The 143,273-nt window shown below is 48.3% G+C and overlaps 4 protein-coding genes and 1 long non-coding RNA gene across 5 annotated transcripts; 2 read left to right on the plus strand and 3 right to left on the minus strand.

The window, feature by feature from the left end:
* Positions 1-27,646: 27,646 nt before the first annotated feature.
* LOC149353419 (uncharacterized) lies at positions 27,647-50,556 on the plus strand. The gene is made up of 7 exons (XM_089577347.1): positions 27,647-27,776; positions 31,234-31,276; positions 32,892-33,003; positions 38,474-38,510; positions 40,003-40,127; positions 48,445-48,565; positions 50,456-50,556. Exons 1-7 carry the CDS (start codon positions 27,657-27,659, stop codon positions 50,537-50,539), a joined length of 642 nt encoding a protein of 213 aa, XP_089433473.1. The 5' UTR covers positions 27,647-27,656; the 3' UTR covers positions 50,540-50,556.
* A 29,847-nt stretch (positions 50,557-80,403) lies between these two features.
* On the plus strand, positions 80,404-90,138 carry LOC149353420 (uncharacterized). The gene is made up of 3 exons (XR_016290977.1): positions 80,404-80,595; positions 84,877-85,017; positions 90,021-90,138. It is a non-coding gene; the product is annotated as an uncharacterized LOC149353420 (long non-coding RNA).
* A 1,789-nt stretch (positions 90,139-91,927) lies between these two features.
* LOC149353421 (uncharacterized) lies at positions 91,928-102,709 on the minus strand. The gene is made up of 5 exons (XM_089582546.1): positions 102,336-102,709; positions 99,405-99,599; positions 97,793-97,916; positions 94,945-95,139; positions 91,928-92,466 (listed from the first exon to the last, which is right to left on the minus strand). The coding sequence occupies exons 1-5, from the start codon at positions 102,369-102,371 to the stop codon at positions 92,387-92,389; spliced, it is 630 nt and encodes a 209-aa protein (XP_089438672.1). The 5' UTR covers positions 102,372-102,709; the 3' UTR covers positions 91,928-92,386.
* A 4,431-nt stretch (positions 102,710-107,140) lies between these two features.
* On the minus strand, positions 107,141-116,548 carry LOC149353422 (uncharacterized). The gene is made up of 7 exons (XM_089575820.1): positions 116,311-116,548; positions 115,669-115,737; positions 115,138-115,186; positions 114,485-114,630; positions 113,796-113,890; positions 109,399-109,485; positions 107,141-107,251 (listed from the first exon to the last, which is right to left on the minus strand). The coding sequence occupies exons 1-7, from the start codon at positions 116,444-116,446 to the stop codon at positions 107,141-107,143; spliced, it is 693 nt and encodes a 230-aa protein (XP_089431946.1). The 5' UTR covers positions 116,447-116,548.
* Positions 116,549-136,142: 19,594 nt separating this feature from the next.
* On the minus strand, positions 136,143-138,059 carry LOC149353423 (uncharacterized). The gene has a single exon (XM_089577348.1). The coding sequence runs from the start codon at positions 137,825-137,827 to the stop codon at positions 136,538-136,540; it is 1,290 nt and encodes a 429-aa protein (XP_089433474.1). The 5' UTR covers positions 137,828-138,059; the 3' UTR covers positions 136,143-136,537.
* Between the last annotated feature and the right edge of the window lie 5,214 nt (positions 138,060-143,273).

The following is a 143,273-nucleotide window of genomic DNA, read 5'->3' on the forward strand; positions in this document are numbered from 1 at the left end:
GCCGTAGCCTCCAGTATAGCCCCAGTGCTAAAATAAAGCTAAAGCAATTTACCTTTTGTAAAAAATTTTGGACCGTCTAAAAAAAAAACACCCGGTATAAGAGAGTATGTATACAACATGCAACACCGACGGGTCGAAGGCAGAGAGCTAGGTAACAGCAACAGTAGTGTGCGGTTCCACGACGAAATAACTGCCTGCGCTCCTTACAGTAAATGACGCATACAGGAACCGGAATAAAAACTATCTGGCTCTCAAAATGTTCTGAATTTAAAAGATTAATATAGTTACTCAACTGCATTGTCAGCTTCAAGAGTGTTAGCATCAGCGAACACGTACTGCTGGCTTTCCTATAGGTCGGTAGGAATAAGAGGAAGTAAGTCAGATAATTCTGCGCGTAAATATTAATTTACAAAGCAAGACTGCGCGCATTAAAAGCGCAGTTCGGATTGAATGGCAGTCATATAGAGCAGAAATAAAAAATAAAACGAAGGATTGGACGTTGTCAAATCATGTCCTTAGGCAATGGCAAAATTACACACTCATCAGTCTCTACGTTGCAATTCTTGCACGGATAAGAATTCGTCCTATACACATCTGGCGCGCATGGACCTCCTACCTAGCGGTGACTAGAGTAGGCACACGCCTTATATTTCACGCGGACATAATTTTCATCTTTTGGCGAGTCATTTAATGTCGCGAATCCGTTTCTTCGTGAATAATACCTGGCGTTTCAGCGAACACTTTAAAACATTTTCAAAGAGATCCCAAAGGCATTTTGGGGCAAACATATGGCATAGTATTACCAGTGTCAGCGGACACCAGAAAACCGGTGAATCGTCTTATGTAGTAAGCTGGCTAGCGATTTTTTTATAAATAACTTGTTAACTAATAGAGTTAGGCACCTATTTGCCAGTAGAGTTTTGTAGCCGGTCGTTTGTAACCGCCATATCAGTTTTTAGAACTTGGAAAACGCGATTACGCTTGGCGCTGTGGCTCGACAAAATTTGGATTTTCGGCTAGTTACGTGCACTGCAGATGTTGCTTTGCCTACATGCGTCCGAAAGCGCAAGTATTTTACGCACGATGCAGCCAAATTTTGTCGAGCCGCAGCGGGGAGGGTAATCGCATTGTGGAAATTATAAAAACTGACCTGGCTACTACTAACGACTGGCTACAAATCTGTAATCGCAACCAGCTGCCTATGCGTGACAGTTAAAAAGTTAGTTGTCAGAAATCAGTTAACCAGCATATTACTTAAAGGGAAGCTGGAATGTTTTCTTGAGGATTCGAGCTCATTCAAGAATTCGGATTTATGAAGCACTAGTTAAAGCATGCTAAGTGTTTTTGTACTAGCATTTAAAATGATGACATAATCGTCGAGTAAAACCGCGACGATGTTCAAGCTTCTCTACGCTGCGTTGAAGAATGCGGGGAAACTCGATCATAATGACGTCATTGTCGCTGAAATTTCAAATGTCCGCAGTTTTCGCCATGTTGCTGTTGTGTGTCGTCCGATGCCGCCAAACAATGGTTCGTGAGCTTCAACTTCGATTCCGTTGGTATTCTACCATGAAACAACCACATAAAACAACCAGCATGTTTCCCACATTTGGCCCTTTTAAACCGCGTCGTATCCGCCGCGACGACGCGTCGTATCCGTTCTGCACAGCACCTTGGAGCTCTTTGAGTTCAGTTCAATCACTAAAGCTATCATGCGCGAATGGGATTCGTCACGCTTGCTCTCAAGTTCACATTTACCATCCCACTGAACATTACCCTTCCTACAATAGCTGTCCTACGCGCGCAGCACAAGGCAGTGTGGAACCGAGCGAGGGAAGCACTAAAGGGCCTGTCACATCTGCTTCGCGAAATTTAATGTCCCTAAATATTCGTAAACACCACATCAGTCGCATTCGGGATACGTTGAGCCGGAGAAATTAAATTTACAGCATCCCGTACTCAATTCGACGACGTATCCAGAGTAAAAGACACCTGCCGCTGTGGCTCGGCTGCTAATCCCAAGGCATCTGGTTAGACTCCGCTTGCGGCAGCCGTATTTCGATGGAGGCGAGATACAAAAACGCTCTTATGCTGTGTTATACGTCTGTGCGATGTAAGTGCACAATATAAAGAATCCCAGATGGTCTAAATTAACCCGGAGAGACATGCTACCTACGGCGTCCCTCACAGCTGACTAGTCTGTACGCGCGCTAAACCGCACAATTTAATCATATTTTTTGGCGTCTAGATTTACCAAGAACGCATTCGGTTTCATACCGTATTTTTATTAGGCGGTGAGCCTTTTGTTAGCAGTCACTCTAGCTGATTTTTAAGCACTGGTCAATATTTCGGGCCATTAATATTACCTACCATAACTGTACTCCACCTCAATAGTTCCTTGCAGCACTGTCAAAGCTGTGATGAGCGCAGAAACGGCATTCTGACGCTGCAAAATATGCGCACGCTAATAAAACACCGCACTTTGTAGTGTACAAAAGCGAAACGCTATTTCTAATCGTGTCTTAGCGTATGATCGCGTTACGTAAGCAATTGTCCGACTTTAGTGCGCGTGGGTGTTGCCGCTTGTCTTGCGTACGCCAAAATATAGTCAATGGCGGCGCCCTTCGAAGCATGGGTTCCTTGCTTCGCGCTGGATTAAAATCGTTGTTACTGCCGTTTTGAATGCGTTCACTGGCCATCAATTGGACACTGTGCTTTCGGGCACCTTGTGGGAATCCTGGCTTTCCGCCGTCGCCTTTGCGCGGCTGTGCCGGCCTCCCGCGTTGTTTCTCCTCTTTCCCTTGCTCCCGCCTCAGGCGGTGGAGAGGCGGCTGGGTGACTAATCACTGTCATTTAGCCACAGCTCCGCCCCGGCTCCCCAAGGGCCTTTGCCATTGGCGCCTTTTGGCGGGAATTCGGGACCCGCTTTGGGGCGGCCGCGCACCGCGCGACCGTCCGAGCGGGGCCCAGAGAGAGATCCCTCCGAGACAGCGTAAGGTGCGTACGTTACTGTGTTTGTCCGTGCCGGCCTCTGCCGTTCGGACCAGTGCATACTCGAGCTCGCCCGCACGTGTCCTCTGACCTGCAGCGGCTCGAGCCTGTCTAGCGGGGTCCAGCGACCTCCGACAGGCGTACCTTGCGTTGTTTGCCCACTCTCTCTCGCAACCGGCCCAACGGCCGACACGAGAGCGAGATCACAGCACTGCCGCGGGGACATTCTCCTGCAGCGGCGTGCTAGCGGCGCGCATTACTCGAGTCGCTTCGTGCGCGCAGCGGAGCCTCGCTCCTCGCGCGCCCCCGGGACGGGGTGACGATTGAGTGTGTATGTGCTGCTGAAGGACGACGTGAATAAACGTCTCCTTGGTGAACTTGGAGGCCTATTTCTTTGCGGTGAATCGCTCTCCTTCCAGCGGAGGTTGAGTGCACCGCATCGGTGTCCCAGTGTGTGTGTGGTGACGGCTGATCGGGGACCTTGGCTCGCGCGAAGCTCGAACCCGCGGTGGGTGGTGGCCTGTGTCCACTTAGAAACCCACAACTGGCGCCCAACGTGATAAGTCATTGGCGCTTACGCCTTTGATGACACATTAGCCGAGCAGGTCGCCTTGCCGATCACGCTTGCGCACCATGTCTACCCCCAGCGGGGCACTCGGTAGCTACATGTCGGCTCCCTACGGAGTTGTAGCGTCGTTTGATCCGCTGACTGCTTTTCCTTCGAATAGCCAGACACCGTGGTTGGCCGCGGCCCCCGTTGGGGTTTACGGCGCCACAACCCAAAATGTCGACCACGCGGCTCCCATTGGAGAGAGAGAGAGAGAGAGACTCTTTAATGAAATGCAGAGAATTTAGCCGGCGTTTAAAAATCGCTGGCATGCTACTCTGCGTAGGAAGGGGAATTTGGGAGAAAAAGACAGTAGGAGAGCAGCGTGGAAGAGGTAAAAGAAAAAAAAACGAAGATAAAATGCGGCCATGAAATGGGTACTAGGGATGCAATGGCGAGTATTAATGTAACCTATGGAATGATGGAGCGCATAGTCCGTCAAATGGACTGACGAAGTTCACTGCATGAAGAATACATGAAGGTAACGTGCAAGTGAATTTAGAGCTTATCTAGATGTCCAATGTCTTTTAAATATGAAAAAAGAAAGTTCATTGCAAGTCTCTGTTGCCTGAAGCAGGCTAAAGGACCTAAAACTTTGTCCATTGTTAGGGGCACTGGGCAGAGCTTCTGCATGCAATGTTCATAGTACGCACGCTCGTTAGCATACGCAGGGCACACAAGTAGGATATGTTCCACAGTTTCTACCGCGGCACAATTGTCACAATGCGGACTGTTCGTTTGTCCAAAACGGTATCGCAAGCGGTTTGTATATGCAGAATTCAGACGAAGTCGGTGATAAAGTGTTTCCAGTTGTCGAGGAATTCTGGGTGAGAGTCTTGATCTAAGATGTGGGTCGATTGAGTGAAGAAATTGGTACTGATGTGTCGGCAAACTCCAAAGCCGATACGTTTCTTCGTAAGCAAAACTTTTAGCCATTTGGGACGCATCCGATTTCGTGAAAAAAGTTCGAATGTATCTCCGATGTTGATGGCCCTTACGGGTCGCTTCATCTGCTTTTTCATTAGCCAGAATGCCACAGTGAGCAGGTACCCACTGAAATGTTATGCAGTGGCCTGCGGCAATAGCTAAATGATGTATATACCCGATGTCGAGGGAAACTGGCTGGTGATTCGTTTTCTTCAGCAGGTTGGCGAGGATCTGCAGCGATGCTTTTGAATCGGTGAAGATAACCCAACGGCCGGCGGTTCGGCGCAGGATGTAAGAAACAGCTTCCTTAATGCCGTGAAGCTCAGCTGTCGTAGAGGATGTCCTCCGCTGCAGCCGGTAAGAAAGGGCATGGTCTGTTGAGGGCACATAAAGGCCACAAGAAGAGGTTTCTTTAGTAGTTGAACCATCGGTGAAGATATGGATGTGCTGCGTATATTCCTCCGTTAAGTAGGCGAGAGTAGTTTGCAGAAGCGCTGCCTGTGGCATGCGGCTCTTTGCATTCACACCTGGAACAGACTTCTTCACCTTTAGAGGAGAGAGTGTCCATGGAGGAAAGGCCAGAGGTAGTAGCTTCTGTGGCTGATTAATAGTAGGAAGGGGCAGGAGCTGTACTGCCTGGCCAAAGCTAGAGTTGCTGTGAGTTAGATGGACGCGGTGTAGGAAGTGCTTCTTCCCTTGCAGGACATGGCGGATATGGGTACGCATAGTTTCCTGGGCGGCAATCACCTCTAGTGGGAGACATCCTGCCTCCGCTACTGTTCCTGACGCAGAGGAACCTTTTGGTAGGCCAAGACATATTCGCAGGCAGTTGTTCCGTGCGGCATTGAGAGTCTTATTGCTTGATGTAGATAATCTTTGAAGCACTGGTAGACAGTAGCGCAAGGTTCCTTCAACGTAGGCTTTTTCAAGCAGAAGCATTGATCGGCAGTTGCTACCCCACCTTGTTCCCGCCATGAACCTGAACACTTGCGATGCTGCAGTAATCCTCTGGCGGAGGTTTTTGATCTGAGGTAACCATGACAGATTGTAGTCGATTACAACACCCAGGAATCGCTGAGATCGTACATATGGCAGCGATCGTCCGCCTAGGAGCAGCGGATATCGGGTCATCGTTTTTCTTGTAAACGCCATTGCAACACTCTTTTCTGGCGATAGACGAAGACCTCTGGAAGCCAGGTACATCGAAATGTGCAATAGCGCTCTCTGAAGACGTTGCTGGGTAATATAGCGCGAACGTGATGCTGTCCAGATGCAGATATCATCAGCATAAATTGTTATGCGGACCCCTCGCGGAAGGTTTCTTGTTATGTGAATAAGGACAATATTGAACAAGAGAGGGCTGAGCACCGCTCCCTGTGGTACGCCCCTCTCCACTGCGTGAAAGCGAGTTGGACCGTCTGGAGTGGTCATAAAAATTTGCCGTTCTTTTAAATAATGCCCAATCCACTTGTATAGCCTTCCTCCAAGGCCAAGACTGCCAAAGGCTGCGAGAATTGCATGGTGAAAGACAGAGTCAAAGGCGGCCTTGATGTCTAGGAAAACGGCTGTCGGGATGTACCCAGCATGAAGGTACTCCTCAAGTGATGAGACGAGGGCGATGATATTGTCAGTCGCCGACCTGTTTTGACGGAACCCGTTCATTTCTTGGGGGAACTCATTTCGGCTTTCTAGGAACCAAATTATGCGCTTGGAGATCATGCGCTCCATGAGCTTACCTACGCAGCTCAGTAGGGCAATGGGCCGGAATGATGCGTAGCTTGTTGGCTGCTTACAGGGCTTCAAAACGGGCACAATTTTTGCCAGCTTCCATTCCGTGGGGACCTCACCAGCCATCCAGGAAGAATTGTAATACTCCAGGAGTCGAAGACGGGAGGTGTGGGGTAGCTTAGCAATGGTGTAAGGTATCGGTAGTGCGTGCGGGGTCATTACTACCGCTAATTCTTTCTCAGTACCCCGCAGCTGCCGTCTTCAATGGACCCCCCCTCGACGGGACGGGACGGGAGGTGGGGTGCGCTCGAAAGGAAGAATGCCATTTCTTGGAAAGATGCGCGCGCGCGCGCAGGCGCCGGGCATACATCGCCCTTTGGGGCTGCTTCGCGTCGGCTGGGCAGGGGAGCGGTGAAGGGCCGCCACACGTCGACCCCCCCTTGTCTTAATCCCCTCGTCTTAGCGGACACCAGATATGCGACACAAGCTCGCGACGAACGTCTCGTTCGAAAAGTATGCAGGATTTCTGAGAGGATTAAGCACTGCCGGACGGAACGGCGTCAGGGCGCCGTGACGAGGGGGCAAACGAGATGAGGAATAGCCGGCGACAGCGCGTCTAGCCGCGAGCAGCGAAGGCCCGAGTGGGGTGACGCTGCGGGTACCGGAGAGGCGCCGACTAAACAGCCTTCGGAAGGCTAAGTCGCCTTGGAATGCAGGTCCGAGCTCGCAGTGGCAGTTACAGCGGTAACTACCCGTTTAAGCCCGATAATCCCTTAATCCGGGACGACGCCAAAGTCAAGGGTCATTGGGGAAACCGCCGTCACGTGCTCGCACGAGTGTGTTTTTTGTTTGTGTTTACTTTTTTTTTTGGAGGGAGAATGTTCTACCCCGCACATGCTGGCACTGGCTGGCACGACTGTGCGTTTGTTTGTTTTATTTTTTTTTTTGCAATGGAGAGGGTGTTTTGCCCTACGGAGGCTAGAGGGCTGGCCATGCTCTCGATGAGCCAATCGTATGAAGAGTGTAGCATGATTGGTGGCTACCAAAGGTGGGCCGGACCTTTAGGGTTTTAAAACCGGGCCCCGGAGCCGGAAAATGGGTTCTGGGCTAAGGTCAGGTGCTATGCATCTTCGGCTATGCCGAGTAGGGGCCTCCCCTAGTGTTAGCCAGTTCCACCTTTTTGTTGTTTGTCTTTTTGCTGTTTAATGTTTCTCCAGTGCCTAACTTGTATGTGATTGTAAATATCTGTACATAAACTTCAAGTATTCGCCTTATCAGTTATCCCTGCATCGTAACTCATCTTGAGACCGTCTCTGACGGGTCACCCCTGGTGCGAAGAAAAGCTTCAGTTTTCAAGTTAAACAAACCGCCTCTGGCGGGGCACCCCTGGTGCAAGGAAGGAAGATAAAGAACTTGTGTGAAACTTTACTGGCGCAGTCGACAGGATCCTGCGGCCATTGGAAGACGGCGCAGGAAGAAGAAGACTGAAGTCAGGGAAAAAGGTGACGACCAGGCAAAAGGTCAGCTTTTGAGAAAGGACCTGCGGAGAGACGGCAACCAGGAGAAGCAGCGCGTCGAGTCGGAAACTTGACGGTCACCGGCGGGTCGAAGCAAGGCGACAGCAGCGGGCACAGGAACAGCGGCGTGCGACAGCTCATCGCAGCGCGCAGTGAAAGTGGCGGTGGACTCCGACACCAGGAAGCTGGCAATGCGGATCGACGCATCGAAACCGTGAGTTTCCTTGGTTGCATTGTTCACGTCCCTGTGCATGTGTTCGAGCCGGTAGGACAACAGACGGCGTTATGGAGGGTTATCCATGGCGACCCTCACTCGATGGGAGGTGCCAAGTAGAATTGGCGAAGGCGCGCTTGGCGTACTTTGAGGCCAAACTTGCAAAGGTAAATGGCGGAAAGACGCTGCTTCGCGAGGAAAAACCTCAGGACGTTAAGTCCGTTTTGAAGGCGTTAGAGGCAAAGCGCCAGCAGCTCGAGCTCGAGCTGGCTGAGCTCAAGGGGGTTAGGAGGGCTAGTGAACTAGCCAGGGGAAACTACCCCGAGTCCAGACAGACTGCGCTGGAAGGCAAAGGCTTGTGCTCGTCGAGCACGGGTGAAGGAAGCAGCAGCCAGGTGGCTGTAAACAAGCAGCCGGCATGCGGGAACACCTCGTCGTTCGAAAAGGCCGAAAAAAAGGCAGGAGGTGAGGGCGAGATTCCTGAGGGGCGCGAAAATATCACAGCTTTTCCGCCACTACACGCGGCTAGCAACGAAAAGGAGCAGTCAAATTCCGATGTTTCGGGGGCAGTCGAGACGAAGCTGTCCGATAACAAGCTGGACAGCGGCCTAATTCCTGCAGGCTCGATTGCCGAGTTGGGGACCTCCGACACGGAGCTAGTGACAGCAGGAAATATAACGTTGCCGCAACGATACATTGTGTCAGACATAGGGCATGAAGTGCCCCATAGCGTTAGTGATGACAGGAACATTCCCTCCGAGGCAGAGAACGAAGGTGGGCCTGATGAGCCGACCGGACCGGGCGCCGCGCAGTTCTTGAACGCACCCGACGGGTGTCACACCAGGTCCTTCGAGGACAAGGAGATGCGTAGCGACGTGCAACAAGGCAAGCTCGGGTCGATTGACTGCGAGAGTTCTTATGCAGCCCCAGAGTTAAACGATGTTACGGAGCCGGCAAGCGCCTACAATGCAGGGAGCGGAAATTTCAGTGTTGGCTCGTGCAGGAACGGGGCAAATGGCTCCAAGCGAGGCGAAGTAGCCGAAGGCAGGGGCGTGGCTTTCAAATTGAAAGTCGCTGCGAGGAACGGAACGTTCCGTGCTGCGGTACGTCAAATTAGTTGTAGCAAAGCCGGCCGCACTAGTATGGTTAGACAGGGCAAGGGATGCGCTCCCTACGCAGCGCGAGTTTCGTACCGGCGCGCCGGAGAGAGCGGGCCCTCAGGTGCGTCGTGTGGTCAGGGGTTTGGACCCATCGAAGACCGGGACGTATTTGATCCTGGAGGGCACCAGCTTCAGAGTTCTCGCCCTGTGGCGTCATCGGCCTAGTGAGCTGAGCGACCGGCAGGCGTTGGCGTTAATCGGGTTGATTAACGTGAAGCGGCTCGAATACACACAGGGACACTCGGTGCGACTAAGGAGGCTCACGTGGCCGTTTACGGACCCCATATCAGTGCTACTGGGTGCTCCAGTTGCGAGTGTGTGTGTATGTGTGCTCGTTCGCGAGCAGGACGACGGTGTGCATGCATGTGAACTGGGTACAGCCTATCAACTTGGGCTCCGTTTTACGGTGCACAGCAAGCATGCCACCGGGTGTATTTGAGTGTGCATTTTGCTTATGTTTTCTTGGTGCCCGTAAGCATTTTGCGTAAGGTTGTGTTAGTGCCCGTGTGCATTATTTTGCTTTTAGTTTTGTTGATGCAACTGGTCCGAGCACGACAGCTTGGACTTCGGCCAATGCGCTGGATTTAGATGTGTGAAACGCGCATTTGAATGTGTATGGTTGGTGTATGTTATGTCACCCGCAGGGTGGTGTCGTGACAGATACCGATCCCTATTGTTTGTAATTCTAAAAGTGCCATTTGAGCCCTTTTTAGAATCTTGGAAAGGGCGTGTAAGGTATCGGTAGTGCGTGCGGGGTCATTACTACCGCTAATTCTTTCTCAGTACCCCGCAGCTGCCGTCTTCAATGGACCCCCCCTCGACGGGACGGGACGGGACGGTGGGGTGCGCTCGAAAGGAAGAATGCCATTTCTTGGAAAGATGCGCGCGCGCGCGCAGGCGCCGGGCATACATCGCCCTTTGGGGCTGCTTCGCGTCGGCTGGGCAGGGGAGCGGTGAAGGGCCGCCACACGTCGACCCCCCCTTGTCTTAATCCCCTCGTCTTAGCGGACACCAGATATGCGACACAAGCTCGCGACGAACGTCTCGTTCGAAAAGTATGCAGGATTCCTGAGAGGATTAAGCACTGCCGGACGGAACGGCGTCAGGGCGCCGTGACGAGGGGGCAAACGAGATGAGGAATAGCCGGCGACAGCGCGTCTAGCCGCGAGCAGCGAAGGCCCGAGTGGGGTGACGCTGCGGGTACCGGAGAGGCGCCGACTAAACAGCCTTCGGAAGGCTAAGTCGCCTTGGAATGCAGGTCCGAGCTCGCAGTGGCAGTTACAGCGGTAACTACCCGTTTAAGCCCGATAATCCCTTAATCCGGGACGACGCCAAAGTCAAGGGTCATTGGGGAAACCGCCGTCACGTGCTCGCACGAGTGTGTTTTTTGTTTGTGTTTACTTTTTTTTTTGGAGGGAGAATGTTCTACCCCGCACATGCTGGCACTGGCTGGCACGACTGTGCGTTTGTTTGTTTTATTTATTTTTTTTGCAATGGAGAGGGTGTTTTGCCCTACGGAGGCTAGAGGGCTGGCCATGCTCTCGATGAGCCAATCGTATGAAGAGTGTAGCATGATTGGTGGCTACCAAAGGTGGGCCGGACCTTTAGGGTTTTAAAACCGGGCCCCGGAGCCGGAAAATGGGTTCTGGGCTAAGGTTAGGTGCTATGCATCTTCGGCTACGCCGAGTAGGGGCCTCCCCTAGTGTTAGCCAGTTCCACCTTTTTGTTGTTTGTCTTTTTGCTGCTTAATATGTCTCCAGTGCCTTAACTTGTATGTGATTGTAAATATCTGTACATAAACAATCAAGCATTCCCTTTATCCCTGCATCGTAACTCATCTGGAGACCGTCTCTGACGGGGCACCCCTGGTGCGAAGAAAAGCTTCAGTCTTCCAGTTAAAGAAACCGTCTCGGGCGGAGCACCTCTGGTGCAAGGAAGGAGAAGAGAACCTGAACTTTACTAATGGCGTCATAGGTCACCTCATCATGACCCGGAGACGTGTGTCTGTTTGTCTCCGCGATAGCTGTGGATAGTTCTTCCATTGTGAAAGGCAGGTCTAACGCTGGCACTGCCGCCTTTGGGATGCCTGTTTGACCATCTGCGGAGAGTGTCGAATGCCCTGACCCTGTCGACAGTAGCCTGCAGTATTCTTCTGAGACTTCTTTTATAGATTTTTGTTCGTGAAGGGAGAGTGCAGCGAAGGGGTGGAGTTGTTGAAGTGGCGTGCGCATACCTCTAACTATCCGCCAAATGTTGGTTACTGGTTGGCGCACATCCAGCGTAGAACAAAAGTCACGCCACTTTTGCCGACTCAGTTTATCCATGTAGCGTCGAATGTGACGTTGTGCCCGTCGGCATGCACGTAGGTCATCGAGGCTTTTTGTGCGCAGAGCTTTCCTTTCAGCTCGCCTGCGTATAGCGCAAAGCCTTTGGAATGTGTCATCATTTGAAGGTAGGTTATCAATTTTAGCTGTAATTTGTGTACTCGCTCTCAGGCAATACGCCATTGTCGATGCTAATTCCTCATTTCGAGTTGCCGCAGTAACTCCTTTGCTTACAGCGTCCTTGTATGCGTCCCAGTCTGTAGATTTTATAAGGAATTTCTTTGGGTTCCTCAGCGCATGGAAAGCCGATATGAGGATTGGGTAATGGTCGCTTCCGCGTGTCTCCAAATCAGTGCACCAGCCAAAGTTGTGGGCGAATGAACTTGTGACAAATGTCACGTCGATGCTGCTGGTAGTCGTCGCGCCTCGGAGGTAGGTGATGCTGCCGTCATTTAATGGCTGAACTGAATGCTTGGAGAGAAGTTTTGCAAGCTTGGCACCTCGGGCACATGTATGTGAGCTGCCCCAAATTTCATTATGAGCATTGAAGTCTCCGCAAATAATATGCGGAGAGGGCGTCTTTGATATCAAATTTTCAAGTCTCAAAGCATCAAATGGCGCGCCTGGCTCAAGATATACTCCAATCAGAGTGTATTGTTGTCCGGCAATAACTGTGACAGCGCACACGTATTCATTGTCGCTGTGAGGCGGGACATCAACCGGCGAGGCCGGGATATCCTTGCGAAAGCCTATCAGCAATCTGCTGACGTTATCTGGTCGTTGTGAATGATGGAAATAGTATCCTTGGAGTCGGAAAGTTTCCTCGACGCGTGATTCACAGATGACTATGAAGGGGAAGCGGTACGCTCGCACGAGCTGTCGGAAATCTGAGAGTTTAGAGCGTAGCCCGCGAGCGTTCCACTGGAAAATGGTGCATGTGCGAAAGATGTTGTTGATTGTCAGCTGCGGTGAAGTTCTCGCTGTGGAAGCCATGATTACTGAAGTGTGGTATTACGCCCCTGCGGAGCGTAGGAGACCGACACCAACGGCTCCATTGCAAGGACAGCTTCTACTTCTGGGAGTCCTCCTGACGAGGGGTTTGCACGGATAAGAGCTTTGATGGCTGCAAACAGCATCGGAATCAGTAGGCATGTGACATCTTGTTCAGAGCTTCCGGTTTGCTGCCGGCCGCTGATCTTCCTGTCATGTTGTGGCGCCTTAGGCTCAGAGCGAGCGCCGCTGTTTGTCGGGTCTTGTGCAGTGCGTTGCAGCAGCTTTGATGAAGGAGAAGAACCAACAGACTTCCCACGCTTCTTTTTTACCGCATCTGCGTAGGTCTTGTCAGCTGCTCTGCCACGCTGTGTTGACTGCTTCTCGGAAAGAGCTGCCGTAGGCGTGAAAACCATGTCGGGGTTAGGTGGTGGTTCATGGCGCTTAGGGGGTTTCCCTTGTGTTTGCTCTGCCGTGCGAGCAACTGTGGCTGCTTTCTTTTTATAACACCCTCCATAGGAAGCAGGATGTGGGCCACCGCAGTTAGCGCATTTAGGTTGCGCTCTCGAAGTGCATTCTTTGTGCGAGTGGGGGCCAGCACAGACTTTGCAGCGCACGGGGCCGTTACAGTGTCTTGATATGTGGCCATGCCTCTGACATTTATAGCATTGAGTTGCTGCTCCGACGTATTCATTTACAGGGTAACTACAGAACCCAAGCGTTACTCGTTTTGGTAGCGGCGCATCTTTTGCGAATTCCAATATAACAGCGCGACGGCGTACCTCTTTGATCTTTCCACCATCCTCAGGAGTGTAGGCTGTTAGCCTCCTCGCTGACAGGACACCTTGGTCGCGTAGATATTCGTGCAGGTCTTCGTCTGTGTAGGTGACAGGTACATCTTGTATTTTGCCATAGCTTGCCATGTAAGAGTATGGGACTCGGGCCTCTACAGCCACTCCAGCCAGCTTAGTTACCGTGAGCAGACGGTTGGCGGCGGGCAGCGTCGATACTGTAACCATTGGAGCTGTATCGGAAGCACCCTGCGGTGCATCCGCTGGTCACATGCCTCAGCTGTGCACGCTTTCCGCCCAGTGCGAAAGCAGTTCGTGTCACGCTGCCGCAACCGGCAGTTTCGAACAGCAGCAGCCGTGCCCCGCGAGCAGTCAATTCTGCTCTGGGAACGGCGAGGCGTTGGCCCGGTTACCTGTGGAAACCGCGCCGCTCATCGAACTAGGAGCCTTGCCTCCCTCGTTCGTGCAGCCCGTCCAAACCTCCACTGAGGCCGGGGCGCAGGCGCTGCTAGCGAGTGCTGCCCAGATGATCCAGTCGCTGTCAGGGGCTGTTGGGACACTTTTGGCCACGCCGAAGTTGTCTCACCCCGCGGTCAAGTTGCCCATGCCAACATACCGCGGGTATGATGACCTACTCAGTGCCCGGGATTTCCTTGAGTCCCTCACCCATTATCAGAGAACTATGGGTCTCACTGAGCAGGTGGTGCTTGCACACATCATCCCCGCAGCGCTGACTGACACGGCAGCTCGGTGGCATCGGCTTTCCGGCCACCGGGCAGCGACTCTCGAGGAGTTCCGTGCAGCATTCCTGCGCGAATTCCTGCCCGCTGACTACGAGCGTAGGATGCGGCGAGAGCTGGAGCTCCGTACTCAGGCTCCGGATGAGTCGCTGCAAGAGTATGTTCGGGCGATGGAAGACCTTTTCTCAATCGCCGAGCCCAGAGCCTCGAACGAGGAGCGTGTCGAAAGGACGATCAGGCAGGCACATCCGACCTTTTCGGCTTACCTGTGCGGCGGCCGATTCCGAGATTTGGAGGAGCTGGCCGCCGAGGCAAAGCGCATTCAAGGCGACATTCTCGCCGCGCGCGCCTATCGTCCGCCACCGCCGGCAAGCGAGGCCCTTGAGCCACGCTGTGCATGGAGAGGGGCCTTGCCCTTACCCAACCGGCGACCACCCGCACAACCTGCCTTTGCAGCTGTTAGCGGGCAAAACGAGGCATGGGAGTTGAGCGACAGAGCTCTCGATCCCTACTCGTACGGGAGACGGGCAGCCTGCGCTGCACCGTTTTCCGAGCCGCGTGCTGATGGGCGCCAAGCGCTCCAACGCACAGCGGAGGGGGAAACCCGACTCGGCCGACCCTTTTGTCGTGCAGCGGGCGGACCCAGGCAGGGAGAGGCGCCATTGTCCCGCGACCAAGCTCGCGGAGGTGTGCGCTGTTTCCGCTGCCAAGAGAGGGACCACTTAGCAAGAGAATGCACCGTAGCCAGGCCTCCTGCGAGGCAGGGAAACGGCAGCGGGGGTCGGGCGTAAAGGGACCACCGGCCCAATCTCTGCTAATTCCCTCTGCGTACAGAGCAAGCTGCCTTGCTAATGCGCACGCGCCGTTTATTCCGGTCACCATTGCTGGCCGCGAATTTTCGGCGTTACTGGATACGGGAGCCTTGTTCGGTGAAGAGGTGTTGTCCCACTTGCAAAATCACTCTGTGCGCTTGCGGGACTGCCGTACGGCATTCAACCTTGCGAAAGGCGTAGCCCATTCGGCTGGCGCCGCGAGGCTGACTGTCAGGTGGGGAGAGCAGACGAGACGCACGCGTTTCATCCATCTCCCAGGGCTCAGTGTGCCCATGATTCTCGGACGGGACTTTCTCCTGAAAACCGGGATCGTGGTGGACATTGCGAATGGCGGCTATCGCGACGGACCATTTTCTCAGCTTAAGCCGTTCATCAGCCCAGCGGCGTCAGTATCTGCCTGCGCAGTGAAGGCGTTCGGAGAGTGCCACGCTCAGCGGACAGGGCCACGCCCTTGTGTCGAGCGTTCCGTCGTTCAGCCTCCACATTGGGACCGAGCGGCGCGGCACGACCAGGCACCACATCCGCTGGCCGCCTGTGCGGTAACAGTGGATGACACACAGAAGGCTCGTTTGACAGCGCTATTGCGTCAGTACGATGAGCTCTTCACGGATCAACCTGGCTGTACCACTTTAGTGAGCCACAAGATCCACACTGGAGACGCGCTTCCTTTGAAGTGCAACCCTAGACCCGTCAGCCTTGCGAAAAGGCAGGTGATTGATGGGTTGCTGGATGAGATGCTGTCGGCGGACATTATCCGCCGCTCGTCCGGCGCCTGGGCGTCTCCGGTGGTGTTGGTGCCTAAGAAAGATGGCAGCCACCGTTTATGTGTGGATTATCGCCGTCTGAATGCGCTGACTCGCAAGGATGTCTATCCGCTCCCGACGATCAGCTCAATCGTAGGAAACCTGGGCAGCGCGCGGTACTTTTCCACGCTAGATGCCTCCAAAGGTTACCTACAGGTCCAGATGGCTGACACTGACCGGTCCAAGACCGCGTTCACGTGCCACAGAGGGCTGTTTGAGTTCACTCGTATGCCCTTTGGTCTCTGCAATGGTCCTGCGACTTTTCAGAGGCTCATGGACCGCGTCCTGGGGGAAGCGAAATGGTCCCACGCCATGTGCTACCTGGACGATATCGTGATTTATTCACGAACCTTCGATGAGCACTTAGGCCACATTGCCGACATGCTCGAGAGGGTACGGGCTGGATGACTTTGAATCCTGCGAAAACCCAAATAGCGCGGACCCGGGTTCAGTTACTAGGGTTCACGCTGGGCGAGGGCTCCATTGAGCCTGATGCGGAGAAACTTCGAGCCAAACTCGAATTTCCCGCGCCCAAGGACGTACGCGGCCTCCGCCGTTTTCTGGGAATGGCCAATCTTTATCGGTCGTTCATCCCGTCCTGTGCCCGCGTGCAGGCACCCTTGACCAAGCTCTTGGGAAAGACTGCAGCGTGGCGATGGGGGCCCGAGCAAGAGCGATCCTTTCGCCTCCTGTCTAGTGCCATTGCCGAGACAGCGCAGCTCAGGCTACCCGACCTGACCCGACAGTTCGTAGTCCAGACTGACGCGAGCGATCTGGGTTTAGGAGCAGTTCTCCTACAGGAGAACTGCTCCGAAGCGTACCGAAGTACCGAAGTACCGAAGTACCGAAGCGTGGCCTTGTGGTAGAGCATCCGCCTCGCATTCGGGAGGTGCTGGGTTCGATCCCCAGTGCCGCCGGGTACCCACCGGTTTCTTTAATGGGTACAAGATTTCCCCTGGCCTGGTGCTCGGCTCTTCTAGGGTGAAATGCTTGGGAAAAGGGTCTTAGACCAAACAGTTGCCTTGACGGATGAGTGATAAGTTCCCCCGCCAAGCAACCATAAGTCCGCCTTGTGCGGCATAAGCCCAATTTGTGGCCCTTTTCCACTTCAGTCCTCAAGGTTCTCACTTGAGTATTTGCTACTACCACCAAGATCTGCACCAGCGGCGGCTCCAGGCGGGCTCGCGCCCGACACCTTCAACGCCCACCGCTGCTGCCCTCCTACTCGTCGCGGCTTAGCACCCCCACGTGCTACTCTGCCAGCGACGGCCGGGGATAGGCGCGACGCTAGAGCGCCATCCATTTTCGGGGCTAGTTGCTTCGGCAGGTGAGTTGTTACACACTCCTTAGCGGATTCCGATGTTACACACTCCTTAGCGGATGGCGTGCTGCAACCGCTGGCCTTTGCCAGCCGCTCCTTGCTGCCCTCGGAGAGGAATTATTCCGTGACCGAGAAGGAGTGCCTCGCCATCGTGTTTGCACTGCGCAAATTTGACGTCTACCTTGGTGGAACGCAATTCGTGGTGCAGACAGACCACAGTGCGCTCAGCTGGCTGATGCGGCTCCGCGAGCCTGCGGGTCGGCTGGCGCGCTGGGCTCTCCTGATACAGCATTACGACTTTTCCGTGCAGTATCGAAAGGGGAGCACAAACGTGGTAGCTGACGCGCTATCCCGTGCCCCACTCGCCAGCGGCGCCTTGACGCCTGTAGGCGGAGGGGGCGAAACAGCGGACGAGCCGCCGGGCGGCAAGGAGGGGGAGCCCGCAAACGGGTTAACCCTTTCGGCTAACCAGGCAAGCAGCGCTTCGCAAAGCGGACGAGAGGCAAAGCTCTTCGTGAGCGCCTCGGAAGTGCCGACGCGAACGGAAATTTTGGCTACAAACCTGAGTGGGGACGAGACCATGCTCCCCTCTGGGATGAATGGAATCGTTTTCAGCCGTAAAGAGCTACTGAAAGCCCAGCAAAATGACCCCTTTTGTCGCGAGGTGAGCGACGGTCTCAGGGAGACGGAGCGCCGTGACGCTACTTGTATTGTAGCGGGCGCAGGGGGGCAGAAGCCAGCGTGTGTCGCGGCGAACCCCGGGGATTCATATTTGCTGGACAATGACGGGCTCGTGCTGAAATACATAGCCACCGATGACGAGTCCATCGACTCGTTCAAGGTGGTTATCCCCAAAAGTCTGAGGGGTGCACTGTTGAGATTCTCTCATGACGAACCACTGGCCGGTCATCTGAGTGGCTCCAAAGTTTTTGCAAAACTGAGTCAATCGGTGACGTGGCCCGGCATGAAGCGTGACATTTTCCCCGGATGCTATTGCCGTTCCTGCCATGTCTGTCAAGCGGTGAAGTCACGGGGCGGCAAGCCGCCTGGAATGATGAAACCGATTGACAGTGTGCGTCCGTGGCAGATGGCCACCTGCGATTTGATGGGGCCTTTCCCCAGGAGCAAGCAGGGGTTCATTTACCTGATGGTAGTCGCTGACCACTTTTCCAAATGGGTTGAGTTGTACCCCCTTCGGAAAGTGTCAGCACGAGCGGTGCTGGATAAACTCCAGGAAGTGTTCTGTCGGTTCGGCTTTCCGGAAAGACTGATCACGGACAATGCGTCCTATTTCACCGCTCGGGTGTTCGGTAACACGTGCCGTTCCCTCGGAATCGAGCACTACACCACTTCACCCTACCACCCCCAGTCCAATTTGACCGAGCGAATCAACCGAACGCTCAAGCCAATGCTTGCGGCCTTTGCCGAGCGTCAAAAGAATTGGGCAGACCATTTGAGCGAGTTTGCGTTCGCCATCCGAACAGCTGAGAATCGCTCAACTGGTTTCTCTCCCGCCTTCCTCAATTTCGGGAGGGAGCTGGCGCCGATGTCAAACGTCGTGCAGAGCCAGCTCGGGGATGAGCAGACGCGGGCAGACTGCTCTGCTTATGCGTCGACGCTTCGGGACCGGCTTGGTCGGGCTCTCAACAGAGCAAGGCAGAGTTTGGCGGCAGCCAGAGCCCAACAGAAGGCTCAATATGACCGCAAGCTCCGCCGCCTGACTTTTCAGGTGGGTGATCTTGTCCTGAAGCGCAACCACGTTCTTAGCGATGCGAGCAAGGGGTTCTCAGCCTCGCTCGCTCCTAAGTGGCTTGGTCCGTACCGAGTGGTCAGAGTCTGGTCGCCACTCGCGTACCTGCTGGAGGATCCCCTTACGGGGAAAACCAGCCGTGCCCACATCGCAGACCTGAAGGCCTACGCGTCACGGTCTGACGAGCTTGCGCCGGTACCCATTGGTATCAAAGGCAAGCGCAAAGGCACAACTGGTGCTGCGGAACGCAAGCGTACGGAGCACCGGTACAATCTGAGGCGACGGTCACCGGTGTGATTTATGCCGGACGGCGGACTTCTCCGCAACCGAAGGCACGCAGCCTCAGCTAGCTGGCGAGCTTTCTCGTCAGGCCCTACCCAGGCGAAGCACGGTGTGTTATTTTTTTTGTTGTTGTTGTTTTTGGCAGCATGCTCAGTTCCAGTCTTGTGTGTTTATCTGTTTATTTATTTGTTTTGCTTGAGTCAGTTTCTAGCCACTTTCGTTTCCTGCTTGCTCGTCTGTTTTTTGTTCTAACGTACCGAGATGTACATAGGCAAACTTCAGCCAGCTCGTGCTTGCTCTTATCTTCTAGAAGGAATAGATTGGATTAGGTGTCGTTTGTACAGCGCGCCTTTTCTCATTTCCGGCCCGACTGTGGGTGGTTGGCTCGTTAAGGAGCCGTGTGTCGCGGTGCGCGAGTTTTGTGCGGCCCGTATGGAGGGGAAGTTGGCGGGGCGTTTGGGGCGATGGGGGGCGGAAAGTGCACCCTTTGATCCCCGCCGCGGCGCCTCTGGTCGCTTCTGATGGGGGGGGGGGGGGGTCGTTGTCGCCGACCAGCGTCCGCGCACGTGCCGGTGTATGCGTGTTTGTGGCTGTGGCTGTGTGCGCGCGTAACCATGAGCCAAGGCGACGCCTGTGAGTTGTGCCGTTGTGTTCTTCTGCGTGAGCGCGAGGATGAGAAGGAACCCTCGCTGTGGCCAAGGTTACACATCAGGACGCCGCCGAACGTCCTCGCCCGTTTCAGCCGGCGTGAAGGGGGTGCACTAACTGTCTTGTGCCCGAACGTGATGTCGTGTCCAAGGGCGCGAGGTCAGTGCTCTGCCGCGGCCCCGTCGTCATCAACGCACCCTACATCAACGGAAAGAAGACCGCCATCAGTCGTCGGCCCTCCCAACCCGTTCAACTTGAAGCCTGCGAGCGGTGAGTCGCCGACTGGCCCACTGGGCCGCGCCATCGAACTTTGAGGCTGACATCCACCTGTCACATAGTTGTACAGTTGAATTCACATCACCTTGTGTACCGTGTATATAATCTCCAAGCTGTTTTGCTTTACTGAAGCGTATGCCAGTGTTTGTTTGGTTGCCTTGTTTTCCTTTGTTTGTGAGTTGTTGTTTTTAGTTTGTTCTGGCTGGAACTGAAGTGTAGCTAGTTTTTTTGTATTCATTTCTTTATTTTGGAACTGAAGTGTAGCTAGTTTTTTTTGTGTATTCATTTCTTTATTTTGGAACTGAAGTGTAGTTTTTTGTGTATTGATTTCCTTATTTTGGCCGCGTGCTTTGCCGATGGGTAGGAGGGCATTTAAGGAGAGGGGGATGTGGGAATCCTGGCTTTCCGCCGTCGCCTTTGCGCGGCTGTGCCGGCCTCCCGCGTTGTTTCTCCTCTTTCCCTTGCTCCCGCCTCAGGCGGTGGAGAGGCGGCTGGGTGACTAATCACTGTCATTTAGCCACAGCTCCGCCCCGGCTCCCCAAGGGCCTTTGCCATTGGCGCCTTTTGGCGGGAATTCGGGACCCGCTTTGGGGCGGCCGCGCACCGCGCGACCGTCCGAGCGGGGCCCAGAGAGAGATCCCTCCGAGACAGCGTAAGGTGCGTACGTTACTGTGTTTGTCCGTGCCGGCCTCTGCCGTTCGGACCAGTGCATACTCGAGCTCGCCCGCACGTGTCCTCTGACCTGCAGCGGCTCGAGCCTGTCTAGCGGGGTCCAGCGACCTCCGACAGGCGTACCTTGCGTTGTTTGCCCACTCTCTCTCGCAACCGGCCCAACGGCCGACACGAGAGCGAGATCACAGCACTGTCGCGGGGACATTCTCCTGCAGCGGCGTGCTAGCGGCGCGCATTACTCGAGTCGCTTCGTGCGCGCAGCGGAGCCTCGCTCCTCGCGCGCCCCCGGGACGGGGTGACGATTGAGTGTGTGTGTACTGCTGAAGGACGACGTGAATAAACGTCTCCTTGGTGAACTTGGAGGCCTATTTCTTTGCGGTGAATCGCTCTACTCCCAGCGGAGGTTGAGTGCACCGCATCGGTGTCCCAGTGTGTGTGTGGTGACGGCTGATCGGGGCCCTTGGCTCGCGCGAAGCTCGAACCAGCGGTGGGTGGTGGCCTGTGTCCATTAAGAAACCCACAACCTATAACAAAAAGTATGAGCAACAATTTTGCATTGTATTTTATTTAGAGTGATGGTTCTACTTCTTCTAGGCTTAGGAAGAGCGTCGGTTTGTTAGCAAAAAAAAAATGGTTTCCTTTCTCAGAACCACATGGCGCCACTAGGCTTAGCTTATAGAAGCGTCTCTGTCTGCATAGGCTGCATTGACTCTGCGACTCTGACAAGTGGCGTAACAACTCGCAAAACTCTTGCACTCAGCGTGCGTAAGTCTGCCTACGTTTACGATACGTAGACAGTGTCGATTTATACTCTTTTCTAGCCATGTCGATGTACGCCGCGAGCAGACGACATGCAGACGACGTGGCGCGGAGGAACATGCTTAACGCGCTCTCCTGATTGGCTGCAGGAGGCGGTCGCTACCACTTGTGAGAAGGAGAATAGCTAGCACCAGTGTGTCGAACTCTGGCCTAGTTTGCCGCCGCGCAAAAAACGCTGCCACTACTGACCCGCCGCTGTTGCTCAGTGTTAAGGGCACTCGGCTACTGAGCCGGAGGTCCAGGGGACGAACCCGGTCGCGGCGGCCGCGTTTCGATGGAGGCGAAATGCAAAAGGCGCCGTTATGCTGCGCGAGGTCAAGTGCACGTTAATGTTCCCCAGGCGGTCGAAATTATTTCGGTGCCCTTCACTACAACACCTCTTTCTTTCTTTCTTTCTTTCTTTCTTTCTTTCTTTCTTTCTTTCTTTCTTTCTTTCTTTCTTTCTTTCTTTCTTTCTTTCTTTCTTTCTTTCTTTCTTTCTTCCTTTCTTTCCTTCCTTCTTTCTTTCTTTCTTGCCTTCTTTCTTCCTTTGTCTTTCTTTCCTTCTTTCTTTCTTTCCTTCTTTCTTTCTTTCTTTCTTTCTTTCTTTGTCTCCCTTATAATTATCCCTTCCCTCGCGGCGCGGTTCAACTTTCCGCCGAGATGTGAGACAGATACCTTTGCTCAAAACCATTTTGTTTTTGTTTTTTTTTGCTACTGCTGCTACAAAAAGCGCCTCGTACGTACGTCGACTTCGCGACAACGAAGGTACCCGGTCTTTTGTTTTGGCACGAGCAGCGCGTGTGGTTTCTCTTTCTCTTCTTTTCCATGATGAAGCGTTGAAAGGAAAGCGTCGAGAAATGAAGCGCTCAAACCTGCTCAAAACATTAAGCTAAACTTTAAACAAGGTGATATGTTAGCTAATTTTATGTTGCAGCAGCGCTGAGTAACATTTTAATTTCGATAGCAGTCATAATTGTCACACAGCGAGCGCCACTGCTCAAGTCGTTGCAGAAGGGATTTTGCGCATTGTGCAGAGCCCACTGTGCGGTCTGTCCCCGGAGTCCACGCGTTGGTTGGAACGCGCAGCGCGCTACTCGTGATTGGATGTTGTGCCGCTAGAGTCTGATTAGGGCTGTTGAACATCTCCAAGAACATCCATCAATTCGACGCTCCACCTTTTTTGAGTCAAGAAACACGACAACACTAAGAGGTAAGCGCTTCTTTATTCTTGTGCTTTGGTACGCAAGCCTTTGCTAAGATCCCGTTCTATACTGTAGTACGTTTCCGAGGCCTCGGTAGCCTCGGAGCTGTTTGTGAATTGGCCGCAGAAACGGCGATGATTCGGGCCGTTAGTTCGTGTGCTTGTTTCCGAAGTGGCTGTGGCACTCAGATATTCCCCTGCACCGATGTGTCCGTTTACGAACCGTTTCCTACGGAGGGGAAGAACCCCGTGTGGTCAGAATTCGGAGCCCTCCACTACGGCGTTTCTCATGACCCAGAATTTGCAGCATTGGGAAGTTAAACCTAACGTATCATTCCGCGACAGTTTTCAAGGTCGGTTTTATTGCCAGTTTTTGTGAGAGAGCTAACCCAAGCAAACTGAAGTGAACTGGGCGACGAGTTGACAAGTTTTATTCTATCGTAGTTCGTGCGTATCCAAGCGAGTACGCCCAGGGCGGATGTACGGCCGGTGGCCACTCTTGGAGGAGTAGTTTAGAGGGGTATACTCCCATTGGAAACGCGTATTTCTTGGACTTTTTCGTCCAATAAATGGGGTTCAGCATCGTTTTCCCTACGTCAGATTCCTCGCTTAGAAAGACGGAAAAGTTGTCAAAAGACACGGAAAACGCAGTCAGCCCCTTTCTTCCGTTTCTCTGCGCAGTGTCACTTAAGTAGTTTCGAGCTTTCTCCATAGTGTCCCACGTACGCTGCCCTGCCAGTGCCCGCGCTATTTTGGTCGCAACTAAGGTTTTAATCACCTGTTTGGGTTTTCCTTTTGCTTTTCAAGTGTAGCGTAAAATTATGGAATCTTACTGCGTGAAGCAAAAGTGTCGGGGATGGAAATGATTACTAAGAAGTGGGGCTCACTACAATTAAAATTAATTTCAAATGTCATATCTGACTTGTGCTTCGAAATTGCACTGAACTGAGTCTGTTTTGTTCTTACATAAAAAATAATCCTGGTCTCAAGTATTTTTGCTGCACCTATTGCTTACTATGATCTGTTGGTGCCCTTTCAGAAAGTGTTTGTAACTTACTTTAGCCGGTCCTACCTTTCTTGTACAAAAATGCAAGCAAAGCACGTAAATGATGTATACATTGTAAAGGACTGGTAGTCTAGCTAGAGTCGTGTCCAGACAGAAAAGTTACCGTCGCTTAATTACTGCGGTCAACCCCATGGCTGCTCTCACTAAAAGCAGATGTTTCTAAAAGAAGGAAAGCTTTGTGCCCAGATACCTTGGGCTAGGCTACGCAGGAATGGTGATCAACGGGCTCTTTTCGGTCTTTGCGTTCTGAGTTTGAGTCAAGTGGTGAGAAAAGAGGTACTGTTTTAGATCCAATTTTCTGTGTAGCAAATGAATCTTTACTGCCGGACAAAATCTGTGTCCTCAATGAAAACTGGCCTGACCACTTCAGCTGAAATGAGAGACAAAAACAAAACCGTGCAGCAACGAATCTTGATACGTTTCGGGGTGGTATTTACTCGTATGTCTGTACGAAACTCAAGGATCATTCCAGTACGACAAACTTCAGAACAGCAGTCCAACATCTTGTGCGGTGAAACCGCCCACCCTCACGTAAAACCCCTACCCAGGGCATTTCAAGAATAAATAAATAAAAATATAATCTTGTTTTGTCTGTGTGGGACAGGCAGTCCAAAAATATAAAAAGAAATTATCCACTCTTAAAGTTATGTCCAGTTCAAGGAGGAACAGCCACTTTTCTGTATTTCTGAACCTGATCCCTCTGTTAGAGGTGTAATGACAATGGAAACAAAATCGTGCAGCAATAAACCTCTCTGCACTTTGTAACGGTATACTGTATAGTCGAATACGACTGGAGAATGAAGCTGCAAATGTTCCTTAAAGTAAGCTTTGCAGCCAACGGTATGGACTTATTGTCACAGGATTGTGATCAGTTACCTTGCACCTGCCTCGGTCACTAGCCGTTATGTGCAATCAGGAGCAACGCAGTTGGCCCCGATGGTGTGGCAATAGGTCGATGCCGCCGGCTGGAGCTTTCTTTTAAGGTGTCCATGCTGCTTCATTTTTAGTTGTATTTGTCTGCAGAGCTTGTCCCGCCTAGAACTCTGCGGTATCCATGCCTTTCGTGAGACACACACAATTGCAATGCCAGTAAAGGCTGTGTTTGGTTGGTTTTCCATGCACTACGTTTCTTCCACTCCTCCCTCAACGGTAGTTTAGTGCCAGATTGAGCTAACATATGAATTTGATTTTTGCCTTTTTTTTTCAACGCATATGCATATTTCCTTTCGGTTCTTCGGTGCTAAATACATCCATCAGTTATCTCGGAGAGGTATATAAGCAGTAAACTGGCGGAAGGCTTAGTTTGGCCCTCAGCTGAACTTCCATCATGCCCTCAAAACTGTTTGTCATTATAATCTCCTTCAATTATTGGTCACTGTCAACGCCAGTTTTGCATTTCAAAATGTTATGAAAGAATTTAAACCTGTGGATATATTTTCGTCGTTATAGAGTGCCCCTTCTTAAGGAGATGCCTCGGACCAAGAAGGCGATTTCAGAAGATGCCTCGCACCTTCCCCGCACCACAGCCACTCCTGACTCGATCAGGTAGGAACGGAAAGAGCAAAATGTTGCATTGAAATGACACAAAAGATCGGTTGGTTTTCTATTCTCTGTGACCTTTTTTGTTTGCTTTTAGTTCTTGTGTTAGGCATGAATGAAAAGTATCATTGGTTACCCATGGTAGGAAGGCTCCTCACTCAACTTTTCTTTTGGCAAATCGAGAGGCGATGGCATGACTGTTGTCACCTGTCTTTGCATTCTCAACTTGCAGAAATATTTTGCCACCAAATGTGGCGCCACGAAGTGTTGAGATTCTACTACCTTTAACAATGGAGCAACGTCGCTATTTCTTCTCACATGATATGTTTCATCATGTGACGGGATGGGGCAACACAGCTACCGGGCTAACATGTTCTTGAAACAGCTGTCGTAAAAAAAGTGCACCCCATGTGGGCTGCAGAGCTTTGTCGGATGACCCCGGTGGGCCCAATTATTTCAGCGTCTGTGACAAAAACTTCTCGCTTTTTCACTCTCTGATGCCCTCAAAGCAGAAAATAGCGCTTTCTCAACATCCGGTCGTCGCTGCTTACATCAGTAGGTAGCTTTTTTTCAGAAGAGCAGAGATCAGAGCTTGATCAGGCAAGGTCTCTTTTCATTGCAACCATAATCTCTGAACGCATTCTTGTCCAAAAGGAGATCATATTGTGAGACCACTTCTCAAAACTGTGTACCTTGGCTGTTGGCATCATAGCCTACCAGAGCAATCACCAAAACATGAGGAGCTGCAGTAAGGTGTCGGCATGGTGTGGTCCCTATATGTCCTTAGCTTGAATAATACGGAAGTGTATGGCGTTGGGAATGTATACCGTCCTTGGCATAGCATTTTTCCCCACGCAATGCTTGCAACAACCGCCTGCATTTGAGAGCACTCTCATGCGAGAGCAAGTGCAGCCTGCTCCAATGATAAAGTATAATGAAATTAAACTAAATAAAATATAGTGCTTATGTAAGCTGTAAAATGTGCTGAAAACTAAAATGCGTGTGTTGGTTTACTGGTTCATCGCTTACCCATTCAACGCTATTTCGAAAAAGGAAAGTGGCGACTGCTGCTGAGTTGCCTAAATGCTAATCGTACTTGCTTGCTTTGCATACTGCCCTGTTGATCTACTTGGAACCGTTGCGCGCAGTATTATCAGCCCAAGAAACCCAAGCACGACTTCATTTGCGTTCTCTGAGGAGTGAGGTCACCACATCTTGAGAGAATGCGCAGGTGGATTTTAGTGCGAAAGCACTCGTACGCTCACGAGCACAGACCAACAATCTTGTCACTTCGACCGTTGTCCCGTTGCCTAGCAAAATTACAAAAAAGCGTAACACACAGTTACCTCAACATTTGGCCGTGCCATCCCCGAATTTGATTATGCCTGACACAATTGTGACCTCCAAATTTTGCCGGACCCACCCCTGAAATTTGACGTTGGCATATTTTGACCAAAATCGATGGCAAACCGTAATTGAGTGCGCCCAACATAATGGCGACCTCCAAATTTGGCTCGGACCATTGCCAAAGTTTTACCTTGGCAATTTGAGAATGCTTCCGCACTAATATGTTTAACGAAGTTAAAAATATGAATTTTTATTTTTATTCGCACCTCCTTTGAATCTGGGCGGTGGAGAGTGCCAACTTACCTAGTAAGCCGAAGAAGCTGCTTTATTTATTTCATACTTTCAGTCTTGTTCTGGTTCTTTGCCATACTAAACGAGTTCCTACCTTTGTTTTAAGCTATTATATTTTGATTTATGCGTTGATTTGGGCAGTTTTTAATTCTGAGCAGTTTGGAAGTGACATCTGTCCATAAATACTTTTACAGAAGCGTCATCTGATTGATGGTTAATGTGGGTTTGTTTTCTTCGATCCACCCGGGCCTTATTAGAATTTGCAGCATAAAAATGGCAGAACACCACCTGCATTACGTAGGGATGTAGTGAGAAAAGAAATTGGAGACTTAGTTTTTTATGTTTCACAGCAACGCACTCACCTTCTCAAGCAGAAATAATGCTGATAGTGTTTCTGGAGGCTAATCTTCTGGTCAAGCTAAGCTTCCTATTTCTTTTCACATTTCACTTGTGCCTCCTTTGATATCTTATAACATCTTAATTAGTTACTATATCTTTGCAGTTATTTGTTGCAAATTCTTCTTTTACCAGTCATAGCTATTTCCAGAAGCTACAAGCTAAGAGTGCCCCCTTCGGCATGTTGGGTGATTCTAATGCTTGGAAGGGTGCAACTGACAAGTTATACAAGTTGCATACATTTAAACCACTCTGGTTGACACAAATTATCTCGTGCTGTGGCTCCAGTGCAACTCTAGAATACCCCCTGAAAGAAATGACCTGGAAAATTTGCGCTTACTTCGCTGAATCATCATTCGTTGTGACATAATTTGCCACCAGTCTTGTGATGTGTGTGTGTGGGGGGGAGCGTGTTGCCTTGGACGCAGGGACATCGAAGCTATGGCGAACGAACTGAAGTCCACCTTGGACCAGTCTCTGGCGACTGCAAGGGCAGTTGCTGAAAGCATCCACATGGAGGCGGACATGTGGTATGACAGGGTCATAGGAATGGTGCCAGAGGTGAGGAGTGTTATGGTGCCTGCCACTACTTGGTCAGGCAGCTTGAACAGATGTGGGTAGAGGAACAACAAACCGGATTGGTTTTTTGGTTTGTCCTCGTTTGTTCGAGCTTTTTTTCTCCGCTGTGTATGACAAAGTAACCCAAACCAAAATTCTAATTCATAACCAGCCTACCAATGCTGCCTATCATCAGGCACGGCACCAGGATATTCGTAGTGGAATAATATGGAGGGGAGGATACAGTGAGATGTCGCTAGTAAACTTTTGGGTTAACATGGTGCAAGTATAGCGTCACTCCTTAAAATAAATACCAATAACAAAATGCGGCAACAAGAGCTGCACATATTAATCTCGCATTTATATATAACTGCTTACCGGCCACGACTGACTGCACCTACTGAAGCGTCTGAGGATCAGCTCCTCGTCAGAGATGAGTATTTATTGTTCATCAATATAAAGTAACAAATGCATAGCCGGCGGCAACGCTGCTCGCAGTGAATGCACCAGGATGTCTATCCAGGAAAATTTTAACAGTTATTCTCATCTCGAGAATGTATAGCCAGAGGGGCGAGGGAAAGATTGGAGCCAGCACCGGTGCAAGGTCGGTGATCGCTATTTGTCACCAACACTGGTAACAGTACCTTCGAGAGTCGGCTTTGCCAGTGTTCAAGTCACATTGCTGCACTCGTGTAGCCATCGCAGGTTGCATGGGTTTATGGCAAGCACATTCTTCAAAACTAGCTTGAGTACCACAATACAGAGAATTGAGCGACATGGTGGTGGTTCAGCATAATGTTCTAGTCCGATATTGACAAGGTACGAATTCAGTGGAAAAAAAGTGCAAAATATAATCCGACTGCAAAAATGGTGTGTGCAACTTTGATGCAAAAGAAAAGGAGGCTCAAATACGAAAGCGAAATGGCAAGCACTCTTCACTTATCTGTCTGGCCTGCAAAGCAACCGAAGGTTTTGTGACACATGCGCCTTGGGACCTGGTGAGGTACTATGGCCTTTGAATTTGTGTGTGAAGTTTATGCCGCATTTGAGTGCGATCGTTGTGAAATTAAAGTTTAGCAAACATCGGCAGCTTTGGCAGTATGGCGCAATAGTGGGAAATAATGCCTTCGCATACCTAGTTCTGGTGCCCTGCCAAGTCATTATTGCCAGGTGAAGCTCTTCTCTTGGACAGTAATATAAAGCTCCTGGGTGGTGTTTCGTTGGGGTTCCTATTGTAGTGAATGACTTGATTGGAAGGGAGGGAGAGCTAAGTATTTTACAACAAATCGTCGGCTGATGGTACTGCAAGGAAGGTTGAAATGTTATTTTAAAAAAATGTGCTTCAGACGCAGAAAACATCCCTCTATAGCGATCTCTTGAACCAGCAAAAATCTTTATTATATCAGTGTCTTCACTATATTAGCGGTTAGCGATAGCATTGCTTCCGTGATCCTGTCTGGTAATTTGGCTCCTGAATAATGGCTGTTCTGTTTCCGAAAAGAAATTCGCAGAACTACCTTTCATCGTGCTCTCATGATCCCATTATGTGCTAATTATTTTCAGCTATATTGCATTTCGTTACTGGCGTCTCTCATAGCTTGAGTCGTTTTGGGACGCTAAACCCCAATAAACCAAACCATCTCGTTACCACGTTTTCGAATTGGTCCTAGTGTTGAAGGATTTGCACGAATATAACGCAGCCATGAATATGATTCCAAGAGGGGGACGGGATTTGATTCCATACAAAACCCAAAGCTTTGAATGAACACGGCGTTGTGTTCCGCCGCCTCAGTGTCATTTAGGAGGCAATAGCTATGAAACGGGCGCGCCATAGTCGAGCCCAGCGACATTCGTGCTTGATTCTTGCTTCGTGATTCGTACTGACTCGTGCTTCGCGTCGCCGAGTGTTGGGACCATTCGCCCCTGTTTTCTCCAATTCATATTCGTTACTATACTTTTACTACCTTTATCTTCTCAGCGCTCCACGCTGCCTTCTTTCGTTATGCGCCGCTTGCTTTGTCTCAGAAACCCCACGTCATTCAAGAAGTTGGCTTCTTCTTTCAACTCTCTACCCTACGTCGCCTCGGCCTTTCTCGCCTTTCTCGTTTCTTTATTGAAGCTGCCTTCACCATGTCCAGCTGTGGTGGCTCAGGGGCTATGGCGCTCGGCTACTGACCCGAAAGACGCGGGTTCGATCCCGGCCGCGGCGGTCGAATTTCGATGGAGGCGAAATCCGAGAGGCCCGTGTACTGTGCGATGTCAGCGCACGTTAAAGAACCCCAGGTGGTCGATGTTTCCGGAGCCCTTCACTACGGCGTCCTTCATAGCCTGAGTCGCTTTGGGATGTTAAACCCCCATATACCATAGACCATAATCGAAAAGAAAATGTAGTCATCTACGGAAGATGAATTAAGACGGCAGTTTTACTTCAGCCTAACAGCTTGCTATAATTGGATTCTACTACTAGTACATGGTCATAGCAGTCCCTAGGGAGAAGCACAAGCTCAAACTTGGCATCGGGCGAGAGATATATCGAAACGCCTCCTCCCTGGGCTGTTGCAAACCCGTTCTGCTGCCATTTCCAGCGTGGTTGCACCATGTGGAGACAAAAGCACAGCAAGCAATATGGCGACGCCCAGGGAGCCCCTATTGGAGAGGTATACAGGCATCTTTTGAAGCGAAAAGCTTCACTAGGCTCGTCAACACCGCGCTTCGCGAGGGCCACCCCTGGGCGCCGCCGCGGCGCGCCCTTCCTCCTCCTCGCCACCCCTTCCGTTCTCCTCCTCACCACCATTTTACCCTCCGCCGCTTCCGCGCGGTCTTCGCGAACCTAGTCTAGTAACGTTGGTCTCTTTGCCCAAGAGGAGAAGGTTCTTTCGTAAGGCGTTGCGATAACGCGTGAGCGGCGGCGGCGGCCATAAAAGAGGCCGCGCGCCGCGGCGCACGCTCCATCGCCACTTCTCCTCCTCGCCACTGGTTTACCCCTTGCCGCTGCTGCGCGGTCTCCGCCGCCGTCCCAAGAAAGGTTCTTTCGCAAGGCGTGCGAGAACGCACCAGTGAGCGGCGGCCGTAGAAGAGGCGCCGACATTCGCCATGGAAGGAAGAAAAGAAGACCCAGATTTGGCAGCGAGGGAGCTGGCTCAAAATCTACTCCGCTATCGTGGTGCTCCCAGTCTATTGTCCGCGAACTGCGACAGCCATGGCGTCAAACAAAGCATAACTGCAGCTTTTCGCTTGTATATCCAGGCTTAACCAGAGCTAAGCCACTGCCAATTTTTTCATTAGTGTGCAATGTTTTCAGTCCCTGCACTATGTACTGTTGGGACAGTGATCTCTGCATTTTTCAAAGATCTTGAAATTCAGCACATTTATTTATTTATTTATTTATTTATTTATTTATTTATTTATTTATTTATTTATTTATTTATTTATTTATTTAAGAATTATTTTTGCAATGCAGGACATCTTGAACAAGCCTTACATGGAGGTCCGGGGCAGTGACAGTAAGTGTTTGCAAGGAACAGTTTCTTCTCTGAACCTCTTAAACACCTTCGACACTGTCTTGCATTAGCTGCAACATTATTTCAACACCCGCCATGGTGGCTCAATGGCTAGCGCACTTATCTACTAAGCCGAAGGACCGAGTTCAATCCCAACCGCAGTACGCGCATACGATTGGCGACGAAATGCAAATGGCACCCATGTGCTGTGCAATGTTGGGACACTTTAAAGATTCCCTGATGGTCTAAAGCCCCGTCTGCACATACCCCATAGCATATGTTTAGCTTCGCGATAATAAAACCCTACTATTTAAAAAAACCCGGCCGCGGCGGCTAGAATTTCTTTGGAGGAGAAATTCTAGAGGCCCGTGTACTGTGCGATGTCAGTGCACGTTCAAGAACCCCAGGTGGTCGAAATTTCCGGAGCCCTCCACTACGGCGTCTCTCATAGCCTTAGTCGCTTTGGGACGTTAAACCCCATAAACCAAACCAAACCTATTTAAAAAAAATTACTGTAGCACCATACCGACATTGGAAGCTGGTTTATTTCTGGAATTTATATATCATGTGCATCCCATTTCAAAATGTCAGCTGTTTTTCAGCTCTATGTTTTATAATGTTCAGTAGTAGTGCGTCTGCGAAGCTTCATGGTTGAAAAGCGCCAAAATACAAGAATAATGTAAAGGTAAGAAACGCATAGACAGGACGAGCGCACTTTATTTCAAAACATATTACATGCGTACTTGGTGAAAAACATATACCAGGAACAGACACAACGAAGAACCCCCCTACCCCCCCCCCCCCCCAAATAAGAGGTTTTTATGTTGTTTGTAGTTCTGTTTTTTTTTCATCAAAGATGACATCAGCAACAAGCCTACCAAGGGACTTTAACCGTTTAAGATAATCTGCACATGACTGTGGGCATTGCAAACTCAGCTTTTCTGTGTGCGCAGTGATTTCTTTGTGTCGGGAAAATTCACCATCCTTCATATTGCAAACAGGACACTTTTTATTTCAACTCGCACACGTAGCAAATAATAATCTTCAAAACTGTGAGCGCGGTAGCACATCCTGCGCCATTTCCTTAGATACATTTTGTCACTTGTACTAATTATCGTGAATTCGTTTTGCTGAATTTCTGGCTTCATGTCCATCTTAATGTGGCTTCATGTCCACATTATTATTATTATATTATCATTATTATTATTATCAGTGAAAGAAAGATTCCAAGATCTCTAGGATGCTCATTTTACAAATCCTGGCATTTTAATAATAATTTTCAGGAGTTTTGCTATTTTTTTTTAATATTTAGCACTCGTGTGTAAAAATAAACCATTGTTTTTTCTTTTTTTTTCATTCATAAACTAACAAATCGGCAATCTTGAGGCCTGGATATGCTGTTTAGGCGGAAGAATTTTCATTTCAAATCGAAACGATATACGGTGCCTCAAAGGGTTAAAGCATTAGGAGTAGTACAGTTAATATTACTTCAGGGATGGCTTCCACCAGTGTTGACATGTACAAATTTTTTTATGCGCTGTTGTCTCTGTTGCTTTTCCTGTTTATTGTACCCTGCTATATGCATAATAGTAAACAATAACCATTGCATTTTGTGCAGTAATAATCCCCGATTTGGAGCTAAGCGCCCTGTCCATATTGGGCGCCAACGCAAGTGGCGGGGATGCTTCTGCCAACACTGCAGGTGCTACCAGGGCGCCATTGCTGCCCAGGTGAGCTTCGTGAATTGCTCAGAATTCGGTGGTCTTCCGTGGGCACTGCTAAACACCGACCATACTGACCACATTTGCATGCTGCTTGCGCCCATTGCACCTGTCTCTGCGCATGCGCACGCAGAGGCCCAATGGCGACAGTAAGCGCCAATGATGCTCGTCTTTTGGCATTTTTAGCGATGTCTGATGTGGTGTTGCAGCTGCCGAAAAGCGGGGAAGTGTATTACTGGCGTCGCGGGCTTCCCGCATATCATGCACGTGCTCACAGGCGTATGTGTTCTTGACGGAAACTGTACGCTCACGGAAATCTTCTTGCGTGGGTAGGATGGGCGCTCAGGTAGGGCGATGTAGTAGTGATGGGGAAATGATGCATCACCGGCGAGGAGGCGAGAGCACGGGCGTGCCTTCTAAACTGCGCATTTACTCTACCACTGCCATGTTAACTGGTAGCACAGATGTGAAGGCGAAGTTGATGGGCGTGATTTCGCATATAAACTAGCATGGTGTTGTACACATATGCTAGAAGTGCAGCTCTGCACCATGGAAGAGCAACCTACACTGCTTGTAGCAGTACCGCATCGACGCACGGCAAACCTGTGGCGTAGTAATGGTGCGTGAGGTTTGCATTATGAAGCTACATGCGAACTGTTGGCAACGCGGTATTGGAGGGCGCAGGATTAATTTTGAACACCTGGGAATTGTTAACGCACACGTACATTGTGAAACCCTTTTTTGCACTTCATCTAAATCGAAATGCATCATTATTCGACCCCTCGACCTTCGTGTCAGCAGCCGGGCACCAGAGTGATTGATACACGGAAAGGGTAAAGCTGAAAAGTAACAGAGTTGTAGCAAGCACACCGCGCGGTAGCAAGCAGCGAAGGCCAAGCATGTAAAACACGAAGAAGCAAAATAACCGAACATGAAGCTCGTTCATGCTGCAGTTGGGCCCGGGAAAGCCGCAGTTTATTGCAGTATTGGCTTCTTAATCATATGGTTATTCACTTGTTACACAAAAATGAGCTTGATGAGACCAGTACGCTTTTTTGTGTGTGGTTTCACCGTGCACTCGTGACACCAATAGCTCCACTTTCTCAGCGTTAGTGACGAAAATAGCTGCGTAAGTCCACAAGCTTTTTAAATTCATACGCAAGCATAAACATAGACTGTCACTCCATGTGATAATATGACACAGGCGATGGTGTTGAAACGAGCACACGAAAGGCGGGGTCGCATGTGCGAAACAGGTTTCGTCCATGTGCACAGCAGTGGAGACGCGCACACAATATTAAGAGGAGCTGTCAGGCTTCCATCCGCCTGCCCTACCTAATATGCGGTTTGCGCTCTCAGGGCGGGCCGCACTGGGGTCTACAGTGTCGCTCTGTGACGGCATTGTCCTATTACACAGGAGAAGTCTGCTATCTTGTGGATGAGCTGAGACTTGTTGAGAGCATCGCCGCTATCAGCCGGCTTAGGTCGGTAGCATTCTCTCAAGGGTGCAGGACTCCAACTTCAAGTCTTGCTGCCCAGGTCGCAGCATTTTAAATCCCGGTTTTGGCTCAAAAGCATCTGAAAATCTTGCCTAAATGTAACGCATGAAGGAAATTTTTGGTGCGTTGCTAATCCCGGATGCAATAAAAAAAAGATGGAGAAATAATTTTCAGCAAGGAGATCCAAACTGCTCTATACTAAACATTAAAAAGCGCAGGACTATTCCATTGTGCCACAGAACCAATCCGAATGAACATTTTGCATTGTGGTCGGATCCATTCTCATAAAGTGTTTCTTGTTTTACCCTACGTGTTTTCCCCTAAAGTTTTTTCCCCTAAAGGGATACTGCATTAAATGTCAAATTGGAGAAATTCGACTCAGAAGGTGCGATTGCGACTGAATGCTGGACATATAAAAGCAACCAACCTAATTGCATCGGCATAGCGAAACAGTATGCAACACGCAGTTTTTGTCACTGGAGCATTGTTTCTAAGCTGCGAAAAAAACTTGCGTGTGCAACTCCGCGCGCGATTCTAGTGTCATTGGCCTGTTCGTAAATTGCCAACGTTGTTGCTTTCCAATGGTCTCGGGCATGAGGAAAGAACCTCTCCGCCCAGTTTTTCTTATATTTGCGCATGCTCGCATGAAAGCACTATTACAGGACATATTTATTTTTCTGCCCGTTCAAGCGTACATATATACTGCCATCCGGCGGTTTGTTTGGTTAATGTACTGCAAATTCGGAATAAGGGAGACGGCAGTGTTTATAAAGTGCATTTCTGTTCCCCGTCGCGTCCAAGATGATTTTCCGCCGGAGGTTGTTTGAATCAGCGAAAAAACTGGAACCAGTGAAAATACCTCCGACCTGTCTCTTGACAAGGAAAATACACCAGGAAGAAATGCTACCACGTTTTAGCCTTCAAATTCTCTAAGTATGCGCACTAATATGTGCTACTGAGTGCACATTTTTTGAAGTAAACTGCGTTTTTTATAAGTTACTTGTAAGTTTCATGTAGTTTCGGTTCCTTTTCACTAGATCGCGGCTGTCATGCTTTGGGTTTTTCGCTTTCCAGGGATGCCACCTAGTATTGCGAGGTGGCGTACAGCTGACCTGGAAGACGACGTTGTAGCGCTTGCTTTGTATAGTTTATCGACCGCCATAACCGCTATATCGAGGACAGCAACAGCAACCGCTTCTTCCAGCTTGGCTCCAGTTATTCAAAAACGTCTCCCTCACAAGAATATCAGACATTATGCACAGCAAAGCCTCAGGTTTGAGGCACTGTCGTTTCAGTGGCATGATGAGAATTCGCAACAGAGGATTTATGTCGCAGTCGTTGTCGATTAAATTGTCGCTACAAAAATTCGGACCTAGAATGTTTGTCGCGAAGGCTAGCTGCGCCATATACGGATCCATTCTTAAGAGCTTAGCATCGTTTAGGAAGGCATAACATGGCGTGCCCCTTCCCCCGCTGCACTACTGTTACAACCTTTAGCGGAATAATTCTCTGGCACCCCCATCCTCCGCTGGTCTGGCAGCCACGTGGATCAAATTAGAACTCAAACGACTCCCGGCGCAAGTGGCGGCACTCGCAGCGCGTCCCGTATGTGGCGCGTAGCGTCCACACAGCTGCAGCAGGCGCACGCCGTGACGCCGAAGCGGCTGGGATGGCCGGCCACGGAGGCAGGGAGGCTCGTGACGTCACAGCTTCCAAGAGGTAGTAGTTCGGGGCGGCGCCGCCAGGTGCACCAGTTCAAGGAAAAAATGAGAGGAAAAAGTGCTTTCCGCCGGCTTCGTGCAAAAAACGAAGCGGATTCAATGACTTGGGAACGCCAGCTTTCATTGCAGTACAAAATTCGACCGCCTAAAATTTAAAGCGATATCTCTTTAACCTTAGTTGTAGGGCGCAGCCACTCCCCATAAGGCCCTAGAGTTTAATGGTAAGGAAGGTAATGCAAATTAACCTGTGGAAGACGCTGGTAGAAAAAACAGTTGTACATTTATGTCACTCCCCTGCTTTAAGATACAAATCTTATAAGTTCAGGATTTCAAAATTTGAACAGTGCAAAAGTCGATAAAATTTTCTCGGAATTTCTGAATATGCCTGTAAATTTGGGATTGCTTAGAGAAATATAAAGAAAGTCCAGAGAGTGGGCCGCACCTCTCACCATCCCATTTCAGAGGGGTCCTACCATCTATCCATCTTTCTACAGTGTGTTTCACCTAAGACTTCACACAAATTTTGAAAATAGGGTTTTTGAGTTGGAAGAGTTTTTTTTCGTCATACCGTTGTTAGCGGTGTAGTACATCAGAATACAGCTAAGACGTGTTAACAGGAAGCCTGGTTAGCTAATATCGAATAGTTCACTTTTTAACTATTACTGGTAGGCTTCTCAATTGGTGAGAGGCTTGTAGCACATCGTAAGTGTTATCCACAGTAAGTTTTTAGAATTTCGAAAATGCGTTTACCCTCGGCGCTGTGGCTTAACGAATTTTGGCGACATCAGCAAAATACATGCGCTTTCGAGAAGCATGCAGGAATAGCAACCTCTCCAGTTCACTCAACTCGTCGAAATAGCACAAATTTACTGGGCCACAGCGCCGAGGGTAACCACGTTTTCGAAATTCTTAAAACTGACATGGATATTACAGATTGTGGGCTACACGCCTCTCGGTAATTAAGGCGTCTAACAGTAACAGTTAAAACGTTGCCTATTTATTGCTCGTTAACCATCCTTCTAGCTCGCACGCCTTAGCTGTATCCTGATGTACTACACGGCTTACAATGCTATGCCGAAAAAAGCGCTCTTCTAACTTAAAAAGCCTAGTTTTCAAAATTGTGTAAAATCTTAGGTGAAACAGCCTGTATGTTTGGTGACTATGAAAGAAAGGAGTCGTGCATATCTACTCCGGAGGGAAGACCACCAATGCCCTCCATGTGTCGGTGTCGTTGTGTCGTTTTGTCAGCTGTCCCCACCCTGTCCCAGCAAACCTCCATATCTCTGCCTGTCTTTCTACTGGATATGGCTACGTTTTGCTTTCCCTAAAAATCCACTTGATTGTCGCAGTAGGTCATTGGTGATCTCCATCGCATGTCTTACCCAAATCATTTGTGCTAGATATATCATTGCCTAGAGTTTATTCTCTACTTCACATTTCTATCTCTGTCTCAGAGCTATCCCTATCATTTTTCTTTCCTTAGGGCAATGTGTTCTACTGTTTGTTTCCAAACTTTTTCTTAGGCCGGCAAGTTTCCACGCCATAGGTCAGTTTAATTAGGTCTTTGAAGCACGGCACATTGTTCATGACACTTGTCATAATACTGTGGTAGAGCTTCATGTGCCACATGAACCATATTGTTTAGAGTACACATCTTTCGCTCTGTGCATAGTTCAGCGCCATCAGGCTGAGACCACGTGGCACTAGGCATGGCTCAGTGACCTGAGCAATAGTTTGCTGCTTCTTAATCCGTTTGCTGGCTAAAAACATGCCGCACATTTTGTGCTGTGCTGTGTCTCGTATAGCCGAGGCACCGAACATGTGAATTTGAGTTTTGCTCAATCTTATCTTTTGCAAATTGCACTGGTGTGCCTAAGGCTCCACAAAAATGAGCCCCTACCCACCGCACTGGTTTTGGGGCAACTGCGGTGCAATTTGATCGAATATGTCATTACGTGTGACGCTGTGTAAAGAGCATTTGGAAACCATGAAACTTGGATGTGCTGCACAAAGGGGACAAGTGAGTGCTGCATAAGGTAGCTGTTGAAAATTTCGATATGCCTTAGTGTCCCGCACACTGGGTTAAGAAGTCCGGCTTGGGGCCTGACTAGGCTCTCTCGACGTCTTGCAGAGTAGAAAATTTATGCACGTATACAAACTCGCTTGTTGAAAAGTGTAGGGTTGCTGCTCTGCACGCCAAAGGAAGCGTGCGGCTCTAAAACATTTGCATGTCTGATATATATATTTTTTTTTACGCAGGCACCAGCAGCCTCCTGCCGGTGCAGCGGCGAAGAGGGTGAGTGCTGTAGCTTCGCTGCTGTTTACCTCTGATTTTTCTGGCAATCGCATTTTTTAACTTTTTAGAAAAGCCTGTCAGATAAACGGGTATTATGATTGTGTGCCTCTTGTGGACATACCAGAACAAAGTCTGTCCGGCATTATTGGCACTGTCTGTGCAATATATATAGTAATAACTTTGGTAATAGTTTGGTTTAGTTTATACCCTGGTGGTATTGAACATTTGACGTCCAGGTAAGCGAACTCGTGTGGAGCTTTGCTGAAAAAAAGAAACCATCAAATGCAGTGCTATTGCATGAACTCCTTTACTAGTAATAGGGCCTAAACTTTGCAGCTGCTTCTTTGCTTTGAGGTAAAAGTGCCTTGTCATTTTTTTTCCAGTGGTAAATAAAGTTGCTGTTCACTTGGTTTTAGTTTCTTCTGAATATATCAGTGTCCAGTTTTCAGCAAAAATGTTTGATGCCATCTATCAGAATACTTGGAGTATAGTGGTGCTATCCTCAATTGAATTTAATTTTCACCCTTGAGCCTGGCTTTAGGAAGAGAAAAACCCATGGGGCTTGATCTGGACGAAGTGTTAAAGAAGTGATCCTCCGTTAAATGCCACTATTTCTCATGTTGTGAGGGTTCATTTTGCATAATTCATTTCATGCTTTTTCTATTTATTTGCATGCGAACAACTGGAAGATGCAATTCAACAACCTCCACGGTTGGTTGACAAATCGCTTCTGACTGAAATGGTACCTACGTTAGTGAGCTGTGAAAAAAACCTTCCGAGACTGCTTGAAAGTGAACCACTCAGCAAACTGATGCTTGCTGTCTGAATGTCAGCGATATAGCAGAGCCACACAGTTCATGCACATGGACAGCTTAGCAAGCAGACGGAGCCCTTCTGCAATTGTTTTGATATCTGGCACCTATATCTAATGCACGGACGGGTGTTTTCGCATCAGTGTAATTCAGTAAAAGAGCCAAAACAAGGCCGCTTCTCCGTATATCATGGTTTTCTAGTTGCTGCAAAACTGTTCCTTGCATTCCTTTAGTTGTGTGCAACAGCGTGATACAGGCGTTTGCTGCTGCACTCTTTGCATAAGGAATCGGTTAAGAAAAGTTCGCATTCAAATCTGTTGCACTATCGTCCCGTTTCATTGTCAGTATCAGCGGACCTGTGAGTGTTCGTTGAGTATCTCGTTGAGACATTAAAATTTGTTCGTTAGCAGCCATCTTTGTCACTGCACGTGGAATGCACTTTTCTTGACAGCTTCACGTATATGACCCTGTGTCTCCCGTTTTCCCTTTTTTTTCGCGTTACATACGTGACCAATTATATTTATGCCATTTCTTTTCCATTAACATCATAGCTGTGAGTACAGCGCTTGTCCTTCACTTGGTGCCTTGCGGCCTCATTGTTCTTGTGCTGTTATCAGCCGCAGTTATCGAGCTCAGCTGGCATGCACTTCACCAGTTGACATACGCGATCTGCTCTGCAGGCTACTAGACTGCGGACCGCAGCGGAAGGGGGCCACGAAACAGGCTCGGAAGGAAAGCCGGTAAAGGGGCGGGTCAAGGCTACCAAGGCCACAGCAGCTGTAGTTCGCCCCATTGCCGGCATAGAGTGAGTATAGTGAGTCGGCCTTTGTTTGCCAAAAGGAAGTTCGCGATTCCTTCTTTCTCTCTCAAACCAGGATTAAGATGTCTTGAGGCGAAACGCCGAAGGCACTCGTGTGCTGTGCGATGTCGGAGCACATTAACCCTTTCAGGCATTAACTCTTTCTTCTCCATGAAGCTACCTCAAAGGCCGCCGCGGTGGTTCAGTGGTTATGGTGATCGGCTGCCGGCACAAAAGACGCGGGTTCGATCCCGGCCGCGGCGGCTAGAATTTCTTTGGAGGAGAAATTCTAAACGCCTGTGTACTGTGCAATGTCAGTGCACATTAATGAACCCCAGGTGGTCGAAATTTCCGGAGCCCTTCACTACGGCGTTTCTCATAGCCTGAGTCGCTTTGGGACGTTAAACCCCATAAAGCCGCCGCGGTGGCTCAGTGGCTATGGTGCTCGGCTGCTGACCCGAAAGACGCGGGTTCTATCCCGGCCGCGGCGGCTAGAATTTCTTTGGAGGAGAAATTCTAGAGGCCGGTGTACTGTACGATGTCAGTGGACGTTAAAGAACCCCAGGTGGTCGAAATTTCCGGAGCCCTCCACTGCGGCGTCTCTCATAGCCCTAGTCGCTTTGGGACGTTAAACCCCACAAAACCAAACCAAACCAAACCCCATAAACAAACAGACAAACAAGCTACCTCAAAGTAAATCAGGCCTCAAGAAAGAGAGTTTGTAAGCTTTCTAGTGCAAAATACACGTGGTTAATTTTAGGCAGGCATATGCAAAATTTCATACAAAATGCCATAATTAATGGGAACAGAAATTTCAGCACATGTCAGGCATACAGCTAAAGGATCATGAAATCAATTACTGTTCCGAAAAGCCACATTAGCCTTGAAATTCAGGGAGGGGAATGGTGTTATTATTGCCGCCAAAATCTGTTGGCCTAGATTACGTGGTTCCTCCTTTGCCATTTTGAGAAATATTATTTATTGCATTCGCTAGACAGCTTAAGATGTAATTTTATTTGCGACATGAAGGATACAAAATTATTATCAAACCATGAAATGACTGCTAGGGGTAGCGCACTTCCGGAAAAAACAAGCTGAGAGTTCATTTTGTACACAACTGTGTACCAAGCGCCTTAAAGGATTAAAGATCTCCAGGTGGTTCGAAGCTGATCTGGAGCCCTCTATTACCACACATCTTTCTCCCCCCCCCCCCCATCCCTCCCGCAGGGTCGTCTGCAGCATGCAGATGTTGTGAATAGCAACATCACGGGTTCCTGACCATCCGCAGGGACATCCCCGCATGGGGATGATGGGGAGCAGTGCGCCACCACGGACCCGAGCACCCGCGCTTAGCCGTGCGTGGCTCAGCCGTGTCCGGGGAAAAGGGGATCCTGGTGGTGTAGCCGATGCCGAGTGTTTGGACCTTTAAGGCCCCTCGGCGGAGGCAACACACCACTTTATGCCCAGCATCCCGTAGATGGCACCTGAGGCGTGACCCGATCGGGAGACATCGGCAGTCGCCTTTTCCTGTCTTGCCCTTTATCTTTCACTTTCCTCTCTGTTTCTTAAAACTCTCCTGTCTCCTCCTTCCTTCTTGGTTTTTCCTTTTTTCCTAGCGGCTAGGGTTAACCTTTTGTGGCAAACTGCCCGGGGTTTCGTCATATTTAGTTAGTTACAGTGTACAACTGGCGTGGGCAGGGCTTTCATCTAAGTTTCGGGTCCGTCCCCTTGTTGGGCTCCATGGTGGGTGGTTGGCACCGTTGCCGAACAACATACCCATTTTATGGCTTCCCATTCCTCAGAAACTGATCGCCCTGACAAAATGAGGCGGTCCGAAGTCTGGGCAAATTTCCTGCAAAGAACAAAACAAAAACTTTTACACCAGTAGCAGGACCCTCAAAACTGAGAACATAGGTTTTTATCTGCACCCCCAAAACTTATTCAACATGGCGTTTCTAATTAGTTAGAACTGTCGGGGCCTTGTAAAAACTACAGTGATGTGACAGATCTTTTAAACTCCTTTTCCCCTGTGACTTCATGCCTACAGGACACTAAACTAGGTTCTGAACTTACAAACATTTTAGAAAAGTATAAAGTCTTCGGTGTGACCGTGAGCAAGCGAATAGGCTCTCTGGAGGTGTTGCGATCATCATCCAGTCTGGTTTTGAAACCCGTCAAATCAAGTTAAAAACCAAATATAAAGCTGCCACAGTCACTGTTGTCCATTTTAAAACTATCACAATATGTTCCATATACCTCGAGCCACACCTAGCAGTTACTCTTCGCAACTCAGAAACATTTCTAGAACAGCTTCCAGAGCCATATCTGTTGGTTGGAGATTTTAATGCCCATTCCTCTTTCTCGGGAAGTGAAGAAACTAACACTAGAGGTCGCATTTAGACTTTATTCTGTGCAATAATGTGTGCCTACTGAATTCAGGAAAGCACACGTACTTCTCCAGAAGCGCTGGAAAAATTAGCTGTTTAGATGTGTCGTTTAGTTCGCCATCTGTTTTTAATTATTTTTAATGCGATGTCCTGTATAACCCAAGCGGAAGTGATCATTTTCCAATCATTATTAGCCTGTCATCCTCTCCATCAATCATCCCGAGCAAGCTACGCCGTTGGAAGTTATACTTGGCTGCGTGGGTACTGTTCCGTGAAAATGCCAGTCTAGAGAAACGATTTTCGGAAGATCTAGGTCTTGATGAACATAATGAATTATTCACTACCTGTATAATTACTGCAGCACACTTATCCATTATCCAAAGTCTGGGGTGTACTGATTAAATGTCGACGACCTTCAAATTGCATGCGCATTATCCGGCTTATTAAACTGTGAGAGACAGACACAACTTGCACAAAACAGACTAGCGATTTGGACAGGCAAAAATGGGTTCAACTTTTCCCCACAAAACCCGGTAGCAGTTCTTTACTCGCTCGAAAGAGGCTTGCAGAACGAACCCACCCTACACCTAAATGAAACCATGATACCAATAAACGAAGAACATAAATTTTTAGGCGTAACATTCGATAAAAAGTCACATTCCTGCCGCATATAAACTCACTGAAAAAGAAAGCCCCCCAATCTCTAAACATACTAAAAGTGTTCTCAAGTAAGCATTGGGGCTCTGATAGAACATGTCTGCTACACATCTGTAGCTCTATGGTACGTTCCTCATTAGATTATGGGTGCATTGTGTACGGTTCAGCAAAACCATCATATATTAAAAAAATTGGATCCAGTACACAAATCAGGCCTACACCTCTCATGTGGCACATACGGGACATCTGCCATAATCAGCCTCTATGCAGAAACCAATTAACCCTCACATGAAAACAGAAGAACTGCTTTAACTTGTGCATATGCCTTTAAAGGGACTATGCAGTAAATCAATTGAGATTACGTAAAGCAGAAGATAGATAGGCAATCCATCACTCGTCACCCCAGCGCAAGAATTTTTAAGCTAGCATCAGTTACAACGAAGTTATAGGCGACAAAAAATCACGCTCCTCCTCTCCCCCCTCAACTCGTACGCGCGGGGCACCATAAAAAAATGAAGAAAACAGCTCCGGGACTGGGCTCCGCCCATGAGTACGTCATTCGCTTACGTTCGGTTTACGACTTCCGGTTGTCGCACTCCCGAGGAGCAGCGTGCGTCGGCAGCGTCTCTCCGGTCTCTGCGCTTTCTTGAATTGGGGCGCGCGTAGGGTTTCTTTGCTAGTTAGCAGAATGGACCCGGACCTCGAGGCGCGATTGCTCGCTGTTACGGCCGCGATGGGCATCGAACCCTATGCATTCACGTCGAACGAGCGGTGGGTTATAGTAGTAAGCGTCAGGTGCGAAGTGTCGACCGCAAACGCGGAGTCTTCGGCGGGCGTGCGACGCTGGCAGTCCGATGCGCTCTATCCAGGCTGCTCGCTCACGCACGTCTCTAGGAATAACATGCCCGAGTTCAACACCTCGCCAGTCACTGGGTTTGCTGCCGACGACAGCAAGACGTATTCATCTTGGGCGGTCGAAAAAGGCGACAGAAAGAGGCGGCAGAGGTAAATTAAAAATTACGAGGAACTTTAGCGCCTAAAGTGGTGAAAGGCGAAAGCCTGAGTGCTGCATTCTGCTACGTGATTGTTCACTGCACATTTTGTTGGTACATTAATTAACTGCCAATTAATGACGCTTAAGTTTCGCCTTTAGGAGTGGAACGCGACAGCGTGTTGTAGCGCTGCCACGGAGTCCAAAGAACGCCACCACCTGTTCGGTGCGGTGCGTTGCCCTTCGAACGCAACGCTTTTTGAGGAAAGGAAATAGTCTGTAATTCTCTCATTTCGGTGGACACCTGAGCCGCACCGTACAGGAAGGGAGGAAGTGTGAGTGAAAGAAGAAAGAGGGGCCGTAATGAACAAAATGAAAATTGTATTTGAGGAAAGGAAATTACTCATTAACTGTCTCACATATCTCAGTAGACACTAGTCGAAAATTGTATTTGAGGAAAGGAAGTTGCGCAGTAACTGTCTCACATATTTCGGTGGACACCCGTCAAATTTCGTGCGCGGTGACGTCACGATAACTTGGGTCAATCTGAAACGCGGACAAATACGCCTTGCTCGTCGGTGAATTGGTTTTTGAGGAAAGGAAATGTATCTGTCTCTCATATCTCGGTGGACACCTAAACCTCGCCGTAACGGGAAGGGAGGAAGATGGGAGTGAACGAAGATACCGTATTCACTAGACGCACCTTTGTTCATTCCAAACCATCGAGCTGGCATGGCGGAGCGGTAGCGTGCTCGACTCGCACTCCGGAGACCGGGGTTCGATTCGCAAGCTCGGCAAATTTCTTAGTGTGTTTTATTTATTTATCTGGTCTGACTAGAAAGGTTTGACTAATTGGTTAAGTAGGGAATTAATTAAACTCAGTCAAACTTACTTGGAGCATCACTGAACGATCCCTTTAATTGGTTGCATGGTTAGTAGCCAAAGTACAATTGGCCCCGTTTTAAATTCGCGCTCTGTGACGTCACGACCGTTTCGACCAATTGAAAAGCGTGACATTTCTGTCGACAGCTCCTGCTTACAAGGATGAGGCATTAAAGGCTTCCGCCTTAAAACCATATGCGCGAAGGCAATGCCCTGGCTCGCGCTTGCACGAGGGGGTCGCGCGGCGGCTCGAGCAGACGATTTTCACCGCTACCGGAAGTGTGCGAATGACAGCGTGGGGTGACCTGCCGACGTCACGGGACTAGTGACGTCTGTTTTCCCGATTTTAGTTTCAAAATGGGTCCCTACGAAGACACCAAACGGCCCGCGAATTTTAATAAACACGATTTTTAAAAATTCATAATAAATTGCCTGCTCAGTTCCGAAGACTCATACTTCCTGCGAATGCTTCTGAGCATCACTTCTAGCATTTACAAGCGGGTTTTAATTCTTTGCATAGTCCCTTTAAAGTAAGATCTCCACCAAAACACATCTTCTATCCAGTTGTAACAAAATGTCCTTCTAGAATAATATTCACCAACAAACCTCAAGCAACTCGACCACTGGTCTTGCGTTTCGAAGAGATATGTGAGAATCTCAATATACAGGACACATTACCTGACATTGCTCAAAGAAGAAATCCACTACCTCCATGGTAAAATTTTCCTAATTTTCCTTCAATTTGCGACTTCACTCTGACAGAGGTCCGTAAAAAACAAACTCCGCAGCAACATACCATACAAAAGTTCTTTGCACACCAAGAAAAATACACTATGTTCACGGAATTTTATACTGACGGTTCAAAAATGAATGTCTAGGCAGGAAGCGCAGCATTTCGATGGAATTCGAAAGGAACAGTCAGACATCCACAGTGTGCATCCATTTTCATTGCCGAATGTTAAGCCGTTTGTGTAGCTGTAGAAAAAATAGTATACGAGAACCTCACGAACAGCATTTACACAGACTCCCTAAGCGTACTTACAGCTCTTCAATCTAGAAATGCAATCACTCCGTTACTTGGTGACATCGTACGCAACATAATAATAGCTACAGCTCAAGGACAAAACATAAAACTCTGCTGGGTTCCGAGTCATGTCGGAATAAAAGTCAACGAGAGAGCAGATTTGTGCGCTGCTCGAGCTCGTGGCCAGGAAATAAAGGAAGTAAATATGCTCTTTAAGGATTGCGTGAACTTCGTACAACGTAAATTAAGAGAAAAATGTCAGTCGTCTCGGAACAAAGAGGTAAATAACAAACTACACTTATTACAGCCAGTTTTGTGGGGAATGGAATTCATGTGTGCACCGGGAACATTTCATTCTCTGCCGCTCCCGAATAGGGCACACACACCTTACGCACAACTTCAAACCTGTTTGCGAAAAATGCGGGGATTAACTTACACTAACCCAGCTTATTCTCTTGTGTTAAACTGGAAAAAACTACGAAAAAGTACTTTTTCAGTTTTATAACAAATACATTCTGTTTGATCCAACACTGCTTTTAGAATATAATGAAAGCGTTGACATTTCTTGCGCTTTTAGCTTCATAAGAGAAGCAGGATTTCTCGAGAAACTTTGAATTCTGAACAACAACTTTTTTGTTTTTGTTTTGGAGACCTCAGCCACTTTCTCTTCCCTGAGGACGCTGAGCTCTTTATATGGTTCTGTGGGAGCGTCGAGATCCTTGCCCAGCCAAGGATAGCGGCTGAGGTTGCCCAACCCTCCTTAAAGCTTTTACTAGTAGCCATTTCTAAATTTCTTTTTCTATGCGATCACTAGGTAGCATTAATGTTTGAGACCTTCTACACCACTGGTGATTTTTCGCATCTGTATACAATACACCGAAAAGTTTTTGTTATATACCTTGTGCTTGGCGCATGATGGTCTTAATTGCCTCTCTGCCATATAACATATCGCTACACCTCTTTCTTTCTTCTTTCACTCCCTCGTCCATCCTTTCCGGCACGGTTGAAGTGTACACCGAGAAATAACACTTCCTACACCTTTCTTTCCTTGAAAACAAATTTACCGCGATTGAGTTAGCGTACATTTCTTGATTGTAATAGGCTCTTCCTGATTGGGTTTTCTTCAGCCATTTCTACCTGCCAAAGTAGCTCAGTGGGAAGATGGCAGCGTAGGCTGCATTGAAAAAACAGAGCAAGCAGCCTCCTGCCAGTTCACTGTTAACTTGCTATTAGGCTACTGGTTATTGCACAAACCCCACCCAAGCACAAAAAGTTCGTTACGGCACACAGCTGGAAAAGAAGACGACTGTTGTTAATCATATTTGTTCTTTTACACACTCAATTTATCCATTATTTTTTTGCTGCGTAGTACAGGCAAGGTAGTTGCCTTGTCAAGAAACTAACAGTAACTCTGTTGTGGGAAGTGCTGCTATCACCATTCTTTTTTGCTGACTGGAAGACTGAAAGACTGTTTGGGACAACACGATGCCAGACTTAATGAGGGATTTAAACTACACTAGAACAAATGTATATAGCAGTTCAAAATGAACTATTGTTTGCTTCGGAGGAATAATCTGAGCCTGAAGCACCTTGACAACCCCTGCTGTGTAGTCTTTCCCTAGCGAGCTGTCGCATTTGTCGGCGCTTGTTCCCGAAGTATCGTGCTGCATAAATAAGTGAATGAGCAGCTGGCACGAACGCAGACATTGTTTAACTAATAGAGCGTCCTTTGAATTTCCTGCCAGCGAAATGTGGTGTCGCTCCCTGTACACAGTTGCAGTCATCGTAATCTGTGCACTGCTAGGGGAATTCCCTGCTTTGCCCTGGAGCATTTACTTTTATGCGCCCACGGACAATTAACAGGCATTTGGCACTAACGCAGGAAGACAGAGGAAACTATTTGCAGATACCCCGCCGGCTGAATTTCTCATAATTTTATCGCCCCTTTTGTGCCTGTGATATTAGGCACGCCAGATCCTAGAACCTTGCTATAGAGTGGGTGAACGAGAGGGGAACGAGAAAATGGTCGGTCCAAGTTACCATCGATAAAAAATTTTTGTGATGCATTTAGATGTTACCAGGATTAGACTTTTTTCGAAGCATAACTATATTTCAAAACTGGTTCCTTGATGGGCGAGCAATGTCTACAAATATTGCTCAGCCACTCGAAACATCTACAAAGTGCTCAAAGTAAGTTTTTTGGATGCTCTGAAATTGGCTCAAAATCGTAGCTTGGAAGTAGCGCCAGGGCGTTCACGTATTGTTTGCTGCAGTTTTCTGTCTTAAAAATGCAACATGTCGTGCGATATCGTACAGTCCAAAACATTTATTTTTTAAATTTTCTTTCGGGGCTGGGGCCGTTTTCTGTTTGCACGCTTCCAGGATGAAGCGGAATGCTCCTCGTCAGGCACGCCAGGGGGAGACCCTTGTTTCTCTTTCGGGCACCCCAGTGAAACTTGATCCTGTCCAGACAACTGTTCATGTGCACATCGAGGACAAAAAGGTTGGTATCTGTAGCGTTAGGCTGTTGCTCAAGCATGAAGAATGTATCTGGATGTGTGCATCCTTCTCCAAATGTATTTTAATTAACTGACGGGCCGATCTGGCATTGAAAGCAATGTATTGCTTCCACTGCCACCTGCAAGCAGCCTGCATCCTTCATGAAAGTATAGGAGAGCCCTAGAAAGTAGTCAGTTTTTCAGACCACCTGCTGCGAGTCGTCGTGGAGACCTGTTAACCTTGCAAATAATCATCTTTAGATGATTGCTGCTGCCTTTAGCTGGAATGACACACAGGGCCATAAATTGGCTTCTCTTGTCAGTGTGTCCAAAAATATTTGCTACAGGTTTTTTGAAGTCAGAAAAGTCTTGCACGGGAAACTCGACCTTAAAAGAGTGAACTCTTGAGCTAGTTGTATTTTGATATCACATTCCTCTTATTTAGCGCAACCTGCAGGGCAGCAGAAGACTAACACGGGTGCTTTATGTTCGTCTTCTTTCTCTGTTGTCCTGTCCATTGTGCTAAATAAGATGAATGTGATGTCACTCTTCAAGTAAGCGGCAGGTAAACAAGCCCTGGCTATTTACACTGTGCACTTCATTTTGCCCCTTTGTCTCCCTGGCCCGAAAGACGCGGGTTCGATCCCGGTCGCGGCGGCTGAATTTCTTTGGAGGAGAAATTCGAGGCCCGTGTACTGTGCGATGTCAGTGCACGTTAAAGAACCCCAGGTGGTCGAAATTTCCGGAACCCTCCACTACGTCTTCTCTCATAGCCTTAGTCGCTTTGGGACGTTAAACCCCATAAACCAACCAACCTTTGTCTCCCAAATTTTGACTTTGGCAGGTTGCCAGGTATATATAGTGATGTTTACGTGCATGAACTATGCTGGTTTGTCATTCCCTCCATCTACTGGAACCCTAAAATGGTGCGCGTGAATTTCACACCTGCACGTGTTAATTTCACGACCATGGTCCCGACATTGTGAAGATAGCATCCACAGCTTGACACAGTGAACGCCACTGCATGCAGATGTTGTTCCAAGTGTTTGTAGATTTCATAGTTTGTACGCAAAGGCCTTACAACCAAGGATATAAACATTCACTTTGTGCGTCTGTTTTCTTTTTTTTTTCATTTTTTACTGTGCAAGGACATCCACATCCACATTTAAATAAAAGGAATGATTACAGTGCACGTTGTGATTCGCACTGCTGTTTAAGGCACTCTGCTTTGGCATAGTTTCATGGTCCCAAACGTGGAGGCTGACGACCTAAAGTGCATTTCCTTCTTGAAGGGGAAAGCAAAGCACAGCCATTCATTTTGCAGCGAGAGCTGTCAGTGTCTCTATTCCGGAGATCTCGACGTCGCCCGTGCAGGAATAAGATTAAGACAATGCAGAGGAGGGGAACAAAGCGGCCAGGGCTGAAAAGAGTATGATGGGTGGCGAGAGGAGCAAGCGGATGAGATGCATGTCACTTCACATCGTGAATTGACCCACTTGAGTAGTAACACCCTTCAGTGAAACTGTTGCGATTCCATGGAGATACTGGGCCCTTTAAACAGCCTTTTGTGGCAGGCACGAAGTTATGAATGGAAGCGCAAGAGAGCCGACGTGTAGCGGCATCTGCAGTGGCTACAGAGGTGAAAGCTTGCGAACACAAAGACCCAGATGCAATACACCAGTCTTCCCTGCCCATAGCCTACATGCAACACTGGTAGCTCTTGGCCTTACAAATGGTAAATGTCCCTTGAAAGTTTGTCCGGCCTTTATTTTCATTTTCTTGTTAATATGATGTTACTCGCCTTTTTATTCTTGCTGTCTTTCTAGTTGTTCTCAAAATTGTTTTCATTCGGAGGGCCAGTCTACTCTTAACATACCGCACCCGTGTCTGTTCAGGTGGTCCAGCTGGCCTGTGATCCAAGCAAGGAGGCATCAGTGCAGGAGGTCTGCACTGCTATCGAGAAGATGTGCAAGCAGTAAAGCCAGCATTTGTTCAAGAACCTGTCTTGTCGGTGACCTTCTCTTTATTGGGCACAAAGGAAGGGACTGTTATACAAGCATATTTTATTATGCGGATGCATCTTACCTGATTGTGTGCACTGCTCGAGGTGGTGGTATTTTTGAACCAGTGCTTTTTATTTCTGTTACTTTTGGACATTACCTCGATGCCGCAGTAAAGCCTGCAGAAGCCCGATGCCGCAGTAAAGCCTTAAGAAGGCCCACACTGAAAGCATCCTACCGTAGGGTAATCTAGCGGTCACGAGATAAAAGGTCTTGAATTGTTTTTTGTAGGAAGGACAGGCATGAAAGGAACGATTTTATAGCAGTGCCTGTGATGGAAGAGCTCCATGATTAAGGGTTCCAGAATGTTCAAAATTTGGAATAATTTTCTGGTAGTAATAACTGAATTTGATTCACGCCACAGTTTCACTGTTCGAAACTTTGGAATGTCTGGACATTGCAAAAGCTCTTGTCCACCTGAACTCGCGGCCAAACACTGCGACGTTTTCCGGACAGCGTTCACATAGTTGGAGCATCACATTAAGTTATTCTTCCGGTCTGGAGAATCGAATGTCAGCACGTGGCAAAAGTTATGCTCGGTAATGCTACAGACCTTGCATAAAACCTTGGCGCTATCTTTCACTAAGAGGCGCCGCGGCGCGATGGCGGTGGAGAAAACGACGCGCTGCACCACGGCGCGCCACTGCGTCGTGCACGCTGTACACGGCTAGCTGTGAATACGCCGGCGAAGAATGCCAACGGACGACAATGATTTTGTCATTTTGATAGCTATGCGAATCTGTAGCCCGCATGCGTTGTTTGACAACAGCCGCTTACATTCTTCTCGAAAATTCACCAAATATTGCCTAGTATCTGCGCAATTTGTAAGGGTGCAAGAACATTAGAAAATATCTAACACCGAATCGACCATACTCTTACGTACTGATATTCACGTACTGATAACACGCAGCGCTGCGAGAAAAGGTGTCGCAAGACGATGGTGACCACCGCGTGGATGTCCCAAAAATCTGCGCACATTTGGACATTAGACACGTCACTCATGACCCACGAAGAGCGCATAAGCTTGAGCGTGCTCCGTCAATACCCAAGATGTCATATTGTAAGCAGAGGTAGCTTATTAATTCAAACTGCAAGGGAGATCGAAAACAAGACCAAAGAAAATTAAAGCGGCCATGCGAGCCTACTTTTGGGCGTACCCTGCTTATTGCATATAATTCCCAACACGTTAAAAATTAGAACTCCCCGAAGTTTCAGTTTTGTCTGTGTGGTATATATCTTTAAGAGGAACTTTTTTCGTTTCTCTTGCGAGCTACTTGCTGCTCTGGCAACCTCCGATCGCTGACGTCTCAAGGGCATACCCGCCCCGCGTCGTTTGCTGCGCGCCGTTCGCTGCTTTGAGGTGCTCGCACAGCGTGGACGGCGGTTCCTCGAAAAGTTTTTGAAGCGAAAAGCTTCACTATGAGGGTCGGAGCCGAGCATCGCGTGAGCGGTGAGCTGGTGCGCAAATTTGTCAGTTCTGCGCATGCGCGAAACGGAGTGACGTCACACGCGGCGCAGGTGGCCGCAGCCATCGCCGGCGACTCCGTCGCCTGACCTCTGCGCGCGCTACTCCTCCTCGAGACCGTTTCACCTTTCGATGCTGCCGCGCGCTACTTAAAGGGTCAGTCTACTCACCGAGATGAGTGTATAAATAATGGCATATTCTGGTAGTTGGCACCCTATAACATCTATAACGAGGGAACTGCTCCCGGTTTAGGCAGGAATTTATATTTTATTTCGGCGTTAAAAGTCGCGTAAAAATGCATGGTGGCAACCCCAAACGTTCATTTTGTTCAAGAAGGTGGTAGTCTCTTTTTGTAGTAGCCTAAGTGAATATACTACGTACCATTTGTATGCCCCAATGTCAGAGAAACGCACGTTTTGTTCTAGTAAACTGTAGAAGGCGTACCGCTCGCTTTTTCTGTAAATCATATGAATATTTATAGTTACACGTACGCAAAACGCAGGCACATTTCCACTTTTAGTTCAGCGTATGCTAGCAGAGACGCAAAAATAAACTCAGCCTATAGTGGCGCCATCTGGTTGTCAGGACGGGAACCATTGCTGTAAACAAACCGACTCTCCACTTACGCCTAGGAGCGGCAGAATCGTCACTCTAATTATTAAAATAAAGCAAATTTATCTCTTATATGTTTTCTTATAGGCGAGATGAGACCAAGCGAAAGACCGGCGCCCCATTTATGGCCAGTGAACGCACTGAAAAAGGCAGTAACAACGAGAATTCAGTCCCAAGCAATAGGTACGGCTTCGACGGGCGCCGCCATGTTTGTCGCCGCGCAGGCGGAAATCCAGATGGTTGCCAGATGAGACTACCATCTCATACAGATGTGTTCCCACATCAATAAATTCTATTTTAAAATGTTTTATCGCACTTCTTGGCACCACAGCTGGCTAAACGGTAATTTGAGCAAAGAGCTATCGGTTGCCGCAAAGAAAATATGGTCGATAAAATTCAGTAGACTGACCCTTTAAAGGCCTACTTGACCAAAATTTTTCAAACCGTAAAAAGATTGTTTTTTCATAGTACACCCTCGTATTATGCTACCCAAAAAACATTACGCTCCAGTTTCAAGCAGTTACGGTGAAAAAGGCACGCAAAAATCGGAGTTTTCAATTCCGAAACTGGAAAAACGGGCGCCACTGCCGCCCGCCGGAAGTGACGCATGTTTGAGACGAGTCCGGACAGGTTCGAAGCGTCTGCTCGTTGTGGCTCGAGCAAAGCGCTGGTACCGGTAGCGCGTGCAGCAGTTTGTGCGATAAATACTTGTTATATGTGAAAACACACATCTTAAAACGGATGAAACGCCCTAGAAAAAGTTTTAAACGTGTTTTATTAGCTGTAGTAGACTAGAAAAGTCCTGGCTCAACCTCAGCGAAGATTATCGCTCCGCAGTGCTAGTGAGCGCTGTTTGCTGGCAGTATTCGATTACAGCTTGTGCAAAGTTCGGATATAGCGGAGGAAGGAAGCATATTCAAATAGAGGCCAAGTAGAAGTGCTTGTATTATAAAGTCGGCTCTTTTGAGCGGGCACGCGCGTGCCAACAGCACATGTGCGCTCTGCTGTGCCTGCAATATGGTTGTCTTGATAAAAAAAAATCACCTGCCTTCTCCTTTTCGTTCTCATTTTTCTCCCCCGTCGAAAGGTATTCCTGCCTGTGCACAGAAATTTGGAACAGGTGCTTTGAACGCCAGTTAAATCAATAAAGACAGATGGATGTCTAAAAAGAGAGCTCAAGAGAATTAAGTGCTGCGTTCAGCGAAAGAATATACCAGAAGGAAAATTTGTGTTGCAAAATAAATATATATTTTTCTCTTCGAGGACCGTGGCATCAGTGCGGTGCCGATGGTGGGCTGGTTCATCTTTGCGCGCCTCGGTCGGGCAAGCCACTGCGCGTTGCGAAATACATGCCGGTTCAAATGAACAAAAACTTATGCGTTGCGTTCATTACAGTATATACCTAGAAGCACTTAAAGCCCGTGTACTGCAGGGACGGAAAGGTTTTTCTAATCTTTTCAAACCACACAGCTGGGCAGAACGACGTGGTTGCCGAACCCCAGTCGACCGTATACGCCCACCGTGCAAATTACCGTAGGCAGTGTGTGTCTATCGACTGAGTAATATTGAAGAACATAAAATCAAAATTATTTGAAAATATTATCATTCAAATAACATGCGAGTTCTCTGGGGTCTTGGAGACGCGCCTCGAATGGTAACGCTGAAGCGCTTCCTGTAATCGACCTCAAGTATGAATGGCGTGAGGCAGTAAGAAAGTCGACGTATTCAGTAACGCCCGTGTGGCCTTCCAGGGTTCTCAGCCCGGGCTGCAAATCTTCGAGGCAGCAGATACACTCGGTGCACGACGGCATTATTGCGCGCTGGGCAGAGCTGTACCTGCAATAAACGGGTGTGCATACATGTATGTGGATTCCTTTTCAGACGAAGCAAACCTCTCCGACTTCTACCTTGTATAAACAACGTGCCGTCAAAAGGGCGTTGCTCGATGAGCAAAGCCGTCCACTTTAACTTCTGAACCGGCTTAGCTAGCTTGTGACAAGCGTTCCCCCTCCTCTTTATTCTCCCGGTTAGAGACGCCTCGAAGCCTTTCTTCTCCGAATTATAGCCCGGTTCGTGGCATGCTTTGCCGATCGGACCAGAAACACGTGCGTGCTCTGATGCATGATGTAGACCGGGACAGGTCTACCGACTGTTGCGCAAATCAGAGAAAATCGAAGAAAAATTTTCTCGGCTTAACCGCGCGTTTGTTCGGGCTGAAATTTCGCACAGAGGTTGCATTTAGTGGTCAGTTTTGTTTTATACTACATTTAGGTGGGGTACTTGCCTGATTCAGGCAGAATTATTTGGAAATCCCCATCGTCTGTGGCGACGGAGAACCAAAATCGAAAGACTTCGCAGCAATGGTACGCGTGGCGCCATCTCGCAGCCATCGGAGAAACGAGCTCTCCACTTAGCACAGCTGGGTTTCTCCGGTAAAGTTTCTCAAGTGAAGTTTCGGTCAAGTAGGCCTTTAAAAAGAAACTGCGTCGAGGCTGGGAATCGAACAAGGGCCTTTGGCATTCAAATCGGAGACGCTCCCACTCCGCCACGAATGCTCGAGGTTTGAGCATGAATAAAGCCGCATCTAGTGAACGCATGGCTCTCAAAAATGAAATTAAAGGAATAAAAAATAATGATATGGAAAAGAAAACAGGATTAAAAAAGAAAAGAGAAATATAAAATAAAGAGGTAAAAACAAATACAGAGAAAAAACATTTAAAATAAGAATATGAACAGAAATAAAAAATGAAATGAGCAATAAAATTGAAAAATTAAAAAATTAAAAAGAACAATAAATAATAAAAAACAAAAATTAAACAAAAGCAACAAAAATAAAAATACGAATGCGACCAAATGCGACTTTCTCCGCGCTGCATGTGTGTGTGTGTGCGCGCGTGCGTGCGTGCGTGTGTGCGCGCGCGCGCGCGTGTGTGGGTGTTTGTGCGCGCGCGTGTGCGTGTGCGTATGTGTGCGTGCGCGCGCGCGCGTGTGTGTGTGTGTGTGTGTGCGTGTGTGTGCGTGCGTGCGTGCGCGCGCGCGCGCGTGTGTGTGTGTGTGTGTGTGTGAGAGAGAGAGAGAGAGCAGAAGCCAACACGACTCGAATCTTACACTGCCCGCCCCGACGAATAGTCGCAGCCACCTAAATGGCTTAGAGATAATAGTGCATCACTTAGCATTTACTCTGCGTGCGCTACGTGCGCCAGGAATGCTACGATTACGATTATCTGCAGCCCCGCGCTGAGGTTGTTTACATAGCTGTGCTCAAGCAGTACTGATCGTTTTCTTGGCATGACGCAAGGTGGGCTATCCATATCTAAAATATTATGTACTCTTGTTTAGAAAATGTAGTCTTACTCGTTTACACACAACGATAACATTGCAATTAGAGCCGATGCTGCTATCGCCTGATTGGGATGTATCTGCTTCCTCCGATGTCACCAATAATTGATTTTAAATCGCATTACCTGAAACTACGTTTGGACACCCCTTTCATTAATAAATATAGCCAAATTTGTTGTCCACAGTCGACGCCGACGACTGCTGCCTTCTGCCGAACTTCAACACGCATGCTCTGCAGACCGGGTAGCATCAGCACTTCTCCCTTACTGTACGGGCGTCCTGCGGTGTAGGCAGTCGTCGATTTGAAGTCACTGTAGCCAAAACTACGCTCGACAGCTATTTGCATGCGCTAGGAGCTGTGAATTCACTCTCCGCGATCGCCGAAATCGCACACACGAATCCTCTGGACTCGCTAGACCTGGTCACAAAAGAGGCCGCGGCGGTCTGCCGTCCACAAAAATTTAGGAATCTAGCAAAAGTTCACCGAAGTTCACTCTTTACTCTACTCCGATACGCGGTCGTTGGTCGTGCTGGCGTCGTTGTCGGTTCCAGCGTGACAGACCGGTGCGTCAGCGACAGCATCTGCATATACCGACCAGCCCACCGACCGTCGATCGACGTCGCATCGGCCTAGTGTGTCTGGACCCTACCAGAAAACTAAGTTACGGTTATCGCTTTTGCGGCACTAATCAATCATATATGAGGGACGGCTGCTCCTGCGATCGCCCGCGAAAGTACGAAGGACAAGAGACCTCTCTGCCCGCACCCCATCAACGATAGCTACATGGCGGTCGCTGCCGCTGGGAGGAGTTTCCTGGTCTCAATTTCGATCGCATTTTTTCGAATATGCAGTTTGCCCTGGGAACACAAATTTTGAAAATTGAACCATAGGCTCATGTATTAACTGCTGAAGTACAAAATTGCAATATAAAGAACGACCCCGTCGTCGCACCTTTAAGCTAAAATGGAGCTTCTTAAGTTGTGGCGCTGATATTTTCTGCGAGTCTCACATCGCACCCGCGCGGTTTCGTATTCGTACGAGTTGAATTTCAGATCTGTTCGTTACTTCAAGGAAGGTTTCCGATCCCTTCCTTTAAAGAGTTCGGCGTGGAAGAAGACCATGAGGCGTGTGATGGTGATAGAAGAGCATATATTTACAGCATACGTATACAGAGAGTCAAACTAAGAAGCAGGAATGAATTTACAAAAAGAACAAACTTTGCGCTACATTACTCATCGACCTAGCAGTTTAGAGCCTAAGTAGCACTGCATTACATGCAAAGCATGGAGCCCCAGCTCAGGCTAGACTCCATTCGTTCACTTCGATCTTTGTACCCTCAATTAACAAAGAAATAGGGGCGGTCATATTCAGTGGTGCGCCCCAAGCAAATTTCGACCCCCTGGGGTTCTTTACCGTGCACTGACATCGCACAGCACACGGGCTTCTAGAATTTCGCCTTCATCGAAATGAAGGCGAAATGAACTTTGGCTCTCTAAAGGGCTGCAAGGTGGAAGCGTTTCCTCGCGCACGGATTTTTTTATTTTTCTTTGTTTATTTTTCTTTTTTATTTTTATTTTTTATGTTTCATTTTTTGTTTCTGTTTCCTGTATATTTTTTCTTATTGTTTATTGTTTTTTACTTTTTGGTTTCATTATTAATTTCATTATATTCTCTGTTTATTTTCTCATTTGTATTGTTTTTATGTTTCTTTTTTCAGTTTTATATTTTATTTTTGTTATTGTTTTATTTCTTATTCTTATTATTTTATTTCATTTATGAGAGTCATGCATTCACTATATTCGCCTTTATTCACGCTCAAACCTTGAGCATTCGTGGCTGAGTGGTAGCGTCTCCGCCAGGGTTGCCAGATTGGGCTATTAATAGCCAAATTGGGCCATTTTTTGTCCGAGTTGGCGTCAGAAATTTCGTTTTGGTTATGTGGCTACTTTTGGGCTATATCTTTCTCATGAGTGAAAAAAAGGTTAATGTAGTTATAACGTGCTCTGTTACAATTATACAATGACAGAAATAAAAGGCATGCTGGAATCAAAATGCAGGCTATAGCAGGTTAAAGAAATTAAGCGCGTCTGCTACAAAATGACAATTTTTAAACGCTGTGTTCGAGAACACATGTGTTTCAGGCGGTCAAGGATCATGGCCTTTCGATTTCTTTTATAAAGAGTGGACACTATGTGAAAAGAGCCGGAATTAAAGGGTAATATGTTTTTCTCATTATCGTGAACGTGCTGTTAGACTGAAGATAAAATCGACATAGATTATCATCTAATGGCATAATTTATTCTGAGCTCATGCATATCGTATAGAATGTAGCTTCAAGAAGGCGCATGCTAGATGATTTGAGGTGACGCTCTCAGTGAGAACCTTTCTCTTAAAGCATAAAATTCAAATATGTGGCTGCTTGAGTATACAGTAAGGTATTTTCACTGTTGGTGTGTCTAATCTGCGCGCGAACATTTAAAAGGTGAAATATTCCGAAACTAGAGCTACGATTGCGTTATATAGCGCCGCCGTTCTTTTCCGCGTGCAGAGTGGCTGTCGTCACCCGCCCCAGGTGATATGGCCTACTGCCGCGCCTGCAAAGTGGAACTGCGGCCCCATCTTTAGGACGTGGTTAGCGCACCTGGTTAGCCGCACTGGTTAGCGCGCATGACGGGTGCGAAACGTAAAAACGGAAAGAGCACGCCGTGCGCACCCCCTCAGACATCATGTGTGGGAAAAAAACCTAATATGCAAATATTCCTGCCGAAAATTAATTAATATGCTTAAGACATGTCGTCACAAAAACAAATATTTTTGGCTACTTTTGGGCTACGCAAAAATGTCGCTTTTGGCTACGTTTGGGCTACTACGGAGGCCAATTTGGCTACCTGAGGTCGGAGCCATCTGGCAACCCTGGTCTCCGCTTCAAATGCCAAAGGCCCTGGTTCGGTTCCCAGCCTCGACGCAGTTTCTTTTAAAGTAGCGCGCGGCTGCATCGAAAGGTCAAAATGTGTCGAGGAGGAGTAGCGCGCGCAGAGGCAGCGGCGGCCCACGTGCGCAGTAGCGCGCGGCTGCGCCGAAAGGTCATACGACGGAGTCCGCGGAGACGGCTGTGGCCACCTGCGCCGCGTAACTCGGTTTCGCGCATGCGCAGAACTGGAAAATCTATCCACCGGCTCACGGCTCACGCGAAGCTAGGGTCCGACCCTCGTAGTGATGCTTTTCGCTTCAAAAAAAAAGAAAGCTATAAAACGCAGTATTGGTGCATGCTGGTGTAGAGATCTGCTGAATGGGCAGCCACATCGCACTGCGGAGAGTCGACATTCATGTGCAGAGACACACACCTGTTAATTGCATTGTTCATTGCGGTTCACAGGTCCGCACATAGCACTCATCAACACAGGTTGAATGTTCTCATATAGTAGTGACTTGCACAAGTCTCGACGTCGCCAAACAGTTCAGTGCACCAACAACGTCGACTGAAAGGGAACATTCACGCCTGCCGTGGCCGGCCTGGTTGCACCAACCGGTCTGACACAGAAGCCGCCATGGCGGCTTAGGAGGCTGAGATGGTACATATATCCTATGCTATCAAATTTGGCGGTGATCAGCGAACTACCATCTTTGATGCCCAAGAGATCCTGAATACCTCCGAGAAGTCCGCCGCACCTGCAATGATTCTCTGTGGCGCATTTCAATATTTGTGCCGTATCCGAGACACTTAGCGCTACAAACTATGTTCCACAGGTGTCTTCACGATCCCTCCACAGAAGACTATCGACACAAGTTGGCTGCTCTCGAGATTACCCTCTATCGGGCACGATCTTTCTCGGCTGCTGGATGTTACTGCGTTCCCGTGACCATTTACGCAGTCCCCTTCGAACCACTCACAGGGACCTAGCTGTGGCTTGGCCGTTACTGCCGTGTGATCAGGGCTTCGGAAGCAGTAAAGCTGGTCGCTACCGAGCGGATCGTTGTTCTCGTTTTCACAATTAGCTTCTACTTTGTTCTGGAGCTCCCGTAAACCGCTCGGCCCAAGTTTAGCACCTAGCTCACCGTCCCTTTCATTGGCCGAATCAGTCCACTCTCAGGGTCATTGCGGCTGACTGTGGAATCGCCACCGCTATGCTTCCGAAGGCATGCCTTATTGACGCGCAGTGAGTGACCTAAGCTTTCCATGAGAACCTCATCTTGAGCGCACTTGGTCTCCGTCGACTGGCTATAGCATTTTCTGTCACCAATACTAGTTCAACATCACCCATGTCCGGAAACGACTGCTGCGACTGGGTTTTCGGAAGTTCTGAAAGTGCACTGGATGTACCGTCCTTGTTTTCGCAGCTTTTCTCTCCCGTCATTTTGCTCTCAGTGAAATTCAATAATTCTATCTCGAGCGTTACTTTTCCTGAGAGTGGTTTTTCAACCTGAATTGATAGAGCCTCACAGGATTCCACTTCCTGGATCTCAGTGACCGCTTTGTTATTTTGGCCTAGTGTCTCTATCAACTTTTCAGGGAAGTCATTATCAAACTCGCCTGTTCTCTGAGCTTGAGGGCCTAGGTATACATGGCCTCTGTCCTTTAATTAGTACGTAGTGCCATGCTGTCCACCGCCCGCATACCTCAGCTCAAGCTTTCTTAGCACTTCTTTCTTATTCAACTGAAGTTGCATTCGCTCGTGGAATTTCAATTCAAGGCGGTGAATAGAACTTCCCATCTGGGGACAAAATCAGAACTGAAGGCGCTTTCATGACTGAAATGTTCATTTATGTCAGTCGACATGTACCGCGCCTGGGAATGAGTTCCTTCTCCTTCATCCTGGCTCTCTGCATCCGCCAAATTTTTAGGGAGGTCGTTATTAACCTCACCTGTACTCTGAGCTTCACGGCCTAGATCTGCATGGTATCTATCCTTTCCATCGAAAGCAGTACCATGCTCACCGTTGCCCGCGTACCCCACCTCGAGCATCTTTAGCTGTTCCCGCTTCCGCTTCTCTGTCTCATCCGCTCCTGAAACTTCAACTCAAGGACGCGAATAGTCTTTTGCTCTGCCTCTGAGAGAATAACACCTAGAAGCGTTTTCAACTCTAGGCCTAATTTTGAACTGAACGAGTTCTTAAGAATGAAATTTTCTTCCATGGTGTTCACGTGATCCACATCTGCACCCTAAGCCTCACAGAGTAGCAACCATGCCGACCTCCAGAAAACGCAAGAAATCCCACTCACCCGGCGCAGATCTTCTATTGTCTGCCGCCCAGAGCCCGAATGGTGTGCGTCCGCTCTACCAGCGTCGGTAGAAGCCGAGGTGAAGTCGTCCCTTGACAGCTCCTCGCTGCTCCGTGTCAGATGGCCTGTGGTTGTCGCTGCGATGACTGCCCTTGCTGATGAGACGTGCCGAATCCTGTCGGCGGCGCCAGTAGAATTTCCGATCCCGTTCGTTACTTAGAGGAAGGTTTCCAAACCCTTCATCTAGTCAGTACGGCGTGGAAGAAGACCAGGAGGCGTGCTTGTAGATGCTGATGATAGAACAGCATATATTTACAGCGTATACATTTAAAGAGAGGGAAACAGAAGGAAGAAGGAGAGGAAGAAGGAGGAATGAATTTACAAAAAGAACAAACTTTGCGCTACTTTACTTATCGAGTTAGCAGGTTAGAGCCTAAGTAGCACTGCATTACATGTTAAGAATGGAGCCCTAGCTCAGGCTGGACTCCATTCGTTCACTTCGATCTTTATACCCTCAATTAACAAAGAAATAAGGCCGTCATTTTCAGTGCCGCGCCCCAAGCATGAATTCTCCAATCAAACATAATATGCCGAGTGGGACCCACCCCGTGGGTTGGGCTCAGTCTCGAACCCAGGGTCTCGCTAAGAGCACAAACCAAATCAAAAACAAATACCACACCACTCTTTCTACGGTAAGGGTGGTAGTAATCGTTCAGAAATTTTCGAGTCAATCTTCCACGAAACACTTGCTTAGGCGGGTGGGAAAAGTAACCGCTCCCCTATGGCACTCCCAGCGGAAACCCCTTGAAACACACCGAATCTTGCACACATCCCACCCGCGCCTAAAGTCCGTAAGATACTATATGCACCACACCCTTCCGTCGCGCCGCATCGTCGGTTCTGTCGGCGCAAAGTTTCACTTTGCGGTCGGTCTCCTTCCGCCGCCTTTTGACGGCCGTGCAATCCAGTAATTGCCTTAGCTGGATATTTATGGCAGTCCATGCTATGCAGCTATGCACATGTAAGAGCGAGACTCCATATAGTAAGCCCACCGCCTCGGTGGCTCTGTGGTTATGGCGCTCGGCTGCTGACCCGAAAGGGGAGGGTTCGATCCAGCCAGCTGTGGTCGAATTTCGATGGAGGCGAAATTCTAGAGGCCCGTGTACTGTGCGATCTCAGTGCACGTGAAACAACCCCAGGTGGTCGAAATTTCCGGAGCCCTTCACTACGGCGTCTCTCATAGCCTGCGTCGCTTTGGGACGTTAAACCCCCATAAACCAAAACAAATCACAGTATCTCCGAAGGATCCTCAGGCCACGTGTACTTCCCATACAACAAAACTCTAAGCAAAAGTAACTGAATGAAGCGTAAGAATCGCCACTCCGGGTACCAACAAATGGCACAATGCTGCAATTTTTTTGTCCATACGGAGCTTTGACTGCCTAATACCGGCGCTGCTCCGAAGATGGCGCGCCGACTGAGCTACAAATCAGACTCAGCACGCAGCCTGATCACACAGCAAGTCGCGAAGATTACTTGAAGCAAGCTTCAGGGAACCGGGAAGTATCCTACGAAAGCGGTGCATAACGGATTGCAACTGCTTTATCAGGGCATGATCCGTGACCGTATGTTTGGAAAGCGGCCCATGTGCTCACGCTAACTTTTGCAAACGCTGTCGTCTGCTTGATGTCGGCCATGTGGTAGTGCCTCTAGCAAGGTCAACGAGAGGCGGGGCGTCCGGTGTCAGTTCGCAATGGTCGTGTCCTTAAAGCTGCCGCACATCTCGGCTGGTCAACCTTTGAGGCGCGCGAGGCACGCACCAAGATAGCTTATGACGGCAGACTGCGGAAAGGAAAGGTGGGCACGCTTCACTGCAGCCCTAAGTTTTATCCGTCTCTAGACAACACGTCAACAAAAGAACAGTAGAAGGTCAGCTTAGTCGTAAACTTCCGTCAGCTGAAGTTTCTAGAGGAGCGCGAATAGTATACTTTATCAAAAGCTAGCCGAACACGAATCTTGTAGCTTTGGTAATGAATCGAATACGAATCAGTCGCTAAAACCGAATGGAATACAAATCGAATAGTGTTGGAAGTGAATCGAATACGAATAGAACATTTTACGAATATTCGCGACTTGTGCGAATATTCGCACAAAACGAAACATCATGCGACAGAGCGAAGGTCTAGTGGCGGCCCTCCTGTACGGTGATACACCTATCAGAGTTACGACTGTAGCTACCTCAAGAAGCAACACTGATATCCACCAAGGGGTATGCAAAACGAAGACTCTGACCGTCACGTCAAACGTAAAGTAAAATACTTTTTGCTACTGACGACGGCGAATATACTAGCTTAGTAATGTTTGGGTGCGGGCTAGTTGGTGATCAATCATGAACGTAAAGGGACATTAACAAACAAAGGGACGTTAGAAAGTCGACGGACAAGCGCTAGCGCTACATATCTATAGACGAAAGGGCCGCGAGCTACGAACCGTGTCCTTCGAGATCAGGCATCCCGTCAGGATTTACTGAACCGCCTATGTATTTGCAAGCACCCAATCTCGGAGGTTACATGTGAACATTATGAGCACCGCCGCACGAATGGACCGCGTTGAGGCGCTGATTCCTACGCAGAGGGACCGCGGCTTCGTGCAGTGCGTCGCCGGCTGATTTCAAACAGTCGTGCAAGAAGAGTACTGCGTGCCTTGTTTGAACTCGGGACCAATTATTCGAAAACTCGAGAACATGCTTGATGTGTTTCTAATTATGTGAAAGTGCACTATGCGATTGGAGAATACTTGATTCGCTGTACGAAAATTTCGGATATTCGAACATCCCTGTATATTGCGGCACCGTTTGACTAACGCGCGCTTTCGAAGAAAACATGGGCTCAGCACGTCGGTCCAAAATATGCGTTTCCGACAGTCATGGCAGTAAAGTGAGGCAAACAACAGAGAGATTGATGATCATTATGAGGTGACCACGGATATCTCACGCTTGTGTAATCTAAGTAAAATATTTTCGTCGCTGTTCTATGTAATATGTTACAAAATAAAGGTCCGCCTTTGCAGGTGATAAAATTGTGGAATATAGTTTCCGGTACGCTCGCAGTTAGCAGATGAGACGAAAGCAATTCTTCTCTAGAGAAAGGTTTTAAAAACAGAGCTCTTATGTACCGTTTAAAAAAAAACGGCAACTCACGCACTCGCAGAAAAGCGTCTAGTCCCTTAAGGGCAAAATAGAAAAAATGGTAGAATGCCGGAGAAAACATATGTAAGCCTTTATCGAGCTCTCTCTCGAAAAAAAGCATGAGCACACATTAGGATACTGAAAAGCCAAAACAAAACAGAACCGCTAACTTTCTGCCTAGACTAAAAGGTAAGCGCGAAGAGTTTCTTCTCATCTTGCAGTGCTTGGTTGCACATTCGTGATGGCAGTGGGAGCTGTCTGTAAATACCACGTGTATATGAAAGTCTTTTTGCGCAGTCAGGCCGGAATGAAACGCGAACAGCGCCTATCATCAGAACAAAATATGTTATTTGTGCATTTTCAGTTCGCGTGCGCACAACTAGCCTGACTAATGTTTAATGGTTCAAGTTAAAGATCTACGGAAGTATACGTTCATAAACCAGACGTAAAGGACATCTCGCTGCAAAGTGCAAAGGTACGACATATAGATGGTAGTGGTTTATTCCAGCCTGACTGTATACATGACTCTATGCTAAGCATGGAGCGTCATGCTCCAGACACCGCGGCAGGAGCAGCTTCATTTGCAACCTGTAACGACGCGTTCGTAGTGTTTTTGCATTCCAACTTCTTTGCATAATGCCGGGATTTCTGGGACGCCTAGGAAAATTTTAGGGAAACAGGCCCGGAACAAATTCTGCGTTTAAAATCTCCATGGCTTAGATTTGTAGCAGACGACAAAATTGCTGCGCGACGCTGCGCAGTGTCGCCATCTCTGAGAGGTGGAAAAAACTGCACGCTGCCGCTGCCAAAGCGGCGCACTACACTGAACGATTCAATTTCAGCAGATATTTGACTCGCAGGGCCGCATGCTGTTTCGAGTTCATATTCCAAACGCCATGTTGTCAACAGCAACACCACCCTACGTTTTGGCATACTTGCAGTATGCTAATTTCAGAGCAGGCGATTCTCCTTTGCATCTTCGTCGATACGTACGGTTGTTTCTTTAATCTGAAAAAAATTCGAGGGAGGAACTAGATAAAACGGAGGAGTTATTTTTGTTTTTAATCCCTTAGTTGAAGTAAGTTCGCAATAAGCAGGGTGCTTGAACTTCAGAACGTTTACCCTTGAACTTCAGAATCCGAGGTGTTTCAGCGCAATGACCGTCACTGAATAAATACGCTTCTTGTTCCTAAGGCCTGGATCTGGGGGCTGTGGCCAATTGAGGCGAGGGCTTCTGTCCTCAGGGGGTGTCTACTGCTAAAGCCGTTGCCGTCAATTCAGAGCACGCGAGTGTTGCGAAGCGCGGCTCATGCTTCAATCTTTCCTCTCACATCTCTTTCAACTCTCCTCTGTCTGCACATGGCAATGACTGTGTCTCAGCTGGAGCCAGTGTACAGGACCGTGCATCTAGCTTGCTTTTCATTCTTCCTTCAACCGGACCAACAACAATAGCACAGGGCCGATTTCGTTACCGTTACGGTTAGACGCCAATGGAGACTTTTTGAAGCCGTTGCGACTGGCTTCCAGGAGATATCCGACAAGTACGTCCCTCTCGATGGGAGAGGGTAACTTGCACATTCGTATCGAGGAGGCTCTGATGCCAGACGGTTCGCAATCTGATAACTGGGCGCATTATGAACGAGCTTATTTTGTCTCGTTTTGCGTCGCTTCTAAGAAAGGAACATCAGGAAAAGGTCATTGTAGGTCATTGCTGCACCATTTGCAATGACGTACCAATAACTATCTCTAGTGTCCGTTTTACGGCAAGAGAACGTGTTTGACCTTTTTGTGTTTGAGTGGCTCAGTGGTTACGGCGCTCGGTTGCTGACCCGAAAGACTCGGGTTCGATCCCGGCTGCGGCGGCTGAATTTCGATGAAGGCGAAATTATAGAGGCCCGTGTACTGTGCGATGTCAGTGGACGTTAAAGAACCCCAGGTGGTCGAAATTTCCGGAGCCCTTCACTACGGCGTCCCTCATACCCTGAGCCGCTTTGGGACGCTAAACCTCAATAAAACCAAACCTAAAACCAAAAGCATTTTTCACCCGGAAAGAGTTTTTGAACGCAGTTTTTCAATATATTGTAAGATTTCACTATAACGAACGATGTATCCGCAGATCTCCCCTTAGCAGGCTTGCATTTTTTCGCTATTAACGTTTTGGCTTTCGTCAATAACGTTCCGTATTGGTTTTCTGTGGCAGTCTTAACTACTTCATCCGAGTGACGGAATAACTGTAAAAGAAAGATCTGGCTACGCATTGGAAGAGTGCACCATTACCTTCAGTGTTTCCATAACGGTACCTGACGATATTTCAAAATTCATCTATTTTTTCCCAAGAAAGCTGGACTTTTCGCCGTCCGATGACATTGGAAGCATTCTTCGGTCGGCCTTTTTCGACGTTTTAGGAGGTACTCTAACTGCTCTAGCTAATCTGTTCTTCGTCGAGGGTCTGCAACCAGGATCCTTACTCCTCGGTCCGGCTGTCCGAGTTTTGACGTATCGAGACCCAACACCATGCCTTTATTTTAGAGTGTGTTGTTGCGCGTGCAATGTGGCATTTGGTTTCGCGGTTGTTTGCCGTTCTGGTGCACGGCCATCATGCATCAAGGCGGTAGCACTTTGAGTGACACATTATTGCCACAACCATGTACGTAACGTGCAGCAATCGTTGCCTCGTCAAGTGGCGCGGCAAGATGCACCGCGCAATTTACCCTTTAATGCCGAACTTTGCGAGATGCGGTTTAGGCGTTCCTTCAGGACCAATTGTATGTTGGTGTGGATGTGTTGTTTCTCCGCTGGCAGACAACCGAGGGCGTGGCGTTCCCAACTCTTCTATACTATAGTTATGTACTCCGTTTAACAAAGCACACGCGCGAGTCAGGCACATGTAAAGAGGGTAAAACACATGCCTAGAACGACCGAACTGTATGTTCCGCAGCTCCCAAAACCGCTGCGACCAGGAAGGCAAAAAATGACGATGAAAAAATCTCTGCCTCTCCCGTAACCGAGAGTAGAGTAAGCATGAAATGTTTACGGACATAACACATTGGTTGTAGATGGTATTAGTCAAAATCTTGAAATGGATCTAGTGTTCAACACACCACACCACACTCTTCTTGTTGCGTCGAAGCGATCGCATGCAATACTGGGGGCTTAGGTAGGCAGCCGCGAACCGTGGCGGCCTAGTCGCTTTCGGGAGCGGCCGCATAATCATGGCGTTGTCGGCAGGGGCGAGCAGTCTTCTGCTGTGGCGTACCACTCGCAAAGCGATCGCTTTCCGCGAGGCGCTTCCTACCTCTCCTTTCATCAGGCTCCATTGTTCGGCTTAAGCAGCTGTGACGGTGGCGGCATTGAAATGCAGGACGATGCAGAAGCGTACGCTGACACGACGAGACGCAGGCCTGACAAGAATGTATATGCAGCGCGTTCGAATACTCCGCGAGCGTGTATACATCTGCTTGCCAAAGGGGGAAACGTCATGAGCTGAAGGCCCAGCGGCCGGTCTTTTGCATGCATGAGTGTGGGACCGCGCCGCCGTCCTTGGGGGCGGCGCGGAAGCAGTTTTTCCGCCCAAAGCCCTTCTCGCCCTGGAGCCTCCCTCTTGCTCTAAGCGCCCCTCTCTCAAAGTCCCTAACAGATCACGTATGAGTCTCGTGAAATCTCGTACGGTGCCCGGATGCTCTCTTTTCAGTGCCCGGATGAGTAGAATTCAGTGTCCGGATGAGTGGAATTCAGTGTCCGGATGTTGGCGGTCGGTCTCGGCGTGACGTCATCACACTGCCAACAACGGGAGCTAAAAGCAGTTCATGCTTAATACTACGAGTTTACCTGCACATGCGTATATCCAGACCATTTTAAACCAAATGTTGTCGCTAGATACCGCGTATTCAGACCGAAACACACCCAGAACGCGTTCTAGGCAAGCGTTTTGCCCTCTGTACGTTATTTTTTAATGCACGTTTGCGCCTATTGCACTACGTCTTTTCCTGTATGCCGTATTAGCATTTCGTGCCCAAATTGTTATACGTAGAGTGATTTGTTTTAATGCGTCTCGCGCTGTCGTCGCGATGCCTCCCGCCGAGACGTCAACGCCTGCAGCAGCGGCCCCTTGTCAGGTGCGAGCCATGCGACAGCGAGCCTCTCTAAGGTTCGTGACCTTGCGAAGCAAACTGGCCCAGCTGAGAAGATGTTGGCGCTGCTTGAGGACCGGCAGGTTCCGCTTTAGGGTACCCGCGAATTCTAGTTGGGCCCCAGCTTGACCTCAGTGCAGGGATAAGAGGATCGCGACACAGTCAACTCTGGCGGCACTTTCAGTCTCCGTGTGGGCAGCTGCTGCCAGAGCCTTTTCTGCGATTTGAGTGTGATGTGTAGACGGGGGACCTGTGTGATGTAAAGTGCTGTCTGTAGGGTCTGCTAGCGGGCAAGTCAAATCCCGCGCCGCTCACCGCGGGTAGCCTGGGACCCCGTCTTCCCGAGTGGGGGGGCGGGGGGAGCGAGGCTGGGAGAGAGCCTTTATAAGGCGAGACCGGAGAGGCTCGCGGTCTCTCGCTCTTGGACCAGCTCTGCGAAAGGACCACCTGACCCAGCTGCCACGACGACGACCGGCCCCCCTGATGTGAGAATAAACCCTTTGTACAAAGTCCTGCCTCGAGTGACTGCCTGCGCGTCCCCGCGCAGAGGAATTGCCCACAAATAATGGCGCCCAACGTGCGGCTTTAATTAACACCTTGTGGACGATTTCTCTGCCGATTTTGGGACGTGCAGCCAGACTCGTGGCAGGCCCTCTTTGTTCAGGGCCACGCCGGACCGATAGGGTTAAGGAGCGGGTCAGGCGGAATGTTCGCGGGGTAGCGACTTGTGTAGTGTTGTAAATTTGTTAGGGGTTCTGTGTTATTTATGTAGTTTTCGGGCGTTTTGTGTTGTGTATTTCCGCTAGAGAATGCCCTACTCGACGCGGCGGGGCCTGCGCCCCCTCCGCTTTCGCAGTACGCGGCAAGGCTCCGGGAGCGCTTGGAGGCAGCGCAGCGCGCAGCCCGCGAAAACCTCGATGTCGCGCGCATGGAGCAGGCGGATCAGTACAACAAAGGTCGCCGTCACGTCGTTTTCAACACGGGCGACTTAGTACTCAAGAGAACGCGCCCACTTAGTAACGCAGCGCGCGGTTTCGCCGCGTCGCTAGCGCACAAGTGGGCTGGGCCGTACGAAGTTACGGCACGGACTACGCCGCTCACCTACCAGTTGCGGTTGTTGACAAACGGCGAAACCGCCGGTCCGGTGCATGTCGCTGATTTGAAGGCTTTCCACCTTCGCAAGGACGATGGCTGCGAAGCGGTGGAAAATCAGCGCGATGCGGCGATCTCACCCCCGGGAGGACGAGCAGGTAGCGGTGCGGTTCGCAACCGACGCTACAACCTGAGGACCAGGTAGCACCCGTGTCTCTCGATCAATTATCACTCGCAGTGCTCTCGCCCTCTCAGTATGTCTTCTAGGAAGCTCCAGCGGACCGACGCCCGTGGCTCGGACTCCAGAAGGCAAGGCAGACCACCGTCGAACGGTGGCCGCCATCAAGGCGCGCCACCCGGCTGGCGGCAGGAGCCGCGCGAGTAGCGCAGGTTCCACGGCCGCGGTGGCCCCCACCGCCAGTCTAACCGCGCGCCTGACCACTGGAGAGAACCTCCCAGTGGTGCAGGACAACGCAAGAGGGCCAGTGACGACCAGGCGCAGGGCCCCCCTCAGCACCCAGCCGGCGCTTCGGCCGCCGAGCAGCCGCAACCCAAGCGGCCCAGGGTCCTGCGGCACGTGGCCACCTGGACCGCGGTCGCCAACGGAGCGGCCATCTCTTACTGCGCGCGGTCCAGGTGGCGGGACCAGGCGCAGCCCCTTCGCGGCGGAAAAGCGCTTGGCGGCTGCAGCGCCTTCCCCCGCTGCGCCACTGCAGAGGGGCAGCCCGGAGGAGGCGGCCCTCCGCATCCTCCAGTCCAGCCGCCCAGACCTGCTGTCCCCGGCGGCCGAGGAGCTTTGGAGGGCGCTGCCGGCAGGGCCCCCAGCGGAACCAGGCGCCTCGCTCCCCCAGGCGGCTCGTGAGGAGCCCGTCCAGCCAGCGGTGAGCGGCCCCCCGGCGAGCACCCCTCCCCCCTGCGACGACTCTATGGACCCGGACCCGGAGGTCATCGAACGCCTGCTGGCGGACCCCGGGACGGACGTTTGAGGGGGGGGGGAGATGTAGGGTCTGCTCGCGGGCAAGTCAAATCCCGCGCCGCTCACCGCGGGTAGCCTGGGACCCCGTCTTCCCGAGTGGGGGGGCGGGGGGAGCGAGGCTGGGAGAGAGCCTTTATAAGGCGAGACCGGAGAGGCTCGCGGTCTCTCGCTCTTGGACCAGCTCTGCGAAAGGACCACCTGACCCAGCTGCCACGACGACGACCGGCCCCCCTGATGTGAGAATAAACCCTTTGTACAAAGTCCTGCCTCGAGTGACTGCCTGCGCGTCCCCGCGCAGAGGAATTGCCCACATGTCTTACATCGACATCTGGCTCTGACGTAGCGCAAGAGGACCGCCCACAGGAAGAGAGTCTCAAAAGAGCCGCCTCACAAGAAGTCCCAGTCTTCATCCGCACGGCCGGAAACTCCATTCTAATGTAAGCGCACGGCGCCCTGGCGATGCTGTCTCGGGGTCACACGTAGGTCTTTTCCGCCTTTCAAATTCTGTCCTAGTTACTTACAAAGAATTCAAAACCCTCTAATTAAATGTCCACAATATTCTTAGCTTCCGAAAGCAAATTAAAGCAACTGACTTAGATCAAGCAGTTTATTGTGATCTGTTAATGCCTACAGCAGACGAAGTTTGCAGCGTTTTGCGATGTTTAACATTTAAACGCGGTTTTTGTCTGGACTGCTGCTTTTTCTGTTACACATTACGCTTGGGTGAGGTTGGAATCGGGCTAAATACCTTTCTTAGTTATCACCTGCTTTTTTCAGATGGGGCTGGTCGCAGTTAAGCATTCGACGGCGGTTTTTGTTCTCTCAGGTTGACTGTCAGCAGGCAACGCGCAGCAAGCGAGTGCCGCGGCGTGTTTTCAATATTAAAGCATTACTAGTCCCATTACGAGAAAAGCCGACATCGTATATGCACCTTCCATTGCATATGCCTTCCCAGACTTTTGTACCAAAATTGTGACGCAACGGTTTATTGTAAAGCGTTTCGTGTGGTGTCATATGCACCCAGGGGCAGCAATGCTTTAGAATTCGGCTGCATTTTTTATTCACAATGCGGCTGCCTAATGTCGCAAGCCGGCTAAATCTAGCGATATGATTGTGATATAAAGAACACTGTAATCTGAAGCACAGAGAAGGGAGGGCGTGACACTCACTTTCCGCGGACAAGGTGTTTTCCCATCCTTAAATTTATCATTTATACATTTTATACCATGCTGTGCCTGTACCAATTAAGTTGTGCTCGAATCGCGGGAAAGAACTTTGTGCTGGAAGTGCACATATCGCTGTGTTCTCATGGCAAGAGGAGATCAGAATGCATTTCGGATTCTTACTGCAGAAACTTATAATGAGCATTTTGAAGGAAAAAGTTTATAGTGACCGATGAAATTTAAAGATGTACAACGAATGCATTAATGAAAAAAATATACTGCACAACAGAAGAGTTTCTGGCACACATAACGCCTTTTAAATGTCCAGCAGCCCGACTTTAGATATTTCCGATGTCCCCCGGCTCTTACTCCTGGCGCAGTTTAGGGACTTCGTTGACGGCACAGGTTTCAGTCCTGTTGTTTCAGTCCTGTTGTTCCTTGCAGCCATTCGGAAAGGATGTCTGCTGTGTCTCCGTGGTGATGTCGCTTATTGGGAAATGGAAACTATGTACCTCGTGATAAAACCACGGTAAAAATAAAGAAACGGAACCACCTCCGTGAAGAAATTCGAAATGCTTCACCAGAGGTGCTCAAATTATATATGAGAGTATGTATACAACATGCAACACCGACGGGTCGAACGCAGAGAGCTAGGTAACAGCAACAGTAGTGTGCGGTTCCACGACGAAATAACTGCCTGCGCTCCTTGCAGTAAATGACGCATACAGGAACCGCAATAAAAACTATCTGACTCTCAAAATATTCTGATTCTAAAATATTACTATAGTCACTCAACTGCATTCTGAGCTTCAAGAGTGTTAGCATCAGTGAACACGTATTGCTGGCTTTCCTATAGGTCGGTAGGAATAAGAGGAAATTAGCCAGATGATAATTCTGCTCGTAAATATTAATTTACAAAACAAGACTGCGAGCATTAAAAACGCAGTTCGGATTAAATGCCAGTCATAGAGAGCAGAAATTAAAAAAATAAAACTAAGGATTGGACGTTGTCAAATCGTGTCCTTAGGCAATGGCAAAATTACACGCACATCAGTCTCTACGTTGCAATTCTTGCACGGATAAGAATTCGTCCTAAACACATCTGGCGCACGTGGACCTCCCACCTAGCTGTGACTAGTGTAAACAAATGCCTTATATTTCACGCGGACATAATCTTCATCTTTTGGCGAGTCATTTCATGTCGCGAATCCCTTTCTTCTTGAATAATCCCGGTTGTTTCAGCGAACACTTTAAAAAAGTTTCAAAAAGAGCCCAAAGGCATTTAGGGGCAATAATATGGCATAGTATTACCAGTGTCAGCGGACACCAGAAAACCGGTGAATCGTCTTATGCAGTAAGCTGGCTAGCGACTTTTTAAAAATTAACTTTTTAACTAATAGAGTTAGGCACCTAATTGCCAGTAGAGTTTTGTAGCCGGTGGTTAGGAATCGCCATATCAGTTTTTATAACTTGTAAAACGCGATTACCCTTGGCGCTGTGGCTGGACAAAATTTCGATTTTCGACTATTTACGTGCACTGCAGGTGTTGCTTTGCATGCATGCATGCTTTCGAAAGCGCATGCATTTTCCACGGTGGAGCCAAATTTTGTTGAGCCGCAGCGGGGAGCGTAATCGCGTTGTCGAATTTCTAAAAACTGACATGGCTACTGCTGACGACTGGCTACAAATCTCTAATCGCAACCAGCTGCCTATGCGTGACAGTTAAAAAGTTAATTGTCAGAAATCAGTTAACCAGCATATTACTTAAAGGGAAGCTGCAATTTTGTCTTGAGAATTCGAGCTTATTCAAGAACTCGAATCTATGAAGCTTGAGGTAAAGCTTGCTAAGTGTTTTTGCACTAGTATTTAAAATGATGACGTAATCGTCGAGTAAAACCGCAATGATGTTCAGGCTTCCCTTCACTGAGTTGAACAAAGCGGGGAAACTAGGTCGTAGTGACGTCATTGTCGCTGAAATTTCAAATGTCCGCTCTCTTCGCCTGGATGCTGCTGTGTGTCGTCCGATGCCGCCAAACAATGGTTCGTGAGCTTCACCTTCGATGGCGTCGGTATTCTTCCATGAAACGACCACATGAAACAACCAGCATGTTTCACACATTTGGCCCTTTTAAACTCATCAAATTCTAAAACCTCTTAATTTGCCCTTTAAGCAAGGGCGTCCGCAGAATTTTTTGCAGGGGGGGGCCCCATTGGTTCTGGCGCCGGAAGGGGGGGGGGGGGGGTATGTTCGTAGCAAAAAGGCACTATTTGCGGAGAAAATTTGTTTATATAAATAAAATAAATAAGTAAAATACACACATGAAAGAAAAAATACAAACAGCAAATTAAAGCGAGGCTAGGAGAGATACATTGGAGTTTATCAACGAAGAAACAATTAAAATTAATAAAAATGCAAACAGATACTATCACTTCGTGGAGAAGAGTGCTCAGTCTTGCTGCATACGGGTTCTCATCACATCCATAAAGTTCTGTGAGGCCGTCATTGCCTCCTGGTGCCATTGGGATTTTACATGATCCCTGCACGCCTCGTGCATTTTTCTGTAGTTACTGAAAGCGCGCACGATAAAACTACCTTGAGTGCCCCGGTGAACACGCGGAGGAAAAATGACGCAAAAACGACAAAAGGCGCCTTTCGCTGTCGCTGAGTACGCAAGCCAGGGGCCGTAATCTCCCAGCCATTGATGTCGAAAAGGCCTCTTTCCAGGTGTTACATCCGTCTTAAAATCATATGTAACATTTGGCGACCATGGCTTAGTAAGAAGACGTAACTTCAAAAAGTCCGGTATGCCAGTGAGTTTAGCTTTGCCTAGAAACTCTCCTAAGTCATATTCTTGAGGCAAGTTATTTGTTTTCTAGATGTTGTCTCCGGACTTCAATCCCAAGCAAGGAGAAAGGGAATCGTCTCGGCTTACTGCGTGACCGGAGCTCGCTGGTGGAGTTACTTCCATGGAGACGACGACGTCGGCTACTGTCCGGTGATGAAAGGTTGCATCGCTCTGGTCAAATCCGGACTTAAATCCCAAGAAAGGAGAAATGGAATCATCTCGGCCTGCTGCATCACCTGAACTCACTGTTGACAGAGTCCCTTCCATGGAGTCGACGACATCAGCTACTGTCCGGTGATAAAAGCATGCATCACTCTGTTCAAATGCTACACCGTTGTCACATGTCACACCAGAATCCGGAGGGGCGCATTTGGATAATGCTTCGTCAGACAACCGCTGACGCTTGAAGAAGCGTCGAATGTCCATCATTCGGGACCGCGCGAGACAAAGCTGGCTATGGAGTTCCTCGGGGTTGGTAGTATTAAAAATATATACACATTGATTGGAAAAACGGTTGAATGCGTACGTTGAAAACAAAAAATGACTATATATACAACGAAAACTTATTTACAAGATAAATGCACGCTCGCAGCTTCATACACCTCGCTCCATCTTGCTCGCGCAACCGCACAGTCGAGTATTTGCACACACACTACTCGCCGCTTGTCGTTTTCTCGTCCGCTGTCTTGGTTGTTCTCAGCTTCGTTGACAACAGGCCACTAAAAACACCGAAGCACAAACACAGAGGCGCGCACACGCAAGGAACGCCGCGCGACTTCCGAGGGGAAGGGACACTCGCCACTCCGGTCAGAAAATTTGTTTTGTGTGTTTTTATGGGGTTCAGAGCCCCAAAACGACTCAGGCTATGAGGGACGGATTAGTACAGAGTTCCGGATAATGTCGACCACCTGGGTCTCTTTACCATGCACTGACATCGCACAGTACATGGGCGCTGTTGGGATTCGAGGCCCAGCCAGAGGTGACAGGCGAGCCAGGCAGGCGCCATCGGGCTGCCTTGACCAAAGGCGCTGGTTTCCGGAGAAGACGCAAGGAACGCTGGTGTGGGGGCGCCTCTGGAGACTGCGTCGCCGTGAACAAAAGCAGCTAATCCCCTTTGCCGAAGATTCTGAAAGCGGCGCTTGTACCGAACTGCGCTCTCCCGTGGATCGGAGGAGACAGCGAGCGGCGGCGGCGCCAACTCATCGCCCGCTTGCCCTTGAGCAGCCCGACAAAGCGGGGATGGACACGGCTGATTTGTCCCTCCCTCCTGAAGAATTCATCGGTGGCCGGGGTGTGCACTGTCTGCCTCCGTGTCGCTATCTCTCTAGAGATCAAAGAAACAGGCACACATCTCAAGACGGCTCGAAACACATGCTCGCCGGTGCCGCTGTATGTCTGCAACGACGCGTCCCCGGACGCGGCACTTAGCAGATGTGACCCAAAGCGTGGAAGCGGAGCCGCTTTTACTCTTTTGGCTGAGCGCACCGCCGCCCCTGACGTGCGGCCATCACTCACGGTTCGAGTGAGTGATTTTCCAGGGGGGTGCAGCCGCCCCCCCTTGCCCCCCCCCCTCCGGACGCCCATGCCTTTAAGACAATTCACCGGCTTTCCGGTGTCCGCCAACACATGGGAATACTAAGCCGCAAAAATCATATTTTTACCCCAAAAAGCCTATTTTTGAAAATTTTTGAAAGTCTTCGCTGGAACATCCAGTAATTTCAAGAATTTCATCACACACAACAAAAATAAAGGTCTCCAAGGAAAGCACTCTGTCCATCTTCAATAATATGCTTGATACTGATGATCGGGCAGAATTCAAGCTTTCTGAAAAATATTTATTTCCAGATATCTTCCTCGTCGTATCTGTTCTGCACAGCGCCTTGGTGCTCTGGGAGTTCAGTTCTATCACTGAAGCCATGATGCACGAATGGGATTCGTCACGCTTGCTCTCAAGTTAACATTTACGATGCCCATATGCACTTTACCCTTCCTACAATAGCTGTCCTACGCGCGCAGCACAAGACAGTGTGGAACCGAACGAGGGAAGCACTAAGGGGCCTGTCACATCTGCTTCACGAAAATTAAAGGGTCCCTGAAACGGCGTCCATGTAGGCAAAGAGAAGTCGAAGTATTGATAGACACTGAACGATCCATCATCCTACCGCAAAAATTTTTGATCTACCTTGTGCGGAACCAGAGATAATGGCTATTAAAAATGACCACCAGCCTTTTCCCTCTCAACTCGTACACCGGAGCGAACCATAAAAAAATAAAGATTACAGGCCGGGACCATGCTCCGCCCACAAATACGTCATCGACGAGATCGGTTTGTTTACTTCCGGTTGACGCGCTCGATCGCTCGCTCGCTTTCCCGCTGTCTGCTATGTTCACCTGTGTCTCGCAACCGTCGCTGCGGCTTCTCTCGTACTATAGACCCCGAGCTGAAGGAACGACTTTTGCGGATGAGTGCCGAAATGGGATTTCAGCCTTAAGGCGGGGACACATGTGCGAAAAGTGTGTGCGATTCGCTGCGGCGCGCCGTTGTGAACGACGTCGTAACAACCGATCGCAGCTCGTCGCCTGCGTCCAACCTGCTGGATGTCTACGACAAGCCGCGTGCAGAAAACGCAACGACGGGAAGCGGGAGCCAATACGAGTGCGGAGAGCGGCAGCGTCATGATGCCGTACAGCGCGCTGCTCAGGGCGCTCGGGGCCGAGCCACGCCGGACCGGCCTGCCAGCCTTGATGCCGGCCACCGGCGACTGAAAAACGCGCTAGTATTGTTTGTTCTCGTCCATAGCAAGCCCTTGGATAGATGCATGTCAAAAATGCATAATTTCTGACGATCGTTGGCCAATACCGAGTTGCTGGTAAAAGTGATGACTGCGATACAAGCAAATTTCATCCAACAGCCGATTTGGTGCTGCTGCTACTTGGTGCGGTTCGCCTACCGTCTGCTAGCTCCGTTGCTGAAGGCATCGTGGAAATCGAACATATCTTTTATTATGGGACGAGTTCGCAGTAAAGCGATGTGAATAGTAGGCCTTTTATTATAGCGCAGGCAACTTCCGAAGCGCCGTCAGCTGCGGTTTCAATGCGAAACCAGATAGGCCTAGCGACGACTAGGGCAGCCTGGGACCAGCGCGCAGTTCGTCGCGCGGCGTTGCCGCAGGCGGTGTCGTTGCCGAAAGATCCACTTTTGCACAGACATATTTTCGTTGCTCGAATCTAGGAAGCATCCTCGCTGGTATCATGGCTGTTTTGCATTTTCTTGTGCGAACGTGATGTACGCCGAGCATGCCGGCCGGCCGGCCAGCCTGGATCCCGTCTGCCGGCGACATAAAAACGAGCTAAAGTGTGTTCTTGACGTAAATAATAAACCCTGGGATAAGAAATGTGAAAAATGTGTCATTTTTGAGGATCGCTGACCAATACTGAGCTGCTGGTAAAGGTAACGACTGTGATACGAGCAAATTTCTTGCCACAACCGTCTCGCAGCTGCCGCTGACCCGACGTGGGGTCCGGCTCGCCTGGCGCCCGCTCGCTTCGCTGCAGAAGGAGTCGCGGAAAGTGACCATACTATTATTTTATTGTGAGATGATGCTGTTGACTGCAAAGCGATGTGTAGAGTAAGCCTTGTATTATAGCTCAGGCGACTTCCGAAGCGCCGGCCGCTGCAGCTTCGATGCCAAAGAGGCAATAGGCCTAGCGACGACCACGGCAGCCAGGCAGCAGCAGAGCTCGTCGCCCTGAGCGCCCGCGAGCGGTGCCGTTGCCGAAAGCTCGCAACATAAGCAGGCGTGCTTTGTGGCTGCTCGAGAAGTATTTCTGATAACAAGGCGATCTTGCCTTGTGATATTTGTACACCATCCCAAGCAGCGCTCAGGCATTGCTGCACGGCGGCGAAGTGCGACACCGGTTGTGAGCGGAGCTTGGGTAGGCCGGCGCAGCGATGCTCACCGCTCCGTGTCTCCCTGCTTGTAGTGGGGCGGCAGTTCGCAAGCGACGATCGGTGCAGCGCGTCGGCCAAGCTTTTAAGGACACGCCGTTCAGAAATCGAGCGCTGAATCCTGACGACGACGACGGCTCGCTCACTTCCATCTTTCGGCAGACAGTGCCGAAGGGCAACATCTTGCCGAACCCTGGCTTTGCAACCAACGACACAGCACGGCCGGTCCAATTTGATTGCGCATGCGACGGAGGTCGCGACAGAAATCAGTAGTGCGGTGACTCCAAATCGCACCTCGATTCTCGATTCGGTTCGACGGCGGCGCCGGCGGAGTGACACAAGCGGCACGAGCAGACGAAAACATTGTAAACCGGAAGTGCAGTACTAATTTCTGACACCGAACACACAATAACTGCGTAAACATGCATATAAACGACAACTCTGCTTGCTGAAATGCGAAATGTTTCCGAAAAGAGTAAGAGTGTGAAGTATCTAGAGCTTCTAGTTTGTTAAATGCGTGATTTCACGTTGGCACCGCGAACCAATCATAGCCCAGCACTTGTGACGTAAAGAGTACAAACTGACGTAATGAGTACGGATTCGGGCGGAAGTTCACCGCCGCTGGTCGCCGCGAGGCTCGGGAGAGGTAGTTTTTGAAAATGTATTGTAAATTATCTACTCGCCTTTGATGTATTGTACGCGGCATGAACGTTCAGTGGCCTACGCTCTACATAATGCAAGTATTTGTTTGCCAACCTCAGACACCCCTTTCAGGGACCCTTTAAGGGCGCTCGGCTACTGAGCCGTAGTTCCAGGGTTCGAACCCGGCCGCGGCGGCCGCGCTCCGACGAATGCGACACCTCTTCACTACGACACCTCTTTCTTTTTTTCTTTCTTTCTCTCTTTCTTTCCTTCTTTCTTTCTTTCCTTCTTCTTTTCTTTCCTTCCTTCTTTCTTTCTTCCTTTCTTTCTCTCTCTCTTTCTTCTTTCTTTCTTCCTTCCTTTCTTTCTTCCTTTCACTCCCTCCTAATTATACCTTCCCTCACAAGTCACTCTCCAAGCACCAAGAGGTGGCTTGGAGAAGACTTCAAACCCATTCTTACTCGAACCCGTACATTTACGCCCACATCTACCCCGATCTCATAGACCCCACCTGCAAACACTGCGGTAGCACTGCCACCTTCGATCATATGCTATGGGACTGCCCGGAGGATCCTCCTCCGGAAGCTCTTATAGAAGCTCCATCACCAAACGCCTGGGAAGAAGTGCTGCGCAGCCCGGACCCCGCCGTCCAGGCAGGAGCCATGGAGCGCGCCAAAGAGGTCGCCGCCAGCTATCAGCTAACGGCCACCTGGCCCTTCTGCTAAGCATCCAGGAACCCTTCTTTTCCGGCAATGAAGTTTTCTCCCTCTCTCTCCCTCACGGCGCGGTTCAATTGTCCGCCGAGATGTGAGACGGATACCTATCCTCAAAACCATTTTGTTTTTTTCTTTACTACTGCTGCAACAAGAAGTGCCACGTACGTCCGTCGACATTGCAACAACCAAGATACCGTTTCTTTCGTCTTGACATGAGAAGCGCGTGTGGTTTTTCTTTCTCTTCTTTTCCACGATGAAGCGTTGAAAGGAAAGCATCGAGGAATGAAACGCTGAAACCCGCTCAAAACACTAAGCTATACTTTAAATGAGGTGATATATGTTAGCTAATCTTATGTTACAACAGTGCTGAGCAACATTTTAACTTCGATAGTAGTCATAGTTGTCACAGAGCGAGCGCCACTGCACAAGTCGTTGCAGAAGGGATTTTGTGCACCGTGCAGAGCCCACTGTGCGGTCTGTCCCCGGAGCCCACGCGGTGGTTGGAGCGCGCAGCGCGCGACTCGTGATTGGACGTTGTGCCGCTAGATTCTGGTTAGGGCTGTTGAACACCTCCAAGACCATCCATCAATTCGACGTGCCATCGTTTTTGACCCAACAAAAACAACAACACTTCGAGGTAAGCGCTTCTTTATTTTCGTGCTTTGGTACGCAAGCCTTTGCTAAGAGCCCGTTCTACTGTAGTTCGTTTTTGAGGCCTCGGTAGCCTCGGTGCTGTTTTTGAATTGGCCGCTGAAACGGCGATGTTTCGGGCCGTTTGCTCGTGTGCTTGTTTCCGTAGTGGGTGTGGCGCTCAGCGATACTCTTGTACTGATGTGTCCGTTTACGAACCGTTTCCTATGTGGTTGAACTGTGTGGTCGGAATTCGGAGAATTCCAATAGGGCGTGTTTTTCATACCCCAGAGTTTGTAGCATTGGGAAGTTAAACCCGACCTATCATTCCGCGACAGTTTTCAAGGTGGATTTTATTGCTAGCTTTTGTGACAGAGCTTACCCAAGCAAACTGAAGCGAACTGGGCGACGAGTTGACAAGTTTAATTAAGGCGGAAGCCTTTAATGCCTCATTGTTGTAAACGGGAGTTGTCGACAGAAATGTCACGCTTTTCAGTTGGTCGGAACGGTCGTGACGTCAGAGTGCGCGAATTTCAAACGGGGCCAATTGTACTATGACTTGTAACCATACTACCAATAAAGGGATCGTATAGACGCTCCAATAAGTGGGAATGAGTTTAGTTAATTGCTTAATTAACTAAGTAGCCTAAATAACATTTTCTAGTCACAGCAGATAATTAAATAAAACCGAGTAGGAAATTGGTCGTGTTGGGGAATCGAACCAGGGCCTCAGGAGTGCGAGACCAGCACGCTACCACTCCGCCATGCCAGCTCGATGGTTTGGAATGAACAAAGGCGCGTCGAGCTAATACGGTGTCTTCGTTCACTCCCATCTTCCTCCCTTCCCGCTACGGCGAGGTTCAGGTGTCCATCGAGATATGCGAGACAGATGCATTTCCTTTCCTCAAAAACCACTTTACCGACGAGCAAGTGTTGAGCCGAACGGGCGATGGCGTTCTGTGGACTCCCTGGCAGCGTTGCAAGACGCTGTCGCGTTCCACTCTTAGAGGGAATCTTAACATCTTAACCATGCATCAGTGACACAAGCAGCGACACTGTGCTTAATGTTTCGCCTCACCGCACTTTAGGTCAACAAAGTGCCCCCCGGAATTTTTTTATTGTAGTTCGCGTGTATCCAAGCGAGAACGCGCAGGGTGGATGTACAGCCAGGGGTAACGCTTGGAGGTGTATGCCCCCATTTCAAATGTGTATTTCTTGGACTTTTTCGTCCAATAAATGGGGTTCACATCCTTTTCCTACGTCAGATTCCCCGCTTAGACGGAAAGGAGGGCGAAAGACACGAAAAACGCAGTCATCCCTTTTGTTCTGTTTCTCTGTGCAGTGCCACTTAAGTAGCTTTGAGCTTTCTTCATAGTGTTTCACGTACGCTGCCCTGCCACTGCCCGCGGTATTTTGGACGCAACTAAGGTTTTACTCACCTGTTTGGGTTTTCTTTTTGCTTTTCAAGTGTAGCGTAAAAGTGTGGAATCTTGAAGCAAAAGTGTCGGGGATGGATATGATTACTAAGGGATGTGCCCCACTATAAGTAAAATTAATTTCAAATGTCATATCTGACTTGTGCTTCGAAATTGCACTGCACTCAGTCTGTTTTCTTCCTTCATTAAATATTATCCTGGCCTCAAGTATTTTTGCTGCACCCATTGCTTACTATGATTTTTTGGTGCCCTTTCAAAAGGTGGTTGTCACTTGCTTTAGCAAGTTCTAGCTTCCTTCTCTAAAAATGCAAGAAAAGCAAGTAAATAATGTATACATTGTCAAGGACTGGTAGTCTGGCTAGTGCCCTGTCCGGACAGAAAAGTTAACGTCGCTTAATTACTGCGGTTTAACACCATGGCTGCTCTCACTAAAAGCAGAGGTTTCTAAAAGCTAGGAAAGGTTCGTGCCCAGATACCTTGGGCTAGGCTACGCAGTAATGGTGATCAACGGGCTCTTTTCGGTCTTTACGTTCTGGGTTTGAATCAGGTGGGGAGTAAAGAGGTACTTTTAGACCCAATTTTCTCTGCAGCAAATGCATCTTTACTGCCCCACAAAATCTGTGTCCTCAATGAAAGCTGGCCTGACAACTTCAGACGAAATGAGAGAAAAAATTGGCTGTGGTTTAGATCTGTTTAAACCTGGTTCGAAGCGATAGCTTCGTACCTCTGGCTACGTACCACTGGCGTCGTTATTACGACGCCTCTCGAGCCACCTAACGCGCTCCTCCGCTGTCTCCTCAGCTCGACGCCTCTTCAGGGCAGGTCTGGCTTCCGTCACGGACTCATCCTGGGTAAAAGCCCTAATTGCATCCCCTTCGCGGCGTTTCTCCAGGCGTAAGATGCCCTCTTCTGCTGTCTCCTCGGCACGTCGTCTACGCTTGGTTTCATTCAAGCGCGCCACTGCCATAGACGGCCCATAATCCTCCATAATGGCTCGTCTACTGACGAACCAACAGCCTCTATATACACGTACCCCCGCCGGGCGGCTAGATTACGTCATACCAGATAGCGCACCGAACGTTCTTGCCGATGGCGAGCACTACTGTTAGATGACGTCATATCAGATGGCGCGGCGGAGCGCAGGTGCGGCGGTTGCTAGGCAACGGCTCTTGCGGCGGCTCCGACGCAGAGCTGCAGCCACGGGCATACGGCCGAGGTACGACCACGGTTGGCGAGCCGAAGTGGCTGCCGTAGTAGCTGTCGCTTCAGAACAAAACCGCGCAGCAACAAATCTTGATAAGTTTCGTGGTGGTATTTACTCGTATGTCTGTATGAAACTCAGGGATCATTCCAGTACCACCATCTTCAGAACAGCAGTCCAACATCTGCTACTGTGAAGCCGCCCACACCTCACGTAAGACCCCGGTCCAGGGGCATTGCAGGAATAAATAATTAAAAAGAAACTATTGTTCTGTCTCAGTGAACCGGCACTCCAGAAGAATTAAAAAGAAATCCACTCTTAAAGTTAAGTCCAGCTCAAGGAGGAACCGCCACTTATCTGAACCTCTGAATCTGACCCATCTGTTCGAAATTTAATGATAATGAAAATAAAACCGTGCAGCAATAAACCTTTGTGCACTTTGTAATGGTGTATAGTAAAGTCGAATACAACTAGAGAATGAAGCAGCAAATGTCCCTTAAAGGATGCTTTCCAGCGGCATGGGCCTATTGTCAAAGCATTGTGATGCGTTGCCTTGCACCTGCCACGGTCACTACCGGTTATGTGCAATCAGGAGCAACGCAATTGGCCCCGATGGTGTGACAATAGGTCCATGCCGTCGGCTGGAGTTTCCATTTAAGGTGTCCATGCTGCTACATTCTCAAGGTGTATCTGAACGTAGAGCTTGTCTGGCCTAGAACTCTGCGGTATTTATGCCTTTCGTGAGAGACACACAACTGCAGTGCCAGTAAATGTTGTGTTTGGGTGGATTTCCATGCACTATGTTTCTTCTACCCCTCCCTCAGCTGTAGTTTCATGTTTCACAATCAAATCATGCACTCAAAATTGTTTGTCATAATCTCCTTCTAGTATTGGTCACGGTCAACGCCAGTTTTGCATTGCAAAATGGTATGAAAGAATTTAAACCTGTGGATATATTTTCGTCGTTGTGGTGTCCCCCTCTGAAGAAGTCTTTGCCCTAAGGAACTACATTTTGGCTAACTGCACCTAAATGTAGTGGCACGTTCTGGTTATTTCGTACCTCTATATTTCAGTAATATTCAAGGCTATCATGGCATGTATATGTTACAATTTTAAACTGTATTCTAGCATTTACCTACGAAATTTTCTTCTAGTCGGTATTAATTTGCACATGGTGTTTTGCGTTGAAGAGCAGAGATTCCTCTTTCTTGAGGCCTGGATATACTGTTTAGGCGGGAAAATATTTGTTTTGAATTGAAATAACAAGCAGCCCCTTTGATGGTTAATGTGCTGGCTAAAACGGCAGCTTTTTTTCTCAGCATGAAAAAACTGAAAATTGGTTATTCAGGAAAGGAAAATGGCGCAGTAATTGCCTCGCGTCCAGGTGCCCACCTGAACAGCGCCTTAATTGAAGGGAGGAAGGCGGAGAATGAAAGAACAAAGAGAGAAAGTGGTACTGTAGTGGGGGCTCTGGAATAATTTCGAGTACCTATGGATCTTTAACATGCACTGGCATCGTACGGCACATGGGTTCCTTTGCGTTTCACCTCCATCGAAACACGCCATCGCCATTTTCAAACAGGATCAACGATGTGCATATTTCGATCGTAGTCTCCAGAAGTGTGTTCCTCCAACCTACTTCTGCTCGCAGGCAGTCCACCTTCCACTGCTGGCCCCCTCGCCCAGTTGCCCTGCAGGGCTTGTCTGAAGTTACCATGCCAAGGACGAAGAAAGTGGGTCCACAGGAGCTTTCCCTCCATCGCGGCACCGCAGCGGCTCCTCACTCTTTAAGGTAGGAACGGGAAGAGCGAAATGTTGCATTGCCAGAACACAAAAAATGGGTTGGTTTTCTATTCTCCGTGCCCTTTTTTGTTCGCCTTTAGTTCTTGTGCTAGGCATGAATGAAAAGTGTCATTGGTTACCCTTGGTAGGCAGGCTCGTGACTAAACTTCTCTTCTGGCAAATCGAGAGGCAATGGCAGACTGTTCTCAGGTGACTTTGCATTCTCAACTTGCAGAAATATTTTGCCACTAAATATGACGCCACGAAGTGTTGAGCTTCTACGACCTTTAACAATGGAGCAACGTCGCCCTATCTTGTCACATGACATGTTTGATAATGTGACGGGATGGGGCAACACAGCTCCAGTGCTAACATGTTCTTGGAACAGCTGTCGTAAAAATAAGTGCACCCCATGTGGGCTGCAGAGCTTTGTCGGATGGCCCCGGTGAGCCCAACCATTTCAGCGTCTCTGAGAAAAACGTCTTGCTTTTTCACTCTCTGATGCCCTCAAATCAGAAAATAGCCCTTTCTCAACATCCGGTTATCCCAGCTTACATCAGTAGTTAGCTTTTCTTCAGAAGGGTAGAGAGCAGAGCTGGATCAGGCAAGGTCTCTTTTCATTACAACCATAATCTCTCAACACATTCTTGTCCAAAAGGAGATCATACTGCGAGACCACTTCTCAAAACTGTTTACCTTGGCTGTCGACATCATAGCCTACTAGAGCAATCCCCAAAACATGAAGAGCTGCAGTAAGGTGCCTGCATAGCGTGGCCCCTACATGTCCTTAGCTTGAACATTACGGGAGTGTATGGCATTCGGCGTGTACACCGTCCTTGGGATAGCATTTTTACCTACAGAGTGCTTGCAACAACAGCTTGCATTTCAGAGCATTCCCATGTGAGAGCAAATAGAGCCTGTTCCAGTGGTAACTGTATAATTAAATGAAACTAAATAAAAATAGTGCTTATGTATGCTATAAATTTCCTGAAAACTAAAATACATGTGTTCTTTTACTGGTTCTATTTTACTGGTTACAATTCTGAAACAAAGTATGGAAATTGGGAGAAATTCCAGAGGCTTGGAAAAGAGCAGTTATGGTGCCATTCCTGAAGCCTGGAAAGCCACCAACCTCTACTACTAGCTACAGACCCATAGCGCTCACAATTTGTCTCGTCAGATCTTTCGAAGCTATATTCGGTTAATGTTTATCCTCCAATCCCGTGAACTTCTTGACAACCACCAGTGTGGTTATAGAAAAGGTTGTTGAAGAACTGACCATCTCGTGCGCCTTGAAAACACTGTACGAGAAGCATTTATACACAAGCAACACTGCCTGGCAGTATTTTTTCACATGGAAACGTCTTATGACACTACCTGGGTTCACCGCGACCTTAGCAGGCTCAGGCATCCGTGGAAGGATGGTGAACTGCTCGAAAGATTTCCTGTCTAACCATTCATTTCATAAATTCGTTCAACAGAATGGGGTATCGCAGTGGTGTATTTTAAATACTCGCTGTTGGTCGCAAAAATGAATTCCATAGCCAAAGTATTTCCAAAGTCTGTGATGTACTCATTATATGTCGACGACCTTCCAATTGCGTGCACATTATCCGGCTTGTTAAACTGTGAGACACGGATACAAGTTGCATAAAACAGACTAGCGATTTGGGCAGGCAGAAATGGGTTCGACTTCTCCCCACAATACCCAGTAGCCGTTCTTTACTCGCTCGAAAGAGGCTTGCAAAATGAACCCACCCTACGCCGAAATGAAACCATAATACCAATAAAAGAAGAAGATAAATATTTAGGCGCATAACATTCGATAAAAAAGTCACATTCCTGCCGCACTGAAAAAGAAAGCCCCCCAATCCCTAAACATACTGAAAGTGTTCTCAAGAAAGCATTGGGGCTCTGATAGATATCTGCTACACATCTGTAGCTCTATGGTACGTTCCTCATTAGATTATGGGTGCATTGTGTACGGTTCAGCAAAACCATCATATATTAAAAAAATGGATCCAGTACACAAATCAGGCCTACACCTCACATGAGGCACATACGGCAAATCTCCCATAATCAGCCTCTATGCAGAAACCAATTAACCCTCACATGAAATCAGAAGAACTGCTTTAACTTGTGCATATGACTTTAAAGTAAGATCTCCACCAAAACACATCTTCTATCCAGTTGTAATAAAATGTCCTTCTAGAATAATATTCACCAACAAACCTGAAGCAACTCAGCGACTTGTCTTGCGTTACGAAGAGATATGTCAGAATCTCAATATTCAAGACACATTACCTGACATTGCTCAAAGACGAAATCCACTACCTCCATGGTACAATTTTCCTTCAATTTGCGACTTCACTCTGACAGAGGTCCGTAAAAAACAAACTCCGCAACAACACACCATACAACAATTCTTTGCACTCCAATAAAAATACGCTATGTTCACGGAATTTTATACTGATGGTTCAAAAATGAATGTCTAGGTAGGAAGGGCAATGTTTCGATGGAATTCGAAAGAAACAGTAAGACTTCCACAGTGTGCATCCCTTTTCATTGCCGAATGTTAAGCCATTTGTGTAGCTGCAGAAAAATAGTAAACGAGAACCTCACGAACAGCATTTACACAGACTACCTAAGCGTACTTACAGCTCTTCAATCTAGAAAGGCAATCACTCCATTACTTGGTGACATCATACACAGCATATTAATAGCTACAGCTCAAGGACAAAACATAAAACTCTGCTGAGTCCCGAGTCATGTCGGAATACAAGTCAACGAGAGAGCAGATTTGTGCGCTGCTCGAGCTCGTGGCCAGGAAATAAAGGAAGTAAATATGCTCTTTAAGGATTGCGTGAACTTCGTACAACGTAAATTGAGAGAAAAATGTCAGTCGTCTCGGAACAAAGAGGTAAATAACAAACTACAGTTGTTAAAGCCAGTTTTAGGGGAACGGAATTCATGTGTGCACCGGGAACATTTCAAGGAAGTCATTCTCTGCCGTCCTCGAATAGAGCACACACACCTTAGGCACAACTTCAAACCTGTTTTCGAAGAATGCGGAGATGAACTTACAGTTACATCATCTTATTTTGTTGTGTGAAACCGAAAAAAAGCTAAGAAAAAGCACTTTATTAAGTTTAATAACAAATACATTGTTTGATCCAACAGTGCTTTTAGGATATAATGAAATCGTTGACACGTCTTGCGCTTTTAGCTTCATAAGATAAGCAGGATTTCTCGAGAAACTTTAAATTCTGACCAACAACTTTTTTGTTTTGTAGACCACAGCCACTTTCTCTTTCCTGAGGACGCTGAGCTCTTTATATGGTTCTTAGGGAGCCTCGACAGCCTTGCCCAGCCAAGGATATCGACTGAGGTTACCCAACCCTCCTTAAAGCTTTTACTAGTCGCCATTTCTGAATTTCTTTTTCTATGCGATCACTAGGTAGCATTAATGTTTAAAGCCTTCTACACCACTGGTGATTTTTAGCATCTGTATGCAATACACCGAAAATCTTTTCTTATATACCTTGTGCTTGGCGCATGGTGGTCTTAATCTCTATGTGCCATAAAACATAAACGCTACACCTCTTCCTTTCTTGTTTCTTTCACTCCCTCCTCCATCTTTTCCAGCACGGTTGAAGTGTACACTTAGAAATGGCAGTTCCTGCAGCTTTCCTTCCTTCAAAACAATATTACCGTGATTGAGTTAGCGTACCTTTCTTGTTTGTAATAGGCTCTTCCTGATTGGGTTTTCTTCAGCCATTTCTAGGTGCCAAAGTTGCTCAGTAGGAAGATGGCAGCGTAGGCTGCATTGAAAAAACAGAGCAAGCAGCCTCCTGCCAGTTCACTATTAACTTGCAATTAGGCTACTGGTTATTGCAAAAATCCCAGTCGAACACAAAAAGTTCATTACAGCACATATATGGAAAAGAAGACGACTGTTGTTTATCATATTTGTCCTTTTACGCACTCCCTTTATTCATTTTTTTTTGTGACGGGAAGACTGAAAAACTGTTTGGGACAGCACGATGCCAGACTTAATGAGGGATTTAAAATCCGCTAGAACAAAGCGATAAAGCAGTTCAAAATGAACTATTGTTTGCTTCGGAGGAATACTCTGAGCCAAGAGCACCTTGAATACCACTGCTGTATAGTCTTTCCATAGCGGGCGGTTGCATTTGTCGGCGCTCGTTCCAGAAATATCGCGCTGTATAAATAAGTGAATGTGCAGCTGGCACGAATGCAAAGACAGTGTTTCACTAATAGAGCGTCCTTTGCATTTCTTGGCAGGGAAATGTGGTGTCGCTCCCTGTACACAGTTGCAGTCATCGTCATCTGTGCACTGCTAGGGGAATTCCCTGCTTTGCCCTGGAGCATTTACTTTCATGCGCCCACGGATAGGATAGGATAGGATAACTTTGTTTGCCTCTAGCACAAGTGTTTTTTTATGTGGTCAGATGAGTACGGACAATTAACAAGCTGTTGGCACTGACGTAGGAAGACAGAGGAAACTATTTGCAGATACCCCAACGGCTGAATTTGCTATAGTGTGACCGCCCCTTTTGTGCCTGTGATATTAGGCATGCCAGATACTAGAACCTTGCGGTACAGTGGGTGAACGAGAGGGGAAGGAGAAAATAGTCTGTCCAAGTTACCACCGATAAAAATTTTCTTGGCGCATTTAGATGTTACTGCAGGATTAGAGTTTTTTCGCAGCATAACTATATTTCAAAATTGGTTGCTTGATGGGCAAGCAATGTATACAAATACTGCTCAGCCACTCGGAACATCTACAAAGTGCTGGAAGTGAGTTTTTCGGATGCTCTGAAATTGGCTTAATATCGTAGCTTGGCAGTAGCACCAGAGCGTTCAGGCATTGTTTGCTGAAGTTTTCTGACTTAAAAATGCAACATGTTGTGCGATATCGTACAGTCCAAAACATTTTTTTTTTAACTTTTCTTTTGGGGCTGCGGCCATTTTCTGTTTGCACGCGTCCAGGTTGAAGCCAAATGCCCCTCGTCAGGCCCGCCAGAGGAAGACGCTTGTTTCCCCTTCGGGCAGCCCGGTCAAAGTTGATCCTGCGGAGACTCCCGTTCATGTGCACATCAAGAACAAAAAGTGGGCAGCTGTAGCTTTAGGCTCTTGCTCAAGCATGGAGGAATGTATGTGGATGTGTGCAGCCTCCTATAAATATATTTTAGTTAACTGACGGGCTGATCTGGCATTGAAAGCATTGTATTGCTTGCACTGCCACCTGCATGCAACCTGCATTGTTCATTAAAGTATAGGAGAGCCCTAGAAAGCAGTGAGTCTTTCAGACGGTTTTCTACGAGTCTTCATGGCGACCTGTGAACCTTGCAAATAATCCTCTTTAGATGATTGCTGCTGCTTTTATCTGGAATGACACACAGGGCCATAAATTGGCTTCTCTTGTCAATGTGTCCAAAAATTTTTGCTACAGGTTTTTAAGTCAGAAAAGTCTTGTACGGGAAAGTCGACCTTCAAAGAGTGAACTCTAGAGCTAGTTGGTATTTTGACATCACATTCCTCTTATTTAGCGCAACCTACAGGGCAGCAGAAGGCTAACACCGGCGCTTTATGTTCGTCTTCTTTCTCTGTTGTCCTGTCCATTGTGCTAAATAAGATGAATGTGATGTCACTCTTTAAGTAAGCGGCAGGTAAACAACCCCTGGCAATTTGCAGTGTGCACTTCATTTTGCCCCTTTGTCTCCCAGATTTTGACTTTGGCAGGTTGCCAGGTATATGCTGATGTTTACGTGCATGAATTATCCTTCGTTTGTCATTCTCTCCATCTTCTGGAACCCTAAAATGGTGCGCGTGAATTTCACACCTGCACGTGTTAATTTCACGACCACGGTCCCGACATTGTGAAGATAGCATCCACAGCTTGACACAGTGAACACCACTGCATGCAGATGTTGTTCCAAGTGTTTGTAGATTTCACAGTTTGTATGCAAAGGCCTTACAACCAAGCAGATAAACATTCACTTGGTGCGTCTGTTTTCTTTTTTTATTTCATTTTTTACTGTGCAAGGACATTCACATCCACATTTAAATAAAAGGAATGATTACAGTGCACGTTGTGATTCGCACTGCTGTTTAAGCCACTCTGCTTTGGCATAGTTTCATGGTCCCGAATGTGGAGGCTGATCGCCTAAAGTGCATTTCCTTCTTGAAGGGGAAAGCAAGCACAGCCATTCATTTTGCAGCGAGAGCTGTCAGTGTGTCTATTCGAGAGTTCTCGACGTCGTCCGTGCAGTAATACGATTAAGACAGTGCAGAGAAGGGGAACAAAGCGGTCAGGGCTGAAAAGAGTATGATGGGTGGCGAGAGGAGCAAGCGGATGAGATGCATGTCACGTCACATCGTGAATTGACCCACTTGAGTAGTAGCACCCTTCAGTGAAACTGTTGCGATTCCATGGAGATACTGGGCCCTTTAAACAGCCTTTTGTGGCAGGCACGAAGTTATGAATGGAAGCGCAAGACAGCCGACGAGTAGCGGCATCTGCAGTGGCTACAGAGATGAAAGGTTGCGAACACAAAGACCCAGATGCAATACACCAGTCTTCCCTGCCCATAGCCGACATGCAACACTGGTAGCTCTTGGCATTACAAATCGTAAATGTCTCTTGAATGTATGTCCGGCCTTTATTTTCATTTTCTTGTTAATGTGATGTTACTCACCTTTTATTCTTGCTGTCTTTCCGGTTGTTTTGAAAATTGTTTTCCTTCCGAGGGTCAGTCTACTCTTAACATAAAGCACTCGTGTCTGTTCAGGTGGTCCAGCTGGCCTGTGATCCAAGCAACGACACATCACTGGAGGAGAACTACACTGCTATCGAGAAGCTGTGCCAGCAGTAAAGCCAGGATTTGTTCAAGAGCTTGTCTTGTCGGTGACCTTCTCTTTATTGGGCACAAAGAAGGGACTGTTATTCATGCACATTTTAATATGCGGAAGTATCTTACATGACTGTGTGCACTGCTCGAGGTGCAGGTATTTTAGAACAAGTGCTTTTTAATTTCTGTTACTTTTGGACCGTGCCTCCATGCCGCAGTAAAACCTGCAGAAACCCGCGCTTTGGCCCACACTGAAAGTATCGTACAGTAAGATAATCTAGCGGTCACGAGATAAAAGACCTTGAATCATTTTTGTACGAAGGATAGGCATGAAAGGAACCATTTTATAGCAGTACCTGTGATGGAAGAGCTCCATGATTAAGGGTTTCAGAATGTACAAAATTTGGAATAATTTTCTGGTAGTAATAATTGAATTTGATTCGCGCCACATTTTTCTGTTCGAAACTTTGGAATGTCTGGACATTGGGAAAGGTCTTGTCCACCTCAGAGGCGCGGCGGCTCCTTGCCCTCTTCTTTGTTCTCAGGCGAATGCCTCTGCATCTCACTGCCATTAGGGATGGGAGCTGCAAAACACAAAGTGCTATTGCTAAATGCTGCTTTGAAAGAGCATCAACAAATAAGGCTCACAAAAGGCATGCACAGCACTGCTGCTGTAGCAGTTGCAATGCCAGATTTAATTTTTTTGTTGTTGTTGAGACAGTAAAAAAAATGCTAGCATTGCATGTATGTTTACTTTTTTCACTGTTGTGGAAAACAAAACAAAAAAAAGGTATGTTTCCTCGTGTAACTTGCGCACTGGTTTTCTTAAAATTAAGGCTTCAAAAAGGGGTGTGGTGCGCAAATTACGCTGAGATTATGTGAATACATCCTAAAAACTCTACAAAGATCATAATGTGGAATGTATATGGTACATTGCCGCATATAAGTCGTCGCATACCCCTGGTCCAACATCATGTTATATACAGTTCACCCATGTGATGGCATGATGGCGTATGTGCGGCTCAAAGCAATAAACGTGGAATGATACAATTGCAAAGCCAGCAGTCAGAAGCAAATGGAGATACAAGGCAATAAAACGGCGCCCTCATGTGCGGCTCGGCTCAGTAGCGGCAAATAGAATAGCCAACAGTTCGGTGGTTTCGGACTCGAGCGCGATGCACGCTTCGGAGGTTAGCGGAAAAGTTTGCTTTCCCATCCATCTGTACAAAAAAGACTGCCAACGCGAGCAAGCAGGGCAAACAGCGCGCAATTGACTTTTTTCTTACTGGAAGCAATCTACAAATGCATTCCAACCTCTTTTTTTTTACACCACTCACTCGCCTTTCGCCGATCTTCCCAAGCCTGTCCTACGCGCATCTGCGTGCTTGCGTAGCAGGGAGCACAAAATATGCGAGTAAAACATTTTTATCTCAAAAATCCGAGTAAAAATTTGGGGGTGCAAATTCATCTCATGCACACAAAAATAAGTTCGAAGGCTGAGCTCCGTATACGCGACACTACATCGCCGCTGCAGAGAAAATATTTCTTTTGCCCTGGCTATGAGGCAAACCCACAGAATGTTAAATGAGAGAACAGGTTACGAGCATGTTTCCTAGCTGTAGTGCGTAGGCACTGAAACCACTGTGCATGTGTCTGGTGCACGTTGCTTTCGCTTGCTTGGAGGTTGCCCACTAAGCAACGGACTGAATGCTGGCGGTTGTCGCCACGACACTTCGCTCTCTTTTTTTACATACATACATACACATATTCTTTATTTCTCTAAAAGAGAAAAAGGCCCCTGGGCAAAAAGCTACTTCAGAGTAGCTTGACTAGGCCCGGGGCCCTTATGTACACAGCACTCACTCTTGAACAGCACAATAAGCATTTTCAAAATCACGTATTTTTTTTAACACACAACACCATTACATAAAATAAAAAGAGTGCAATGAAGCTTTGTCAGGCTCATCAGAGCTGTGTCGACTTTGTGCAAAAATGGCGATTGGAACTTGGGGGAGTCTACCTACATGTCGTGCGAGACCTATCCATGCAACTTCAGACTGGTGTTCTTAATTGCATCGTTGTGCAGCTGTTGCTTTTAAGTGGTGTTACGACCCAACCTTCGAAGCTTCAGACCGTTTCCTCATCCCGGACAAGCCCCCCCAGGGAGACGCAACAACTGGCTACGCTACCCGAGCCATAACAACTGGTTGGCAGCGTTAAGCTGTTACGACCCAACCTTCGAAGTTTCAGACAGTTTCCTCATCCCGGACAAGCCCCCCCAGGGAGACGCAACAACTGGCCACGCTACCCGAGCCATAACAACTGGTTGGCAGCGTTAAGCTGCTACGACCCAACCTTCGAAGCTTCAGACCGTTTCCTCATCCCGGACAAGCCCCCCCAGGGAGACGCAAAAACTGGCCACGCTACCCGAGCCATAACAACTGGTTGGCAGCGTTAAGCTGTTACGACCCAACCTTCGAAGCTTCAGACCGTTTCCTCATCCCGGACAAGCCCCCCCAGGGAGACGCAACAACTGGCTACGCTACCCGAGCCATAACAACTGGTTGGCAGCGTTAAGCTGTTACGACCCAACCTTTGAAGCTTCAGACCGTTTCCTCATCCCGGACAAGCCCCCCCAGGGAGACGCAACAACTGGCCACGCTACCCGAGCCATAACAGTGGCGACTCCGTGGACACCTACCTGCTAGGCGTATGCACACGTCCTTTTTTTTTTAAGCGGACTACTTCAGTACAAAACGGAGTGCAGTGCTGTGGCAATCAATGCTGCCAAAAGTGACCAACCATGCTAGTATTTTAGAAACTACAGTAAGGGAAAAATGGCAAGAATGTGACCCGACTGCACCCTGTATCAAACCAAGCAATAATTTATACAGTTTCACAGGCGGCGTCTACTGAATTCACTGGTGGACTTAGCTAGCCGTCAACATGCTGTATGTGAAATGCTTTGGAATACTGCCAGCAAAACAGGTACCATTCAGAATGTGGACCCACTTCTGAATATTGTTTCCAAAAGCTGTAGCTGGCAATGTTGAGTAGCTTACCGGCACAGAGCCTTGAATTTTTTTTGGCACGCTGGCACTCCCCGATGTAGACCAAGGAATCTTCCTTGGAGGCCTGCTCTGCTGAGAATTCACCCCTGTGAAATCTAATCCTTGGCTCCCCAAAATGCATCCTGTCTGCATCCATCAAAACGGATCCACGCCTTGCATTGTCACGCTCGGAGAACCTGTTGTTTTCTGCACAGATGTGAAAACACCCACAAATTGCACTGCCACCAAGCTGCATGCTGGCAACAACAAATGGCTACCTGGAAACACGTCATACCACAACCCACCACTGTACACTGATAAGGAAGCTGGTTTCACTGAAAACAGAGCTGTTACAATTCGGAGAAGAGCAACAGCTGGAAGAGCAGCATCACCACCACTGGCTGTTTCCACAACTACACTACACTGACATAACAAAGGATGACATGGCTCAATATTATGTAACTTTTGTGCAACTACTGCCAGTGCAATTTCACTGCACAAGAAAGACAATGACTAGACGTGGAAAAGTCAATGAAGCAAACAAGATGCATGACATCGTCACAGTAATGAATAGATTCAGCAGCAGTGTAGCAAGAACCGTTTTTGCAGCTCTGAGCCGCGTTTAATTTAAAGCTGGCAAGGAACGACTGAGATTAGGCACCAAAGCAACTGGAACAAAGTACAAAGATTTGTGGCAATATTTGTAACATTTAACACACTGGGTGACGCTTGTCTCTTGTCCAGCAGTCTTTTATAGTGATTCAAAGCAAACACTGAATTGCTGGCTGATACAAATAATAGCACAGCATTTTGAAGTTGCTTGATGAAAGCAAAACCCTAACTGTGTTTGCACGGTTGCATGTAATTCAACTGGTGGACACACTAGTGCTTTGACAAGCTTCTGCCTCATTAAACACTACAGTGAAACCTCATTGATACGATTTTTAAGAAACTGCGGGAAAAAACGTATTATCCAGGAAAACGTATGATCCATACCGCCTAATTTTGAGAAATGTAACTGTTGAATGAGGTACAAAGACATTTATCGACAGTTTTACTTATAGTAGGATAAAAGTTAAAAAAACAGCAGTTGCTAACACTGGGTTGCAGTCCGCGGTGTCTTGTATTACTCCGCTGGCCAATCGCAACTGTAAACGAAACCAATTTTTTAATGTTTGACTATATCAAACAATCGACGTATCAAATTTCTAGAGTTCATAATTTTTTTCTTGTGCTAAGCTTCTTGTTTACATAACAAGAAACATTTAAGCAACGGACTACTTCTTCGTCATGGAGGAATTCTGTACGCGGATGCTGAATGTGGGCGGAGCTTCACTGCAGACTTAAGTTATATCCGACTATAGTAAAAATGTAGAATAGCAATTCTTGGCACAAGACCTCAACCTCAACAGATCCTTTTCTAGTGCTCGCAGAATTCAGACTGCATTCGCACCATCTTAAGCATGGAAGGAACTTCGTAACGCATCCGGTCCGCCAATGGCTATGGTGAAAGTAACCAAAATATCATTTTCAGATGCTTCGCCCCTTTACACGTCAGTATAGTGGAGAAGCCACTGTGGCAGCTGATTGTTGCAGAGCTTCTAAGCGCATTGCTGTAGTTCGTAGATACTTCACCACCTTGCCCTTATGCACCCACGAAGAAACATCCGCGTCTCTTCATGTCGCAGCCTGGTCTGGTGTAGGAGACAGTGCAAGTTTTTTTTTTTTTTTTATAACACCCTAGAATTACAAAACAAGCAGAATCCGCATTCTGTTATCACTACCAAGTTTTGCTGGTCTATTTAATCTTGGTGGGTCTTGGGACATCCTTCACTGGAGTTGCCTCGAAAGCTCTTCCTGTAATTTTATCACCGCTTGCAAGCTAGCTAGCTAGAAGGTACAGTGACATGCCTGATGCAGCGCATGCGACATTTGCAAGGCTTAGCTCGCTATCTGTCATCACACTATCCTTTTTATCTCCTCTTGAAGAATGCACTCAGATGCAAACACTCATATGCTTACATGGCAAAAGCTGGTCACTGGTAACCACAAAAATACCGTATGTACTTGCTATTATATAATAAACCCACTTTTTACCAAGAAAAGTCGACATCAATTTGCAGTGAGGGTTCACCAAGCGGAAGAAAATGAAAATTGACAGATTTTTATGCAATAGTTGGAAGTTTCATCTGTCTGTCCACGTGTTTCAATCTATCCAACGTCAACAAAACTGAGCGGTCGACAAGTTGCATCCTTGAGTTCGTGTTGCCTGTGTTTAGCACTGTTTGTTTCAAAAGGTGCATACTGCATCATGGCGCAATAGCTGGCTGTGCTGGCTTTATCTCACTGAGACTGGCAGAGATAAACTGAACATGCTGTACGCCAGGCGTGAAGGTCAGGTGTGCACTTTTTATGAGACATTTAAAAAAGTAAATTACGGTTATACGGTTAAAAGTAATTACGGTTATAAATTCTGCAAACAGGCCAAAAGAAAGCCTCTAGCTCTCTAACTTTCGCAGGTTTTATCCAAGCTGCTTTGAGTTCAGCAAGTGGCAAAGGCAATTTACTCAGATTAAAATGGCAAAACATGGCGCATGTATGCACCTGAAGTAACCGATAAGCTGGTCCTGCAGACGCTGGGAGCAAATTCCAATGACTCCATCCGGTCAGCTGTGATGTTGCTTTTCATAATAAGCATGCACCGGTCTTTACCATGGCTGCAGTAAGCATGTTCAACCGCAGTTGTGGGCGTTTTGGCACCAAGCAGGGTTTAATGACAAGCATGCAGCAACGAACATAGTACTGCCCGATACTGGCAAGAAATTGTGAGGTAGAAAAAGTTGCTCCCAGTTGGACTCACCTTTCCCGCCATAACGGCTGCCTTCACTGTTGCGGTCATGGTGAGTGTCCCTGTGCCGTTGTTGTTGGAAGTCAACGGTGGCACTTTTGATGGCATCCTCAAAGCCCCTAGGCAGACAGTGGGCCTGTGGACAATGTATGAGTGGTGTGCTTAGAACAAGTGCACCTTCAGATGCTGTTGGTGAGATGCTCATCAGGGTCACAGAGATGTTGGACAGTGATGATTATATAAGTAATGCGCTTAGAATAATTTCAGCAGAAGACATGAGATGCTGGATGCCAGCAGCAAGTTCTCAAAGACAATGATGGGGTATCTTGCCCCATCATGTTTTCTGGAACACCAGTACGCTGGCCTCGCAAGAAGGGCAGGCAAAGTCATGCTATGGCGCAGTGCAAGCAGACCTACTGGGCCTGTTAAAACTGACATCTTCTCAATCTAAAATGAAAAATGGAGCAACTTGCTACGTTCACAAGATTGTACACGAAGTTCTGCAGATGACTAAGCAGGCTGCTATTGCTGACGGCTCAGGACAACCTTCGTCCTACATCAAATATTTATGAATGATGTCACACGTTGTTCCTTGTCCTCCAGCACTAAACAAACATCCATAATAAAAATGCTGCCATGATTAATCATGTAGGAAACGCATGATGTCTGCATCTTATGCTTAAAAGGTATGATGTGATGATTTCAAGTCAACGGCCACCTGAGTGAACGCGAGCTAAATGAACCTCGCATTAATGGAAATGCCTGAAAGAGACATGGCTCTGAAATTTCCAAAAATGGCCCCCAAAAAAATTGACTTTTTTTTACAATTGTTTTGTCTGCTTTATGCCTCTTTTTTTTTTTTAATGCTGTCCCGAAGTCTCATTAAGGCCCCGTCACACCAGGCAGATGTGACACCGGCGCGACATCAGTGGGCTGGTCAGCCGATCCTGTCTCTGGTGCACTGGTCTGTCACACCAGACCAGCGATGATGCCAGCACAACCAAAGACCATGTATCAGTGTAGTGTGGCAGATTTTCAGGCCAGTAAGGCCGACGAAACCGATTGGCGAATGATCGCCCGACCGGTTCTCGGTCGGCGAGCGAAAACTTCACCCCTGCGAGGGGATGGCCTGCGTAGCTGCGATTCTCTCTGCTTTATCCGTACTAAAAATAAGCAACACAAGTGGCTGCATTTGCTATGTTCACATCTGAACACTCGCCATAATGAACTTTTGCCAAATTCTTAATTTCAGTTGATGCTGGCCCCCATCCATGACAAGTAGGCCTAGCAAGTCCACAGGATTCGTGTGAGCAATTTTAGCGATTGTGGAGAGCAAATTGGCAAGTTTCAGAAACGGTAAATGGTCGTCGGGTGTAGTATTGGTTACAAAGCCCTGAAATCAACAATTGCTTGAGAGTGACATTGTTCGTTTAAAACCAGGCGGACTTTTTTTTTTTCCAACCTCTAGTTACAACAGATAGTGTCTGTTTACATTTATCACCAGCTTCAAAACTCCATGTTTCACTCAAGTAAATATGGTACAACCTATTAAGTTCTGTGCAGAAAGAACTGGGTTGTGACCACATTCAATGGGAAACTGCACTTGCAAGTGGCGACAACATACCGGTGGCAGGTAGCCAAGTTCCGTCTCATTGCAGTTACGGTCCAAGGTTAGGAAGAAATTCACGCCCGAGTAAAACTTCATCAGCATTTGCCCGAGGCTGGCCTGAGCAAGCTCCCTGAGAAAGACCACGTCTTTCACCAGTGCATCAATCTGCAGCAGTGAGAATGGCCGATGGTTCCAGGCAAGCAAGTCGCCCTGTGAACGAAGCCAGCAGCAGCAATGTCAGACTAGTCAAGTGAGCCGCTGCGCTTTCACAGCAGTTGACAGCTCAATCGTGACTGGCACGCCAAATCACTGTCTTTACCCTCAGCCTTTCATTCTGGTTCACACTATGCAGATGCCTGTAAAGAGGAGACTGCAGTCATATGCAGGCTTGTGTAAAAAGGCATTGTGCAAGAGAGAGAGAAAGGAGGAAAATCAATCAAATACGAGGAGGTTTCAACCTCCAAGGCTAGGAGTCGGCCAGGGATCCCTGGGGCCTTGGCGGCTGCCTGGGCTTGTTGGATGACTCTTCTGTGCTTATCTGTGTCTGAGCTGAGCATCAGAGCCTCCCATGTTTCTTCATTTCTAATGGTCCCTGAATTGTTTTCCAAGTGCGTGCATGTCCATATCACGTGGATCATGTTTGCCTGTCCCTTGCAAAGTTTTTTTTTTTTTGTTGTGAAAAAACATTAACTGGTACGAATAGCAAAACAGAATAAATTATTTTAGGCTGATTTTGGACATCTGCAGACTTGCGAACCATTCAAATTAGAATTTTAGCAGAAGCATACCTTTCTGGAAACAATAAGCGATTTTTTTCTGATGCTGTGCTAGTCTCGAATGTAACCTTTTCATATGGTTTTGCCAACACTTGTAGGTTCAATAATTTGAATTTTAATATAAACTAGTTCACCAACTGAATACAATATACTTGCCTTAAACTAGTAATACTACATCAGTCTTGCACGTGGAAAATGTGTGAGTCGTTATTACACTTTGCTCCAAATTAAGTAAAATACCCTGTACGATCTAAAAGAACAAGCTAGATTTGAGTACTTTCAATACACAACTCATTGTTGGCTGCACACTTAAAAAGGAACAGGCTCAGCACAAGAATGTTCGGTGCTGCCTTTGACAGAACCATTACCGCTTCCAAACAAAAAAGGATGACTTGGTTTCACTGTTGGAACTTGAATATTGTGGTTGCACTCGGGATAACTGCCGATACTGAGCTCAAAGCTCGAAAGACGCATCAGGACAAAAGGCTACGGCTGACAACATTCAACGATTTTACCAGCTGATAAACAGATGCTTCATGCCTTCACAGCTTGCCCTCATTCTCTGTGAGACATCTGCAAATGTTTATAACAATAAAAATGCCATACCAACTTCTTTACATCTTTGCCCGACTTTTATATGAAGTCGCTGATTTTGATAGGTCCTCTCGACTATCACCCTATCCTATCAGCCCATTCCTGATTGAGTTTCTTCATCCTTAGACGAGTACAGAACACGTGCACTCCCAAATAAAAAGGGGCAAAAATCTCATCAAACTGGCTGTGGCAGGATTTTTGTTCTTGTTCCAGTATTTACGGTATAAACGCGTGTAAGGGGCGCACCTCGTTTCCTGAAGGAAATATTAAAAAAAGAAAAGAACAGTGTAAGGGTTGCACCCAAACTTTTCACGACCCACGCGGGAACAGCCAGTATCGCCAGCTCTAGCTTTTTGTTCGCACTAAATTTTGGTGAGTGCTCCATTTCCCAATATACTAGCAACCACAAAAATCCAGGCACAGTGGCTTGTGAACCAAAAGGACACTCAACTGACCATAGCTTCCAATGGCTACCGATTCCTCGTGCACATAAGATATCTATCTCTCTTGGCAGAGTAACACACAACACAAACACCAATAGATGCAGCCAAATAGAGAAACACTTTCTGGCAGCACCTCCATTGACCACAATCCCTCGCATTAAGAAAAAAAAGAAAATGAAATGCCCATGACATCATCTTCCTATGTCCTTGTCTTTTGCTTCAACTACCTGTCTGTGCATAGGCTATGCAATAAAGCCAGAGAAAAGCTGACACGCAATTCCTAGTTAAACCACTGCCACACAATATAGCCTGACACAAAAGTTTCAATGCCACCTTGCATCCAGGGTGGGTATGAGGCAGCAACCAGGGTTGGTACGAGGCAGACCTGTATGTGACATGTTACAAGCAATTGATTACTTGTCATAAATTACATTTTCTTCGATACAACTTCCAAAACCTGAGCTTGGTGGCAAACACTGGTGTAGCATGGAATTCCGTAGCGTTAAGAGTGGCAATGGATGAACTGTGGTCGAGCCGTGCCCACGAGGATGTCTGCAATGTATATTTGACTAGCCCCCAAGTTCTCCGCTTCACATTTCATATTTGAGGCCGCCGTGCTGGCCCAGAGGTTATGGCGCTTGGCTGTTGACCCGTAAAATGTGGGTTCAATCTCGGCTATGGTGGTCGAATTTCGATGGAGGCGAAATTCTAGAGGCCTATGTAGAGTGCGACGTCAGTGCATGTTAAAGAACCACAGGCAGTTTAAATCTCCGGAGCTCTTCAATACGTTGTCCCACATAGCCCTAGTCACTTTGAGACCTTAAACCCCTGTAAACCAAACCATTTCATGTTCACCACGAAGACACAACAGAATGTCGGGGAGAGTGAGCCTGGGTGGTCTTTATCTTTTCAGAGCTTGAATAAGGGAGAAGCGCAGAGCTTTGTGTACCTTTGAGGTGGTTCGCAAAGTCTTCGTATGTTAAACTAAAGCCCTTTTCTCCGAAACTTACATCAAGATATTCTTCAGTTTCACTACTGATGTGTTCACAAAGAATTTGCCACAAGGCGACTGCCACACGTGCCTAGAGCCAGTATCACCAGTATGACCAGCAGGTTTATTTAAAAGCACTGACTGCCTGGCACCCTTTCCTCGAGCGTGTATACTTCATCTGCAGAGGGTTGAATTTGAGGTGGCTCTTGAGGCAGCTCCAGATGCCCTGCACAAGGCCTGGAAACTGGTAAGAGCCAGCATCCACACTCGTGTTATGTTGGACGATGACGTCGGCCACCTGGGAAAAGAAAACAGCACACCATAACTCTAGTTATGACTCCTGAGACTCCTACGAAGCAAGGGCAAACGGGTGTTCAAGGAATGCCTAGTTCAACATCACAGTGTTAGTATCTTCAAACTCGGCACCTGGTCAGCTTTCTGCACAAGCTGTCGCAGGTCTATGCGACTCGACCCATGCCTATGCCTCGTTACAACAAAACAGGTCACTGAACATAGCAGACGAGGGTCTCAGAAGAAAACCTATGCCTCATGCCATAGTCAGTGCTCAGTAATACAGTAAAAGCTTGTTAATTTGAACCCCGTTACTTCGAAAATCTGGGTAATTTGAATTGCTGCCGTGGTCCCAGTCAGTGGCCATGTAAGTCTATGGTGTCACACACTCACTAATTTGGACGCTACAGGTATCGCACCCATAAATTCGAACGGGCTTCCAAAGGGTCCTCGGGACATGTCCACATGTGCTTGACACAGCAAGCAATCGTCCAAGTAACTCAACTCACACCTGAATTCCATGCTCCAGAGTTGCTCGCGTACCTCTGACGTGCCCACAACAGCAGGCATGACGATGAACGGTCGGCCCAATATCTCACCGCATAGTTTCAGTTTCAACTTCTCTGAGATTTGAGCTAGCCCACATCAGCCAGCCACCTGAGCTCAGCTGCACGCCATTCGGGTGCTGACTGGCGTGTCTCGTTAGTCTTTTCTACCCGCATTTCTTCCTCGTCGCTTCGCTTTGGCAGCACTGAGTGTTTTCATCTGCGTGGTTCTTCCGTTATTTCATAGCCGAAACTGTGTGCCTGTCATGTGCCATTTGCACTTTGTGCGGTGAAGCTTCATCACATGCGACACGGCTGCTTGTGAGGAGTGCGACGCACTAGCAGCAGAGCTCCACATCTCAAAACAGAGTCGAACCCGACTATATATCAAACTCGGCTAGGTCGAATTATTTTTTCTATCGAATAATTTCTGAGCACTGTAAAGCTACAATGTGAATGTATAGGAAAACGTATGGCTACATAGCACAAAAATTAGCCCTCACATCTGATAGATCGAACTTTGGGCAACACAACATCATTAATCACAAAACTCCCTTTACTCAATGCCGTAGCAGGCATTTAGGGTATGATTAATATTAGTAAATAAACCGTGGTACAGCACAGGATGTAATGCAGACTTGCCATTGTGTCGAACACATTGTCCAGGCTAACTTGGTGATTATGGTAAAGGTAGTCTGACAAATGCCGGCAGCCATGGATCACCTGCAACAGCAAATGGTACGACCGCAATGCAATTCTACGCCAGCGCCACTTGAAAGACTTCGTCAAGCAAGCAAGCAAAGAAAAGAAAAATCCAGAAGACTGGTGAGGAACGTGCACTGGAGACAGCGACAGTGAGGACGAGAAATAAAAAGACATTTTGGCTATGCGTGCACAACAAAACACACTGCACAAACGCAAATCACTGATGACTTCCTTTTCTTTGTTAATAGGAACCCAAAACCACTTCTCAGCTCAGCCCTGCGAATATGCAGAAAGCTACTTGAGCAAGTGTTGCCCACTTGCGCAATGCTCCCAACGTACAACATATCATGGTGTGCCCTTTTCCCATAACCTTTATCAAAGGCTTATCTTTAAACACACACCCCTCTCCTTTCAAACAATGGAAGGAATGGCAATTTACTGTTTCTCAATGATGTGACAGGTGCTAACCTACTGCAAAAGAAAAAAAAAAGACTAACACTACTGTGCAGAATTCAGAGAGAGCAAGTGCAAACATTGCCTGCTTTTTTAAAATCTTTGTCGATTTCATCCTTTCCATAGCTACATGTGGTCCATGTGTCCACCCACTCTACATATATTACTCCTGTCACATGGACATTTCGGATACCCTCGAACTGACTGTCTATCGACTTAAAGGCCAACTGAGTGCTGCTACACAGGTAGCTCCATCAAGTCAACGAACTGCCGCAGAACTATACTGAGATCTCTGGGGCCTTCGAAAAACATGGGACATTAAAGTAAGCAACTTATTTTGCAGAAAAAAGGACAGGCCGGGCTACAAAACAGTGCAGCAAGCATAATACTATTGTTGCCAGTGGTACAAAAACAACCAACACCAGCTTCTTCAAAAGTGCACGAATGCTACTACAGTTTGTCCAAGACAGCAAAGTTCATTTTAAGAGTGATTTATGTTAATATAATGAATAGATATTTTGCTTTCAACCTTTTCAGGTTAAATTTGTAAGCTGATTACTGGCCTTAGCTAGCAAGCCTGCAAAATTATTGGTGGTGATGTTGGTCCTGCAACGCAGTGGTGGAACTGGCAACTGGCTTCTTGTAGCAGCTTTTGTAGCAGAAGAAATCACAGTTTGTAGCAGCAATTTTAAGTTTTGTAGCAGGAAAAATGGCATTTTGTAGCAGTATTCGAGCTTTTGTAGCACAAAAAAAAAAGCTTCGTACCAAAATTTCATGCCACAAAACAGTTATTTTAAATAAAGAAGCATTGTTGTATTTCTGGAACAGGCATTTGCTCAGACGTTTTCAGCAACCACAGATATGCAAGACCAAGCTTCAATCCCAACTGCAGTTTAAAGTGCTTGCTTCCTTAAAAAGAGCCGAAAATAAGTAAAACAGCAGGTTCTCCTAAAAACACAGCCGTTTATATTCAGAAGAGCGACATAACGAGATGCTCAACAGAACTATAAAAAATGATACCGTTCTTAAAACAAACTTTCAGGTACTATTTCTTCCCTTTTCTTGATGACTCCAGCTTAGACAGTGCCGCTGCGAGCTTTTCCTGTCCATTCTACAGAAGGGCTTGTCAACTCTCAACGTCTGCAAAATTTTTAGACTTGACGCCTTTTGTGAAAAGCAGCTCAGCATTGGTGATCATATTCCTGGCCAGTCTGATCTCTTCTTGTACCTTCTCTTCATTCTGATCTCTTTTCTGGGTGTCTTTGTCCTGTACATCACAGTCTTGTTTCGCTTGTTTTGCACGGGCCGCGGGAGCTGTATCCAATTTGAGTGAATGCAAAAGACGCGCCCATGTTAAACAACTCCAGGTGGTTAAATTCCAATGGCACCAATAGCTTTCTTCTTTCACTCCCTTCTCCAACAACTCTTCTACCACGCTTCTGTCATCAACACGCTAGCCACCTAGAGCGAATTCGAAGCCAGCGGTTTGCTTCAGTAGCACCCACTGCAGTCACACAGACATTTTCTGCCCGATATAAGTTAGTCATAAGTTTTGTTAACTTTCAGCTTTGACAAAGACATCGAAAACGTGAAGTGTCCATCCACACAGGCAGTGCGCTTGGTCCCTTTGTTCACCTTCGATTGCAAAGCAGCGATGGCGATGTGGCTGCCGGCAGACATCAGTTTTGGTTTCACGGAAATGAGTTTCGGTTTCGTTCTCGGCAGAATTATTGGAGTTATTCAGAGATATTTCGGCGCAGGCGTGGCGCACAAGTCGGCAAGAAACCGATTTTGTAGCAGCATGTAGCAGGATTTCCCATTTGGCGCAGTTTGGCACAATTGGCGCAGCAGTTCCACCACTGCGCAACGCCCTGGTGTGAGATGACGGAAACTCTCGACGGCAATTGAGTTTACTATGCAGCAGCGACCCAACTCCTTCGAATGCAACAGCGATTGAAAATCTTGAAGGCTCTCGACTCAATAGCCCTGGAAAGTGCCCACGTGTCAGGAGAAAACCTCAACCGACGCAACCACGCGGGTGTTTTCACATTCCCTCTCCCGCTCGCAGACCTTGAGCACCTTTGCGCGACTGTTTGCACGACTCCTGACACGTGCCCACGTGTCAGGAGCCCTTTCCAGGGCTATTGAAATGGGAAATAAGACTGCTACCATGTCTTTCCTTATAACTACCATATTTACTCGCATTACCCGCTCCTTTTCCTAAAGTTAAGAAATTAAGGCTTTAAAAAGGGGGTGTGCAAATTCCACGTAGATTCCGCGAGCACATCCCAAAAAATCTAGAAAGATTGTAATGCGCAATGCACAAGGAATATTGCCGCAACTCACGTCCCTCACTAGCCAAAAAACGCTGCAAACATATGTTGAATAAAGGAAAAAGGCAGTTTTAACCAAACCAGACATTAGTGAAAACAGCGCGAAAGAACAAGCCCGAAGGCCCGAACAGCGCTCTTTCCTGTCACTTCCTCGTTTCGCCTTCGGGCTTGTTCTTTCACACTGTTTTCACTCATGTCAGAATGGACCAACTAGCCCAGCAAAAAGTTCTGCTAGATCAGGGGTTCTCAAACTTTTTTGCTTGGAGGAACCCCAAAAGCCTTTAGTAAGTTCCAGGGAACCCCCCCCCCCCCCCCCCCCCCCGCTTTCACTTACCAGCAATGTTGTCGAGTGCATTTTTGCAAAAAGAGAGTTGCAAAGGTTAAGTGTTTATTGCACAGATTAATACAAATACTAATGTGATGGGTGGTACTGCTTCCCTTTTGAGAGCAAGTCAAAGCGTGGCTCAGTAGCACTCAGAGCCAGTCTCATATCAGTGCCGGGTCAGGGCCGGTGAGGGTTCTCGCGGAACACAAGAAGACAGCCCGCGGAACCCCTGTGTTCCGCGGAACCCAGTTTGAGAACCCCTGTGCTAGATTAACCAAAGCAGGCAGCCCGAAGCTCATACCTTTTCAATATTTTTAGATTCCAAGATTTCCTTTAGCCCATGGCTGAAACCCTCCTCCTTCAAGGCACAAATGTCAAAGATGTAGACTTTTGTTGATGTAGCAACCTAGACAATGGGCAAACAAAAGAAAAGCTTTAGCTTTGCCTGTTAAAAAGAAAAAAATGCAAACTGCACCCCCCCCCCCTCCCCCACTATTCAGGGTGCCTTAAATGCCAGCTGCTTCAGCTAATTTGCACTCACTCAACATAGTAACAAACTGGGCACCTAGTTCTACAAAAAAAAAAAACATACAACTGTCAATAACCACAGGGAGTCTATACCTTCTCCTTAAAGGGGCCCAGAAACACAATCTTAGTTAACTGTTTTGCCTGTTGATTGCATACAGTGAGTTATAATGGTGTTATTAGCGTCGGTAATACTGCGTATATTCCTTTTTCAATATTTTAATGTCCTCCCAAAAACAACTTCATGGCTCTGATGGTGTCGCCACACAGTGGCGGGTTTTTAGCAGCAGATATGACATCACCTGGCGCGAGCTTGATGATCGGACAAACAGTAAATATACTGCAAATTGTGTAAATAAATAGAGACACATTTTGTCACCTGTCTGCGTTTTATATTAGATCAACAAAAACAACTTGTTTGTCTTAGATAAAAGCCCTGCAAAGCAAGTAAAATAAAAATACACCACCAGGGGCGCTCTGGCATGGAAACGACGCTGCCAGTCTCAGCAATACAGTGAACTAGAAGCACTATACTCAGCAAGAACGAGTTACAGAGAGCAGGCAACCATGGAGTGCAAACTTCCGCGACGTGCTCTGGCTGGCTGTTTTGATTGGTTGCGCCAGGTGCCGTCATTGGGAGAGCGAAATAGGAGTGGGAGGCCCCGCCAAAATCGAGTTGAGGGCAGCGTTTTGTTTGCTTGTATTTTCAAATTTCTTCGCTGTATAACTCCCATTCCTGTGCATCGATTCCTGTAATTCTTTTTAAGCCAGCATCTGTGTGACATAAAGAACTCACCTGAAGTATAGCCGGTATCCCCCCAAGCAGTGTTTCGCAGCCCCTTTAAATAGCAGAGCTAGAGTGCCCCTCACAGAAATGCAATGATGTCTCCCTTAGCAGAACCTTTTAAAGGTACACTCAGGACAAATTTAACTTTGTGTGCGTCAGCAGATTACTGCATTCCAATGACACTTATTTCACGGAGCTTTCATAAGCTAGAAAAAATTCATACTAAACCTCGTTAAACCGCAGCTAGCCAGAGCTCAAAAAGATATGTCCTAAACGGTAGTACAGCTTAACGAAATGGCATAAGATCGCACTTACCTGTCAAAGAACTAAACTAGAGATTAGTATCATAAAAAGGAAAAAAAAATGCAGTCTGTATTTACCTGGCAGTGCAAAAGTCCGTTATTTTCTTTTGCCCCCACGGTGGCATACCAGAAGCAACGGCAGCAACCTCTAACTATTCCGCCAGCAATTCTGTGAGTACCCTTTTCTCAGCAAACACACATATAACATTTAATGCACACGCAGCTTCTGCCATTGTTGGGCCCGAATTGCCCTTGCTGTGTCGTCCTCATCGCTGCAAGCAAGCTGCAAGCTTTATGGTGTCGCTCGCATCCTCTGTGTCATCCGCCCACAGTAGGAAAACAAGCGCCTAAACAGTTCTGCATGGTCGCCTATGCAACTTGCAGATGTGAATACCTCAACAGGTTATGCCCAACAGGTTGATGGGAAAAACCTGCCACATTGAAGTGCTACAAGAATTCTGCGCAGTAATTTTTCCTGTACAGCTGTTTTAAAGCTCAAATGATGCCTTGGCCTAAGGGCTGGACAATCGCTAAGGTGTTAGGCACCAGAAATACTGAAATACTAAGTTAGTTGACTCCTTCTACCGTCAGCGGTGAGTTCAAAAAAAGCCGGGAGCTGGGACGTTTAATCAGATTTCTCTTTAGTGCACCTTTAAATGAAGTGGCCGGAAGAAAGAATGTCCAATTTTTAAAACCAATCTTTTTTCAGTAATAAATGCTGGAAAGGTAATAAAATCGATTTTCAACGAGAATAAGAAATCTGATGCAGTTGTCTTAAGAGTTGCCTTCAGTATAATGATAATGGGATGACGGATGCCTGCTGAAAGCTACGATGCTTTCTGACTTTCTAAGCGGCCATATGCATACAAAGGGAGCGTGTCTAACCCTCTCTAACTCTGTATTATTGACCTAAACCACAGCCAGCACCACAAAACTCACCACCAAAACATAAAGGAAGCCATGTCGTCCAACGTTTTTCCCTTCATATCCAACAGAAAGGGACTTCTCCCTCTTCATAGCTGCAACCTAAGAAGAAGAGAAAGAAGAAACCCAGAAATGAATGCGGAATGAGGCAAACAGTGCCGAGTAACAAATAACCACTGACTACGGCTGAAAGGATGGCACCGACACTAAGGTTGATATAAAACTTGAAAAAACAAAATATGAGGCATCTCCATGAGGTTTTCACCCACCTGAACATGCTTTATTGACTGGCCAAACATTCAGCCTTGCTAATCTAATCAGTTCAGCAGGCTGTGCAATGTTTTGTGGATAAATGGTCTCGATAAAGGGTACAACACAGGCACGATGTTGAGAGTGCATGGAACAATACCATTTATTTTAGCACCAGCAGCTATGCAATTTCTTGCAATATCATTTTGCAATTTTAGGGAAAAATTACAAGTGCATACAAAATAATCTACAACCCAAGTCTCCATGACCTGCCACCTCATCTATGTGCATACTGTTATGCTGTGGGTGATGTAAACCACTTTGTTTTTGCTTGCCCGCATTTTTGCGCACTACATGAGACACTCCTGGAAAACACAAGGCGACTGAATGTTCCCTTAAACGACGTCTCTCGCATGGTGTACCCTGAGGGCTCCCGAACTGGGCGGCGATTAGTGCCACAATCACCCGTGAATTTTTCATAAGGATGCTGGTCTTATGGAATGGTGGTAGAGATACGATCACTTAAATCAGTGACTCAGGCATAGCAATCACCAACAGGCCACTGTAAAGGCGGGGACACATGTGCGAAAAGTGCGCGCGATTCGCTGCGGCGCGTCGTTGCGACCGTCGGCGCAACGACCGAACGCAGCTCGTCGCATGCGTCCAACCTGCTGGATGCCAACGACGAGCCGCATGCGACAAACGCAACGACGGGAAGCAGGAGCCAATGCGAGCGCAGAGAGCGGCAGCGTCATGATGACGTAGAGCGCGATGCTCAGGGCGCTCGGGGCCGAGCCATCCCGTCTGCCGGTGTCATAAAAACGAGCTAAAGTGTGTTCTTGACTTAAATAATAAACCCTGGGATGAGAAATGTGAAAGAATATGTCATTTTTGAGGATCGCTGACCAATACTGAGCTGCTGCTAAAGGTAACGACTGCGATACAAGCAAACTTCTTTCCACAACCGCTTCGCAGCTGCCGCTGGCCGGCTCGCCTGGCACCCGCTCGCTTCGCTGCCGAAGGCGTCGCGGAAATTGACCATATTATTACTTTATTGTGAGATCATGCTGTTGACAGTAGAGCGATGTGTGGAGTAGGCCTTTTATTATAGCTCAGGCGACTTCCGAAGCGCCGGCCGCTGCGGCTTCGATACGAAAGAGGCTATAGGCCTAGCGACGACCACGGCAGCCAGGCAGTAGCAGAGCTCGTCGCCCAGAGCGCCCGCGAGCAGTGCCGTTGCCGAAAGCTCGCAACATAAGCAGGCATGCTTTGTCGCTGCTCGAGCAGACTTTCTGATAACAAGGCAATCTTGTATTTTCTTGGGATATTTGTACACGATCACAAGCAGCGCTGAGGCACCGCTGCACGGCGGCGAAGTGTGACAGCGGTTGTGGGCGGAGCTTGGGTAGAGCGGCGCAGCGATGCTCACCGCTCCGTGTGTCCCTGCTTGCAGTGGGATGGCAGATCGCACGCGACGATCGGTGCGGCGCGTCGGCGAAGTTGTCGCACATGTGTTCCCTGCTTAAGGCTAATCCCACCTGTACATTTACACCATCACCACGAATGAAAGGGTTATCCTATTCAGGGCTGAAAAATTCCATTCCTAAGCATAGCACAAAGTAGATAGACCAACACCGCCCTGTGACATAAGCAAGATGCAGTGCCGTTGCTCTCGCCGGATGGGATTACTTACTGGTGGTGAAAAGTAGGATTAGCACCCATAAATACATTTAAAGGGGTCATGGAATGGTCTACCAGCAAACTGCGCTTTTACATTGCAGCTACCAGCTACAATGTTATTATGCGTACTTAAAAAATAAGTAGTAGAGCTCTACGAGCGCATCTGAGCTATAAATTGCAACTAGAAGTTATCGGCTCGATGCCCCTCCCCCTGGCAGCGACAGCAGTAATCGAGCAGCCTGAGTGATGTCATGAGCTGACAGTGCTGTCATCTGCTGCATAACTGCCGTGCACAGCTGCTTGAGTCTCGCTGTGGCACACTGTGGTTAGTTGCCGAGACCGGGCAGAAGTTAGACAGAAAAGAGGACACAGGCCTCTGCTGCCTTTGTCGCCCTGGCGCGAGGTGCGCAATCCTCAGCACGGCAGCGACCCTGTATCATCTTTCCAACTTCTCCCCTTCATTCCTCTGCATAGCTAGCCTGAACCACAAGCAACCCACTCCCCTACGCTCACTATGGACAGTTCAGTCGTACAGCCGGGAACAAGCACTTGAACGTCGGCTTATGTAGTCATGGATTGCAAGCATACCAGTGTTACCCGACTGTCACACGGTTCTTTGGCTTCGTTTACCGGAGTTTAATTTCCCAAAGGGAGTCAGGCTATGGGGAGGGCCGCCAAAGTGAAGGGCTCCGGAAATTTTGACCACGTAAGGTTCTTTAACGTGCACCCGAAAGACGCGGTTTCGATCCCGGCCGCGGCGGCTGAATTTCTTTGGAGGCGAAATTCTAGAGGCCCGTGTACTGTGCGATGTCAGTGCACGTTAAAGACCCCCAGGTGGTCGAAATTTCCGGAGCCCTCCACTACGGCGTCTCTCTTAGCCTGAGTCGCTTTGGGACGTTAAACCCCATAAACCAAACCAAACCATTGCGCGCTTCAGGAGACTTCTTAAAAATTCAATTACAAATCAATCGCTGCACAAAACGATCTCACAATTTGCCCATTTGTTCCGAGATGCAGAGTGGACAAGACAAAAGCTTTCTCAGTGATTTTTCAGATTTTGCAGTGCATTCACGAAGTTGTCCCTTCGTGAGCAGTAACCAAGTTCATCCTAGAACAGACTGTGAAAGTAAGAAACATTATTTTTAAGGCCATGTATATTTGAAACACGCATCTCACAAAGGAGGTGATTCCCGGATGGAAGTACGGGGCGGAAGCAAGGCCCATAGGAACACATGCAAGCAAAACTTTCAGAATTTTTTTCGTTTCACAGAGTACCCACAGAGGCAGCTACGCGTCAAACAGCTGACGAGTGCTTTGAAGAAGAATCTGACAAAGTATGCTACATCATTTCGAAGCTATCTTTTTAAAACGCCGCAATAAATGCGTGTTGTGACGCTGTACATATCCCCAGGAGGTGCTCTCTCCGCTGGGTGTTTACCTGAGCCACGCAGGCTAAGTGTAGTCTGACATTTCTGTTGTGCACACTACATTCCTTCACAAATACTGCTGTTCAAACAATAGCAAGGCTTACATAGAAGACAGTCCTCAAACAGCACATACGTGCATTGTAGCAGACAACTAACAGTGTGATTACACACACAGGTGGCACTGGCAGACAACGAAGGCACAGGCAGCCAGGGGTATATCGTCTGCAGCACTGTCTGCTACAGTGCGTAGCTCTATTCTGCACACTTGCCATAGGCTTTGAGAACAGCTTTTTCAGATAATGCTGTCTAGGCCGTCTAGTTCGAACAACTCTATTCGTGGGCAAATGTAGCGCACAATTCAGCATATCAGACCACATGAGAAGCTTGGTGGTTTGGGGAAACACCCAGCAGACAGAGTGCCTTTTGGGGGCGATGTGTCCAGCTTCACAACACGCACTTATCGCGACGTTAAAAAAGATAGCTTTGAAATGATGTAGCATACTTTCTCACACTCTTCTTCAAAGAACTCAGCAAGTGTTAACAAACAGTTGCCTCCACAGCTACTCTGTGAAACGAGAAAAATACTCCAGAAAGTTTTGCTCACATGCGTTCCAATGGCCCGTACTCCCATTGTGTCCCCCTAGCCGGGAATCGCCCCCACGTGCCCACAACACGTTTAAAAAAAATACATCGTCTATGAATGGCGTTTCATACTTCCCCAATCTTTCCTAGGATGAACTTGGTTATTCTTCACGAAGGGATGACATCGTAGGTTCACTGTGAAATCAGAAAACTGCTCTGAAAATTTTTGCTTACATGTATTCCTATGGTTATGTATTCTAACCCTACTTTTTATCCCCAGTCAGCTGGATGGATGGATAGGAGCGCCCCTCTAAATGCTCAGCATTTTTTTCTTTATTTTTGTTCAACTGTGTTGTTAATTCTCATTAAGATTTGCCATCTTCCGGAGCCTGCAAGCACCCCCTATGTTTGTAAACACGGTGTTGGTCTATAAAGGACTCAAGGGTCAGTACATGCAAAACAGATCATACATACCGCCTCACTGAGTTGGTCGTTCACTTCGTCAACAACTTCAAATTCAGTGGCGATTGGAAGCTTCAATCCTGGCAGGTCATCTGGGGAACCGATGACTGCAAAAGAAGCATGAGATACAAGTAAAAAAAAAGAAAACATGATTAACGAGTGTTACCAGAGCTACCACGTTTGCCTTTGCTTTTAATTAGGCTGATGATAAATTTTTTCATCGCCCTTCTACACAAAGAGATGACCAAATCTCATGCACAAAACGACAATTTTCAGTCTGCGCTACAGGAAGTCTCAATGTGAAAATTCAATACACAACTATGGCAGCGCCATGCGGTTGGGTTCCATATATTCTTATAGGATGGTAGATGTTTAGGCTCGATGGTACTTCATGGTTTATTTGTTTCTCTTTGGCCCTGTTCATTTCCTTTACAAATAACCTCACGTATTTGTGCATCATGACTCCACAACAGATCTTCAAAAAAAGAAAAAGGCAATTTAACAAAAGAACACCAACATTAAAGCTATTGTAAATGCCCACAGTAAAATCATTCCTTCTAAATATCTTGTCACTGTATAGTGCCGCATAGATGCACTGTTTTGTTATTAGGACTGCAAAATGGAAATTAAATTCTAAAGATGTCGCACATATATACGTGTGTATCAAGTTCTCCCCACCCCAAGAAACGGCACCAACGTACGCTTTATGCTGCCTTTCTTGATGGTCTTTGTGGTGCTGCCCTTAATGCGATGGCATATAAATTCACAGTTGTTCAATGATGCACGGACCTTCTTGATGTGGGGAGAGATAGTCCGGGTTCTCATCAAACGCGGTCCTCCATTTTCACTGAAAGTTGCAGTGCATTCAATAAAGTACACTGTAGAAATTTAACAACCTAAAGGAAAGTTTCCCTCGCAGAGGCTCTGTGCACTTAGCAAGCAATGTTTTCTAACATAAGTGTAATGAACAAGTTTCTCTGCTGCGACTCCCTCAAGTGCAAGGTCACAAATGAAGGTGCACAGGTCTTCCATAAGGAGGGGGTGGCAAAGTTCATGGTAGCTTCCGTTCATGTCTTTTTGGGTAGCAGGAAAAAATATGAGACAAAATTTGCGTCTCATTTCTTAATGTCTATTATTTGCACCCACCACACCCTCTGCACATGACTACGGTGCTGAGACCTGCACAATCCACTGCGCAAAAAAAAATGCTCGTTGTTTGCTGCTTACAGAATAGTTAATGTGAAATGTGACTTCATTTCGAACATTTTCGTCAGAAGTGAGGAATTTTAAACGGCAAAAGTTTGTCAACAAATGCACCTCTTTAACTTCTGTAGGATTCATATAAAGCACTTACTTTTGTGTGATAACATGCTTCTTGAGCTCCACGTTACCCAGGATGACGCCTGTAATATGCAATACCGATAAAAGGAGCAACGCCATAGGGTGGTTCAAATCTACTACATCAAAAGTGAAAAAATTCAGGGGCACTTTGGCTCTCTAAAGTGCTGCAAGGCGAAAGCGTTGCCTGGCCACTGTTTGTTTTTACTTAATTTTTTATTTTTCATATTTTGTTTCTTATTTACTTTTAGCTCCTTTTCTTAATTGAACATCTTATTGTATTTCCCTTTTCTTGACTTTACTCCTTTTATTTTATTTATGAAGCCCATGCATTCACTAGATGCGCCTTGGAACCTTGAGCCCTTTAAGCAGTGACGCCGAAAGGCGGACGAATCTGCCGACGCGTCTGCCGACGCGTCTGTCGACACTCCTGCCGACGCGGCTGCCGACGCGTCTGTCGACACGGCTGCCGACGCGTCTGCTAACGACAGTATGAGGCATTAAAGGCTTTCGCCTTAATACACCATGCATGCATCTTGAAACTCACACGACGTGACATCCTTGGCACGGAAGTGAAAATGGCCCTTCAGTCGTTCCTGCGTTTCAATGTCAACAACTGAAAAAAAAAAAAAAAATTGTACATCGCTGAAGCGCCTGCAAATCTCGCGCGGCAACAGTATATACAACGAAGCGAACAATAAAGACGAGTGCCGTTCACGCGCTCGCAAATATAACTCGTGCACATGCACAATACGCGATCACACATTGAAATCGTGGACATTTCTTCACAGACGCAGGCATCGAGAAGCGTTTATGCCCAAAGCTCAAAGACAAGCGTTCGAGACGACCCTGTCATTTGCAGAGACAAGCGTTCTAACAGCACAGCGTTCTAACAGGTGCGCTGTTAGCAATGGCAGCACAGGGTGCAAGTACCAAAAGCTGTGTACAAAGTCGACTACCGGCTGCATTAACATTAGAGGCTGCTCTTTTTCTCCGATGCTGGCCCAGAGTTCTGTTTTGAGCACACGATCACGATCACTAGACGGAGCAACGCTCAAAACAAAGACAAGCGCTCTACACGCAACGCTGCCATGCGCTGTTAGCAGTAAGTAGCAGCAAGGATTGACAGCAAGCATTAAAGATTGCATGAGAAGTAGTTCACCCGTCTGGATGACGTTCAGGCACTCACCGTCTGTTATCGTGATTCTGAATGTTTTCTCACAGACGCTTACGACAACTCCTTCTATGTCGCCTTCGTCCATTTTCAGCAGCACTCGAGTGCCTACGAGGGCCGACGAACACCATTTCGGGGAAACAGTAACCATTTCAAGTATGCTTAAAACTCCGACAATTAACAGTAAACAACCAGATGACGCGCACGCACATACAACAGCGCCCGTCCAGTTGCGAGTGGCTGATTCTTGTCAGCAGCGGTGGCGCCCCCACGCGGTTTTCTTCCGAAGCGGTCGCCCGGTGACAGGCAAATATAGGAGGCTATGCCGGTGACACGACCGCAGTGATGCCAACCCTAGGGATTTATCCCTAGATGTAGGGGTTTTTTGTTTGCTTCAGGGATCTAGCGTCTTTTTTGTGAAATCTAGGGATTTTGAGAGGCCGTAGAATTGCTACTCTAAGCGGCTTAATGACAGGTGTATCTGATTATTTTCGCTTGGAACAGAAAAAAACTGAAAAATGCTAATTACTACTCCTTTATATTTAATGCTCTGGCGAGCCGAGAGAGGGCGAAAGCAGTTCTGCAACGCGAAATTATCGACTGCTGCACAGGGAGGAAAAACGAAACAATGTGACTTTCAAACTGTTTAACGTGCGTGCCCCCTCTGGCGCTTCGAGTGACTGCTCCTCTACAAAAGAAGTAGTTGAATTTTAACTTGTAGTACCTGGATCAACGCGCTACGTTTACGCTCACCACTTACCTTTACCAAAAAGTGCCACAATTGTTCGCATTCTCCACGTATGCTAGACCACTTCATTTAAAAATGCTGTTCAACCAAAAAACATATTCCAAGTTGTAAGGAATCACTTTCTGATTTTGTAATTACCAATCCTACGTCTGTATCATTGCTGTATAACTATAACAAGATTACATTTTTGGTTATGTCAGTTTCTCGTGATGTTAATCCTTAGTTACTCCAAAACTATTTGACGGTCTTTAATTCCGACTATGATTAATAATTAACTGTGAGGTGACCATTCCACCGCTTCTGAATGTTCTCTATGAGACGAGAAGGGGTCTTTCATGAATTCAAACATCTTCGTCTTTCTGCGTGCCTCTTAAAACAATCCTTAAAACAACCCTTAACGGTGTCTGAATAAAATACTTTCATGTGTTGACGGGGCTTAGCGGAAAATGCCAGCTCTATCAACTTGGGATCAACTGCATTTATTTTTCAAAGAGCTGCATAGGTTCTTTGCGCGTAATGATAACACGGCTGAAGGAGCAGCTCAAAAGCCGGTGCGGTGAAACGGGAGTCGTCTGCTGAAGTTCATTTTAGATAGAGGGGGAGTCGGCAGAGCGTCGTTGTTCACTATCGTTCTCTCCAGTGACCACGCGTCTCTGTAAAAGCTGGCGCCATCTGTGGGCCCTCCATGTAAGGTAAAACTACAAAAAAAAACAAAGAAAAACAGCTGCAATTGCGGCTAACACGCTTTTATTTATCTCTGACAAAATGTATAACGTATGGACGAAACAGTGAACTGCGCTGAGACTTTGTTAAAGCTGAAATGGTCGCGTTAACAATTAAACAATTGAAGGCTAAGGATTTTTCTTCAATCTAGGGATTTTTCGGGGCTCAATCTAGGGAGAAAATGTTCACCTGAGTTGGCATCACTGCACGGCCGCCTCGACCACGCGCGCGCGGCGGGGCTTGCCCCGTGCCAGTGATCAGCGTTCGCAGTGCAAGCAGCTACGCTTCGCGCAATGGATGTGCCGACGCGAAAAGTGGAAAGCAACCGTTTGTGCAGTGTACCCCAATGCATGATTCGTGCAGCGTGAGATGAATTCAGCCTGCACAGTTCCTCTAGGTACAAAAAATTGAAACCACTTTGTAGCTTCCTGCTGTGGATCGGGAATAAAGTGACATACAAATTCAGTGACTGGTTGACTGGTTACGGCGCTCCTCGGTCGGGAGTTTTGTGACTTCAATTAAGGATCTGAATCCTGTGCGACCACGGCTGAAAGCTAGCACCGTGTCGCCGCTACAGATTAGCGAGCACTCCCACGACATGGAGTCAAGAATGCAAAAAAAAAAAAAAGCACGAGCCGGCTAGGGAGGTTGCAGATAGGTTAAAGGTGTGGTTTGAATGTGAACAGTTGAAGATGTTTTGACCGTGGTGCTCATAAAACATTTAAACGCAGAGTACTCGTGTGTTTTACGAAACGGTCTGTATGTTTCGCTCGTTATCGTGCTCACGAGTTTTGTAGATACAGGGTGAGATTAAAGCAGTAGATTTGTGCCGCACGTGTTTAATTACTGTAGCTTACGATATACTGTCGACACCCGTCGGCAGGGCTGAATTTCTTTTGAAAAAATTTTGTTCACTGGTTTGTCCGCTCCCGATAAATATAGCCCAGAGGCGCAACGTGTGCGACCGGAGCATGAAATATCTGCACGCACAGCGGAATTATAACTCGTAATAGAACAAGCGCAGGGAATTTCATGCCGTATCCGGCGATATTGAAAGATTACTGTCCGCGCCTATAGTTAGTGCGCAAAGCGCAAAATTTCAGCTTTTATCTACAGCCCGCAGACTGTATACCTGAAGTTACGGTACATGGAAGCCAATTAGGCTTTCGTGTTAATAAGTTGCAGCGCAAAATAGTGCAAACGATGACTGAAATGAGGCACATGGAAGTGTTTACTTCCTCCCCTGCCTTCCTTCACGTTGTATGGTTTCAATTAGTTAGTGGGTCACATATGGCTGGCATTAAAAGGTGCCTCATCCTCTACGACGCACCTCTGCGTTTCTTCCTCAAGAGCCCGAATGACAACGAATGAAGAAGCAGCGATTATATCATGGAATATATTCATGTTTCACATGACCTATAACCCAAGTGACGTCACAGTCATCGGTCAGCTGTTGAAACCGAAACAACACGAGGAATAAATTCGATTATAAATTATTTAGACTTCTTAAGGAGAATACCATGTTTTAATCCCCAGGGAAGGTGGTTGAAATTATTCCGGAGCGTCCCCTATGGCACTTCTTTCTTTCACTACCACCTTCCTCCGTTCTCTTAATCAGCGGTTCGGGTGTCAACCGAGATGTGAGACAGTTACTGCGCTATTTGTTTTCCTCAAACGCTATGCTGTTTAGTTTATGAGGCTTAACGTCCCAAGGCGATTCAGGCTATGAGGGACGCCGTAGTGGAGGGCTCCGGAAATTTCGACCACCTGGGGTTCTTTAACGTGCACTAACATCGCACAGTAGATGGGCCTCTGTAGTAGGGCAGCAATATGCCAGTAAAAAAGCATACCAAAACAATATTCTGGTAAAATTCCCATGCAGTCAATGATGGCTGCATAACGGGCTAGGCAATTTCTCGGCATTCCTTCACGCATGTGTCAAAATACACTTGGCGGCATATTATTCTACAAATTTTACGAGTGGAGGTCTGCGTATCATTTTCGACCAGACGGGATAGAAATCTGCTTAAACTGGCGGTTTTGCATATCGCCTCCATCGGAACGTAGTCGCCGCTGTCGCGGTCGTACCCGCGACTTATGCATGCTCATTTGCACAGGAGGACCGGATATGCTGCAGGCGCTAATGCGACGACTGAATTGTTACTGGCGAGTCCTTGCTTAAAGGTTGGCGTCCTTAGAATTAAGTTTCAGAGCGTATTTTATAAGTCCATTTTTCCCCGATTCATTCTTTTAATTCCTTTTAGGGGTGTGCGAATATTTGAAAATTTCGAATACCGAATAAAAAATGATTGGAGGAAAGCTGACTTACAGGAAGATGTTTTTCCAACCAAAACCCTCGTTCACAAACACGTGTTCGCTTCCTGCCCTGCTGCCTGAAGGGGTTAGCGGTTAGCGCGAGGAGAGATGAGTCAGCAGCCCTCCATTGTGCAATTCTTCGAAAAGGTCAGGAGGGATGCCCCAAATCTGTGTGAACCTGAAGCCCCTCCCGACATAGCCAGCTTTCGAGGTAGAGTGTAAAGGAAAGTTGTGCAAAGGTTACAATGATGCATTCCTTTGACCAGTACCTGTCCCGACCGGTTCCTCCCGTTCGCGCCCTGGCTGTATTGTGTCCTTTCAACAATTTCCCTCTCGTACAGATAGAGGAATATCTCACCCCTCCCTTTTCGAAGAAGAATGCAAGATTGCCGTCTGAGAACGCGGATGTTTGGTTAAAAAAATTGTAGAAGGCACTCGTTATTCTGCGAGTTGTCAATTACCTATAAGTAGGAGGGGAGGCGGTTTGCAGACAGGCTTTCGTGGAAGCGCCAGTGGCGACGCGTGTCATCCTTTCATTGAGGAATGCGCGTTGGTGACTCTTTGGACAGACCACCGCACCAGGCAAATAATAGCCTTTTGTGCATGCTAGCAGTAGGGGTCCTAAAAACCTGACGCTATGCATTCGTGGAATATCGCCGGCGACGGTACGCTTCAAGGAGGTGTGTCTGTGGTAGTCAGCGACATGACAAGGCTGTCTTGACTGAAAGCACTTCCCCATGCAGAAGGGATACCAGATGCACTATTGAAGCTGCAAGACGGGACGCGCGATTCGGAGAACCAGCTGCTTTTGCGGGACTCACTGTGTGCGTCACATGGTGCAGCTAAGGTTTATGGTTTTCTCAGAATTCGTGTTTTGAGGGTTGCACGCAGCAAGCAACCAATGCTATGGAATGTTTCTCGGATGTCAGAGGGACTCCCGGGGGTCTAAAACCAAGCCAGGGAGCCCAATCCATCGTTCTGGTCCAGCCAGATCCACCTTCTGTTTCATTAGGCTCAGCTTGCTGAACATTTGTAATTATTGTCAATAATTGGTATGTAAAGCTTCAGTTCCTTTTGCCATTTCCTTGCTCCTCGCGCTACGCGTCTTCTTTTAAGAAAACCGTCCCTGACGGCGCACCTCATGTGCAAAGGAAGAAGACCCGCACGTCAGTGATACTACTTAAATATTGTATGCACAAAATTATTCGAAACCAATTGAACATGACCTCAAGTTTTGGAATATTTTTCCAATAACTGAAACTATGTGAAATTGGTTTTGAGGAAAGCAAATGGCGCAGTAATTCTGCTTCACACATCTCAGTGAACTGCGCCGTAAGGGAAGGGATATAGGAGGGAGTGAAAGGAGAAAGGAAGAAAGAAGTGCCGTATTGGAGGGCTCATGAATATTTTCCACCACCTGGGGATCTCGACGCATAGAAGAGTTTGAAATCCAAATGCCGTTCCTTCGAAAAAAAAAACAACCTTATTTGCAGTTGGTACCTATAACTTTGTTTATCTTCATTTTTTTGTTTTTACGCTACCGCGATAAAAATTTATTATAAGGACATATCCCCTTGTTGAAGCAGAAACAAGTTTGGTTTGGTTTATGGTGTTTAACGTCCCAAAGCGACTAAGGCTATGAGAGACGCCGTAGTGGAGGGCTCCGGAAATTTCGACCACCTGGGGTTCTTTAACGTGCACTGACATCGCACAGTACACGGGCCTCTAGAATCTCTCCTCCAAAGAAATTCAACCGCCGCGGCCGGGATCGAACCCGCGTCTTTGGGGTCAGCAGCCGAGCACCATAACCACTGAGCCACCGCGGCGGCCTAAGAAAGGTCGGCATAGAGTTACTGCATATGTTACCATATATACAGTTACTCTAGGTCGGCACTGCACTCTTTACAGCCACCACTAAACCACTAAAGAGGCCTGGGACGCCTTTCCTTCCCGAGTGCTCGAGACGGCACAAGCTGCCCTTGCAAGGCGGGCTCGCGAGGCGGCCGGATCTTGCAGCGTCCCTGACTGGGAACACGGACCAAGAAGATGCCGGCATTCACCACCTGCGCCGGCTCTCTCTTTATTTGTTTAATGGTGTTTTTTTTTCTCTTTCTCTCTGCCTGTTGGGGACAGCTTTTGCTCGAGAGAGATTCTGTAAAAACTGGGAGACTGAGCAAAAGTAACTTTGAATGCACCTGGCCGACACCGACTACGATTACCGCATGCTTGAAAAAGTCAATACACTGTAAGCAAAAAAGTATCCAAAATGGAGTAAATGGCTTATCCTCTAACGCACACCCAAAAGGAGGTTTTATTTGCTCCATATAAATGGAGTATTTTATTTACTCCCTCATACAAAAGCGGTATTCAGGTGTACAAGGGAGCAAAATTTTTTACTACCCACAGAAATGGAGCCCAAAAATGGCGTCTTGTTTATTTATCCTCATTCAGGCTCATTCTTACAGCAGTGCCAGCGGCGGAAACGGGCAGTAGCTTCGAGGGCCGCCGGCAACCCTACTTGGGAAACTGCGCTGCCGTAATGTGACCCCGCGTCACGCGTTCTTTTCGGCCTCTGCAAGCCCAGCCGCGGCGTAGGCGGGGGCGGCAGGAGTCGTCTGCTTGTCGTCTGCTTTTGCTGTACGTGCTCGTTTGGTTGACTATGTTCGTAGATAAAGGGATGTTACATTAGAATCAATAGCTCAAAACTGAAAAGGAGTCGTGGGGTAGTTTAACTGTCATGCACCACTCTATATTTGACTAAAAACCAGAGCAGAATAAGTTGAAAATGCAACACACCCATGAAGGTAGTTTGGTATGGAAGATTTTGCTTTGATATTCACTTCTCTAAGGTTTCGCTTTTCGATATGACTGAGGAAAAATGCAGCCTCATCAACTCAATCAACAGCTCAGCGTTGAGAGTATGTCTTATCACAGCTCCATGTTGAAGCAACACAATATAGTCTGCTGCACCACCGCGGGAACCACACTGAAAAAAGCTGTGAGAATTAGACCTAAGCGGTGGCTGTAACGGGGTGGCGACAGTAACAAAGGAAGGTCAGGTATGGTTAGAGGACTGGAGGCTTCACAGGAGCCGTTCAGTTATGTAGCGTACTGTAGCGGAAAACGGCGACAAGCCGATATCTTGTACCGCGACAGGCGCCCGTGAGGGAGCAGACGTGAGCAGAGGTCCAGCGACGATGGTGACCAACGGGTCGTCACTCACCGCCATTATCAGACGGCTGACCTGAAGCAGACGAGACGCTATGGCGTTATCTTTACTCCATTAGGGATTTGGGGCGCATTGCATAGAGTTTCTTACTATTACCTAGAGGGAAAGCTGGCGGCGCTGCACTTCAGCCACCATGGACGCCCAAAGCATCATGGGGCGGTGAGCTACTTGTTGCGGGACAGTCGTAGTTTTTCGAGAACATAGAGTGGTACTACTCAGACGTTTCATTTCAAAAACGTTGTTCGTGTGTGCGCAGACGACTTTCGCGCGACTGCAGTGTGCAAAAACCATAGTAGTGAAAACGCGACGACACACGACGCCAATAAAAGGTTTTACTCTTCTGAAATGCCATTAAAAAACCTCTTAAAGTATCTAAGCAACAACATTTTTTTTGAAAACATATTTACTTTTAAAAGTGCGCTTGTTAATTACGAAATATTAGTTCTTATAGTGTTCATTACTTGGCCAATAGGAGAGCGAGTCGTCTCTTATTTTGGGCAAATTTTGCACTTAAATGCTTTTCTGCTCGTTTGTTGCAATCATTAGACAAGATTTTCAATGTCAGGACGTTTGTAGTTATCAAACAGCTTTATTTCTTGATTATTTTTTGGCCAAAAGTTGCAGTTCCGCAACAAGTAGCTCACCGCCCCATGATGCTTTGAGCGCCCATGGTGGCTGAGGTGGTCACGTGGGGTCTCCAAGCAAACTCCCATAGACGGCTTGCCAGCTTTCCCTCTAGGTAATAGTAAGAAACTCTATGGCGCATTGAGACCAAGTAACTCCATTTAAAAACAATAGTTTTAAGGAGGGAAATCCTCCTTTATGCCTCGTTATTGAGTGCAAGGAGTAAAATAGGTCATTTAGCACATTTTTACTCCATATTGATGGAATAAATTCTTCCGCATATGGCGTTTGAAGGTGGACGCAGACCATATAAATTCCTATTTATGTTGATTTTTGTTTACAGTGTATACGCGGAAGCGGGCAAGTTTTGTGCAGTTTATTTATCCGAGGAAGGAAAGGACGGCACGGTGCCGTTGATTTAGGGCGTATCAACGAACTCGACGAAACAGTTGGAGTCCTGTGAGCATGGACTCTGCTCGAACTCGAGGATGTCGAGGATGTTGTAAGATCGGAAGACCACCGCCGGCACGTACAGTGTCTTCTGCGGGCCCATGGGGGTCCAGTAGCGGCCCAGGTTGAAACCATTCAGAACGACTGTGCCCTACATGGGAAAGAGAGGGAAAAAAATGAACGATTAAGGTTAGAAATTTTCATAGGCAAGTATATAATGTTTGATAAAGAGAAATCACCTTGTTCGTGAACGTCTGGGCATAAAACCATACACGGTAACATATTATCCGGAAAGTGGTAGTGGTATCTACAATGCGCAATCGCGCCCACTCAACTGCTATGACTCATCACAGGACCACGGCTTCCGCAGCTTCAGGGGAACTTACACTGGCCAGCCCAAACACCACTGCGGGCAGGCTGCGAAAGCACTTGGTTTCGACAGGATGACCGGGCAGCCATACTAGGAAACGGTGGAAGCGACGGAGTCTGGTGGTGTACACGTGACAGTCTCGCGTGCGCAGAGGGATCGGTGTACCTGCCCCACTGCTCTATAGAACTGTTCGTTTGGTATTTTTCTTGATTATTTACTTTTTGTCTGATTCGGGTGGCCATGTTGATCTCCCGATGCAAAAAGTATGCCCTCAGACCTAATATTGTCATGTGGTACGTGGAATTAACTTGGTAGTGGGAGGCCTCCTTAAGTGGGCGTAGTCAGGCTGATGATGATGATGACGTGGGGTTTAACGTCCCGAAGTGGCACATGGGCTATGAGCAATGATAGGGGGCTCCGGATTAGTTTAGACCGTCCAGGGCTTTTTATCGTGCGCTGACATAGCACCGCAAACGGTCGTTTTTGCATTTCGCATTCATTGAAATGCAGGCCGCCGTGGCCGGGATTCGATCCTGCGACCTTGGTAACAGCAGCCGAACAATACCTTGAAGGAGTACTCAAGAGTAGCGGAATGAGCGCCTTGTTACGACATACATTTGAAAGAAACCAAGAGTCCATAAAACCAAGGAAAGCGTAGATAAACGTGTTTTATTGTTAACGTTTAACAAAAAATTTCCGGCTTCTCCGCGATGAAATTCCTTGGTTAATCAATTCCCTGATGGCGTTATCAAGACTACGTTCTCAAATTAACCAATCTAAGAGCACCGCGAAATTTGAAATTCCCCACGAAATTTTTTGTTTGGTCGAGAGAGGTCACGTGCCCTTGTGACGTCATCACAACATGCCCACCAGGCTGTGATCAAACTGCCCCCGTCGCCAAATTTAATGCAGTTGCCACCTGTCCGCCGTGGCGCTGCGCGTGAGCCTTACGGAGAGCTCGAGAAGAGCAACATTGGTATCACAAGCGTCACCGGAGGCTGTGTTTGAAGCAGCCGCTAGCACGCCAACACGGGTATGAGAACACCCGCCGCTGTGGCTGAGTGGTTAGTTTGGTTTATGGTTTACGGGGGTTTAAAGTCCTAAAGCGCCTTTAACCTTAGTTGGAGGCACAGCCACTCCCCATGAGGCCCTACGGTTTAAGCATAAGGAAGGTATGCAAATGAACCTGTGGTAGACGCTGGTAGAAAAAAACAGTTGTACCTTTACGTCACGCCTCTGCTTTAAGATACAAATCTTATAAGTTCAGGATTTCAAAATTTGAACATTCCAAAGTTCGATAGAATTTGTTAGAAATTTCTGAATATGTCTGTAAATTTGAGATTGCTTAGAGAAATATAAAGGAAATCTAGAGTGTGGGAGGTACCTTACACCACCCCATTTCAGAGGGGTCCTAGCATCTATCCATCCTTCTACAGTGTGTTTCACCTAAGAGTTCTCACATATTTTAAAAATAGGGTTTTTGAGTTAGCAGAGTTCTTTTCGTCATACCGTTGTTGGTGGTGTAGTACATCAGAATACAGCTAAGACGTGCTAACTGGAAGCCTGGTTAGCTAATATCGAATAGTTCACTTTTTAACTATTACTGTTAGGCTTCTCAATTGGTGACAGGCTTGTAGCCCATCGTAAGTGTTATCCACATCAGTTTTTAGAATTTCGAAAATGCGTTTACCCTCGGCGCAGTGGCTCAACGAATTTTGGCGACATCGCAGCAAAATACATGCGGTTTCGAGCAGCGTGCAGGAAAAGCAACCTCTCCAGTCCACATAGCTAGTCGAAATAGCACAAATGTGCTGGGCCACAGCGCCGATGGTAACCGCGTTTTCGAAATTCTTAAAATTGATATGGATATTGCAGATTGTGGACTACACGCCTCTCAGCAATTAAGGCGTCTAACGATAATAGCTAAAATGTTACCTATTCATTGCTAGTTAACCAGCCTTCTAGCTAGCACGCCTTAGCTGTATCCTGATGTACTACACCGCTGAATATGCTATGCCGAAAAAAGCGCTCTTCAAACTCAAAAACACTAGTTTTCAATGTTGTGTAATATCTTAGGTTAAACTTCCTGTATATTTGGGGACTATGAAAGAAAAGAGTCGTGCATATATACTGCGGAGGGAAGACCACCAATGCCCTCCATGTGTTGGTGTCGTTTTGTCAGCTGTCCCCACACTGTCGCAGCAAACCTTCATATCTTTGCCTGTCTTTTTACTGGATGTGGCTATGTGTTGCTTTCCCTAAAAATCCACTTGATTGTCCAAGCAGGTCATTGGTGATCTGCATCGCATGTCTTACCCAAATCATTTGTGCTAGATATATCATTGCCTAGAGTTTATTCTCTACTTCACATTTCTATCTCTGTCTCAGAGCTATCCCTACCATTTTTTTCCTTAGGGCAATGTGTGGTACTGGGTTTTCAAACTTTTTCTTAGGGCTCCAAGTTTCCACGCCATAGGTGAGTTTAATTAGGTCTTTGAAGCACGGCACATTCTTGCTCATGACACTTGTCATAATACTGTGGTAGAGCTTCATGTGCCACATGAACCATACTGTTTAGAGTACACATCTTTCCTCTATGCATAGTTCAGCGCCATCAGGCTGAGACCACGTGACACTAGGCATGGCTCATTGACCTGAACAATAGTTTACTGCTTCTTAACCCGATTGCTGGCTAAAAACATGCCGCACATACTGTGCTGTGCTGTATCTCGTACAACCGAGGCACCGAGCATGTGAATTTGAGTTTTGCTCAATCTTATCTTTGGCAAATTGCACTGGTGAGCCTAGGGCTCCACAAAAATGAGCCCCTGCCCACCGCACTGGTTTTCGGGCAACTGCGGTGCACTTTTATCGAAGATGTCATTAGGTGTGACGCTGTTGTTAGCACTCCCATAACTTACACGCTGTCACGCCTGGAAACCCCTTCCGATTCCAATTCTGCACGCCGCTAACTTCTCCTCCTAGCGTCCCTTGACAATCCACGATGCTGCGCCTTACGGCAGCGGAGTCCTAAGGAGAAGTATCTTCAACCAACACGCCTGGACTTGTCGCAAGAGGCCAGACAGCGAGACGCCGTTTCCTCCTCCCCCGGACGCCACTGCGCGCGGCAAAGTTTGAAGCGGTTGGCCGCGCGGTCGCTGGTTGGTCCTTTCGGACTGCCGTCGAGTGCTGCCTTTGGATTGGCCAGTTCGGAGGGGCCACCGTTCCTCAGGCTATAAAAGCCCCACCGCTGCAGCTTGGGAGGAGAGACGACCGAGAGGCGCCGACGATACGAGACGCGTCGGCGAGGCCCTCCCAACTCTGCAGATCCGCCGAACCTCCTACGTATCAATAATCCAGTTATGTCATTCTTGTACTCTTGTCTTAAATTCTTGTCTTAAAATAAATCAATTTCTTTATTCGAAAAGAATCCGGCCACTTCTTGCTAACATGGCGCAGCCGACAGGATTTGCAGAGGAACCTCCCGTGCACGAAGAAAGAGTGGACATCGAGGAGCGCAGCAGTACGCCGTCGGTGAGCTCTGATTCCACATTCATCTGGTCTCCGGCGAAATCGACTGACCGCCACGTTCTCAATGCCTTGAAGAAGCAGCGACTGGCAGATGAGTTGAGAACCCGTGGGCTTCCGTGCACCGGCCGAAAGGACGATCTCGTGACTCGTCTCCTGGACGACAACGCTCGCCTCCAGGCTCCGTCGACCACATCTGACTCAACGACCAGCCAGGGCGAAACAGATGACGATGACCACGGAGAAGCGGACTCGAAAGCGCCGGCTGCGGTCGATATGCTGCGGGCCGAGATTGAAGAAATACGACGGCTTCTAGCCCAACAACGACACGAGCTGCCGACACGAACTGGGCACGAAACGGCCTCCCAACGTCACGAGGGAGTCCGCGCCCCTACCGCGGCAGCAAACCAACGGCCGGCAGAAACCGATCGCGGCACACCTTCCCAGTCCTCTCCGGAAAACGATGCCGCTACAGCTTCCGAGGGTACGCCAAGCCTGAACGAAGTCGTGGCTATGTTCGCTCGTGCACAGCTACAGATGACGGAGGCATTGACGAGAATGTCAGCGCCAGCTTCACCCGTGCTGATCCAGTCTACGAACGATACGGCGTCCGCCATCCCCGAGTACGACGGTAGTGCTCAACGAAACGCAAAGACTTGGATCTCGCAAGTGGAGCGCGTTGCTGCGTTGGCCCACTGGTCCCCATCGCTGACGCTCGCGACGGCAGCAACTCGGCTGCAAAGAGCTGCGAAGGACTGGCACAGCTCTTACGGTATGACTTACGAAACGTGGGACTCCTGGAAGCATGCCTTCACCACGCGTTTCGACCGGAGGCTCACAATGCAAGAGTTTCTGGACCTGCAGGCTGCTCGAAGACTGCGCAGTTCGGAGACCCTCGTCGAGTACATGTACTCCAAAAACGCTCTTCTGGACAAGTCCCCCTATCCGCTCGCGAATGAAGAAAGAATTTCGCTGATTCTCAGCGGAATCAACGAGGACACCTGGGCTAATCCTCTTGCTGCACAGCCTTGCAGCAGCGTCATCGAACTGATCGACCGCGCAGCGCTGCTCGACACCCGGCGGCGTAAGGCAGTAACGGCGCAAGCGGCGCAATTCCGTCAATCTGTACTGGGGCAGCGGAACCAGGGGAGGAGCAGCGACGAAGCCAGAGCGGCGGCGGACGACGGACGCAGTGATCCAGGCGAACAGTCAAGGCGGCGGGACCAACGAGAACCAGGTAGAGCCATGCGAGCACGAACCTGTTTCAACTGCGGCAACATTGGACACCTGTCAAGGGATTGCACAAAACCGAAAACCGAAGCCACGATCCGTGCAGAACGACGCCGAGGAACCAGAACTAACGAAGCGCTCAATATTGGGCCAACAAACAGGCAAGCGAACTGTTTCCTGCAATCGACGGGCGGCACATTACCCATCGTGAAGGGCTTCGTCGAAAACCGACCGGTGAGAGTCTGCATAGACAGCGGTTCGAACGTGTCCGTCCTCAACGAGAGCTCCGTTGGACCCGACGTTCGACCCCGACCCTGGACATCTCCCGAAAAGATAGAAGTGCTTGACCGATGCATCAGTCCAGCGCGCGTGGCAACCTTGGAAGTGACTGTCGGATCATCGACCGTGCGTCTCGATGAGGTCGTGATCGCTCCCTTGCCAAGTGCCATGGATCTGATTCTGGGTTCGGATTGGCGCCGTGCCGCGAACGTCGACATCACGTTCCACCCCTCGAACGACGTCACCCTGGTCCCCGTACAGCCATCGGTGAGTGAGTCACCATTTCATGCTCCAGGCGCACACGACACGAGCCGTGTTGGAGCGACGTTAATAACAGCCTTCAACAATCGCAAGATCCTAGACGAAGCTGCAGCAAGCGACATCGGATTCGTAAGGATGAACTCGAAAGACCCCGGTCCTGACAAAGATTTCGCTTATCTGGTTGAAGAGGCTGTATCCAAAATGACCCGCGACGCAGACGCCGACGAAAGGGATGAGCTCCGCACAATTTTGAAGCGCCATCATAAAGCATTCACTACAAAGACAGATGCTCTGGGGCTCTGTGAACACGTTGAGCACAGTATTGAACTCAGGGACGACATTCCCGTCGCGTCAAGACCGTACAGATCTTGCCCTGCGGACCGCCACTTTATGAAGGAACAAGTCAACGACTACCTAGCCAAAGGGATCATCCGACCCAGCCAAAGCCAGTACAGCGCTCCTACCATTGTGGTGGATCAGCCTCACCATCCGACCACGCCTCGACGGATGGTCCACGACTACAGAAAACTGAACGAGAAGAGCATCAATCCGCCGTATCCGATGCCAATTATGGAAGATGTCATCGATGACATCATGAGAGACGGCTCAAAGTACTTCACTGTCTTGGACGTGAAGTCGGCCTTTCTTACAGTGCGAGTAAAGCCTGACGATATCCACAAGACCGCCTTTGTCACTCCGGACGGAAAATATGAGTACCTACGAATGGCGTTTGGGTTTTGCAAGGCACCGCAGACGATGCAAAGAGTCATGCGCGACACGTTTGATGGCTTGAAAAGAACATCCACGTACATGGACGACGTCGGCCAGGGAGCAGCTGCGGTTCCGGATGCATTGTCACTGCTCGACGAGGCACTACGAAGAGTCGTCATCAATGGCCTGAAGATGGACATCAAGAAATGCCAATTTGTGCGAGACAACATCTCATTCCTTGGCTACGTCATCTCCGCTGAAGGGCGAACCCTGGATGAAGCGAGAGTCACTGCCGTCGACAAGTTTGAGCCCGAGAAAAGCGCGAAGAAGTTGTACTCGTTTCTGCAATTCGCAAACCACTACCGCAAATTCATCCCCGAGTTTTCGAAACTCACATACCCACTGCGTCAACTCGTCTCCAAGGAAGCGCCATTCGTCTGGACGAGCGCGCACCAAGAAATCGTGGACAAAACCAAGAGCGCACTTAAGAATCCCCCGCTATTGGGAAACTTCCGTTCGGACTGCCCAACGCAAGTGCACGTCGACGCATCTCAGACAGGGCTCGGAGCGATACTGAGTCAAACGCAAGACGGAAAAGAAAGGGTGATCGAATACGCAAGCCGATCACTGAATAAGCATGACAGAGGTCTACACTCGAACATGCTGGAATGTATGGCGCTGCACTGGGCCATCACGGAGAAGTTTTCTATCTACCTGCGGGGAGGCCCGCAATTCACAGTGTACACAGACAACTTCAGTCTATCCTACCTAGTGAAGAAAGGAGCGACGAACCGCCGGTTCGCACGTTGGACTCTGGATCTCGCGGAATACCGCTTCGACGTCAAGCACCGGCCTGGTCGACAGAATGCTGCTGCTGATGCTCTCTCGAGACAAACGCTGGAAGCTGAACCAAGCGAAAACGAAGTGACCAGCGACGATCTCACCTGCCTCGCCGTAATCGTCAGCAAGCATAGCCGCATACGCGAACTTCAAGAGCGTGACCCCGAATGCCAAAAGTTCCGCGCCGAAGCTGGAACGAACAGCTCCAGCTACGAAGTCGCAGACGGCGTTGTGTTGAAAAGGTCTATCGAAAGAGGACGCGTTTGCAGAAGAGTTGTGGTTCCCGCGGCACTCCGAAGCAGTGTCATGGCGGTGTTTCATGACGACAACGGACACCTTGGAAGCGAGAAAACAAAGACCTTGGTGCAAAGAAAGTATTGGTGGCCATCTATAGCGAAGGACATCCGCAGTTACATCGAGTCATGCCACACGTGCCAAGTCGTAAACTCACGAACGACGCGAGCCGAAGGGTGCCTGAACCCCAGAGAAATTCCGAGCGAGCCCAATGTGGTCATTTCTCTCGATCATATGGGCCCCCTGGATAAAAACGAAGGATATGCACTTGTATGCATCGATCACGCAACAAGGTACATGGACGCGGTGGCAGTGCCAAGCACCTCCTCGAAGCACTATTTGGATTTCCTTACTAACCGCTGGATTCCCCGATTCGGCGTGCCCAGCATCGTCATCACGGATCAAGCAAAAGGCTTCGTGAACAAACGAACAGCTCAAGTTCACCACAGACTTGGAATTCAGCACGTGAACTCTCCTCCGTACTGGCCGCAGTCAAACGGACTGATTGAAAGAATGGTGGGAACACTGAAACAAGTACTAAGGAAGGTCATCAGCAACTCCGAATCATGGAAAAAGGAACTACCTAAGGCGACGTTCGGTATCAATGTCACAAAGCACCGCCTCAGCAACGAAAGTCCATTTTACCTCATGCACGGTTACGACCCGAAAGTGCCCGGAGAACTGAACATTGGAACCACCTTTAAAGAAATAGACGCCGCAGAAAGACTCCATGAAATGGCCAAGGGGCGCCAGGACATGAAAAACTCTCTTGAGAGGAGCCAGGAGGAAACAACGAGACGCTACAACGAAGGACGTCAGACGCCGTATTTCCAGTGTGGAGATCTCGTTCTTCTAGAAATCGGCGCAAGATCTACATTAGATCCCAGATATGAAGGGCCTGAACAGTGGATTTATTAGTGGGTCACGGCGACCAACGAACGCAGCGGTCAGGTCGTAGCAAGACGGCAGAACCAGCCGAAGGAAGCAGCTCCAGCACGAGCCGGAACCACCAGCGATGACGACGAAGTGCGGCACCGCGGAGACGTCCTCTTCTTCTTCTTACAATGGCCCCGGCGAGAAGGAATAGCCATCCTGGCGACTTACGGCGAAGAAACGACAGGCGGGTTGTAATATGGTTTGAGGCGACTAACGTGGACGACCTCGCGACCACGGCGGCGGTGGTCCGAGGAAGGTGTAACTGGCTCAATGAGGTAGTTGACAGGAGACGTGCGTTGAATGACGCGATAAGGGCCATGGGACTTGATGGAGAACTTGGTGTCGGCAGGAACCCAAAGCCAAACGAGACAGTCAGTGGAGAACGTCGGAGCAGGCCTGGCATTGTCGTGCACGTCTTTGCGGTATCCTTATGTGTCGGAAGTAAAGGTGCGGGCCAGCTGACGGCACTCTTCAGCCTTGTCAGCAAGGTCGGAGATAGTTGTGTATTCAGACGGATCTGGTCGGTAGGGTAAAATGGTGTCGATGGTACAGGATGGTTCACGGCCGTATAAGAGGAAAAAAGGGGAGAAACCTGTCGTCGCTTGATGGGCGGTTTTATAGGCAAAAGTCACAAACGGAAGTACCTGATCCCAGTTGGAATGGTCAGACGAAACGTACATTGCGAGCATGTCGCCCAGAGTGCGATTGAAACGCTCCGTGAGGCCGTTTGTTTGCGGATGGTAGGCAGTAGTCGCACGGTGTATGATTTGACATGCTGAGAGGAGCTCTTGAACTACCTCGGACAAAAATACGCGGCCCCTGTCACTGAGCAGCTCCCGAGGTGCGCCGTGACGGAGGACGAAGTGGTGCAGAATAAAATAAGCGACGTCACGAGCTGTGGCCGTGGGAAGGGCGGCTGTCTCGGCATAACGGGTCAGGTGATCGACGGCGACGATTATCCATCGGTTACCTTCCGGAGTGCAGGGAAGTGGGCCATAAAGGTCGATGCCGATGCAGTCAAAGGGGCGAGCAGGGCATGGTAAAGGCTGCAGGGGTCCGGCCGAGCGACAAGGTGAATCCTTTCGTTGCTGACAGGCATCACACGATCGAATGTAGCGGCGGACAAAATTGTACATTCCACGCCAGTAGTAGCGCTGACGAAGTCGGTGATATGTTTTGAGGACACCAGCGTGAGCACTTTGCGGGTCAGTGTGATGATGGGCACAAACGTCGGAGCGGAGATGGCGTGGGATAACCAGTAACCATTTTCTGCCGTCAGAGTTGTAGTTTCGGCGGTAAAGGAGACCATCCCGGACGGAGAAATGAGAAGCTTGGCGGCGGAGAGATCGCGGATATGCAGCCATGGTAGGGGCATTGATGACGTTGAACAGGGCAGAAATCCAAGGATCTCGGCGCTGCTCGGAAGGCATATCTGAGACTGTGAGAGCGGTCAGGGGAGGGTCTGGTGTGGGAACGGCAGGCAGGGACACCGGCGACCGAGAGAGAGCGTCGGCGTCAGGATGCTTGCGGCCCGAGCGGTATACAACACGGATATCATATTCCTGAAGGCGCAAGGCCCAGCGTCCGAGACGGCCCGACGGATCTTTGAGCGTAGCGAGCCAACAGAGGGCGTGGTGGTCTGTTACAACGTCGAACCTGCGTCCGTACAGGTAAGGACGGAACTTGGTGATCGCCCAGATGATCGCCAAACACTCTTTTTCGGTAACGGAGTAGTTTGACTCTGCTGTCGTGAGGGCGCGGCTGGCATAAGCGACGACGTATTCAGAAAAACCATGCTTGCGCTGGGCGAGTACCGCACCGAGGCCGACACCACTGGCATCAGTGTGGAGTTCCGTTGGAGCATCGGGATCGTAATGACGAAGTATGGGCGGTGATGTCAAAACTTTGCGGAGCTTCGCGAAGGCCTCGTCGCAGGCCGGTGTCCAAGAGGACAAGTTAGCGGGTCCATTCATGAGCTTTGTTAGTGGGGCGATGATTGTAGCAAAATTACGTACAAAACGACGAAAGTAGGAACATAAGCCTACGAAGCTGCGCAGCTCTTTGAGAGAGGCCGGTTTCGGGAAGTCAGCAACGGCGCGTAGCTTCTCAGGATCAGGGAGGACCCCATCTTTACACACGACGTGGCCGAGGATGGTGAGTTGGCGGGCGCCGAAGTGACATTTTTTAAGGTTCAGTTGAAGGCCGGCGCGAGCAAGGCAGGTCAGCACCTGGCGGAGACGATGCAGATGGGTGGAAAAATCAGGAGAGAAAACCACGATGTCGTCCAGATAACAAAGACAGGTCTTCCATTTGAGGCCACGCAGCACGTTGTCCATCATTCGCTCAAATGTTGCTGGGGCGTTACAAAGGCCGAATGGCATTACGTTGAATTCGTAAAGCCCATCTGGAGTGATGAAAGCGGTCTTTGGGCGATCAGCTGGAGCCATGGGAACTTGCCAATAACCGGAGCGTAGGTCAAGCGAAGAAAAGAATTCGGCGCCTTGCAAACAGTCCAATGCATCGTCAATGCGTGGGAGTGGATACACATCTCGACGTGTGATTTTGTTGAGGCGTCGATAATCCACGCAGAAGCGTATAGACCCATCCTTTTTCGTGACAAGGACAACGGGAGATGACCAGGGACTACTTGATTCTTGAACAACACCGCGGTGGAGCATGTCGTCGACTTGTTCGGCTATGACACGACGCTCTGTAGGTGACACACGGTATGGGCGCTGGTGCAGAGGCGGGTGAGTGCCTGTGTCGATGTGGTGGGAGACAGCCGTCGTCCGGCCCAAAGAGGCTTGCGGCGTGTCGAACGAAGACGAAAAATGGTGCAACAGCTCAAGAAGCTGCTCGCGGCGGCGTGGCTCGAGGGAAGTATCAACAGAACAGGCGAGGAGATCACGCTGAAGCGGGTCAGAAGCCACATTAGTAGGGGTCAACGCATCAATTTCGCAAGCAGATGAACGGTCGGTAGCGTCGAGGTCAAATAGTACGTCCACAGGCTCAAAACAGCCAACGCACTCTCCACGAAGCAAAGTAACGGCGTAAGAAAGTGTATTGAAGACCAGAAGTGTGCTGGCACCATTGCGCAAGTCAAGCACGGCGAAGGGCAGTGAGATACGGTGGCGGCAGGAAGCAACGTCGGAAGGTAAGAAGACAACGGTGGCGTCGGCGGTAGAAGCAGCACAGAGAGGAACGAGGACAGCGCTAACGGGTGGGATAGTAGTGTCCTGAGCGACATGGAGTTTCGGAACAGCACGAGGACCCACGTCATCAAATGCAGCGGCAGATGGCAGAGCGCATGGCACGGAAAGTTCGACGTGAGGGCGGGCGCAGTCAATCATGGCATGGTGATGGGACAGAAAATCCCAGCCGAGAATGACATCATGAGAACAAGTGGTGAGGACGATGAATTCAATAAAATACACTTCGTTCGCAATTACTACTCGGGCGGTGCAGAGAGCTGTGGGCTGGAGATGCTGTGCGGTGGCGGTACGTAGCGACAAACCGGAAAGAGGCGTCGTCACCTTGCGAAGAGAGCGGCAGAGTTTTTGGCTGATAACAGATACGGCGGCACCAGTGTCTATGAGAGCAAGCGTCGAAACACCTTCCACAATAACGTCAATAACGTTCGCAGGGAAAAGAGGACTTTGACGGTCAGCGGAGTACGCAGTTCGTGCCTCGGGAACTGCGACGGTTAGTTTCCCTGCTCGGCTGAGGAAAGTCGGCGGCGCATGGGCGAAATGGAGCGGCGGCGGGGTGACGGTGAGCGACGAGACCAGGAAGCCTGGTGGTCAGAGGGTTCAGGTGGCGGCCCCGGCGGAACTCGGAAGGAGGGCGCCGAATAGGACATGCCCGTATAGTCAGGCCTCGACAGAGACATGCGGCGTCGACAATGGCGGGAGACGTGCCCGGGAATGCCGCAAGCAAAGCATATCGGACGGTTGTCCGATGTGCGCCATGGCGAGGTGGGCGGCGCAACTCTACCAGTAGTGCGTTGCGAGCGCATGATGGCCGAAGGATACGCATACGCCGGGGGAGGGGCTGGGCGAGCCACAACTTCGGCGTAGGTGCGAGGCGCCGCCACAATGGGGTGCGGCGCGAAAGCGTCAGGATAACTCAGCGGCGAAGCACTCGGGGCAGGTGGAGATAAGGCAGCCTCAGAAAGCGCCATCCGGGCAGCGACAGGAGCTGTAGGATGGCCGGAAGGAAGAGCTTCCGAGACCTGTCGCTGGATTTCATGTCTGAGCTGCGGCGCCAGAGAACATGATGGTTCGGGTAGAGATGGTAGGAGAGATAGCTGGCGGGCAACCTCCTCGCGGACAAATTTCTTGATTTCGGCGCTGAGGTAGGAGGGGTCGGGGTCCGCGGCCAGTCCAGCGAGCGACGCGTCAGCAGGGTGGCGAACCAAAACGCGTTGCTTCCGTAGCTCGTCGAAACTTTGGCAAAGTTCGTATACCTTTGCGATGGTGGTCGGACTCCTAGCCACGAGCATGTTGAAGGCTCCATCATCGATGCCCTTCATGACGTGGCGAATTTTATCTTCCTCTGTCATAGATGGGTTCACTCGTTTACATAAATCGACTATGTCCTCGATGTAACTTGTGAAGCTTTCACCGGTCCTCTGCGCTCGCGAACGGAGACGCTGTTCAGCGCGAAGTTTGCGAACGGCAGGGCGGCCGAATACTTCGGCAAACGTGGTTTTGAACACGGACCAGGTGGTGATGTCCGACTCGTGGTTCCGATACCAGAGGTTTGCGACGTCAGTAAGATAGAACACGACGTTGTTAAGTTTCAGAGCGTCGTCCCACTTGTTGTGTCGGCTCACCCGTTCGTAGGCTGACAACCAATCTTCCACATCTTGGTCGCAGCTGCCACTAGATATAGCAGGGTCGCGTTGACGTGAGGGTCCAGAACAGGTGATAGGTGGAAGCAGGTCGCAGGAAGCAGGAAGCAGGGTCGGGGGCTGCTGGCTTGGGTCCTCCATGGGAACGGACACCGTGCGACTGTGGAGTGCCAGGGCGACGTCGGGGGTTGGGATCGTTGCACCCTCCACCAAGTGAACAGTGGATTTATTAGTGGGTCACGGCGACCAACGAACGCAGCGGTCAGGTCGTAGCAAGACGGCAGAACCAGCCGAAGGAAGCAGCTCCAGCACGAGCCGGAACCACCAGCGATGACGACGAAGTGCGGCACCGCGGAGACGTCCTCTTCTTCTTCTTACAGGCCGTTCGAAATAACAGCATTGACCGGACCCAACATGGCTGTCATAAGCAGGATCCCTCACATTCCTGGAAAGTTAAACGAGAAAACCGTGAACATCGAACAGCTGAGAAGGTACAAGGAACGCGCCCTGGACACCGAGGAATTAGTATCCACAACGTGCGCCTGAGGACAGGCGCAATTTTTGGAAGGGCCGTGTTAGCACTCCCATAACTTACACGCTGTCACGCCTGGAAACCCCTTCCGATTCCAATTCTGCACGCCGCTAACTTCTCCTCCTAGCGTCCCTTGACAATCCACGATGCTGCGCCTTACGGCAGCGGAGTCCTAAGGAGAAGTATCTTCAACCAACACGCCTGGACTTGTCGCAAGAGGCCAGACAGCGAGGCGCCGTTTCCTCCTCCCCCGGACGCCACTGCGCGCGGCAAAGTTTGAAGCGGTTGGCCGCGCGGTCGCTGGTTGGTCCTTTCGGACTGCCGTCGAGTGCTGCCTTTGGATTGGCCAGTTCGGAGGGGCCACCGTTCCTCAGGCTATAAAAGCCCCACCGCTGCAGCTTGGGAGGAGAGACGACCGAGAGGCGCCGACGATACGAGACGCGTCGGCGAGGCCCTCCCAATCTCTGCAGATCCGCCGAACCTCCTACGTATCAATAATCCAGTTATGTCATTCTTGTATTCTTGTCTTAAATTCTTGTCTTAAAATAAATCAATTTCTTTATTCGAAAAGAATCCGGCCACTTCTTGCTAACACTGTGTAAAGAACTTTTGGAAACCATGAAACTGGGATGTGCTGCACAAAGGGGACATGTGAGTGCTGCATGGGGAAGCTGTTTGAAAATTTCGATATGCCTTGGTGTCCCGCACACTGGGCTAACAGACCCCGCATGGGTCTGACTAGGCTCTGTGGACGTCTTGCAGAGTAGAAAAGTTATGCACGTATACAAACTCGCTTGTTGAAAAGTGTAGCGTGGCTGCTCTTCATGTGAAAGTAAGCGGGCGGCTCCACAACTTTTGCAGGTCCTATATTTTTTTTTACGCAAGCTGCAGGAGCCTCCTCCCGGTGCAGTGGCGGAGAGGTTGAGTGCTGTAGCTTCGCTGCTGTTTATCTGTGATTTTTCTGGCAACCGCATTTGTTAACTTTCTAGAAAAGCCTGTCAGATAAAGGGGTATTATGATTGTGTGCCTACTGTGGACACACCAGAACAAAGTCTGCCCGGCATTATTGGTGACTGTCTGTGCTATATATATAGGAATAACTTGTGAGTTTGGTTTTGTTTATACCCCTGGTGGTATTGAACATTTGATGTCCAGGTAAGCGAACTAGTGTAGAGCTTTGCTGAAAAAAGAAACCATCAAATCCAGTACTATTGCATGAACTCTTTTACTAGTAATTGGGGCTAAACTTTGGAGCTGCTTTTTTGCTTTGAGGTAAAAGTGCCTTGTCTTTTTTTTCCAGTGGTAAATAAAGTTGCTGTTCACTTGGTTTTAGTTTCTTCTGAACATATCAGCGTCCAGTTTTCAGCAAAAATGTTTGATGCCATCTATCGGAATACTTGAAGTAGTGGTGCTATCATCAATTGAATTTAATTTCCACCCTTGAGCCTGGCTTTAAGAAGAGAAAAACCCATGGGTCTTCATCTGGACGAGAGTGTTGAATAAGTGAGCCTCTGTTAAATGCCTACTATTTCTCATGTTGTGAGGGTTCATTTCGCATAAGTCATTTCATGTTTTTTTTTCTATTTATTTGCATGCAAACAACTGGAATATGCATTTCAACAACCCCCATGGTTGGTTGACAAATCGCTTTTGACTGAAATGATACCTACGTTAGTGAGCTGTGAAAAAAACCTTCCGAGACTGCTTGAAAGTGAACCACTCAGCAAACTGATGCTTGCTGTCTGAATGTCAGGGATGTAGCAGAGCCACACAGTTCATGCACATGTGCAGCTTAGCAAGCAGACGGAGCCCTTCTGCAATTGTTTTGATATCTGGCACCTTTATCTAATGCACGGACGGGTGTTTTCGCATCAGTGTAATTCAGTAAAAGAGCCAAAACAAGGCCGCTTCTTCGCACATCATTGTTTTCTAGTTGCTGCAAAACTGTTCCTTGCATTCCTTTAGTTGTGTGCAACAGCGTGATACAGGCGTTTGCTGCTGCACTCTTTCCATAAGGAATCGGTTAAGAAAAGTTCGCATTCAAATCTGTTGCACTATCTTCCCGTTTCATTGTCAGTATCAGCGGACCTGTGAGTGCGTATCTCGTTCAAAACATTAAAACGTGCTTATTAGCAGCCATCTTTGTCACTGCACATGGAATGCACTTTTCCTGACAGCTTCACGTCTATGACCCTGTGTCTCCCGTTTTCCCTTTTTTTTTCGCGTGACATACGTGACCAATTGTATTTATGCCATTTCTTTTCCATTAACATCATAGTTCTGAGTACAGCGCTTGTCCTTCACTTGGTGCACTGCGCCCGCATTGTTCTTGTGCTGCTATCAGCCACAGTTATCGAGCTCAGCTGGCATGCACTTCCCCAAATGACATACGCGATCTGCTCTGCAGGCACCCAGACAGCGTGCCGCAGTAGATGGGGGCCAAAAAACAGCCTCGGAAGAACGGGCCGTCGAAAAGCCGATAAGGGGCGGGGCAAGGCTACCAAGCCCACACCAGCTGTGGTGAGCCCCTTTGCCGGCAAGCCTCCGCTAGGAACAGCAAACGTTGGCATAGATTGAGTATAGTGAGTCTGCCTTTGTTTGCCAAAAGGAAGTTCACGCTTCTTTTGTCCCTCTACCACAAAGCAGGATTAAGATGTCTTGAGGCGAAGCGCAGAAGGCTCTCGTGTGCTGTGCGATGTCGGTGCACATTAACCCTTTCAGGCATTAACTCTTTCTTTTCCATGAGGCCGCCTAAAAGTAAATTAGGCCTGAAGAGAGTTTGTAAGCTTTCTAGTGCAAAATACATGTGGTAATTTTATGCAGGCATATGCAAAATTTCATACAAAGTGCCGTAATGAATAGGAACAAAAATTTATTCAGATGTCCGGCATACATTACTGTTCCGAAGAGCTACATTATGCTTGAAACTGGGGGATGGGAATGGTGTTATTATTGACGGCAAAATCTGTCTGCCTGGATTACATGAATCCTCCTTGACCATTTTGTGAAATATTATTTATTCCATTCGCTAGCAGCTTAAATGGTAATCTTATTTGCGACATGGGGGATGCAAAATTCTTCTCAAACCATGAAATGACTGCTAGGTGTAGCGCACATCCAGAAAAAAACAAGCTGAGAGTTCATTTTGTACACAACTGTGTACAAAACGCCTTAAAGAAATAAAGATCCCCAGCTGGTTCGAAGCTGATCTGGAGCCTTCTATTACCACACATTCCCCCCCCCCCCCCCCTTTGGCAGGGTCGTATGCAGCATGCAGATGTTGTGAATAGCGAATGCAGGCTTTCCCGGGCACCATGGGGATGATGGTGAGCAGTTCGCCACCACGGACCCAAGCACCCACGCTTATTCGTGCGTGGCTCAGCCGTGTCCGGGGAAAAGGGGATCCCGGTGGTTGAGCCGATGCCTAGTGTTTGGACCTTTAAGGCCCCTCGGCGGAGGCAACACACCACTTTATGCCCAGCTTCCCGTAGATCCGTAGATGGCACCTCAGGCCTGACCCGATCGGGAGAAATCGGCAGTCGTCTTTTCCTGTCTTGCCCTTTATCTTTCACTTTCCTCTCTGTTTCTTAAAACTCTCCTGTCTCCTCCTCCCTTCTTGGTTTTTCCTTTTTTCCTAGCGGCTAGGGTTAACCTTTTGTGGCAACCTGCCCGGGGTTTCGTCATATTTGGTTATAGCTACAGTGTACAACTGGCGTGGGCACGGCTTTCTGGCCAGTACCCTTGTTCGGCTCCATGCTGGGTGGTTGGCACCGTTGCCGAACAACATACCCATTTTATGGCTTCCCATTCCTCAGAAACTGACCGCCCTGACAAAAGGTCATGGACTGAACGCACGGCAAATTTCCTGCGAAGAACGAAACAAAAACTTTTTCACCAGTAACAGGACCCTCAAAACCGAGAACATAGGTTTTTAAATGCACCCCCAAAACTTATTCAGCGTGGCGTTTCTAATTAGAACTGTCGGGGCCTTATAAAAACTACAATAATGCGACAGATCTTTTAAACTCGCTTTGTCTTGTGACTTCATGCATACAGAACACTAACCTAGGTTCTGAACATACAAACATTTAAAAAAGAAGTATAAAGTCTTTCGGTGGGACCGAGAGCAAGCGAATAGGCTCTCTGGAGGTGTTGCGATTATCCAGTCTGGGTTTGCAACCCGTGAGATCAGGTTAAAACCAAATATAAATCTGCCACAGTCACCGTTGTCCATTTTAAAACTATCACAATATGTTCCACATACCTCGAGCCACACCTACCAGTTACACTTCACAACATAGAAATATTTCTAGAACAGCTTCCAGACCCATATCTATTAGTTGGAGATTTTAATGCCCATTCCTCTTTCTCGGGAAGTGAAGAAACTAACACTAGAGGTCGCATTTATACTTTATTCTGTGCAATAATGTGTGCCTACTGAATTCAGGAAAGCAAGCCTACTTCTCCACAAGCGCTGGAAACATTGGCTGTTTAGATTTATCCTTTAGTTCGCCATCTGTTTTTTACTGATTTTTGATGAGATGTCCAGGATAACCCAAGGAGAAGTCATCATTTGCCAATCATTATTAGCCTGTCATCCTCTCCATCAATCATCCCGAGCAAGCCTCGCCGTTGGAAGTTATACTTAGCGGCGTGGGTAGTGTTCCGTGAAAATGCCACTCTCTAGAAACTATTTTCGGATGATCTAGATGTTGACGAACATATTGAATCGTTCACTACCTGTATAACTACTGCAGCACACTTATCTATTCTTCAGTCCTCGGGCGTGGTGCGAGAAAATCATAAGGTGTGATATTCGCAAGAGTGTAAATAATCAAAAAGGGAACAAAATAAATATTGGGGAATTCTTCGTAGGTACCCAACACATGAAAACCTAATAAATTTCAAAAAGGCAAGAGCGAAAGCAAGGCAGATCCGTCGAAGCGTTCAAAAATCATCATGGCAAGAACATATACCCTCTATAACAGTTCAATCACATCGAAGGAAACGTGAGAGCTAGTCGATAGAATGGTAGATAATCAACCTTAAAGATCA

The sequence above is a fragment of the Amblyomma mixtum genome, chromosome 3, assembly GCF_055824585.1.
Source record: "Amblyomma mixtum isolate Tamu chromosome 3, ASM5582458v1, whole genome shotgun sequence".
In the NCBI taxonomy this organism is placed as follows: Eukaryota; Metazoa; Arthropoda; class Arachnida; order Ixodida; family Ixodidae; genus Amblyomma; species Amblyomma mixtum.

What these genes read in the sequence shown, in the direction of transcription:
- LOC149353419 (XM_089577347.1), top strand. Translation starts at nt 27,657, where the DNA reads ATGGCGAACGAACTGAAGTCCACCTTGGACCAGTCTCTGGCGACTGCA. An exon ending in AGGGCGCCATTGCTGCCCAG is followed by an intron (nt 33,004 to 38,473) that starts GTGAGCTTCGTG and finishes TTTTTTACGCAG; the next exon opens with GCACCAGCAGCCTCCTGCCG. An exon ending in CCGGTGCAGCGGCGAAGAGG is followed by an intron (nt 38,511 to 40,002) that starts GTGAGTGCTGTA and finishes TCTGCTCTGCAG; the next exon opens with GCTACTAGACTGCGGACCGC.
- LOC149353421 (XM_089582546.1), bottom strand. Translation starts at nt 102,371, where the DNA reads ATGAAGTATACACGCTCGAGGAAAGGGTGCCAGGCA. An exon ending in AACTTGGCTACCTGCCACCG is followed by an intron (nt 97,917 to 99,404) that starts GTATGTTGTCGC and finishes CATTGTCCACAG; the next exon opens with GCCCACTGTCTGCCTAGGGG. An exon ending in AAATTCAAGGCTCTGTGCCG is followed by an intron (nt 92,467 to 94,944) that starts GTAAGCTACTCA and finishes TGTGTTTTGCAG; the next exon opens with CTCCCATCCCTAATGGCAGT.
- LOC149353422 (XM_089575820.1), bottom strand. Translation starts at nt 116,446, where the DNA reads ATGGTTACTGTTTCCCCGAAATGGTGTTCGTCGGCCCTCGTAGGCACT. An exon ending in CAAGAAAGGCAGCATAAAGC is followed by an intron (nt 113,891 to 114,484) that starts GTACGTTGGTGC and finishes CTTCTTTTGCAG; the next exon opens with TCATCGGTTCCCCAGATGAC. An exon ending in ACGACCAACTCAGTGAGGCG is followed by an intron (nt 109,486 to 113,795) that starts GTATGTATGATC and finishes TCTTCTTCTTAG; the next exon opens with GTTGCAGCTATGAAGAGGGA.
- LOC149353423 (XM_089577348.1), bottom strand. Translation starts at nt 137,827, where the DNA reads ATGGAGGACCCAAGCCAGCAGCCCCCGACCCTGCTTCCTGCTTCCTGC.